At 36.6% G+C, this 144179-nt stretch overlaps 2 protein-coding genes across 3 annotated transcripts; one reads left to right on the forward strand and one right to left on the reverse strand.

The window, feature by feature from the left end:
* The first annotated feature begins 40986 nt into the window (after positions 1-40986).
* LOC121318241 (flocculation protein FLO11-like) lies at positions 40987-59601 on the forward strand. 2 transcript variants are annotated; one of them, XM_041254699.1, is made up of 9 exons: positions 41037-41143; positions 42723-42795; positions 49155-49421; positions 49727-50379; positions 50928-50996; positions 54929-55064; positions 55541-55596; positions 55885-56019; positions 56953-59601. In XM_041254699.1, exons 2-9 carry the CDS (start codon positions 42750-42752, stop codon positions 57139-57141), a joined length of 1551 nt encoding a protein of 516 aa, XP_041110633.1. In that variant the 5' UTR covers positions 41037-41143; positions 42723-42749; the 3' UTR covers positions 57142-59601. The 2 variants fall into 2 exon arrangements, with proteins under 2 accessions (XP_041110634.1, XP_041110633.1); XM_041254700.1 differs by lacking the exon at positions 42723-42795 and having other exon boundaries at positions 40987-41143; positions 56953-59600.
* Positions 59602-63513: 3912 nt separating this feature from the next.
* On the reverse strand, positions 63514-100408 carry LOC121318243 (muskelin-like). Its single transcript, XM_041254701.1, has 18 exons — positions 100308-100408; positions 98402-98471; positions 95178-95320; positions 94298-94386; positions 93310-93419; positions 92106-92298; positions 91746-91823; positions 91201-91266; positions 87648-87760; positions 86671-86883; positions 78357-78582; positions 76017-76151; positions 74922-75069; positions 73019-73133; positions 72481-72620; positions 70906-71008; positions 66795-66849; positions 63514-63912 (listed from the first exon to the last, which is right to left on the reverse strand). The coding sequence occupies exons 1-18, from the start codon at positions 100385-100387 to the stop codon at positions 63791-63793; spliced, it is 2199 nt and encodes a 732-aa protein (XP_041110635.1). The 5' UTR covers positions 100388-100408; the 3' UTR covers positions 63514-63790.
* Between the last annotated feature and the right edge of the window lie 43771 nt (positions 100409-144179).

The raw sequence follows: 144179 nt of genomic DNA on the forward strand, positions 1-144179 counted from the left end.
ACGCCTTCAGTCCAGTCCTTCATACCCCACTCCTTTCCATACCTGAAGTTCGCCTGTCGAATCAAGGTATGGAAAAGAGCCTGTCTCCTTCCTCCATTTGAAGACAGTCCATTTCTTTGGACATTCTTCTCCTCCTCATCTCCACTCTTTGCCGTGGTTGCTTCACTCCTTTCGATGACATCGTTATGGAAGCACTATGCTTAGCTGCTTTTTTCGGATTCCTTCGCTGCTCAGAGTTCTCTGTGCCAACATCCGCAAGTTTCCCAGCCTTAGGATTGCGGTGCTCTGACCTCACCCAAATTCCTGGGGGACATTACATTCTCTTTATCAGATCTTCCAAAACAGCTTTGTAAGAGTCAGTGCGTTCAATTCTCAAAAATTGAGTCTTCTTACAGATCCTCTTTTTATTGACTCCTCAGGAACAGTCATTACGAGAAATTGGTTTTTCTCTCACCTCAACTCCCTCCTGACTCGGACTGGGCTATCCTCAAGTCTCTACTCCTCTCATTCTTTCCAGATCGGTGCAGCCACATCCGCAGCACGAGCAGGAGTCAATCAGCACCTGATAAAAAACATGGGGTGCTGGTCCCCTTCAGCAGTCAAGTTGTACATCAGATCCTCCCCTTCAGACATTGCGGCAGCTCAAAAGTCCTTTGTTAGTATGCCTGAAGTGGAAGTGCCCTCTCCGCCAGGTCCACTAGAGGTTTCCTCCCAATGGGGGGGTTCCTCTCCACAGCGCGGATGGCCTCCGATCCATAGCCCGTCATACTAGCCTCTCCCTATATTTTCTCTTCTTTACAGCTTTCTCTTATCTATGAGTGCAGCTCAGTGGTCTCTTCCCTATCTTCATGATGTGGTGCTGTGGGGAGCCGGGGGTCCTTCTTTTGGGGGGAAGTGAGTTTCACTCCTCCGACCAACCGGGTTGGCCTCCTGTCCAAGTCACTGCCGTCCTCGGCGGTTCCTAGCTGGCTAGAGGGGACCCCCGGCCACAACTATCCTGTCGCAGCTCATGCGCTAGCCTCACCAAGGCCACAACCTTGCTATCCCTAGTTTCTTTTCAGGTCCGAGCACCTTTCTGCCCCTTCTGGCTGGCCGAGTGCCCACCTGCCGAGCAGTTCATTCTTCCACTTCTAGCTATTACATTACAGTCTTTTGGTCTTTCCCTTTTTAAGGATCTGTATTTTTCTAAAAAAAATTTTAAAAAAATGAATTAATGAAATAACTGCTTCTGAGTTTGACTTGAACCAAAGCAGTAATGCTGTCAAAGGGACCCTTTGTAATGTTTGTTTATAAAAGGATTTATAGAAGGATTCCACTTGTCATGCAATGTATGTTTTGTATTTTCCTGATTTTATTTTCTGGCCATGCAGCATTCGGATCTATGCTTTTCTCTTTTATCTTAGTTTTTTTTATCTAGTTTTTGTTTTCTGTTAACTCTGTATAAAATAAAATTTTAAAAAATTATCGGTTATAGATAATATTATATATAATAACTATTTTCTTAAGACTTGTCTGTTCAATGTAATTGACTTTTCATTGTTTCATTGTCTTTTCATTGTAATGCCTGTAATTGTAATTGAAAGGATACCAACTGATGCAGTTCCAGCTTCCAGACACTAGAGTGCAATAGCGCTACTTCCACACAGTACACAATATTGGGGTACACTCACCGTGGTCTAGCCATTACTAATGAAAAACCAGGGTGACTGCATTGTGTTATAGACGTGTGTGCTGCTGTAAAGTTCTTAAGAACGTTTTTCAGAATAAACCTTTCACACTGGAACAAGTGTCCACAATGCATTCTTTTAAGTCTGTAGCATATACTGACAAGCTGGAGAGTCATAAGTGTTACACTGGATTGAGCCACTTTATTATTAGAAAAAAATTAAAAATGTTTTATTACAGCTTTATAAAAGAGCTGGGACACGCTTATCCTATCAGTAATAATAATTAAGCATACTGTATATAGTTTCTGGATAGAAAAATGTGGTGTAATAAAAGTATTATATCTTCCCTTTTAAAAGTTTTCCATAGTAAAATCATACAAATGTGTAATAAAGCATGAAAGCATGGTAAAGCATAGGTAAGCATAGTGAAGCCCCAAGAGGTATATTACAGTATATTAAAAAATGTGGTAAACCATAGTAAACTATTGTGCGTGCATTGTACAACCATGGGAAAAGCATGGGAAAACTGCAAAAAGACCCTGCAAAACTACAGTGGTAAACTTGTACAAGGCTTCATGTCACAAGACAGCTATTTCAGCTCTCAGTGTAGCAGTGGTGAGTGATGCCCATGCTGGTCTCCTTACTTCCTAGACGAGCAAGATATTCCAAATGTTCATCTGCTGTGTTATAGTTGTAAATCAAACTGAACTCCAAGACATTTTAATTAGACTTTTTCTTTTACTCTCAGAAAGCAAAATGATATAACCACATAGTGCCTCATACACATACAAAGAGAAGTGAGTTTGCAATGCAATCAGTTGCAATATTAGAAGGCAAGGGGATGACAGTAATACCAGCAAAGAGTAATGCAACCTTGAAATTACAACATCTGAAAAACACCCAACAGCAGCCTGTGGCTCTATTAAGAAACATAGATGTGTGACATATAGCTCACACTCACTCATGTATGCACAAACAAATAGAAATGAATTATTCATTAGAATGCCTTCTGGAAATGTGTCATTTATAATGCCATTTGAAAAATATTAATATGTTTTGATTGTATAGTATAATATTATAATATTATATATTTTACCTTGTTCCAGTGAAATTTAAACAAGAACAGCAGGTCTATTACAATTTTTTGGGGGGTTGAATGGAGAATTGTGCACAAGACCTTGTTAAATATTGTTTTTGATGCTTTTGGAGGTACTACAGAGGCTGAACATTGATCAAGGCATGCTTTTAGCTAAATGAAGACAACATGTACAATAATGCCATTATTTGGCACCGAATGTGCTGCTGCTGGAATCTGGAAATGAAAAGTAGATCTCAATGAGTTTTCATCCCGCTTCAACAATAAATAACTGGATTGAAAGGAATAGAATTTTAGAATCAAATGAAACTGGTTGGCCTGATTCACTATGGGGCTAATCATATGTTACAACATCTGGAACCTCTGTCACATGGTAAGTGAAAGGTCAAAGAAGGCTTTCAATCTTGACCTCTGATAACGTCAGCAGACTCAGTTCATATTGGGTATTCTATACGGACAGTTCTCTACCCTTGTGTCTCGTCTCCATGCATGATGGAGGGTCACATATTAAGAGAAAGAGTAATGACTGCATGAGGGATGGTGTCACAAAAGATAAAGAATTGCATTTTTTATAACACTGACAAATGCCAGTAAAAAATAAGAAATCAAAGTTAAAATTGGGGTCTGATAAATGCATGATCATATTCCTGAAAGTTAAAAAAAATGTTTTGCTTTTGTTTTTCTTTACGAATTAAACATACTGTAAGTACGTATTCCTATTTGCTGCGACTCATATGTAATTCTATGAGTTGTTTAAACATGTCTAAAACCGGTGAGCGCAGGAAAGATTGAACACTGTATTTTACAACTTTTGGGAGAAATATGTCCAATATGCAATGTATGCAGTATACACAGGTAATAGTATTTTATATAGTATACTATGGTGTTTTTTTGATAGGGTATGTGGCTGGGCACAAGCCCTGCTGGTGTAAATAGGGTGTGAGGGAATGTAAGGTTGGCAGGGATGAGGTTAAAACTGTCCACGCCAGCAATCATAGGTGTGGCCAGTCACTAGCATGCATGTTTATTAAACAAAGACAAATAAACATGGCACAAGGCCAAAATAAAGGTTCAAACAAAAGAATACCCACTTGTAGGCTAGGCAATCGCCTTCACTACACACAGTCAAAACACCTATCCCAATGCAGGTCCAAAAACCACTCACCAAATTCCCTTCTCCAAACTCAGGATATCTCCTCCCCTATATACAAGTGGCCATTCTCCAATTAGCACTCTATTATGTCATTGGAGAATGGCCACACCTGTGATTGTTGGCAGGGACAGATTTAACCCCATCCCTGCCAACCTTACAGTTCCCCACACACTATTTACAATAGCAGGGCTTCTGCCCTGCCACAGGTAGGATGCAAGGTGTGTGTTATACAAGAGTGACTTATTAGACAAGTGGTGTGCGTTTCCAAAGGGATGTAACCCAAGACTGCTCAGTGCATTGTAAACAGTGCACGTCATACACAAGGTGTGTGTAATATCCTAAAACTTACTGTACTTCAAATTTAGTTTAAAAATATGACACTTTATCATTGCAACTCTAAGGCAGAATTGTCAGGCCTGATTATAATGGAGAGCAAGAGCTGACACATTACAATACAAGAACACTTTGCTATGCAACAATTCTCCTGAGAGATGGTTCTCGTTTAATAAAGAATTTCAAACCAGACCAACAAGAAGAAAATCTTAACAGCCTTTATCCATATTACTGTATAACCATAAGCAATATTTTAATGTCACGTATGGTATCATGGATTCATTTTTTCATTTTTTACAGGGTTGCTGGAGCAACAGGGCCAAGTGTCTCCAATGTGGGTATTTTATTTATTTATTTATTTAAAATCTTTTATTTAGTTCGTTTTTCAAAACACTACAAAATCATGCAATCATTTTTTCTTCAGATGGGTTATCAAGGCACTGTTTTTGTTTTCTAGGTAAAGAATAGAATAAACAAACAGCATAACAAAACACATTCTTGAGAATATACAGAGTGAATGGCTATAAAAGTCATCATACAATCAATGCAATACTGTACCAAAGGGATCGTTCCAGATATAACCATGGGATACCCATCTGTACCTAAAGAATACACGTGCATTAAAAAAGGAGGCAGTTCCTTTTAGCAGTGCCTTACTTTTCAGTGTACTCCATCTCTGGCCAGGTAATGAATGACAGGTTGTCAAGACTGCAACAAAATCACCAATCGTATTCATCTTGAATCACATTCTCTCCATATATAAAGTATCAGCCCCATATATAAAGTTGGGACAACATTTCTCTTCTAAAATTATAATGTTAATTTTTCAACTGTAATCAATACAAACGATAAGGCTTTGTTGTTCAAAATGGTTCTTAAACTCCTGTCAGAGATTCCAAAAATAGCTAACATTGGATCCGGTGTCACGGGAAATAAATTAGCTGTGAAATAAGTTTGTGTTTGCGTTTTTGAGCCTTTCTACGCATGCGCGAATCTTAGCGCTTAAAGTCAAGGTTAAACCTCCGACTTTCTGTCTGTGTACTTTTATTCAGAACAGACTGTTATTGCGATGTTTCCAGTGTGTCAGGTAAATTGTTTTACTCTTAAAATGTTGTCAGGATCTTTATTAAAAGCTACATTATATGTGGTAAAAACCTAAAACACGTCGCTGTAATATTAATAACATGTTTTTCATATTATTATTATTTAATAATATGTTAGCTTTAGGCTACGTGTATATGGGTTATGACATACACTGAAATAATTTATTATTTGTCGTGCGATTTATTTTTATGTATAATTATATTGGTGTGTAATAAGAGTTTCTAATACGACATCTTATCTATTATTTAACAATAGGTTTTGTTGAATTCCCAGTTTACAAAGACGTGGCAAACTCACCAGAGTTGTCATTTTTTAATCGCTGCGGATATTTATAGTTTTTCTTCGTACAAATTGAAATAAATACATGTATAATTTGTGTTGACATACAGTATCAGAAATCATTATGCGTTTGTCTTGCGATTTATTGCGATATGCAATGAGCCTATATACTGCGGTCATAAGACAGTACTGAAATGTCGGTCAAGTGTCAGCCACTGATCTCGCAATCATTCAGACGCATAATATTTGGTTAATGATATATTCCTAAAAAAACCTCCAGCATGGAGTTAAACCACACCTTATGTAATCCTTCCCTTCCCATACCCACCCTTACACCTTTATTTTATTATATATATATATATATATATATATATATATATATATATATATATATATATATATATATATATATATATATTGTTTTGTATATTTTGAATTGTGTACGTGTATTGGTTTGTTTTAATAAAAGTGTATTTTTTTTAAATACCGGTTTCTTTGTTACTGAGAAATGTATATAGACATAAGTATTACTGTATGGTATGCAATATCTACATTATATTTATGATATCTTTATATTTGATAAATGAGATCTGGTGTAAAACATAATAATTAGAAAATAAGAGCAAGTTCTCACGGAGTTTCACATAATAATCTACAAGTAAAAAGTATAACCGGTGATATTACGCTTTATCTTTCCTGAAATATAAGTCATAACGACTGGCGAGTGGGGACTTTTACTGTAGAAGTGAAGATGAGAGATTTGCACAGGGTACTACACTAAATTGGAGAGCTATATGAATTATTAATACAGTATTAGGTGCTGTGCGAGTACATCTACCACGTCAACTAGTATTACAGATATTCATTTAATAATATAACTGCACTTTTGGACAGTATGTAATGCAAGCCAAACTTTTTGTGCGTTTCTCAAATTATATATACACCTTAAAAACACAATCTTCCACTAAAAACGTGTACGTTTTTTTTATTAACAGGTTTTTAGATATCCCGTAGACTTGACTACAACGTCAAAAACATTATTCTCTAAATGAAGAAACGTGTTTGTATCCACTTTCCCACTCAATTTATTGAAAAGGTTCAAAGTCACCGAGCAATTTACCATGAAAAATAATATAACTGTTAAAGTGAGCCTACATAAACACTTGTTTGCTTACCGCACAGTACATGATATGTCCACGAACGACATGGTAATACACATTTGGCAAGTAGTGGTTTTAACTATGTATAGACATAAATTTCACCGACAAATAAATGTTTTTAAAATATTTCATGTTAAAAAAAAAATACAGCGAGCAATTTCCTGAAGATAAAGTGTATTTATAATACAAATGAAACGTAAATATACATTACGATAAATGTTACCTTTAAAAAAAAAAATTGTCCGCAATACGCTTCGATAAATAAGATGTCAACATATTTAGACAAAAATTACTGTCTGCAATGCAAAACTTGTTTTCGTTTCTCAAAAAAATACAAATGGCGTCCTGTAATTTTCGATGAATCTCCAGAGAACCTTGCCTTTAAGTTCTAAAATGCGCACATGCGTAGAAAGGCTCAAAAAGGCAAGCGCTAACTTATTTGCAGTGACACCTGTTCCAAATTATCTTTATTTATTTCTGAATAACAGTGAAATGCACGACACAAAAATGTATTAATTTTGGGACATAACCAGAAGTAATGAAAGAAACTACTTTAATTTTCAATACATTTGTCTCATGGTGGGAGACAAATGGAAAAATGTTGTCCAGTCTGGTTCTAGAGTAACAGCAAAAAACAAACAAACAAAAAAAAAACACTTGGTTAAAACTCAACAGACCATGTCTAACCAGATTGGTGTCAATTTAATTTCATCGGAGAAAGTATCAAAGTTTACACAGATTAAATGTACATTAATACATAAATTTGTAAGGTGTGATAGATGATTTGCGATGACTATATATATATATTATATAGATATATAATATATATATATATATATATTAATATTATAATATATTATATATATATATATATATATATTCTCATAAAAAGAGTATATTACTCTTAGAAAGTAATTTTTTTTTTTTCCATTAGCTGGGTATATCTGGGTGTGTCCTGGTACTTACAGCAAGAGTTTCAATTGGCATTGCAAACAACAGGGTGACAGCAGACACCTTGTCATATTCCTCTGAATAGTGAAAAAGCAAGGGATATATTTTGGTCAACAGAGGCCCCTGAGTGTATATATAATATTTTTTTAATCATGTAACAAAAGAAAAACCAAGACCAAATCCCTCTAAAACTACAAACGTGTATTCCCATGTGATCTGATCAAACGCCTTTTCAGAATCTAGTGATGGAATAGTGAATTCCATCTTATTATATTTAGAACACAGCATGTTAAATAAACATCTCTGTGAATGGTGCTGGTTTGAGGGCCTGTTAGGCTCTGGGAATCAGGAGTCCAAGAGACAAAGTTTAAGTCCAAGCCAAGGTTTTTATAGAATATTTACAAATTTTAGACTTTGGTGAGTTTGGTAGTTGAGGAACCAAATGCACCATGAGCTGGCTTTTAGGCTCCTGTTAACAAAAGCACAGAGCCATGTCCATAGGGCAGTTAATGCCTCTCCCTTGCTCATTTTGTAGATCTCCTGCCAGGTCGGTTCGCCAAAAGAACTAACCTCTAGCTCACACAGTCCGTGTATAAGCTCCACCTCATCATTTCAGTAACAGCTAATCACTACCTGATTGGTCTGTTATTTAATCGGCGTATTGATGAGGTGGGACTGGGAGCTCCTGTGTAGCTGCCCTTACCAAGATGTCCGTCTTAACCCAGTCCTAGAGTTATGTCAGGCCCATCATCTGTTTGTCTGTTTCGTCTCGATCCTTTTTCATTATTAATGATATGTCAGCTTCGCATAAAAAAGGGGGGAATCTTAAAAGAAAAACTGAGTGATTTATTATTCTTAACAAGAGAGGGGAGACATCCTTGTTGTATTTTCTGGTGAAATTATGTTATTCTCTACCCAGAGTCTTTTTCTTCTGGCTCCTGATATATGACCCATGATGTCTGAATTAAAAAAATATAAAAATAATCTGGATTATGTTGAAAAATGTACTGCTGCAATGGGGACAATGTGGGATACAGGAAAGGTAAAGCCTTGTGGATTTCTAAGCACTGCAGCATATTCTGCAACACTTTAAGACATATAAAATAATTCATTCCTCGCTCACCAAAACATGTACTAGAATACAAACAATGCAATGTTAATATTATACATGACTGTATATATGGAAAAACGCAGAAGCCAAAGAAGTTATTCAGTGTACATTTAAGAAAAGATTCTAAATCATCAAGCATGCATGTGTTCCTGATTCTGTATCAATGGAACTGTACATGGCATAGGAGTAGACAGAATTGGTGACAGTCTGATAGTAGGTACTACAGGTGGAAAGGGTGTTTGTCTATTGATGGATTAATGACCCTAATACCCACAACAACCCCACCCATGGGAAAATAGCAATGCATCTTAAAACAGATTAACTCCCTATAAAAACTTAGCCTCAGGAACCTGTAATTAAAAAAAAAATACTGTAATAACTAGCATTTGTACACCCTCAGCAAGAATGTTCTGTACCTATACAGGGTTCAGAGAAGCATATTTTTCGTAAATAACATGTTAAAACTAGTATGGTTGCCAGACAGTGGTAACAGCAAACATAATGCACTGGGCTGATTAATCTAAAACAGAGTCTGCAGATCTAGCCAAAGACCAAGTTTAAACAAGTTGATCACTCGTAACATTATTCTCCATTTTAGAAATAGGTGATGGGAACAGTGAGTTTAATTAATAAACCATGGTGTCCTAAACTGCATAAGAAAAACTCATGCTTGAGATGTAGCCGGGTGTTTATTGGCAGCACGCCCACGATGATAGTGACATGGTAGAAAATTAGATTTTCTACAATGGATGGCATGCAGCTACGGAAAGAGTGGAACGTAAACTAATCCTTTAATTCTACCCTTTACATTAATCAGCACCCAAAGTGTCAATTACAAGTGAATCCAAGACATGCACTTCTTTAAAGATTATGGCCTTTCTTTTCATTGTCAATTTTTTAAGGCACCACTGCCTTATAGTAACATCTGCTGGTGTATCAAATTGTAGAACAAGCTAAAACATACGCAGGACAGCATCTTAATAATAGACTTTTAATTAAGTTTGTCATTTAACACTTTTATCAAAGTGTTTGTCATAACTGACTAAACTTATCTTTTCTATGCCACAGCTTCACTATGTGTTAATTTGTTGCTGTTTTACCATACTATAGTTTGGTAATTTAACAAAAAAAATGTTTAGGCAGTTTTGGAGAATTTTCTTAAAAATTGCGTATTCATATGGTTTGCCTGGAAATCTCCTGTGATCTCACTGCAATCAATATAGCTGAAGTAGAGAGGAATCTGCAAATTCACTTAAAATTACGGGTAAAATACCTGCAGACTAATATAGCAATTGTACAGTCAAACATCATTGTATTTCTCCATATGGTATACCAGCTTAAAGTCATTTAAAGAACAAGACTGTTATTGAAACATTTAGCCTCAACAGCCGTGTGAGTCACATAGCAAACCTTTCAGTTTCTATCCTTTTGTTTGATTATTAACCTTATTGACATTACGAATGCTCTTTACAACATACATACAAAACCTAATTATGCAATTACTGTCACATTATACAATTATTACTGCCACCCTGTGTAAGAATAAGCTACTATTAATTTGGTCTAAATATAGCCATTTGTAGGTGTATGCTGCCCTCTGCTGATTATAGTACACTATTAGACTATTGCAATTCAGTGATAAATCTTGCTGGAACAGCAATCTGCTTGGATAATCTCACACAGATTGATTTACTGTTATTATTTATTTTTGTTTGTTTGGTTTTTTTTGTCAATAAATCAAGCAATGTATCAAATAATCTGATAGTTTTATTTTTTGTTCAAGAAGTATAAGTAATAAAATCTGGAATATAAAGACAACTAAAGGTGGAAAATAAGGTAACCTACCGTTATACAATTGCATATTTTAATATAAATTGAAGGAATCAGTTGCAGTTTACCGGGCCATCCTTGACAACCTGCTGACAGTCAACCAAGCAGCCAAGAGCACAGTTGCCTTTAAAATGTAAACGTTTTACATTGAAGACATTCATATCTTTATATCTTCAGGTTTATTTAGTTATTTATTTTACACGACAGAGTGATTTCCAGCCATGTCTAAAATATGAATGAGTTTAATTCTGGATTTTGGAAAGTGGCATAGGCCTCAGTTGAAACGACCTTTCTTTATTCTTTCTTTTAAATCTGGATAATTCTCTGTGAAAGTGACACATGATGTCATATCACAGGTCTGGCAATTGGGAGCGTGTAGGTTGAGTTATATTCTAATTTATTCCTTTATTTTGGACAAAACTATACAGACTTAATGTATTTCAGGTTAAATGATAATAATGCTAGGATTTTTTTATCAGTCTTTCAAGTTTTGCACATAAATAAACAACAATTGCCCTTTGGTCGTAATTGCTTAGTCCAGTGTCAAAAGCATTAACATGGACAGATTTTGCTCTGTATTTTAAGAATGCAGATAATTTTAGTATTCATCCAGTTTCTGTCTGTAATGAAAAAAGCAGAGCTTATCTGATTAAAATATTTTCTATCAAAGTACTGCAGACCATTCTGTGTTCTAGCCAATGTACAGCAGAATGCTTTTAGCACCTGCCCATCTCTTTCTGTTACCAGTATTAGATTAGAAAAGATGACTTTTTTTTTTTTTTTGACAGTGTATTTCAGCTTTGATAAGAAGACAATGACATTCCATATCTCAGTTGTTTTGGAAAAAAAAGTATTGCACGTCATAAAAAAATGATTTCAAGATGTTAAGCTTTGCAGAAATACTGAAAACCTGAAAAATAACTAGCACAACAATAGTCTGTGCATGAGAGAAAAAAAATTCTCTTCACAAATATCTAGTACTGAGAGTAGTGTGTTACAGGGAACTTGAATAGAAAAAAACAGAGTGTAGTCTGCCATGACAGCTGCTGTTGAATGGGAATGAGAGTTTTGTGACGCTTGTTTATTGAAACTGTACCATGACCTGTTATTGTGTTGAACTGAACTGAATAACCAAAGTGTTAACCAACATTTTTAATTAACTGAAATCTAGAAAACAAACTATATCTAACTGTGGCAGGGTTGAGACCGGCCCTGCACCGGTAAATAGTGTGTTTTAGTTTCTTGTTTGAGGTTTTGTAAATAAAGTGTTTTGAAAATAAGTATGTGCTAAATATGGCAGGGCTAGGACTGGGAATCCGGAGAACAAGTGTGGGATGTGGCCAGCCGTTAATTGATTAATTAATTATCAATTAACCCTGGCCACATGCTTTAAAAAGTGGCTAGAAAAGTATTTGTCTCAGCAAGCTGGAGGTGAATTGGCTGGGAATCCTCACGACTGTATGAATGAGCCAGTGTGAACAAACAAAGCAACCAATTTGTGATCACCATGTGTATACCAGGATCATTGGAACTATAATCACTGTGTGTGTTAACCGAGATCACTGGAACTGTAATCACTGTGTGTGTTAACCGAGATCATTGGAACTGTAATCACTGTGTGTGTTAACCGAGATCATTGGAACTGTAATCACTGTGTGTGTTAACCGAGATCATTGGAACTGCAATCACTGTGTGTGTTAACCGAGATCATTGGAACTGTAATCACTGTGTGTGTTAACCGAGATCATTGGAACTGTAATCACTGTGTGTGTTAACCGTGATCATTGGAACTGTAATCACTGTGTTTGTTAACCGAGATCATTGGAACTGTAATCACTGTGTGTGTTAACCGAGATCATTGGAACTGTAATCACTGTGTGTGTTAACCGTGATCATTGGAACTGTAATCTCTGTGTTTGTTAACCGAGATCATTGGAACTGTAATCACTGTGTGTGTTAACCAAGATCATTGGAACTATAATCACTGTGTGTGTTAACCGAGTTCATTGGAACTATAATCACTGTGTGTGTTAACCGAGATCCTAGTGTAAAAGGGATTTTGTTCAGGGGATTTTAATCCTACAAAAGTTTATTTTAGTGCGTGTTAGGGAGAAGGTTCCTGGGACCTGCCTTGTAGTGGGAGCAGCGCTTGGCTGCTGTTTTGTCCAGCTTTCGTTTTCTTAGCTGTGTTTTGTAACAGTGTTTTGTTTTGCCATTTTATATTACACTTGCTGTATGTCTGCCCGTTTTCTACCATCATTGGTACTGTCACATGGTTATTTTGTTTGTAAAATAAAACTTGCGCGCCTGCATATAGTGATAAATAAAGCCTCCAGTGTCTCTCCTGTCTGTCAGTGGATACTCACACCCCTATCAAAACCCACTATTACACTAATACAGAGAAACACTTTTCAGAACAGGACTCGCTGCTTTGTTCTTAGTAAAAGGATATACCATAAGTCTTTGGAGAAAATGTTACCAAAAGGCTTTTTTTTTTTATATCTCTCTGAACCATCTGCACCTGTACAAAAATGTGATATTATCACTTTACTACAAGATGAAGATACATTAACACAAATCCTGTTCTTGTTAGTGTAAGTGGAAAATGTATATGTACAGTAGCTCCACTTTTCAAACAAATTCAGTATCCTGCGGCATTAAAAGAGCAATAGCACATAATGACAGCATAGTTTGGCAAAGTCCATGTCTTCTTTCAAATGAGGCTTTAAATTAAAGCATGAAGAATTAGTCATCCTCTCACCCTGGCAGACGGTGGTCACTAGGTCATAGACATTGAGTTGCCGGTAGCAGCGTCATATTTATGTCTCATGATACATTTGAAAGGAAAATGACAACCAAACTCTAATTGAAAGTGTGGCAACAGCAAGAGTCTCTGTCTCCTCTTCAAATCCCTGCATAGCCCAACAGGCTGTTTGTTTAACCGCACCCTCTTGAACAGGAAATTTAAAAAAAAACTGTTTAGATTCAGACAACTAGGACTGCATGATTTTCCCATGCCATATTAATAGCTTTGGGTTTGTGCAACTAATGGAGTATTTTGTACAGATTTCAAGCCTATATACACTGACAAAGTACAGAACTGCTACATGCTGTGGTAAACTTGACATCCTAAAGGCTTGTTAAACCTGAGAATAACCCAGACTCCTGCCCCCACCAAATGAAACTGGCCCAAACCCGTACATTCAAAGGGCGTGTCTATATACATTTAATAATACACTCGTTTTACCAGATCAAAATCTGATACTGTACTTTGATTTGATATTATTCATGATATAGCATCATTGACCAAAACAGGGTTTTACTTCAACCTCACTCAGGGATTCTTCTGTTCAATGAAACCTGGCATTTAAAGGTATTTTATTACCTTTTACAGCAACTAGCCCTACAGTTACTGCTTAATTAAACTGTAATTACCATACTATAATTATGCCAGTAATTCATTTACCATATTCCTTATTTTATTGGCATCAGCATGGGCAAGTCATTATTATCCTACGTCATTATTCGCGCAACAAATTCTATCATTTGAGGTACAATCCAGTTGGTTATAATGACCTCTTATAGAGGAACCACATAAAATAATACCATTCATAACTGTTTTTAAGGACAAACAGACCAGATGATTTGTCAAGGTAAATGTACACCATGTTCACAGATGCTGTCAGGTCACTATGTAATTGAGCTGAACTAAGATGTTACATTCAATACTTATCTAAATATAATCGCAAAACAGATCCTTAGTAATAAGTTGTAATTAATTTAACTTAAAAAAGAGTCATTAAACAATATAATGCGGCCTGTTCAATGGAGTTTGAAAACAAGGGAATAGAGACGACAAGGCAGTACATTGATGTTTCACTGCAGCAGGAAATCACGAGTAGCGCGGTGCGGAGGATTAATCCTGCCATGGACATTGTGCGCTTCCAAAAATTGACTCCAGCTATTGATAAAGACCTTTAGACTCCATTGCCATGCAGTTAGGGATCCATGAATGATATGTGTGCCAGTGATAGCTTATCCGTCCCAACCCATTAGGCTTACTCAACCCCATCAGTAGTCACTCTAAAAGGGTCTGCTCTGGGTCAGTCATCTGCAGATGCAATCTCTGTTGGAAACTGGAAAAGAAAAAAAAAAAAGAGCAATCTCACATCTCTCCTCTCAATATGTCAATTGCTTGGTGTTTCTCTCTGTCAAATAAACACTAACACTAGCTACATTTGTGTGCTTCAACTATTAAGTAGATTTTCCAATAATAATATTAATAAATATCAATAATACATCAATAATGCTTGATTAATATCAATCAAGCCTCTTATTACTTGTGGCAGTTTATGAATTGCATAAAATCATATCTTTTTTTTAATGGTAATTATATACATACTGTACTGTATACATTCTGGTCAGTGTAGATACTGGTTGCACGATGTTTAACCTTATCAGCTCCTTTGGGATCCAAACACACACTGGAACAATAAGCAACGTTGCTCTGAGTAACACAACTGCATGGAATATTGTCTTTATTTTAAAGATAACATCTTGGGGTGCATTGTTAACATTGGAACCCCATTTCAGACATATACACCAGAGGCTCAGAGCACAGCCAACAGTTATTTATATTGTTTCATTGAGTATAATCTTCTTGAAGTAAATTGTGACTTTCTTTTCATCTACTTTAACAGCTGCCACTCTTTCTTATAAAACAGATAATGTTGTGTGGGGTGTGTTTGCACAGAATCTTTCGAGAGCTTTGATGAGGGCTAATACGCTCTTCTTCCTTATCTAAAAAGACTAGAGCAAAATTCTTTGATTAAAAAATGTAAAATGTAAAAAAAAATTACCTTGAGTGACCCACTGAAAACCCTTGAATGCCATTTCAAGAAAACCTTAGTCAGCTATGTATAATGCGTCACATTTTTGTAAAGTCCTTTGAAAAGAGGCATCAATAAATATAGATTATGAAGACAAGGTTAACAAAACACCTCAGACCTTTGGAATACCGATGTGTAACCAGAATGTAAATGTGGTGCAGCAGAGCTGTCTTCTTTGATAGTGAAGGAAACACATTCCAAAAGTGCATTCCAATGGAAAAAGACTCAGCTGTAATCCTTGAAGCAGATGAATAAATACCAGATACAAAGAGTCTGCATGGCTATTAGTACAGTTACTTGAAATAGTTTAAGCTCTAGTTCACAGGTTAGTTTTATTATGTGAAAAAAGTGTAGGTATCAGAAGAACATGGCCTGAGTCTGTTTGTGCGGGCTGTTATAAAAATAAATTGACAGGGCTTGAAAAATTACCACAGCGGGTGTGCAGTAGTTATTTCAATCCCCCCTGTAACTGTGATTTTGAATATTTTCATTTACCAGCTCAAAGTTGTAGAGAGGGCAGAAATTACAGTACAACAGTGTACATATTTCGCAAGGTACTAAAAATCATCACATAAACAGGTAGATTCAGAATTCTTACTGCCATTGGTAAAATTTAGTCACGTGCGAGCCATCCAGATAATTTTCTCAGATGACGTCCATCTTGCACAAGTTATTTATATCCGGTTCATTCACTTCTGGGAGGTTACTAGAAGTCCTCTGCTTTTGACCAACTCTGAGGACACCTGATTTTTAATCCCTTGCAAATCATACTTAAAAATAACCACTGATAATAGGGAAAGAGTGATGGCAGTTTCCTCCTTATATCTCCAATTTGCTGTTAATATCTGCCGTTTGCTTACTACATTGGCAGCCTCTTGGACCAGCTGCTAAATTCCATATACAAACACATGGGCATTGATTTTCAAAACTAATTTTTGCACTGGTTATTTTTATGCTTTTAATTCCCATTGAGCCTTTTGGTGATTTTCAGCACCTTGCTAATGAGGAAAACAGAATAATCAGTTGCACAAGGGCTTATGAAGCATGCTTGGTAGGTATCTTATTAGTGAAATGGCAGATGGGAAGCCATGTCAAATCAGGCTGCCAAATTACAACAATAAGGAGACAGATCTTCTCCTCATAGAGGTTAATCAAAACAGTGCCATTCATAGATGTATTAAGAAAGAGGCAATATTAACCACTGTCCTAGTTGCATATAACATTTTATGTTGAAGTAATTTGATGTTATAAGGTATTCAGTTTCTATGTGCTGTAGAAACTAGGATATTCAGTAATTTAAAGCATGGGTGTTGTGGAAGGAATGTTATCTCCTCTCCTAGAGTAGAAAGATAACCATATTAACATTTAGGCTTTAGCTATGTAACTCTACAAAACATGCCATCACCTGGTGCCTCTCTTAAAAGTTTCTGAAACTGAAAACATGGCCAAATGTTTTGCATCACCTTACAGAATGAATTCATTTTGCTTCATAGCATTGAATGAAACCTGCTGAATAAGGTTACATTAACCTATTGAATTGCCATACTAATGGCTTAAAAATTGAAACATGTGAGAGTTTTCCTAGTTTTCCTAGTTTGAAGATTAACTTACGTTCCCTTTGTTTCCAAGCAGCATCTGTTCCATATCACCGACTGATCCCACAGACCGGGAAGTCTTCAGCAGTGTGATTATCACTGGTAAAATGTCGGGCTACTGGAAATATAGTGGTGTTGATTAAAATGCTTCGTAAATGTTCCACAGTGAAGACAGTCTGCTTGGAAACAAAGGGAATGTGAGTTTATCTTCAAACTAGGAACTTTGGAACGTTTTGGAATGAACATTCTAGTCTGACATAATCATGACATCATCCACAGAATTCTTGAAAAATAACAAGTTTACTGTACTGTGTTTACTTTTCTTTCTACACAGCTGAAGAAGTATTTCTGCCCGAAACATCCTGAAATAAATGTGTGTGTGTTTTTTTTTAATCATTTAAACCTTTTAAAATATAAAGTATACAGTATTACATTTTTGCTCAAAAGAGGTAAATTTTTTTGCTCAAAAGAATAGATATATATATATATATATATATATATATATATATATATATATATATATATACTCATTGAAGAGGCCCATCTATTATTTTTTATAATACATGAATATGCGTGTGATGCTAATATTAAAGAAGATGAGGTTCAGCAGTACAGTTTTGTTTTTTTTTGTTTTTTTAAACGTAGTGTTTCAGTGCTGTACAGACGTTCTATGTCGTTATCCGTTAGTGTTTCAGCTTTATTTGGATGATTGCCTTTACCTTGTTTTTAACGAATGTACCAGCTTTACATCTTTTTTTTTTTTTTTTTTTTTTAAATTATTCTCATTTTGTTGATCATTAATGAGCAGTTCTGTGCTGTGGGTGTTGTCAAGTGATTGAAAACGAGACATTTTGTGTTTCAATTGAAAGTGATGGTCGCGAGGAGTAGAATGGGTCAAAGTGTATTTTCCAATAGTGGAATTATCACTTTTTGGCGTCACTACTGTGGTATTATGACTTTTTTTTCGAATGGCTCAGGATGCAAATCCATTTATTTTACTATATATATATATATATATATATATATATATATATATATATATATATATATATATATATAGTAAGCTTAATTTCCCTGTTATAAGTCAGTTGGTAATTGCTTCCATATTGAAGACAAATTATTGATTATCCACGAGGGAGCGTCTCAAAAGTGATGACTCCATGGGCCATTCTGGGCTTCCCTGCGTATTTTTAATCCCAACACCCTTGAAGGAATTAGAGGAATCAATATGTTTGTAAACGGAGCAATTGGAACACCTTGCAGATGCAGAATCAATTCTTGACTGCGCATGGTGGCCCCAGGACCTAAAGACTGTGTAAAAATGCTCCTGTTCCATACATCTCCCTGACAACATGTTCTTTCTAATAAGCAATGCTTTTCACGTTTATCTACTGTATATTGAAATGAGAGATGTTATCACAGAAACAAACTGAAGATAATGTTCAAAATGCTTTGCTCTGATAAGCTGGAAATCGTGGGGGCAGCTGTATATTATGTTGATGAGAGAAAGGGGAAATATGTCAATAACAATGTATATAAAATAAATAAAATAAGGATTTGCAAATGCAACATGTTTTTATTATGCATTTTTGGTTCGATTTTAGGCTTTTTTCAGGTTCCGCAGAGACAACCTCTTCCAGCAGGGAATCAGAGAAACGGCTCGAACATGCTGATGCCAAAAGTAGAACCGGCGAGGTGGAAAGGGAGTCTCCATCTCTGTGGGCTGAGCCACAGCTCCACCCTATGGAATGTGACAAGCAAACAATAAGTCAAGGAGTGCCTTTCAGAGGTCTATGCAGGGTCAAGATTCAGAGAATCAGCAACTCCTACATCATACAGACACAAGGATTCAAGGTGGATGGAATCAACCTCACCTCACCCCTCGAACAGATGATGTTTTTTTTTGTAATTATTTTCCTCTAAAAATGTGCCTTTAATGCACAATTTTTTCTTTCCTATAAAGCCAGAGCAAATTAATGAAACAGTTTTAACCTTATAATACTACAAAGAAATAACTTAACTAAGGGTTAATGGCTATTGTTATAGTGCCTTTAAAAAGTATCAAATAACAAAAACTGTGATAACTTTGTAGAATTGTAAAATAAAAAATGAAATCATAAGTTGTTGTTATCAAAGATGGAATTTTTTTTGGTACTTTGAGGTGCGTTACAGGGGTAGATTAAATGTAAAGATAAGGTGGCTGTGCATTCTGAGAAGCTACGATAATTGTGCAGCTTTGCCGGTTGCTTTTTCTCTTTTGCAGCATCAAATCAAATCCTGAAATTTAAGGTGCCGCTAAATGGGAAGAGAGATATAAAACAGGGATGTTTAACCTTTTGGGAGACAACTGAATTTTGACAAATCATGCCAACTTTTGTTGAAATAAAAGAAGATTCTGGAAAAACACAAACACCCATGTTAGGAGCATGGAACCAACAGAAAAATTAAATTTTGTATGTCCCATAGTTAACATGTAATATTTGGGATAGTTAGGGTTAGGGGTACCTTTATTGCATGTACTCCTTTCAGAAAATTAACCTTTTCCTTGGAACTTGTTTCACAATAGAGTCCATTGTGTTCCTTGGGGAATGTCTGTTTGTATTCATTTTTTGCATCTTTGCTCCCTGGTTTATTAATTTTACTAGGAAGAATAAGCTATAAGCATGTAAGTAGTATACACAAGATTATTGGACTGTTCAAGACACATACATACAAAACATAGCTCACATTATCAAAGCTACATTTGGATGCATAGGAATACATTTTTCTTTAAAAACGAGTCCAGCAATTCACCAATATCAACGATTGTTCATAATGGGTTTGCAACTGTTACAACCAGATGCATTAGTTTGACAGGTTTCCCAATAAACTGCATTCACTGTGAGCACTGACAGATTCACTCGTCACTATATGTTGTATAAGGAGCTGGCCTTGCTTTCTTCATCTAATTGAAGCACTTATCACATTTTAACATTTACATACAAGTGCACTTTGTCAAAAGCATTGAAGTACTTTTTACAAAGAAACACACAAGAGCCAAGTTAGATCTGCAGGATGTTTGATTGCCATGGTCTCTAATCTCAAACTAAAAAGGGTTGTACAAAAATACAGCAGAGTTTGGTATTTAAACAACATTATTTATTGCCAAATATTGTAAAGAATACCCACTTTTAAAAAAAAAAAATCCATCAGATTTCAATATCCAAAATGACTCATTCTGGTACCAGCCAAGTGTATCTTAGCAAATGGCATCAGGAAATTCAACAGGCATATTATTTCATAATAATTTATGCTGGTGGACTACAGTAAGATGGCAGAGACATACCTAAAGATTGGAAAACCCACGATTTTAATTCTTTGTTTATCTCAGAGTGTAAGTTATTGTAAGACACAGGGTGATTCAGCTGTTTTGTTCTCATGCCATTGTAACAGTTCAGAGGCTGGACAAGAACTGATGGGAAAACCAGCATCTTAACAACTATGCAAAAGTGCCAAGCTATTTCTGCAGGAGTGGCTATAGAGATTGTAACATGCCACAGATCGGGGTCAGGATCCATGATGGCAGTGACTCAGACTGCCTGTTACATTTTCCCACCTTTAACCTCAACAGCTGGCTGTATCTATGAGATCCTGCGACCACACATACCACAAGTTTTAACAATTACAAAAAAGAGCCAGGCACAACAAAGTGCTAGTTTAGCAAAATATGTAACTACGAGAATACTTTACATACATACAGGACTTCTGCATCAACCATTTTCACTCATCCCCTGCTCAGGGTTAAACAGTGCTAACATATAATCTAGTAGAATAATGAAGAATAAGGTAAATTGATATTGTGAACTAGAACTGCACATACATACTTGACAAAGGAGGTCAGTCTGATCAGCATTTGTTGAGTTTTAGTTCAGGTCATAGTACCGTCCCATTTTTTGTTTTGTATTTGGATTAATTGTCTTTTTAATATAGCTTGTTTTTACCGGTACATAAGCAGGATGACAATCTACTTGCGTCACCCACAGCCAGACTATGCTCAGTTAAAGTCTGTTACACAATGGTGGAGCAGTGTATAGGGAAGCTTATACTGTGGCTTCCTGTGCTGTATCCAGTGTATATATAACAGAAAATGGTTGCCTCCGGTGCTGTTCCTGTGATGCCATCATGAAAAAATGAAGCTTAGATATTGGCTCCAGAGATGTGATCAAATCAGGTTTATAATTATTTTATTTCTTGTCCTTAAGTTGTGCAGAAATAATTTAATTGTTTAGTGTCTTGCAAAGGCTCATTATTATTATTATTATTATTATTATTATTATTATTATTTATTATTTCTTAGCAGACGCCCTTACCCAGGGCAACTTACAGTTGTATACAAAAAATGCATATCAAGAATTACAGTACAATCAAGAGCAAGATACAAAATACAATGACTTCAGTCCTAATAAGAACAAATACAAAACACAGTATGATTTGATATTGGGGCAGTTCAAGAGCAGATAACAGTGTTGATAGTTACATCAGGGTTAGATACGAGTGCAAGCGAAATACAAAATACTACTTAATAGAAATTGGCCCCTTTTTTATATATTTAAAATATATGTGGGCACTCCCCCTAATCCTTCGTCCAATACCTATGGGGGGTGGGGTGGGGAAGAAGCGAGGGCCAGTCCGCTTCTGGAGGCAGGGGAGTGTAGAGGAGGTACTGCCCAGACCTCCTTCTAGTGCACACGGGTCGCCTTAGTAGCTGTGTGCAGTCTGGTCATGGTAGTGCGTACAACCCATGAGTACACCATACCGCCCCTCATAAGTCCGAGCGGAGCAGTGAAGTAGCATGGGAGAAGTGAGGCAGAGAGAACACCAGGCGAGCAGCAGAGTTCTGGATGAGCTGGAACCGATGGTGGCAGACGCAGGGAGGTCGGCCAGGAGGCAGTTGCACTAGTCTACGTGGGAGTGTTTCAGGGCCTGGACAAGGAGTTGAGTGGAGTAGTTGGTGAGGAAGGGTCAGATTCTTCGTATGTTGCTCAGGAAGAATCAGCAGGTGTGTGCTAGAGTGGAGATGTGCTGGGAGTAGGAGAGGCAGGTGTCCAGGGTTACTCCAAGGTTCTTGGCTAGTGAGGATGGAGAGAGCATGGTAGATTCCAGAGGAATGGAGATAGAAAGATCAGAGGAGGGGGAAGATGAGGAGGGGAAGAAAAGGAGGTCAGATTTAGAGAGGTTGAGCTTGAGGTGATGCAAGTGCATCCAGGAAGAGATAACAGACAGACAGGTAGAGAAGTGGGAGGGGATGGTGGGGTCAGAGGGGGGGAGGAGAGGAAGATCTGAGCATCAGCAGCATAGAAATGCTATGAGAAACCATAGGATGCAATGAGGTCCCAGGGAGCGGGTGTAGAGAGAAAAACGACCCAAAACTGATCCTTGTGGGACTCCTGTTGAGAGAGGGCGAGGTGTGGTTGAACCATACCAGGTTACCTGGTATGTGCGGACGGAGAGTTAGGAGGAGAACCAGGCCAGAGCAGTGCTGGAGATTCCCAGGTCAGCGAGAGAGAATGGAGAATAAAGTGATAGACAGTGTCAAAGGCAGCAGAGAGATCGAGGAGAATTAGGACAGAGGAGAGAGAGGCAGCATGGGTAGAGTTTAGAGAGTTAGTGACAGACAGGGGAGCAGTTTTAGTAGAGTGAGCAGCGCGGAAACCAGATTGAAGAGGCTTGAGCAGAGAATGGTTAGATAGGAAAGCAGAGAGCTGGTGGTGTACTGTCCACTCAAGGGTTTTAGAGAGGAGGGGTAAGAGGGAGACAGGATGGTAGTTCTGGAGGGAGGTGGGGTCGAGGGTAGGGTTTTTAAGGAGGTGGGTGATAGAGGTTTGTTTGAAGGTAGAGGGAAAGAGGCCAGAGAGGAGAGAGGTGTTGAGAAGGGAGGAGATGAAGGGGAGCAGAGCAGGAGCAGAGACCGACAAAAGCTGAATGAAACCGAAAAAAAGGCGTGTCTCATAGACCCATCCACTATTCAAAGAATATCATAGACATTTGCAGAGCTTTTTGGAGATGTTATAGTAATAACATATTGACTTGGATCGCATTATTGAGGAGTTTGGTGATAAAACGAGTGATCAAGAGAGCATTTATCAGTATGCATGTCTATAAAGAGGTATGTGAAAAATATAGCAAACAAAGAGTGGGGATTAGCAGGAGATGCAGTACTGATGTAATTTTGCCATATGTTTTAAGCCTGTTTTACTCCAAAAAAAAATTAAAAATTAAACAGCGCTGTAAAATAAACAATGCTTGTGAAAATAAATTGGACCTGACAATCGCTGAATAAATGGACTGCAAAGGGTTAAAGAGTATGCAGATGTCAGAGATTTTAAAGGAGAAGAAAGGCAAAGTCATCAGAGGAGATAGAGTAGGGAGAAGTAGGGGAGGGTTGAGGAGGGAGGAGAAGGTAGAGAATAGTTTCTGGGGGTGTTAGTGGAGGATTGGATAACAGATTGGAAACAGGAGCGTTTAGCAGAGGATAGGAGAGGAGAAGGAAGAGAGGAGGGAGTGGTAGAGGTCTAGGGCAGCAGGGAGTTTGGTTCTCTTCCATTTCTTTTCAGCAGAGTGTAATTTGGTTCTTGCTGAGCGGAGCACCGAGGAGATCCAGGGTTGGGGATGGGAGGGGCGGGCCGGACGGGAGGTGTCGATGGAGGAGAAGAGAGTGGAGGTAGCAGAGTCGACAGAGAGTTGGGAGGAGTCGTTAGGAGGGAGGTGAGAGAGAGAGCAGTGGAGGCAAGGACAGAGAGAGAGAGCAGGGGTCTACGGTGTGAGGTGACAGTGGGGGTAGCTGGAATAGGGAGACAGGGGAGAGACATAAAGAGAGATGAAATAGTAATCAGAGAGGGTGGTGACAGAGAGGGTGGAGGGGCAGCAGGCCCTGGAGAAGGTGAGATCCAGTTGATGGCCAGCTTTGTGGGTAGGAGGGGATGGAGATTGTGGGAGAGGAGAGTGGAATGGGGGGGAAAGGCAGAGGGATGAGGTAAGAGGGTTAGGGGAGCAGCAGCGGAGAGAGGACAGGAGTGAGAGGACAGAATAACAGGGATGTGAGAAACAGTGGGATAGTGGGAGCAGGAGCAGTGGGGGGAGGGTACAGACCTACCTAGTAGTTGGCGTCATCCAGAGAGCTGCTAGGTTTGGAATTTCTCCAACAGCCTCTCCTTGCAGGACTCCCACAGCTAGACTCTCAGCTCTTTGGTAGAGAGGCTCTTCAGTTGGCTGGCAATTCGTGCTGGCGCACAAATAGGCTAGCTGTCTATCATACTAACTAGATGGATAAAAGCTGCGTGTAAACCAATCAAATTGAAAATCAACCTGTATTCAATTTAACCACACTCACCTGGTACTAATCACAAACAGTAAATTACCTAATTAAAACAACACCACCTTTATAATGTTACTTAAATGCAGCTAATGTTAATTACTTGAAGCAGGATCACTTACCTATCTGCCTCTGACTCTGGTTTCTGTATTCTTTTCCAAAGCTGATTAATAAAAATCTGCAGCAAAGCTAATAAATATTTGTATTAGTCATTCTAAAAATTGACAGATAGGTGTATTTAATGTGTTCTTGTTTACTAGATGCTATATGAAAATCACTGAAGCTTGGCTCTGTGGAAATCAGAATAGTAATCTGTCATCCCAACATTGCAGATACACATAATTATATTTGTTGTCCAGTTTTTTTTTTTTTTTTATAGCTCCGGTTGGCAAATTACCAGGTCCAGCAGGATCTTCAACAGTATAAACTACTATACAGTGGAAGAACTTTGGTTATAAAAGTGGCAGAGGGTAGTGGGGGGTTAGGGTTAGGGTTAGGGTTAGGGTTAGGGTTGGTGGTGGTGGTGGTGGGGAATTTCACAGTAATTCTATGACAATAAGATCCCAATGTTCAAATAGAAAATATATATAGCATTGAGACTGTAGGCATCGGAAATGGTACCACGACTGAGAAATTTCACAATGAACAGAAAAACCAAACTCGTACAAGCAGTTCTTTACTACCAGGTTCTCCTCTCTGCTTGAGATTGACCACAATGCATTACTTGCCAATGCTGCTTCAATAGATTGTCTTTTACGGTGGGTCCTAGTGGAGACTACATTACTGACTAGTGATTATACAAATACATTACTGAGAAATAAAAGTTTCAGTCCTGCTGCAATATGAGGGGAACATTTGTCCGTCGTTGAAAAAGTATATGGGACATGTCCCTCTGATCCCCCATGTAAATTAAGCCTATGCTACTATACAAACATATATTGATCTTTGTTAACCAGTTCAGTTCTTTCCCATTTGTGAAGCCATACTTACGAACGATAACTGCATCTGCGTCATCATGCACAGCAGGTTATTTGGGCATTTTTGGGGGGACGGACATTCACGTCACAAATTACAGCGGTGGAATATGTGGGATGACGGTAATACTGTATAAGCTGGTTTTATTTATTTATTCAAGAAACAGGGAGTTTCAGGATCTCACTTCCTGGGCTAGTGGGAGCAAGAATGTGTATGAGTCATCACAGATGATATTTTAGAATTTTTCACATATATATAACAATGTAGTCTGTCTTTAAAACATAATACACTTTCTGTTGATTCCGCAGAAGTCTTTGCGTTGAGTTTCATATCCGACACTGAGGCAGACATGTTACAGGTGCTGTAAACCAGAAAGGGCTGACATGATTTATACTGATACTGATACAGTATATGCTATCTAAGATCCCCAGAGGCCAAAGGTTGAGTTCTAACCTTTAGATAACTGAGTTTTCTTGTAACTACAGTTGGAAAGTCTCAGGGAAACATAAATAGAAGTTAAAGGAAGCATCTTTGCAGTCGCCTCCTTAATTTCAGTACTTATGTAGTTCCCTGCACTAAAGCATTAATGAGGGTTAAGGTTTAACTCCTGGCAGCTATAGAACCAAGCTAAACTTTTTTTGTTTGCCCAACAGAAAGGAAACCTTTCAGTCTGAGGCTGTAGATTTTAAATGTGAAGCACTCACAACCTCAACACTGAAAAGGAGTACAGAATATTTGACCCGCTTTGGCCCATAACAGATATGGAGCTTTAGTCTTTAAATTCTCTTTTAAGCATGTCATTAAAGTAGGCAATATCATGTGATCTGCTAATTGACATCGCTGAAGTTAAAGAGTAAAAAGCGGGGTTCAGGAAAAATATAGCGTTACAAGTCCCCACGTTTTGCTACAACTGTTTAAATAACATTCCTGTAATTTTTCTTTTCATTGTTAACATCCTGACAACTTTTTACACTTACAACTTTAAAGTCTGTTTCAAAACTCTTTTCAAAATGTCCACTCTAGTGTACTGGGGTTTGAGATCTGTCCTCTAAATCACTGCAGGAAAAGTGTAACGCTATATTTTTCAGAACCCTGCTACTTACTTTTTAATTCTAGTACTTGTATACTTCTACAAGCTTGGAGAAAGGAGTGGATTACACCCAGCACATGGAACTCCATAGAAATCAGACGAGTCCTGAAGAAAAAGGTTCTAGGCACAAAATCCCAAAGGCTAAAAGACAAATGCCATGAGCAGTACAACAAGGCACACCGGGAGGTCAAACGTTTTGTAAGAGCGGACAAATGACACTATATCGATAACCTGGCAACAGAAGCAGAGGATGCAATTGCCCATGGCGAACAAGGATCCATCTACAAAATGACGTGGCTTATCAGTGGCGAATGGCAGACACCAACAAACACACTCATCAAGGACAAACAAGGCCACCTACTGACAACAGAAAAAGAACAAGAAATGCGCTGGACAGAGCACTTCACATATTTGCTGTACAGGGAGTCACCTAAAGAGGAAGCAAACATCGGGGAGGCAGAAGAAGATCTTGATATCAATACAGTTACCCCAACAAAGGAAGTGATCATGCCATCAAATCTTTAAAATATGAGAAAGCTCCTGGCAAGGACAACTTGAATGCAGAACTGTTCAAGGTAAATCCTGGGTTAGCAACATCTGTCCTGGCCCACCTATTTACATCAGTCTGAGAAAGGGAACAGTGCCAGATGAGTTGACCATTGGAATTATATTAAAGATACCAAAGGAGCACTCAGTGATTGTAATAACTGACGTGGTATCATACTTTTATATGTGCCAAGCAAGATATTACATAAGATCATAGTCCAGCATATATCAGAGGCAGCTGATAATGTTCTCAGAAAAGAGCAAGCCGGTTTTCGGAGAGGATAAGGATATGTGTGGATGCATAGACCAGATCTTCACTCTATGTAATATAATATAAGAATGCTCAGAATGGCAACGACAGCTCTACATAAACTTTACAGACTTTGAGAAGGCTTTTGACATTCACAGGACCAGCCTATGGCACATTTTACAGGCGTATGGAATCCCTCTCCATACAATCATCATCAAAAGCTTCTACTCCAACTTTCCATGCAGTGTTGATCACAGCAAGCTCAGTTTTGAAGACATAGCAGGAGTGCGTCAGGGGTATGTTATGTCTGCAATACTCTTCAACACTGCCATTGAATGGATCATGCGGCGAACAACAAATGATATGCCAAGAGGCATCAGATGGATACCCTTCACATCCCTTGAAGAACTTGACTTTGCAACCCATCTCAACACATTCAGCCAGAAAATCAGATTGAAAATCAACCAAAACAAGACCCTTAATATTGCCTCAGCATCACCAGTATGGATAGAAGATCACATTATTTCCAACACAGAAACATTCACATACCTGGGCAGCACCATCAGCCAGGACGGTGGAACCAGCCAGGACATCAATAAAGCCAGGAACACTTTCAGGAGCGTAAATACTGATTGGAAATCATCAAAATACACCACCAAAACTAAACTCAAGATTTATCAGAACTGCATACTTTCAACACTATTCTGTGGTGCAGAATGCTGGAGAGTGACAGAGTATGACATGTCCAAATTGTCTTCATTCCATACAACTTGCCTCTGAAAAATTATTTGTATCTTTTCGCCCAGAACAATCTCAAACCAAGATCTGCTCACAGTGCAGCCAAGAAGACATGAGCACCATCATTACCAGGAGGTGTTGGAGATGGATAGGCCATGTGCTTCGGATGGAAACTGATTCCATCATTACAATAACAGTAGGGTGGATACCTGAAGGCAAGTGAAAACAAGTTTGCCCAAAAACAACACGGCGAAGAGCTGTTGAAGCTGAGCTGAAAAACCTGGGACCCAGGTGGGGAACCACTGAAAGACTTGCCAGACAGAGTGTGGAGGAGGTTCATCGCTGCCCTAAACGCCAGAGGCGTAATGGGTAGTAAATAAACACTAGCTTTCTAATCATTTCATTTTCAAGTATGTAGTTTTGGATATTTCAATAAAATAATTAGTTCTGTTCATTGTTTTTTGCAACCTTGACTCATATTAAACCCTTTGAGGCATTATGTTTTTGGCACTGCTTGTGTTAAAGGAATTCCAGGTCTGTTGAGCCAAAAAATCCTGTGTGTTTTTGTTTTTTCATTTTCAGGATGTTTCCTGCAGCGTGCCTGCTTCTTCCCATAAATTCAAAGCTGAGACAGAATTTCAATCACAATTGTTTTGACTGTTCCTTCGTCTGTGCCAGTTACACTGCTGCACCCAAAAGTGGGCTGGGGATGTACAATTATAAGAAAATATTACAAAATGCATTCCCTTTAGTAAAAATAGTTTTCATTGCTATGTTTAGTTTGGTCAATTTTATTATATGTGATCCATTACCACAGCATAGCCTTGGCAATTTGAATATGTAATAAAATGTTGGTCTTTGCTTATGATGAGGATGGGATGAGCAATTACAGGTCAAAAGTTTAAGTTACAAAACATTCCTTTCATATGTTTATATCTTGGATTTGTAAATCTCTGACTTATACTTACTCTCTTTCATTTCACGTTCCACACAGTACCAGTCTTCCTGATAAGAAGGTGCAGAGAGTTCTGTATTCTGTCAAAGGTATGACGTTCTGCCACACGTACAACAGCCTCCCCCACAAGCACCACCAGACAGAACATTAAAAAAATTCCTTTACAGATGCTTAAAATGGTAAAAATGGCTTTTTAGATGTTTGTCTGTCAGCCTATCTAGTTAATCTATGTATCCCCTTACCTATCAGCAGTGCACAGATATGAAGTCTTGATTAGCTTATACAACTGGAAACACCCTTCTGCTTTCCTGGCTGAAACAATAGCGCACAGCTTACAATGCCATGCATTTTTGACTCATAGGGTTTATAATAGAATACCAAAGTTCATATGTTTGCTGCATTTAAGCATTACATATTAGATATCTTAACAAAAGATCATATCATTTTTTATTCCTATGGGACATGTTACGCAAACGCCCATGTTACTGTTGTTACCTGAATAAAAATGGAAGCCTCTGTACAAAAAAGGGAATAATTCTGGATTTTCTTAAGATGAATAAACATTCAATAAATGTGGCCAGCTGGACAAATAAACACAAATAGGTAATAAAAAACAACAGCAGAAATCATCTGGAAAATAGAAGAAATGCACTGTAGATATACTGTACAGAAGGGATTAACAGGGATGCAAGAATTGCACAGTAAATAGTTATAGCAACTTTAACTTTGTAACTATATAACGTGAAGTTGTCTTATATCCACTCAAATATAAATTCTACTATTAATGTAATATTCAAACAATGTTCATACAACAATAATGTGACATCAATATCATGTGTTATAAACGTTTTGAATTCGTTTTTTTTTTACTTACTGGGGAGTTATCTTTACTTTTTATAATTGCAAGATAACGGTATCAAGCTGAGTTTAGGATCAAACTCCATACAACATGATACCCCCCTTATAAAATAATAATTCTACCTATATAATATGCATTAATATATATAAACGTGATATATTTTATGGATCATATATTTAAAAAATGTGAACCACTTGCACTATGAAAATGAGTATATTAATCTTCTTAAACTTACCTTTACTAAATTCATTGCTGTCTATCATTTGAGGATATTGCCTACTTTTTTCATACTTGATAAAGTGTCTTATAATGAAATATTAAACAAAATTGAAACCTTCTATTTTAAGCTGCTGCACTTTTTTATTTTTACTTTATCTAAATGTTTATATAACTTACAATTGGCATTAAAAGGAATTGCTATGCTATGGTATACCAAGAATTTGCATGAGTTTTTTTTTTTTAATGTATCTGAAGAAAAAAAAAAAACAGAGTACTGCATAATCAGACAGTTACAATATTGATCAAGTAGGCTCACATTATGGCTTGTTATTACCACAATCACTATACTAATTTAGCTAGACCTCTATAGAGTTGCATACATACCGTGCTTACCATTGCCATTATCCCTGATATTGTGTCAAAATGCGTAGCAACAAAGACTGCTGTGGTCCTGCTTTAAGTGTAATCTCAATAATTAATCTTTTTCCAGCAGAATGCACATCACAGATTTGCTGCAGGACTGTAAACATAATGGTGCATTCACAAGAACAATACTGTATCCGTGTCAGGTCCAAAAAGCACACATCTGATTCAGAATTGAACACTGGTAATATGAAACTAAGATACAGTATAAATGTTATGCACAAACACCTCTTTAGGGATGTTCCCAGGTTTTAAAACACTTTGGCATGTCTGATTACAGCATGAACCTTAATGCTCTCCGTCTACCTATTCTTAACCACCCATTCAGTGTTGAACTCTGCAACGTGTCAGTGCTTATCCACTTGTACTCTATCATACCACACTATCCATGCCTTGACTTTTGCCCCTTCAATTTCTACTCCTCCACTTTCTTCACCAAGTAGCTTTTATAAATTCAGAAGACATGCTCCCTTGGCCTTTGTTTCTTTAAACTCTCCATACATTACAGTACCTTCTAACTGCAAACCATCTGCTGCCTACATAAGCCTAAAACTCACCTCAGGGACTTTTTTTTATCAAAACTGTTTACTTTATTGATGTGTCTACCATATGAAGTAATATACTGTCTAGTCTTGAACAATAGTTACCTTAATAGTGACAGGGTTCAGGTAATTTCTCTCTCAGCTAACACACCTTCAAAAATCAATCAATTACCACTTGAAAAATGTATTGAATTTCACTGTGCAAAACATCTATGTGTCCAGCTCTGACTGAACCAAAAAGTATTGTTTCAATACAGGGCAAACATTTTCATTTTTTGACACTTTACCATGATTATCATAATTTATTATAATAATCATGATGCCTTTATCATGGTTATCATGATAGTATATGTTGGTAATCATGGTAAAGTGTTGAAAACACCATGGTAGATTTATCATGATAATTTATTTATTTTTGCTATTTATTATGGTTATTTTATCATGGTGCTTTCTGACAATTTACCATGGTTATCATGATAATTTATAGGATAATCATGGTAAAAAAAAATCTAAATAAGCATGTTAATTTTACCTATGTGTTTTCCACTTTTTACCATAGTTAAGCATGATAAAATAATGATATGGTGCATCATGAAAACCCCATCAACAAATCTTGAATCCTGTTAACTGATATTAAATTATATGCTTTGTTTAAAAAGAAAATCAACTCTGGCAGATTTGAAAATATATATTTATTGGATACTTTTTAATCAGTTTTTGTTCTTTTTCTAAACTGTGCTGCCGGATTTGATCATTTCTCCCTCATGTGCAGGTTAACTTGAGTTGGAGTGACATCTGGAAAATTCTTGGTAGCAGTCTCTGTCAAAGAAATTGAAAAAATCAGAGAATTATTATTATTTTTAAAACAATTTATTAACTATCATTCTATCAGTATAGGGTTAATGTTTATTAATTTATTGGGGTGATAAATTTACTAAATGGAGAAAATAAATCACTGTAACCTTTAAAGTGTTGCTTGTGGATTTTGTTGAAGAGTACAGAATTGGATCAGATTTATTTTTGTTGATTGTATTAAACGGTGGTGTTAGTGCGGTGTGTTGGGTTTGTTGTTAGAATTCTGTTATTCCTGTGTCAGGTCTGAAGAGCATGTAGGTGCTGAGCACGTCATGAGTTGTTAGCACTGATAAAACCGGTTTCATGACAATGAACACCAGTAATTAATTAACACTAGAACCGCTACGGTAGTTGTTTTGACTGTCTTTCACTTTTAAAATTTAAATTACTTATTTAATACATGTATTAAATATCCTGACGGGGTTTGAAAGTGAGAATCACAAAAAAAAGTTATAAACACTTCTACCTAGAACCGCCAAAAGTAGTCATTTCAACAACTTGTTACAATACATGCTTTTATTGTCAATATAACCTACAATACGCTATTTTTATAAGTATACAAGCCCGTTTGTTATATCTACCTCGGCTGAGTTTACAGCAGTATTTGAATAAAATATTGCTATTGAAGTCTAGATCTGTGTTACCCAAATCTCTATTTTCCTATCAGTTCCTTGGAGAACTGCCGTCTGGCTGTCTACGTGAGCATGTATAGTCTGCTGTCTTATAATATTACTATTACAAGACTTTTTCGAGAAACCTTGATGTTTTTGCGTTTTGATTTGAGAGCAAATAATATAGCATATATATATATATGTATATATATATATATATATATATATATATATATATATATATATGCATGCATTGGCAGCAGGACTTTGGAATGACTTCGCTGAAAACAGCATTGCCTTTTTCAAGCTAAACATAAAGCAATACATTGACAAGCAGCTGTTTCCAACAAAAGCAGTGTCGCTGGACACAATACACGTCAAACAAAACTGTCAAATTTGGTTTCAAGTTTTTCTGCTGGTTAGAGACTCGGTGGCAATGTGTTTCTTAGGCTGCTGTAACCGTGCTTAGGAAAAGGGGTGAATGTTACCAATTATTATTTTTTTATTATTTCACTGTAATTAGCAAAACAGTTGAAGAAAAAAAAAAAAAAAAAAAAACAGCCTGGCTGGAACAGTAAACAAAGCGATAAGTGAGTTTCCACCATCTGCGCAAAACTTAGTACTTTGTGAAAACAATCACCGGTGTCCAGTTGCTGTATTTTATAATACACTGGACATGGCAGCCTTGGGAGCTTTGGCAGAAACATTTTGATCAGAAAGCTGCAAAGCGGCAGGAAAACGCAGCTCAACCTGTATACAGTGCACATTAAGTGACACACGCAACAGAAAGCAATGCCAGGTAAATAAATGCAATAAAAATAAAACGTCTGAGATCTGTGCCCAGTGTGAAAGAGCAGTATGTGGTAAATGCACACGACAAGTTCATAAGCGTTGCATGCGTGTGGATTGTGCTAATATGGGGGCTTTTTGAAGTAGTTTCCCTGAATGCGCATTCCCGTTACACAATTTTGTATGTACATATAGCAGTTTACATCTGTTTACAAAATACCGTATTTTGAAATTTTTGTTTAATTATAGTTTTTCATTTTTTTCACGTCATGCAAAAGTAAAGTCTTTTATGTTTATTTTTTAATTAAAATACGGTGTTTCTGATATGCAAATGTTAGATATAAATAAATCTTTTGAGTTGTATCTGTTCATTTACGTTTCATTTTCATATCGAGGCTGTTTAAAATGTACCTGTCAAAATGACTATGACATTTGTGCGGAACGACTTGAGTGGTTTCCAAAAGACTGGTTTAAAAATGTACCTATGTTTAAGGGGTTGTATATGCGTCTTTGTCATTTACTGAGACATTTCCTGGATTGCCAAAATACACTAACCAAACTGAATTGATAACCGCACGCGATACTTGGTCTGAAAGGGAACTTGTACTCTCCAGCAGCTTGCAATTTGTAACCGAACACTGTGTGTATACAAACCTTAACAAGAACAAAAGGTGTACTCACAACCGCATTTAGCCTGTGTGTGTAAATAGCTGTTCAGAGACCTCATTCTCAGCACTGGTGTTTGAAAACTAGAAAAAGTGTCCACTACCTGGTACTGGTACTGTTCATGAAAATGTATATAATATGGTTGCCTGGGGGATAACCAAGATCTACATTTTACAGTCTTTCTTTGACAAGCTTGCATTACATAGGGTTTAAGAGACTTCCTGTTGTAACCCATGGTACCAATGGAATCCTGAGATGGAAGGGAACATTCACATTGTGGAAGATATATCTCTATGACACCAAGACGAGCTAAATATATGTTTTGTATTTTAAACTACAGCTATGGCCAAAGGTTTTGCATCACCCTATAGAATGAACACATTTTACTTCATAAAGTCAAATGAAATCTGTTGAATAATGTTACGTTAACATATTGAATTACACACCGCTTTGTAGTTTTCCATATACTTAATAAAAAAATTTTAAAAACTGACAATGCCATTTCCAAATCTAATATGAAATACTGTACTACTATTATGGCTACCGGTAGACTTTTGCAATATAATTTTGTAGTTTCTTTGATTACATGATGTTAAATCAAAGATCTAAATTATGTTTATGTAGCTTGTTTTATTTTAAATCATGTCTCAATCCTAAAATTTTAGGTGATGCAAAACTAATGTCCATAGCTGCAATAAGAACGCAACATGAATTCAGTATTATATCAACTTTTATTAGCTACCTACTCAATTATCTAATTGGCAATGGCCATACAGCATGAAAGTGTCCTCATTTTAATCTAGTCATTTCAAATATGTGTGCTTTGAACAAAACTGAAAACAATGTCTTCTAACAAGCTATGTGTAACTCAAAATAGAACCAGTATCCAATGTTCAGAAACCTTCAGCTTCTGCCCGTTGCTGCTTGGTATAGCTTCAAGGGTTCCTAGGGAAGAGAAAGCAGGAGAATGCAAGCTAAAATTCCTGAAATGTTCTTGCTTTGTTAGAGTCTAATGAAGCAATGAGTGAGTGACTGCTGCTCCGTTATCGAGGAACAAATACACAGAGCCTGAGCTAACAGGACAGGAATTTCAAACCAGGGAATAAAACATTGTTTAAAGCACACAGCTGAATCTCAATGCATCTCAATCCATATTTACATGTTGGCCTACAAATGAATTATATTGAATGTAATGTGAGGCTTTAGATATCTGCAGTCTGAGACAAAAGTGACTTGTTCATGTATGGCCACACACAGTTAGCAGAATTTGTTCAGTACTAAACCCTGCTACCATGCCTTAGGCAGCAGTACCTGCACAAAGCATACACGTTTATAATTTCATTATAAAAATACAAATAAAAACAGACCACAAATGTAGCTTGACGTTATAAAATCAGTCTAAGGAAATCATTTTGATGAAATAGACAATAATTCCAAATATTGAATACACATGCACAAGCTAAAGTTTTGATTGCTGTGGTGTTACCTTAATCCAACAGGATGCTTGTTGTGAATTTCAGGTTGTACTTCTTTTCTGAAATAAGATATGTATTATGCATGTTTATTTGTATGTTTATTTCTACTTTGTCAGGTGAGTATAAACAAAATCACCCTGTGGATTTAGTCAGAGAAAGGGTGACCATTCTCTCAATTCACTCCTATGTTATGATAGAATGATGTGGTTAATGCAGAGCGAAATTGGAGAAGAATATGATAGTTTTCAGCCTTTATCTCTTAGATAAATAGAGGATTCCTTTAACCAGCTGCTGGAGATTTAGGAAGGCAAGGCTACCATGACAACTCCTCACATGCACCCTCACGGGTTCTCTTGGATATAGTGTTGGGGAGTAATCATTACTCTAAACAGTACCTGAGAAATAACTATTTGCAACTGTAACTATAAAACTTATTTGTTTTCTTAAAGTAGTAGGTTACTGTTACAATTTTGTTCAAGTAATCAGTAACAATAACGGATTACAAAAAAAAAATTACTTTGTGTTCAGATTATTCTGTTCATACTAACAATATTTCCATTAATCATAGAATGATTGATTTCCATTACATGACAGTAGATGTTGAACTTCATGCTGATTTGAACTCGGCTCTCGCCAAGATAAGCACCAACTAAGACGTAGCTTTGCAGTAACCTAGTGTGATCCATTTGCATCTCCATCCATTTGCGTTGTTTTCCATCTGATGATGTAGATATCCTTCTGTCTGGTGTTGATTGTTGAAGTGCAATGCTGGCTCCAGGGATCAGCTCATTTTGCCTCCGGAGCACATCAGCACACACAACCCAGTGCGATCTCCCCAGCACATCAGCATGACAACCGTCTGGATTGAACTAAGTAGGGTACATCTCTGGGGTCTTCAAATGGGCACCTTCCATCCTTGGTGTTTCATTGACTAGCCCACGACACCTGAAGAGGGCTCAACAGTGATTCTGGTGTCCCAGCATCACCCCCCTCCACCCCCACTCAGCTCAGCCCAGCTTACTTACCTGTACATCAGTGTTGCTTTCTTTTTACTGTGCTTGAGATCCCCATCCAGAATCTTTCTGTCTCAACCACAGCCAGTTGCTGCTTCTTTCTGCTGCTTCAGATAAGTTCTTCATTGTGCGACGCAACTCTTGGCCACTAAACCCGACATCTCTGAGAAACTGGGTTGTAGAGTGTGCCACAAATCCTGAACAACCCACCTCCACTTGGTAAACTCAGACTCTCCAGCCTCTCTGTTCCGCTTCAGCAGCTAGTTGAGCATACCAAAGTTTCTTTCTCTCATGTGCCTCATCCACAGCATCTTCCCATGGCACTGCTAACTCTACCAGATGAACAAAGCGTGCTGATCCAGACCACAAGACAATGTCTGGTTGAAGGTTAGTGGTGGCAAGCTCAGGTGGAAAAATAAGCCGTTGACCAACATCTGCCAGCATCTTCCAGTCTCTAGCAGCTTCCAGTTGTCCTGAGCGAGGCTTGATTTTAACATCTTTTCTTGGTGGTTGCTCTCCTGGATGGAGGAATATTGTCCTTTGTGTGTAATGCTTTGATGGAACTGGTGGCAACTTATTGGTCAGGTTACGCTTGTCTTCCAATGCTATGGCCAAACATCGCAGCACCTGGTCATGGCGCCAAGTAAACCATCCTTGGCTAAGACCCCTTTCCAGTCTGTCATTGGCACACTTAAAATCCTCGGTTATAGCAGAGATTGGCAGCTGCAGTATTCCTTTACCATAAAGTCCCACTCTGCTGAAGCAGCGTGGAACTCCCAACCATTTCCTGGCTTATGAACTGATTAAAGCTTCCAGCTTCTCAACTGTTGTCAAGGAAACCTTGTACACAGTCAGTGGCCACAGCAGTCTTGGCAGAGACCAAACTGAAAGCACCAGAGTTTCAGTTTGTCTGGTAAATCGCTGCTGTCTATGCTCTTCAACCCTTCCACTGCTTGTTGTCTAACTTCTCCCACATGAACTGTGTCCTTTAGATCCCCGTCGTACCATCTCCCTAGACTTTTCACTGGCTTCTCGGACACCCTGTTGGTATTGCCTCACCATTAATGTAGAACCTTTTATCTCCCCCTTTACCTTTAATTATAGAGATGCTCCTTGATTTAATGGGCTTGAATTGCATTCGTGCCCATTCAATGTTATTGGTTAATTTGCCCAATAACCGATTAGTGCAGACTACTGTTGTAGTCATTGTTGTCATGTCATCCATGTATGCTCGAATTGGTGGTAGTCGCATTCCAGAAGCCAAGCGCTCTCCTCCCACTACCCATTTTGATGCCCTAATAATTACTTCCGTTGCCATGGTAAAAGTCCGTGGAGAAATGGTACATCCTGCCATTATTCCAACTTCTAGGCATTGCCATGTAGTGCTGAATTCTAAATTGCAAATCTCCAAAGTAGGCTTTCACTAAATTTGTTATTGTCATTGGTACGCTGAAAAAATCAAATGCTGCCAAAAGAAGTTCATGTGGCACTGCACCATATGCATTAGCCAAATCCAAGAATGTCACATGGAGCTCCTTCCTCTCCTTTTTTGCTGATTGAATTTATTGCCAGGTTACATTGATGTGTTCTAAGCATCCTGGGAAACCTGGAATGCCTGCTTTTTGTACTGAAGTGTCAATGAAGTAGTTATTTAATAGGTAGGTTAACAATCTCTGAGCAATAATGCTGAAGAAAATCTTGCCTTCTACGTTTAATAGGGAAATAGGACGAAACTGACCAATGCTTGTAGAATCATTTTCTTTTGGTATAAAGACTCCACCTGCTCGGCGTCATGCTCTTGGTATAACCTGTTTTTCCCATGCCACTTTCATCAATTTCCATAGGATTCTTAGAACTCCAGAAGCACTCTTGTACACTCTGTATGGAACTCCATTAGGCCCTAGAGATGACGATGCCCTTGCTTTTTTCACAGCTTGCTCTACTTCTTTCCACTTAGGTGCACAGTCCTCCATTTGGTATTCGGGTGGATTGATAGGTGGGATATTTGAAGGAATTGACATAGGCTCCTGCCTTTTTGAATTTGTATGTGTTTCCTTCAAATATCTCTCGAGCTCAAACTTAAATGATTTTAGTGTGCCATTTTTCTCACAGGTGAATATCTTCTTTACAAATTTTAATGGATCTTTATAAAAGTTAGTTCTTGCACGCTCTTTTTTTTGTAGCGTTTCCGTAGATGCTCAGCTCTGCACAATGTTGCAAGCTTATCTTTTATGATCTTTTGTGACTTTGTTCTGCTTTTCTCCATTGCTTCCTCAACTGCCTCCTTTCTCTAACTAAGCAGTCAATCTCCTGCTGCCGTCTAGACTTTCCATGAATAGTTTGTACTTTTTCCTTCCTTTTTTCAATTCCAAACCTCTCGCTTCCATATGCGTAGATGATTTCTCCAAATTTATCCAGCTTCTTTTCAACTGTTCCATTTAACCTTTCCAAAGTAAAACAGAGATCTGTGTTTACTATGTCCCACGCAGTTTTCTCACAAACTCTTGGCCATTTAACTCCAGGCTTGTGCCCGTTGAGGTTCTTTTCTCTCACGCTGGTTCATCTGACCGGGTTCGCAAGGATCATTAGGTTCACCACTAGCTGAATCCACGCAAGTCCTCCTCACATCTATGACAGAGGTGCTGATATATTACTCACTGAGTATTACTTAGTGTATTAAAAACTGCTGCAGTAAAACTGAAAGTGCAGTTACTGTTTTTTTTTTAATATCGTCCTGTCCAATATCTTACATGTCTCATAGAATCACATCCCTACTTACAATTATAGCAACTTGTGTTATGGCTCCGTACACATCCGGTTTCAGGGTAGTCTACTAGGACTGTCAGCAACACAAGATCTCATTGTACTGTATATTTCTGCTTTTAAAATTCAAATTATTTCAGCGTGAAAGGCCTTAATTGTGGCAGAACAGCTTCCCCACAACATGAAGCATCGCGATTTAATGAGATCACACTGTCCTGGGTTAATTTCTTCTTCAGCGCTACTTATGCATACCTGACAGGGGGTAGGGGGTGCAGGGGCGTGGCTATGTAAGTGAACTTGCCTCGTGCACTGAATGCATGCCTGCCACAGGGCGCCCCGGAGTCCTAAACCCTACTAAGAACATACGGAGAGTGCAGTAACAACACACCAGCCATGACTTTAGCAGATATTAAAAGTTTGCTGACATAAAGGGGTTTAACAGCAGAGTTTCGAGCAAAATATGGGAGAAAATCTGTCCCGGTAGATGTCCGTGATAAGGGTCCAAAATACAGGAGACTCCCGGTGAATACAGGGCAGTGGACAGATCTGCTCATGAATCCCAAATGTAGGTAAACAAGGCATTTCAAGTTGCAGACAATGTTTTGCAACACAGCAGTGAACCAACCATTTCCATCTGAAGGTCAGGTCTAACTTGCTCTACAGTACAAAGTGCTTTTCTTGAAGATAAAAAGTTGTTTAGGATGGACTGCCATTGTAAAGTCAGAAATATTATATGCAAATGTAATTTCTGCCCCAACTTGCAACTGCAAGTTAGTAAATGGACAATCTCATCAGTGAAAAAAAAAAGAACAAAAAACTATTTTTTAAAGCACCTCATTCATACATTTAGCATTTCAGAACAAACCTGATGATTGAAAAGGGACATTCACTGAAATAGTATGGAAGCAAGGTTATAATTTTCTAAAAGCCTTAATTTTAACAACTTTATAAAGTGCAACATAAAATGTTGCATATTTAATTATACACTTCCATTAGTGTTTCTATATGGTTATAGTTTCACGATTTGCAAGTTAAGTTACAAGTTACACAGCAGCAGGATACCGTAACACCTATTCTAATGAAAACTAAATTGTTGGTCATTATGACACAAGTTCACAATATTAAACTACAAATAAACACATGGAAATAAGTGCGTGTATGTACAACACGTGTCCACAGCTGTGCACACGTATCATACTTTTTCCCCTCTCACCCGATCTACCAAATATATTTTCACCAATATGCCAAAGTTTATACTATTCAGTAAATTAGAAAATGTTATTTATTTATTTTTTTTTTAAAATATAGTTTCCACCTTTTATTCTACTGTATTGTTTAAATCGTCCACGGCAGAAGAACAGCGGGGTTTGGAGTTATTTCCTTTGTTATTATTGTTGGAGTGCATGGGGTCCTCCCATTGTTTCTGTTGGGTCCTGAGAGTCTAAACATTATCTGATTGATGCATGTGAGCAGTGCCAACGCTTCACATCGCTACACTTCAGCATGAGAAGTGCACTTCATTGCCAGCCACTCATTGACCACACTAACATCTGCAACATCCACAAGAGCGAGACTCGGCATCTGACCTGCAAAAAAACACATTTGATGAAATCAAGAACAAAATCATTCTCATCTTTATAAGCTACAGCGAATAATAACTACGTTATTTACTTTTTAAAAAAAAAAAAAAAAAAAAAAAAAAAAAAAAAAAACAAAAAAAACACAAGGACCCGTTAAAAAAAAAAAAAAAAAAATCCGAAACCTCTACTTGTATCCACAGTAATAAGTGAAATAGTCTGTGTGAAGGAGAAAGGAAAGAAAATGCGTGTCATGGTTTGTGTGATTGGTTTCATGGGTGAGTTTTAAAACTTTCATGATTTTACATTATTAATTGTACTTTTCAAGTTCCTCTAGATAGAAAACATGTATAGTAAACACATCGGAGAAAAAGTTTGTTGAGAAGGTAACGGAGATAGGTGTGCTGGAGATGACAACAGCCTTTTAACATAAAAAAAAACTACCATGCAATATTCAGTTCTATAGTTAATAACTTTTTTGACAGGATTACTAATTAAATCATAAAATAAGTTATTTGCATTGTATATAGCTCTGCAAAGCCACAATACAATGAAAATTGGCTTGAAACAACAACTAGTCAATATGGTAAATATGTTTTTATTATCATTCCAGCAATAACGGTGAAAATGTGTAGATCTGTTTTGGCAATTGTGTGTGTGTGTGTGTGCTTTGTTTGTTTGTTTCTTTTATGAGAACAATTAAGTCTTTTAATATGTTCTTGTTATTTAAACTGGCGAACATTCATAGCAGATTGTAGTTCGGGAATTCATCATTTGTCTATTGGGCAGCATTGTTCTCTGCATAAAGCATAATATCCAGTGCGGACACTGAAAAAAGAAAGGAAATTATTTGAAGTGACACATTCTACATTCAGTCCTCACCGTGAATCATGAGGAAGTGATACATATTTTAATGTGTTTGGCCATCCTTATACAGTACACTTCTCATCCAGTGATCTCCAAAACAGATTGTGTATCTGCCTGGTACACACTTGTTTTATGTCTACTTGTGAACAGCTGCTTTTGTTTAGCCATTCTTATTACACGTTAAGATCAGGGAGGGTCAGCACATCTTTTTAGACAGTGCACTAGCACAGTCTTAATCTAATCAATTTGGGTAAAGTCTCCATATTCCTAAACTGCTGATTCCAGGTTTCTGGAGAGCACTCTAATTAGAGCTGTTGAATAGGGAGTGTTTCTTTGGCTTAATAATACATGTCACACCTGTTTCAAATAAATGCAAGAATTGCTTAATGCAGAGATTCTGTTCATTGAAGATGCACTGGTAACAACTACATTACACTTTTTAGTCAACTTAGGCCTGGACAAATTAAAGCTGTTGCAGGTACTGAAATATCACAAGTAACTATTTTGAAGAAACAGTGTAGCATGACTGATCCATAACACTATAAAATACATGTGAAAACAGAGACATAGAAAACGTGCAGTGACATGCACTGATGGAGTACTGTCTGTCTTGCACACTTTACATGGTGAACATGATAACAGCTTGAATTTTCATTAATCTTCTGCAAACTTTTGTCATGAACTCCTAGTCTCCAATAGACTTTTAAGATTGCATTTTGGTATACTGGTAAACTGTTGACTAGACAAAAAGTACCTTTTAGTTTTACACATTGAGCATTATCTGAGTGCTTTTAAACTTTTATATTTAATTTAATCCCATTATTTTTCCATCTTTCCTCTGTTTTGAAGAAACATCATTAATATAGACAGAAATTGTAGGGCAGCAAACATCTTTACAAAAACAGTTTACATTTTTTTTCTTGGTTATTCTCCTCTATTAAAATTTATGTGTCTTCTGGAAAAATCTTACAATTCTTGGTCTTGTTTCAGGGCGAATTGTCATGCTGATTTTACGGCATGGAAATCTGGCTACTAAGATATAGACAACCAAAGCTCATGTACTGTAAGTTTCTATACAGACGTCATTATTTCCCACTGTGGCTCAGTATGTTTGTGCAGCTTGGGCTTGGTTATCCAGCATTGTCTGTTTTTTTTTGCATTACAGATGCTAATAATATTGGAAATAGCAGTAATCCAATAACCTTTTACTGAACAAAATAACAAATGTTGTGAGTAAACAGGAATTCTTTTGAGTATTGTTTTTCTTGGTTTGGTATAAAAGGTATCAGTGCTTCATTTTGTGGGTCCAGTGTTTCTTCTGAAGTACTGGACTAGTGCTCTGTACAGTAAGTGCTCCTATTCACAGACTCAGTTTACTTTACTTGGATCAGGGGCAGTTGTAATCTCTGAGAAACTCTGTGCAGCTACACCCAAGAGCTTGTCTACATATCAGAATTGATCTGTTTTTCTTGGCGGTGTTGACTTTTGACGCTTCGTGAATCAGCCACCAGTTGCAGCTTCTGACCCCAGAGAAGGCTGACTGTAAATAACTGTTTGGGTCCTGTCTGTTGTTACAGCTTTCCAATACATTAGGCAACATTCAAGCCCCCATTCTCTTTTAATATGAAGCTTTACCCTCCACCCCTAAGAATCCACAACATTAGCTTTCTCTTGAACTGTGGGATATCAGCTGTGTATAGAAAGACCCTTCTTTGGTGGGACATTTGAATGAACCTCCCCTGTGAGCTCTTCAGTGGGGTAGCATAACTGTGATTCCCAACAGGGAGGTTCAGTAGTCTCCTTGTGAAACCTGACTAAAAAGATTTGTCATGGGGCCAGACTTACAAAGAGAACCCAGCTTGGCACAAGCTGCACTGTAAAATAATGTATTGATTGTGGCGTTTGTATTTTCTGCTAGCATTTTAAAAGATCAACAAAATATGCCAAATAAATGACACTTCAATGGACTGCACTGTTCATAAAAATAACAAAAATAACGTTTTATTCTGTTGCTGCCAGTTCTAATATAATGAATTAAAACACTTTCAAGTGAATCATCAAAATAATTTCAATTGATCTAGTATTGCAGTATTATGTTGTACTAAGGAAAAGGAGTTACCATACGCAAGGGAATAGCTTTTATATTAAAGGAAAGGGGGGGGGGGGGTTGCTGTCTTTTGTTCTCGCCCTTTGCAGAAAGGTTATTTTTACAACATACCCAGGAAATGAGTCCATTGAATACACTCCCGTTTGACAGTGTCCTTCTTTAATTGTATGGACCACGCTGCACACAAAACAGGATTGAGGTAGCGCCTGCTGTGAACAAACGGGACCTCACCATGGGGCAGTGCCTGAGCTAAACCAGGCTTTAATGCTGGAGAGGAATTGGAATTAAACCTTTGTTTCCAACAGCAAAATGAAACAGGGTCTCCAGTTAATACGTCCACAAATAGTCTTAATTCCTGTGCTTTTATATATATATATATATATATATATATATATATATATATATATATATATATATATATATATATATATATATATATGTGTGTGTCTTTAATAAATGTAGATGTTTCTTCATATACTGTGCAATTATTTCAAATGGAATTAGGATATAATCATGATATACATTTTTCAATAAGATTATAGGACAAACAAGATATAATAAAGAGTATGCAACACATTTGAACTAAGTATAATAACACTGATAAATTAATTTAAAATACACAAACAAAATAGGTAATTATATGAAGAGATTCGGGACCTGCTTTGAATTCTGTGTCTTGTTAGTAGATAGATATGGTTATGAACATTGTTATAAAAATCCCCATAAATTGCTGGTAGGTCTACTGTAGTGACTGTATATAAATAGAAAGTTTGGCAAATTAATTGGATCTAGGATATCTGATGAATATTGTGAACTACACTGAGTATTACAAAACATTTTGAAATTGGTACTTTAATTTTGTATTGATCTGGTAATGGTCTAAGTACACATTTGTTGTGTCGGTATGTAGTAGTGATGCTATATTAACGATTGTCTGCATTTAATTGTCCTTATTTAATGATTGCCAATTGGGGGTTTCCTTAAGGCTTATGTTGAGAACATCTCTTCTGCATATTCAATTGCAAGTTGCTTTAATTGTAATTATTATAATTGTAGTATCTTCAGTAGTCGTACACATAGATTGAAAACTAGCTTACTGCAGGAAGACATTTTGCCATGACTCAGCAGCTTGTATGGTGTACTCAGTATTATTTTATTAAAAGATATATTATTTTATTTGGTGCCCTTTTAAAGCATTTGGCTCTGCCTGAAGATTAGACTTATTGTAAACTGCCACCAGTTCAATGTAAATTGAGTTTAATGTTACAGATTCATATGTCATACTGCGCCAATGGCCTTGTAAAAGTCAGACCCAAACCAATTTACCTGCATAGCAATGTTAGAGTAAACTCAAGTAGTATGCTCTCACATTGACTGTGATATGATGCAAATATGTACTTTAAAATCCCTCTCTCTTAGGCACTGTATACACTAATGAGCTGCCAGGAAAATAGCCCAAAAGCTCCCTTACAGAGATGAATAGTAAACTGAGGAAGCTAGTCAAAGAAAAAAAAACAGTGAATAGATGTTCTAAAAGGGTTTTACATTTCAATGGTGACATGCAGAAACAATCCAAAGACACATCAAGCAACATAAATACTGTACTTCAATGGAGAAGAACTCAAAACCACACACACCCCCACCCACCCACCCACCCACCCACACATACACACACACACACAGCTAGAAGTTATGTTACTGATTCATCCTACAAAGAAAAGTGCCTGATACAGGGTTTTTAAAAGGGCTATTTGGGCCTGTATCACCATTTCAAGTAAGCCCATAACACCAATTGTGTTAACCGTTTGTACCTGTAGCAAGGCCTCAGTTAGGACTACCAAATAACTGACAGTATTAAAAATGATTCCTCAAAAGCATGAATACGACAAGAACTCAGTCTAGGTTGACAAAGAAGTTTGAATATCCATTAAAAAAAAACAACATGCTTCCACGTCTTATAATTATGAGCATTGGTGACCTTCAATCATGAATTAGCAATTTGCCCTACCACACTCCCTCATCTTATGTTTTGCTCTGCTTGAGGAAATGACATCATTAGACCTTTAACAAATCCACTGCACGCTTGTAGTACCTAGCTTGCATATTTAGTGTCGGGGATCAATGCATAAACCTCCAAAAAACTAAGCACACTGTGTAAGTGCATGTAATTAATCTTGCACATGTACATTGCTGGAGTTTGCATCTGTGTGTAACACCATCACTATGATTCTTCAAATCCTTAAATCTATTTCTAGAATAAATCTTGATGCCAGAACCAGTTCATTGTTATGTTCCATAATTTGACTTTATAATCAGAACAAGATCACTGCAAGAATGTTAGCTATGTAATATAAAAACATTGATTGTATTTATACAGTGTTATCAGTATACATTTATTATTGATTGCTATGCACATATTACCTTTCCTTTGGCAACTATTTTAGGATTGTACTGAATTATCATCCAGTGTGACAACACTGGATTTCTAAGGAATACACAAATTGTTATGAATTTAATTGTCATAGTTAATGCCAAATTATCAAACTCTGAACCATCCAAAACCAAACCTTTCTACTAATTGGTTATGTTTAGACAGCAAAAGTGATTTTTTATGGTTTTCTTTCAAGACTTACTGTAAAGAGGCTGTGTTAAGTGATGCAAATTAGCTCAGCAGCTTCTTTTAAAGAGATGTGTTAACCTCTATTGCTAAGCACTTTGTTGGGTGCAAGTACAGAACAGGAAACAAACAGCTTCGACCATACTTTCTTCACAGGTGTTTATGACACAATACGGGAGACAAAAAAAACATTTTAGTCTTGGTTGTATTATCTGCCAAATCACTGTTGCCATTAATATATAATAAAACGGAACATGTAGTGATGCAAGGGTTAACAAGGGTTATCAAGAAGATACAACTATTATCTGTCAGCCATCGGGTGGGTGAATGTATTGAAACAGAGGGAATACAGTTGTCATTTAGACCTACTGAGATATTGAAGCAGCGTTCTGTTCATTCTCAGAGTGAATACGACAGAGCAGCTGCATAGACTTCTTGATAGACTTCATTTACCATGGTGAAGCAAGATAAAGCCTAAGAACATTTGTTTCTACTGATGTAGTTTGATTTTAGAACTGTGGAAACAAAAATACAAACAGTGTTTCTAAGCTATACAACCTTCTTCCCTTACCCCTTGCCCAAACTGGCAGATGGCACCTGTAAAACCAGGAACTAACAAAAGACCCTGATGTCACGTTGTACAGCATGCCACAAGAATTCATGGTATAACTGCCTCCCTGGCCATGTGAACAGTGGTGATAAGGGTGGAACAATCCGGAGTATACAGAACATAGAGGATTATCTTTCATTTTCTTTTCAAAGAGCCAGGGCTTATCAGAGCCCAGCTCTCTGACTGAAACAATGTGTTCCTGACAGCGGGCCCTGTTTGTTTGCTGAGTGGACAGTGCGTTTTTAATTGTACCGATCTCTTACACACACAGCCTGACTGAGCCCCAGGATCTAGGTCAGCTTCTTTGTGTAAATGGCTATTAAGAAATCCTTGTTTGCACACTCTTATGATTCATTACAGTACAGCAGACATATTACCCATAATTAGATTTTTATACTGGCCAGGGGATGGCAACCATTTCTCTGCTACGAACAGCCTTCAAAACACACAGCTGCCCAACAAATGTTTCTGTATTCAGATATCCAGATTTTGGATTCACTTTTTGTTACTGTTGTTAAGCTTAATGCTTAAAAGATTCAGTAAGTGAAGATACCACAGCAATACTCTGTTTTGGAGTAAGAGGACAGATCTTCATTACCATAGAAAAGTCCTCAAGAACCTTCAAAGTATATTTTTAAATATTTGTAGGCACCAGAGAATTTTCTTTATTATAAGCTCGTTCAGCCATCCCTTTCTGATTGTATAAATTGCTCAAGATATTGTTCTAAAACCCCAGGAGAGCAGTTGCTAGCATTTGCCAATATTGTTAATGTTTAGTTTTTCAATCCAGTCAGAATGGGCGTGTTTGACATAATTTCCTAGGTTTATTCCCAGCTTCCTGTACTCTATAAATAGATTAAATCTTCCCAATTCATGTGGCTGCTTCTCTGACAAAAGACAATTAAGATGCAGTTCCAAAAGCTCCTACCCTGAACTTCCTACAACCTACGTAAACAATACCTAAATTACTTACATTACATTTCCATTAAAATATGTTGATTTCAAACATTTCTAAATGCTAAGGCACTATTCAGAAAGGAGAAAGTAATTTTTAAAAGATTCCAACTGTTTAGGTTAGTGCTGTAAATATAAAGACAGACGAGCAGCATTAACTGGTAAATAAATGAAAACCATTTTATCAATTTGCGGGTCTAAAAAATATTCCTGAACAAGTTTGTTATCTAACGTGCTGCATTGTTCATAGTGATGGTGTGGCATGCTGGTTAATTAACTTCTTTCTCTGACAAAGATGTGTAGGGAACACGCATAAATATTATAAAGAAATCTGTAAAATTTGTTTTGTTTTTCTTTAGATTGTAAATTAAGCCTCAATTAAATTGCTTCACCTCCCACTGCTATAAAGGAGGGTAGGTGAGCGGAATCATCACAGTGTGTAAATTAGCAGTGTCACAGCTTGAAATATTTACATACAAACATTCGTTAAAAGGCTACTGTAGTGAAAGCATAGTAAAGTGAAAAAAGTAATTTAAGCTACTTTAACAGTTTTAGCTATACAGATAACAACATGCGTACTAAACACATCTTTGTATTTTAGCTTACACTGTATCTACCTGGGTTAGGTGGTGACTAACTAAATCAAATTATTTTGTCAAGTTTTGAAAAAAAAGTCCTGTTCTACATTTTGTTATATAGCGAAATATATAATATAATATTGTTATATATTATAAAGTGAATATCTTTTATAAGCTTACAAAGTGCCAAAGTAGGAGAGTGCTTAATTTACATATAGAAAAACTAAGAAGCCTTTTGTGACAAAAACAACTAAGCAGCGGTTTCTTGCATGATAGAACTTCAAATGTGTCAGTATTGTGGGAAATGTACAGCCACAAGCTTTTTACCTACCGTAGTGCAGAAGCAATGATCCATAGTGCAGTTAGAATAGGTGTTTGTTGATTTGGAGGTCATGATGGGATAATATGAGTAAAGAAAAGGTTAATTCCACCAGGACTGCTGCTTGCCCTAACCTCCCCCCTTTCACACTAGGTATAGTTTAGACCTGAATTAGCTTTGACACTGGCCAATCCAGACTTTAGGCAGGCTTTTAGAGCACATTCTTTTTAATTTTAGGTCTTTGGATTATGTCTGACAGTACAGACATGACTACTGAGATGACAACTGCCAAGAATCAACCAACCAGTGATGTTGTAACTAGAAATGAGGCTTCAACGACAATCCTACCTGCACCTATTACAAGTCAATCAACTTCAACTAAAGCAACTACGTCAATGTTATCTTCGGATTCCAGTGCATCAATGGTCATCAGTGATGCCACAACTCAACCAGCTTCTACTGCCACTCCTGATAATGCCGCTACAATTCCAATTAATGGAACGTGTAAGTACAGTGGAATCTCTCTGTTAGAACCACAAAGTAAAATGGACCCTGTGTATATTTTCTGTATTTAAAAATGGACTGTCAACAGTATTTTAATGGTCAGACACAAACCCCATTGATTGCTGGATTGTGTTGCAGAGTTAATCATAAAAAGCAAAGACTAGTGGCAGCATCACAAGGAGAGACTGAAAAGATTATACAAATTGAAGACTCACTGGGGTCTATTTTACTTACAACGAATGAAAACTCTGTATAATCAGATGACGCTAATATCAAAACACACTTTTTTCTTCTTTTTTTCACAGCAAGTGAAGCCCCTAAAGAACAATCTAGCTCACCTGCTCCAGCTAGCCAATCTAATCCAACTAGCTCACCTACTCCAGCTAACCCATCTACTTCAACTAGCCCATCTAATCCAACTAGCTCACCTGCTCCAGCTAGCCAATCTAATCCAACTAGCTCACCTACTCCAGCTAACCCATCTAATCCAACTAGCTCACCTGCTCCAACTAACGTATCTGCTTCAACTAGCCCACTTGCTTCAACTAGCCCACCTGCTTCAGCTAACCTATCTGCTTCAACTAGTACACCTGTTGTAACTAGCCCATATATATCTAGCCCATCTAATTCAACTAACCCATCTGCTTCAACTAGCCCACTTGCTCTAGCTAGCCCATCTGCTTCAACTAGCCCACCTGCTTCAGCTAACCTATCTGCTTCAACTAGCCCATCTGTTACAGCTAGCTCATCTATATCTAGCCCATCTAATTCAACTAGCCTTCTTGCTTCAGCTAGCCCATCTGCTTCAACTAGCCCTACTTCATCTCACCTACCTAATTCAACAAGCACATCTATTACAGCTAGAACATTAAACTTACCAAGTTCATCAGCTCCTGGAAATACATCAAAAAGCTCTGCCTCAGCTGTTACCACCTCTTCAGCAGCACCACTGACACAGGTACCAACAACATCACAAAGTCCTAAAACAACTGACACCAATACCCAAAGCCAGACTTCTGTGCAAATCATAGGAACATCAGCAGTCCACACCACAACTTCTTGATCTACTATTGTGTCAGGTGATCCAAGTCATCCAGACCATCCAAACCTAAAACAGAACATTAAGGCAATGTAGCCATTCCTTTTAATGTTTTTTTTTTTCTTTATTAGACATGATCTTTGCTGATAAATGTTATGAGACCTCAGCAGTCACAAATGAGGAATGGATATGGGAAATGTAGGGTTTTGTGTATTTATATTTTTATTGTGGAACATTGGATTCTAGATTGTTTATCTTGTTTTTAGAACCCTCTTTGAGATTTTTGGATGGCTTCATTGGATGGCACTGCTAGTTTAAACAAAATGGAAAACTGCTAATGCTGCAACTGAAAAGCAGGACTAAGTATAATGTGCTATGTGGTTGCAGAGTTGAATCTAGACTGAAGAGCGTGAGAGCAATTTGTCTTTATTGGTTATGTGTAATTTGGTGATTATCTCCCCATTCAGGTAGAATGTGTTATCCAAAAAGGTGAAAGTACTGAGTCTACATGGATTTTAAATGACAACAGAACATGTGTAAGTAGAAATGTAATGTGCATGATAAGTATAAATTGAGGTGCTATGCGTGGGAAATCCGTTTTGTGTCCCACAACCATTATAAATGATTCATTAAAATATTGTATTTGATTGAACAGTAACTCTATGTGTGTGTGTGTGTGTGTGTATATATATATATATATATATATATATATATATATATATACACACACACACACACACACACACACACACACACACACACACACACACAGTACTGTGCAAAAGTTTTAGGCTTGTGTAAAAAAAAATGCTGCAAAGTAAGAATGCTTTGAAAAATAGACATGTTAATAGATTATATTTATCAATTAACTAAATGCAAAGTGAGTGAACAGAAGAAAATTCTAAATCAAATCCATATTTGGTGTGACCGCCCTTTGCCTTCAAAACAGCATCAATTCTTTGAGGTACACTTGCACAAAGTCAGTGATTTTGTAGACATATAGTCAGTTGTATGATTAAACAATTATACCAAACAGGTGCTAATGATCATCAATTCAATATGTAGGTTGAAACACAATCATTAACTGAAACAGAAACAGCTGTGTAGGAGGAATAAAAATGGGTGAGGAACAACCAAACTCGGCTAACAAGGTGAGGTTGCTGAAGACAGTTTATTGTCAAAAGTCCCATGGCAAGATTGAGCACAACAACAAGACACAATGTAGTTATACTGCATCAGCAAGGTCTCTCCCAGGCAGAAATTTCAAGGCAGACAGGGGTTCCAGATGTGCTGTCCGAGCTCTTTTGAAGAAGCACAAAGAAACGGGCAACTTTGAGGACTGTAGACGCAGTGGTCGGCCAAGGAAACTTACTGCAGCAGATGAAAGACACATCATGCTTCCCTTTGCAATCTGAAGATGTCCAGCAATGCCATCAGCTCAGAATTGGCAGAAAACAGTGGGACCCTGGTACACCCATCTACTGTCCGGAGAAGTCTGGTCAGAAGTGGCCTTCATGGAAGACTTGCGGCCAAAAAGCCATACCTCCAACGTGGAAACAAGGCCAAGCGACTCAACTATGCACGAAAACACAGGAACTGGGGTGCAGAAAAATGGCAGCAGGTGCTCTGGACTGATGAGTCAAAATTTGAAATATGTGGCTGTAGCAGAAGGCAGTTTGTTCGCCGAAGGGCTGGAGAGCGGTACACGAATGAGTGTCCGCAGGCAACAGTGAAGCATGTTGGAGGTTCCTTGCAAGCTTGGGGCTGCATTTCTGCAAATGGAGTTGGGGATTTGGTCAGAATTAATGGTCTCCTCAATGCTGAGAAGTACAGGCAGATACTTATCCATCATGCAATACCATCAGGGAGGCATCTGATTGGCCCCAAATTTATTCTGCAGCATGACAACGACCCCAAACATACAGCGAAAGTCATTAAGAACTATCTTCAGCGTAAAGAAGAACAAGGAATCCTGGAAGTGGTGGTATGGCCCCCACAGAGCCCTGATCTCAACATCATCGAGTCTGTCTGGGATTACATGAAGAGAGAGAAGCAACTGAGGCTGCCTAAATCCACAGAAGAACTGTGGTTAGTTCTCCAAGATGTTTGGGCCAACCTACCTGCCGAGTTCCTTCAAAAACTGTGTGCAAGTGTACCTAGAAGAATTGATGCTGTTTTGAAGGCAAAGGGTGGTCACACCAAATATTGATTTGATGTAGATTTTTCTTCTGTTCACTCACTTTGCATTTTGTTAATTGATAAATATAAACTATTAACATGTCTATTTTTGAAAGCATTCTTAAAATGGAACTTTGTCGAATGAAATTTCGAACAAAGCTGGACGGATTTTGAATACGTGTCATGAGAGACACACACACAACCACACACAGATATATAAATATAATATATATATATATATATATATATATATATATATATCCCTGAATCCCTGAAAGAGATACAGTAGTGCCATCAGGAGGTTTTCTTGGTGAATCCTCTGCTAGCTTTCATGTACATGAAAGATCTCAGTGAGATGGAGTTGAGATATCCAAATGGGACAATGACAGAACCTTGATGTTGAAGAATGTTGAAAAAGTAAGACAAGCCTGGAACACTGGTGCTAGACCCCTTGAAAATGTATAGTTATAGTTATTTCTAGATAACTGGAATTAGAGGATTTACAGTGCTGTAGGTTATTTTTTTCATGCACGATGAGAAACTATAGCAACAGATTTCCAGATCTCCTATTACACACATTTAACAGGCTGCTTTATCATCTGAGGGAATATATCTTAAACTAAATAAAACGTTTGAAAGAGAAGATCTATGAAAACTGTAAGGCACTCTGAAAAAGAACATTTCCATTTTCTACAAATTATAGTGAGGTTTTATAAAGAATCACAAACTGACATTGACCTTTCTTAAACACTAGCACTTGAAAAAATGGTCCTAGTGACAGACAATAAAGGAGCTGAAAAGGTTTGTGCATCAGTATTCCGGTATATTATTAAATACAGAATTAATCACATTGGCCTTGTCAGATAATACATGGTTTATGGAACTATGTTTAACTTTTAGTCAACAAACTTTAAACACTGAACTATAATTCAGAACCAAGTAAGTCTTTGCTGGTTGTATGTGCACAACATTGGTTTGTCATTTACATTTTTGTATTACAATATTATTTCTTGTGCCAGGTCCTAACTTCAATTGTTAAGATTTTGTTGATTGTGAATGCCTTGTGTTTTAATTGGATTATAAATCACGGAGCATGATTCCACTCACCAGAGCACAATAATTACAAAATTGCAAGGAACTGTAATTTTGTCAATATTATTTTTCACCCACATTTAGTTCAACATATTCCCCCAACATTCTAAAGGCTCACTTACAAGTGGATAGTTTCGGAAGTTTTAAGAATATTTTATTAAAATTTTTGACTGTTGTTCAGTCACAGGCATGTGATCCAAACACTTGAGAATGTGTTTTTCAAAACTCATTGACACCAATTTGGGCAAGCAAACTGAGCTTGGTCTTTTAATTTCTGAGCCTTATTAACAGGAAAATGAACAGTGTCAATGATGTGAATGCAGTAGGAACTGAGAACGTTTATTTGAAAACTAAGTCCCGTTACTTGACATTACAGTACAACACTGTTCTACACACGGTCCAAACACTTTTTTTTTATTATTTGAAACAATTGACTTGGAAACAGGAAACACTGCATCATCTTTAAAAATTGATCCTTTTTGTCCTACAGTCTTTTGGTGGAAAAAATGATTTATGGAAAATTTTCCTGGACGTTTTTTATTTATTTTATTTTTTTTTCCTAAAGTGAAGTCCCAGAGAGACATTTTTATTCCGAATACTGAAAGCTGGAGCTTTTAGATAAGAAATTATCGGTTTATAAGTACAGCCTATAAAGAGTACAGTGGTTGGGGGGGGGGAAATAGAAAACGAATCTACAATTTGTAGCACACCCTTTGTCTGTCCCTCACATTGCTTTGTTATGCAAATAATATCCCACCCTGACATTGATTCTAATAATAAACATGGTTCACTTCACTCTTGCAAGTCGGTTTCACGTGCTTTGGTATGCGATTGATCACATCCTTGATATTTCACAATCTTTTATTTGAAGAGGTGATTTCCTGTAAATCGACAAATTAACCACATGATTTCTGAAACAAATTTGCATTTATGTTTTTACAGTCCTTTCATTTGCACTTCAAACATTTCCCAAATCAGAACAATTAAAAAAAAAAAAAAAAGACTCTTCATATAACACCAGTGCTCATGGTGGCCCTACACCTTATAACTGATGTTTTACTTTTTTGTCAAAACCTTGTATGTATTTAACAATTCTGCAAAATAATGTTTAGTAGGTAGAATATCTGAGCTGCCAAGCTCAATTACATAAATAATCTTGTATTGCTAGTTAAAACTAAAACACTTTTTGTTTATCTAGGAAGATTTTAAAGCATCCAAAGGATTGAAATTGGCAGAAAAGTTGTGTTCCTGGCTGAACATCGGCTCCAGTTGTAGCCTAACAATGACGAATACAAAGGATGGAGCCATTGAACTCTTGGGACTTACTGTTAACAGTACGCTTTTTGTTTTTTCAACCTTGTTCCCTGCAGTTAGCCTATGCTACGACAGACTCTACTTACATTATCTATGAGATGTCAGGAGATAACAGACCTCTAAACTCTTAAAAGAAGCTACAGTTAGTATGGTGTCTGGGCCATTCATATATTTGTTTTTGAGGATGTGTTGGGCGAGCCATATCTGTGAATTTCCTTCTATTCGTCCTACTTCGATATTCATTGAAGAGCAAGAGACTAATTCAAAGCTGCAGAGCAGCTTGAGGAAACTAGAACTCTGATGGAAAAGTCATTCATTTTGTCATTATTTATCCCTCTAATTAAGATGTGCAAATGTTATTGGTTCTAATTCTTAGTGCTACATTTGTAGTAGTTTCCTAATACCTATCATTTAACTTTGTTATAAATTAAAAAGTTAATGCCAGTGTACATACGCTAAACTTATCAGAAGCGTATTGTGTTCATGTTTGTTGCAGTGAATCAAGATAACTTGAAACAGAAATTTGGTGATATAAACGATTTTCTAAATGAGGTAAGAACCTTTAAGTACAGTGCATGTGCTGCATGTTGAGTTTTCTATTAAAAAAGGCTTTGAATGCATTGTAGACTTTGAAATAGGAACTTTGAAAACATGGACCTAAAATGAAAGTTCTCATGGTACATTTAGAAAAAATAAAGTCTCCCATGTCTTCTGTTTTGAACATCTTATTGGTGTTGCTGGAGAGATTAAATCCAGTATAATAATAGTGAGTGTGATTTGTAATTCCCATGTTCTAAAGACATTTATGAAGATTGTAATTTTCAGTTGATTTTTCCACAGTCCAAAGATGAAAACCGCTCTGGTGACTATTCTACACTGATTGCGATTCTCCTTTCGAGTGGGGTTCTTCTGTGCATAATCATTGGCTTCAGTGCGTATGCTACACGTCAAAGAAGATCCTATAGGAAGAAACGGGCAAGTATACTCGTAGAGATACAGCACGTGGATCAAGGGAGGCATAACCAAGATTGTTGCACGGCAGGGCAAACGTTTAAAAAGAACGGTCTTCTGTACAAATCATATAGATCTTTGCCTTTTTATCTTTAATGACTGTTTAGGAGAGGGTTTGGAATCATTTGTAATGCTACTGGGCATTACCTTCTCTTCACTACAATATCATATTTCAGAGTCCCATGACAGACATTCCCAATGCAAGACTCTGTGCACAATACAAACAAAAAGGTTCCAAAATTCCAGTTTCCAAAATCATTTGCTTAAATGTACTGGCAGTAGTTCAGTAAATACAGCAATAATACAGAAAAATAAAATAAAATATGTTAAATCTGTTTTAGAAATAGTTCTTAATACTGGTAATTGAATCATAAAATATGGTAAACCTGTCTTTGTCAGAGTTGAGTAGCACAATGGAAATTGTCATACATTTTATATATATATATATATATATATATATATATATATATCTATATATAGTGTTATATTACATGTGATCAATTTTATTTATCTGCTGTGGTGTTATAATAATACATGTTTTATTAGTAGTAAGTAATACAGTAATGGAGCTTGCTGTAAAATATGCAAGCATTCTGATCTGAATTATCCTTGTTTAGGACAAGCTGACTGATAGGACCAATTTTAATGAAGACTTATCACTAGTCTCAAAACTGAATATATCAAGGCTTCCACTGAGGCTCTGTCCTCAGTTTAGGGGGTGGATAAGTAAAGTTTTACAAAATCTAGTTTGTTGATTAAAAAATCCACACAGCAAAGGGCAGGAATATACCAAATATGTAGGTATTGCTCCAAAGTGCGATGTTTGAGTAGTAGTTGTGTTTGTCCAACATAAAAGACAAGTCGTAAAACAACTTTATATTCCTCTAATTTTTTCAGCATCAACTCACAGAAGAGCTACAGACTGTTGAAAATGGTTACCATGACAACCCTACACTGGAGGTAATGGAGGTCCAGCCCGAGATGCAGGAGAAGGCGGCCAACCTGAACAGTGATGATGGCTATATTGTTCCAATTGACAACCTCACCAAGGAGGAACTAGACGGGGAAGAGGACACCCACTTATAAACCAAACGTTCAACACTGTACATCTCTGTGGCGTTCAAAAAAAAATGGACAGAATGGCATATGAATGATATCTTTTCATAGAAGGCTTACTTCTATTATGTGAGAGTTAGAGAAATCTGCTGTAGAAATCTACTGCAGAAATTATACCCACTCTCCGCTCCACTCCTTAAAATGTATTATATTGAGAACATTGTGCTTTTGTTTGAAAAATGTTTGTAGTTGTAGAGTGACCTTGAAATGAAAATTTTAGTAGCAGACTTTTGTGAAATGTACTGAACAAAGTGATGAATATGTTCAAATTTAATCTGTGACAAAATGATCTAAATACTGCATCAGGGGTTGGCACCACGCCAAGTGAGTGACGAACATTTAAAAAAATAAATAAAAAATAAAATTAATTTTGCCCCAGACAGAGTAAGGGCTGTACAATTCCGTGAGTGTGTGTTAAATGTATTCGCTGCCATGGACATGCATGTCACTGTACGGACAAGTTGTCGACCCCTGTACTGCATGTAATCACCCAGTAATTACTAAGCGGTTACAAAATTATGTAGTGGAGTCTTTTTCATTTGATCCAGCAGTTTTTCAAATATTGTTTGTTGTTACTGCCATCTCTTCATATTGGCGCTTTTAGGGCATGTAGACATACATGTGCGTTTTTAACCCCTACCCTTAACTTTTTATGAAGTTTGCAATCATTCAGAATGTTTCCAAGTTCTATTTTGAGAATGTTCAATCTAACTGGCTTGCGTGCAGGCTTACCACCCTGTCTATCCTACACACAAGTAAACCTATGTGTTTCTAAACTTTATTTTACAATACTAAATGATTGCGTTATGTATGTGAAAAAGTTTAATACAGTCCTTACTCCGTGAAACAATTATATGCGGTCTATATAAGGTAATAGTCACTTGAAAGTTACCACATTTACAATCATACAGTATTTGTGAGCCGGCCTGTGAAAACACACATAGCATCTACACCTTTTCTGCTACCCTCCTATAAGGTTTCACAGGAAGGAAAAGCAATTAAATAATTCTGCATGTTTGAAATGTGTACAGGATTCAGATTTTTTTAAACAATCAATGTATTTTTGTTCTAATAATTACATTGTGGCTATAAAAAAATAAATAAATCCAGAGCAGCAGAATGTGGCAGTGTGCTGCAAGTTACACAGTGCCAAACAACTATTGCCAAATTTCTGGGTGGACAATACCCAGGGGACTGAAGTTCACATTAGGTTTTCATTACCCACTAAATGGAGTGTGGGTGTGTGTTCAGATCACTTCCTATTCAGTTAATTCCCAATTACATTTTTTTTGTTTTTGTTTTGCTGCTTAATAACTAAGAATGTTTTTACAGAATAATTTGAGGCACAAATTTGGACACAATCTATGCATTTTATATTGAAGAACTTATTTCAAGACATAACTATACTTATTTGTTTGTATACTGAGTGGATAAAATTTTTTTTAAAAAATGAAGTTTTATACCGCTTAGTATTTAAAAAGTCTGACGCAATATAGTTCTAAACTAAATTATTCATGCAAGCAAAAAGGAGAATTGCATCAAAATCTTAACTATAGGATATGGGTTCTTTCTGTATTTTTCTTCTAAATAATGTATTTTTTTTTTAAAATATTGCAACATATGCTGTAGTAGCGCTGAAAAATGTAACAACACTGTTTAATCTTAACGTATTGTTACTCAAAAAATATATAACATCATAAGCTCAATGTTGAAGTTTATAAACAAATGCTTTGATATTTCTGAAGTTCTAAATACAATATATATGCTCTTGAATGAATGAAAGCTTGGTCTTAATTACTATGTTGTGTGTGACGTAGAAATCACAAGATTGTGGTTTGTCTTTGTATAGTACTTAGTTAATAGCCAGTTTGTTTTGCCTTGACCATGAACATATAAGGTACAAGGCATTGCTGTGGTTCTGTGAAAACACAGTACTAAAGTTAGCCTGTTGGATATTCAGAATGCCGTACAAAAAGACGTTTTAAACAGACGATTAGCATGACTGTCTAATACGTGTTACTTTAAATGTAATGTCATATTTTAAGACAGTATATGCATTTGTGATCAGACCAATAGTCTGATTCCCTTAACTTAATGTAAACTTACTTAAAATGTTGCAAGGAATTCAATTGTATCACTGTTTAACCTTTGTGCCCTGTATCACAAGGTGAATTTTACTTTACAATAGTTAAAAGGAATGGTTTGGTGTTCTAAGACAGCACAATGCTTAAATGCAAAACAAAAAGAAAAAAATGGTATTGAATATGCAAATAAACAGGCAAATTACATGCACCTTCAGTATATACTTGGATTAACAAACTTGTTATAAATCTAACCAAGCTATCAATGTGCATAATGATAATGTTTTTAAGAACTGAAGTCTGACACACTGGAATTTGTACCAGTAACTGGATTGAATGTTTTACACAAATAAATGTTTATGAAAACAAATTGTAAAAAAAAATAAAAAATTAGTAATAATACATTAAAAAAAAAAAAACTCTTGTCTTATTTAATATTCGACCTAGGTCTGTTTTGTGTAAAATCTTTTTTTTTTTTTTTTTTGGTTGACGTCAGAATGAGGATGAATAGAAATCATAATATGTAGCACCATCTAGTGTAAAGAAATGTAGCTGTAAGTAATACTTGTCAATAGGTTATGCGATACGGGTCTGCCAAATCAGATACAACAGAAAGAAGAATCACTAAACTGTACACACAGTATTATAAGTTAGATGGCTTCATTTCATATAGATCATGTTTAGTGTGACAAAAAAAAGGTTTTGCATCTTTTATTAAGAAAACTGAACAAAATACAATCTTTTTCCATATGTACATTACATACAATGTAATTCTACAATTAAGTCTACACATTCAAAATTAAGAGTAGTGCCATCAAACTATATATTATATACACACACACACAAACAATCCCGGGGTCTCAAAACAAAATTTACTTAAATTTACTCATCTAGTATCCTACTAACAGTCCATTCAAGACAAAACTTAACAGGTAAATGACAAGAAAAATACAATAATGCAAAAAAATGGATTTGGCATTGTGTTTTTGAAGGTGCTCAACATTTTTCACTGGCATGAAGTCCTGACAAATAGACCAATACCATGCCATAAAATGAAAACAGGCCTCTTCATCAAATCTTCTGATAAGTTAACCATCATGCAAGCATTCGGAGTAGTGGCCATTTACATTTATTTCTGCATTTTTCTTGTAATTTGAGGAATATACATTTAATTTTGTTCAAAAGAAATGACAAAGACTTGTAAGGTTTTCATTTTTACCTCACGGCAATCAGGAAGGCTAACATACCAGTACTGTAATTTAGAGACTATTGGAAGTCATCATAATATTTCACTGCATTAATGAAAAAAAAAAAAATCACACTTGTACTGAAAATTTGTACTATTTAAAATTGGTTCATGCACCTTAGTAAATCAAATGAAATTATGTTGTGCCAGTGAAAGTACAAAGCATTAATTTCAATCCCAACTTTAACCCTTTTAGCCCCTGTCAGGACCTCAAGGTACTGGTATGTTAACATATGCTGTCAGAAACCACGCTGGAACACCACTAGACTCCTAGTATGTTTCTCCTACATTGTGTCCTGTTCTCATGTATACTCAATAAAAGCAGTTCCTTTTTTTTAATTATATAACTTAATTTCGCATTCTTCAGCTCAACAAAAAATTCAGGACGGAAAGGGTTAATAAAAATTACTAAAAACGCAACATCTTCAACGGTTTCCCTTTTAGGATATGAAACAAAATCCAAACTCAACTTAGTCATATCAGTTTGTTAAGGAGTTGATTTGGCTAGTCCAACAAGTATATTAAAAAAAAAAAAAAAAAAAAAAAAAAAAAAATGTTAATGATAAAACTTAATGTTTTCTGGCTTCAATCTTCTCAAATAATAGTTTATCTCAAAACTGTAACATGAAAAACATAGGCTGCCCTTTTATTTTTTTAATGTAATATACAATGAGAATGGTTATCAAACATCTTACATGATATATTAAATGCTAACAAACTACATCTAGCAACTAAATCATTTAATAATTTTCTCTTCTATAAAAGAAGTTATAGTTTATAATCCTTATATATTTGCATCATTGTTTTTCCAGCATGACAATGAATCGTTGTACCCTGAGTGATATTTTACATTGTAATGAGTAAAAAACTAAACTTTTATTTAAAATCAAATGACTAGAAAAAGTAGAACCCATTACACACTGGATTAATCAAGCTAGGCAAGTCATAACGGAACTGAAAGAGAAGATGACCAAGTTTGCTTCAGCTTTTTTGGAGCATGTAAGAAAGATCATTTAAAACCAGCCCCACATCCCATCCTCTGTTCACTGTAAATGAATCCCATCTAGCTCTACAATGAAACTGGGAAAAGTAAAGCGCCATGCATTCTTCTGCAATCAGTAGTGTATTTATTGAAGTGAGATCAGCAAGATCTACTACAGTACTGACAAATCACTGTACACATGGGAAACAGAGGCATGTTGAAGATCCAACATTGCATTTACCTCCAGTTTACTGCACACTAAACACAATTCCACAAGATATATATTTGTTCTTAGATACAGCATTGTAAAAGGCTATTTTTTCCGTTTACAAATGCTATATTGCATAAAATAATTTCAAAGTAAGACTTTTGTAATTTTAACTTTTATTTTTCTACTCTCAAATTTAGTAAACAATGGGTATTCCTAAAGGATATAGTCCAAGTTGGCAGATCACGCAAAAATGATTGATCTAACTAACAGAAGCCATAAATATTTCTAAAATCATAAAAAAATTTGCCAATTTGTGGAAATTCATGACCACTTTCAAACTTGTAGGAACAACTATTTAAAAAGGAGTTTCTTACTTTTAGTAAAGCAAGCTATGCTGAGTCAGCCAAAGTAAAGGTTGTGAAAAAAAAAAAAAATGTTAAGAAAAGACTAGATGCAGTAAACTTATGACGAAGGTCTGATGGGGACTAATACGTTCTAATTGCCAATGTAAGGTTAAAAAAACTATAACATCTGTTAATGATTTTTCCTTAATTATATATTGTATTTTTCTTCTTATGTAGACTACACTTACAACCAACACAGTGATAGGAATAAACCCATATTGCATAATCCTACTCTCACAGTTGTTTCGGCAATCACAGGCAGGGACAGGAATGCAGAATAGTCACATAATCCAACATTTACCTATAAACCCTATTCTTATATACTGTTATTACTTTCATAACCGGTGGATTTTTTAGGAGAATTGATTTTAAATACCACTATAATCTTCCAATTTCATGATACAGCTACTTTTTTCAATCTTAATTTTGTTTTATATATATATATATATATATATATATATATATATATATATATATATATATATATATATACACTATAAAATACAGACACAAAGCAAGACATGAGATGACCCCTGAACCCATTATCAGCAGCACATTCACGTCATTTTACTGTAAAAATAGTTTTGGCAACATCAGTAAGTTAAATAACTCGAGCACTTTCAAGAGGAAAGGACTTGAAGTCTTTCTGAGCATAACTTTCATTGGTTTAAAAGCAAAAGCTAGGTGGAGTAGCTAATATAAAAGAAATGAGTAATTCACTAAAAAAATCTTTTGATTCAACATATTTAGTTGGACTTTTTTTTTTTCTAAATTACTTTGTAAAATTTTTGGCAGTAAAAAGGCACACATATTGTACCATCATTGAAAAATACCAGCTAGGGCCAAGACCTCATTTTGTGTGCGTCTATACCATCAGTTCTTCAGATCACTAAGCTCTCACAAAAGAACTAATGATTTCGCATTCATCAAACTCTTGGATTGCACTAAATACTAATTCTGACTTTCAGTAACCTGTTACATTCACACATTGTAATAGAACTGACAAGGCGGTTGGTATTTTAATGAATTGCTGCAGACATTTTAAAAATTTATATTTTTAAATGGTATGTAAAAAAAAAAGCCCTTAAAACAATATTGGATCAAGTTAAATAGCAAACATACCAAAGGACTACAAAAGTCTTGACATTCTTCAAATCTTACGATTCCAATAGGTGACTTTACAGTATTCTTGATTTTTAAAGATATCTGCAGAAAAACACAAAAATTGCCATCAGTGTATCTTAGCAAATAAGTAAAAAGTGCAGTATGGCAGGGTAGCAAAAAAAAACAAATAAAAAATAAAAAAATGAACCTAAAAGTATTCTGCAATTACTATTCTAAATAATACTTCAGTACATTTTAATCCAACTTCAGGCAACTATAAGCCTAGACTATGAGTCTCAATAGAAAGACCAATGTGATTTTGCTGATTTAATCAAACATTATCTATATCTGTCACTGCTGAGATACAAACCTTTGAAATTAAATTATACCAACTATGGGAACTTGATTAAAAAGCCAAAGGTAGCACTTTCTGACCAAAACCACTCAAGCTGGATTTTATAATTACAAACTCAGCCCCCCAAAAAACGGGTAAATAATCACTTAACCAGCACTTTGGAACTAGAACCTTTATAAAAATATTTCTAGTTGCTATTAAATAAAATACTAAAATGGTGCTTTTTCCTTGCTCTGCTACAGCGTGATGAGGTCGACCAGGTTGCCTTTTGGAGGAGTCATGCTGTCGGGGAAGAAATTCACCAGAGTGTCAAACAGCTGAGTCCGCTGAGCATAGGTCTGATCCACGTTTGAAAAACCTGCACAACAAACAGTAAACATGTTGCTTTACCAAGCATTTGCATTCCTATGAAAATAAACATGTGTTTAAAAACTTTACTTTTTCTAGATCATTAAAAAGACGCATCCACTTCCTACTGTTCTTGTGCAGAAAAACAAATGCACCACTACACAACATATTCCTTTTCAAAGGGGAAAACAATAACAATAAATTATTAAATGTATGGCGGCTATATATATATATATATATATATATATATATATATATATATATATATATATATATATATATATATATATATATATACACACACACACACAGAGTTGTATGCAAAAGTTTGACCACCCCTGAAAAAAATGCATGTTACAATGAATCTTTCAGTGAACAGAACTTGACCTAACCTCTACATAGTACAAAGTTAAACATGACACCTTTCTGCAAATTTTAAAAGATTGCATTTATTACATATTCAAAATAATAAACAAACGTGAACATGGCGCGTGCGAAAGTTTGGGCACCTTGTCACTTAGTAGTTGGTAACACCTCCTTTGGCAGATATAACTGCTTCCAAACGTTTCCTGTAGCCAGCTAAGAGTCTTTCTATTCTTGCCTTTGGAATTTTTTCCCACTCTTCCTTAAGAACTCTTCCAGCTCAGAAAGATTGTTAGGTCTCCTTGCATGCACTGCATGTTTGCGATCTCCCCACAGATTTTCAACAATATTCAAGTCTGGGGACTGTGCCGGCCATTCCAAAACCTTTCTCCTCCTTTCTTTTAAATATTTCATGGTTGATTTTGAGGTATGTTTTGTCTTGCTGAAATATCCAATCTCTTTTCAGCTTCAGTGTCCTGACTGACTTTAGCACATTAGCTTCTAGGATTTGTTGATATTTAGTTGACTCTACTCTTCCTTCCACCCGCACAATATTTCCGGTTCCACTGGCTGCCACACAACCCCAAAGCATTACAGAGCCACCCCTGTGCTTAACAGCTGGCAAGGTGGTCTTTTCTTGAAACGCTTCACCCTTTTTTCTCCAAATGTACCTTCTTTGGTTGTGGTCAAACAGTTCAATTTTCGTTTCCTCAGTCCAAAGCACATTGTTCCAAAAAGCTTCAGGCTTGTCAAGGTTTTCTTTTGCATACTTTAGATGCTGACTTTTATGATGAGGTCGTAGAAAAGGCTTTCTTCTCACAACTCTCCCAATCAGATCCTTGTTGTGTAAGGTATGCTGTATTGTGGACCTGTGAACAACTACTCCAGTGTCAGCTAAACTGTTCTGAAGGTCCTTTGCAGTGACCTGTGGGTTCTGTTGTGCAGATCTGACCAGTTTTCAGGCAAGTCTATGTGATATTTTTCTTAGTCTTCCAGATCTTGCCTTGACTTTAACCATTCCATTTAACTTCCATTTCTTGACAATGTTTCTGACAGTTGAAATTGCTTGCAGTGTTGAGAGAGTTTTTTTATAGCCTTCTCTTGTTTGGTGAAATACAATTATCTTCATTTTCATGTCCTCAGACATCTGCTTAGAGGAGCCCATGGTTGTTGAAACCAGGCAGAACAACCATCAGTCTGACAGATTAGGAGGTATGCAGTTACTTCAGAGTAATAGTTCAACACTGGAATTGACTTCATCTGACTAACTGAAGCCCTAAGAAGTGAATCAACCTTTCTGGGCCTTAATAATCATCTTTTTAAGAAAGTAATTAAGAATGGTCCAAAAGGGGGCCCAAATTTTGCACGTGCCGTGTTCACTTTTGTTCATTATTTAGAATCCGTAATAAATGCAAATATATAGTAATCCTGTATTCAAATTTGCAGAAAGGTGTGATGTTTAACTTTGTACTATGCAGAGGTCAGGTCAACTTCTGTTCACTGAAAGATTCATTGTTGGTAAAAAGGTCCCCACCGGTTTTCCAGGGGGTGGCCAATGTTTACACACACACGCACACACACATTAATATATATATAGATATATATATATATGTGTGTAAATGTGTGTGTTGGGTGTGTGGTGTTGTGTTTACAAGGTAATCTATTAAATTTATAGATATATATACTATGATACAAATAGATATGTAAAAATAAAAAGTAATTTACAACCACAGGACTTCCAGCAGTGAAACTATACAAATATATTATAATTAATAATTAACTTAATTATAACATTTAGAAAAAGAACAGCCAAGGAAAGCAGTTAAGCTCACACATAGAATACAACCAGAGCTAGAATTAAAGATTTTTTTCACAACAGATTTCACAATTTCTGTGGAAACTACCCATTGCTGTGTAATATGTCATTCCCATTTCTGAAAGAATAGTGTAAATAAACATATTTTGTCACAAAAATAAATACAGCAAACATTTGCCTTATTGACGGTACACCTGTTACACTTTATTTAGGAACCAGGCAGCCAGTTTAGTTGCCTCCTGTAAATGACTGAACAGACAGAATAGAGCTGCAATTATTATTATTATTATTATCTTTTTTTTTTTTTTCAAGGTCTTGAATGAAAAATACATCAGCTGCTAAAGGTCCAGTACAAGTAGGGGGCATTTCATGCATCTCTTGTTATTTTTATATGTATTTGTCCTTTTATTTTGTTTGATAATGGGCGAAAATAGAATATCTTTAAAAGATGGACATAAATAAATGAAACATACAATTTAGCGTTTACTGTTTCTCAGGTAAGCATTTAAATATTTAGGAATATTTATTGTATAGTAACTAGATATAAATATTATTTTGAATGTGACAATGCTATTGTTTTCTGCATTAATAAATCTTATCTTTAACTGTGAAATATCTTGAAATACCTTTTAGACCGTGAAATAAGCAATGTTTTACAGTGAAAAAAAAATAGACCTAGCTATAATTACAAGCACAGTAGTCTGTTCACTTACCCAGTGGTATGAAGTCTGAGCTGGATCTGAAAAGTGCGGAAGCCAGGAGTTGAAACTGAACAGTAAACAAACAGATGGTAAAGCATGAGAATACAAGCATCTTGTTCCACTTCATAATTCATAATACAAAGAACACAACAACTTAATATATATTGTTTGGTATTTATAATAGAAACAGGGTTCATCCCAGGGTTTGAAACATTTTCATTGAAACAAATTACTGGCACCTGGTCCTCAGAGAAGTTCAGCAACCCAGGATTGCGTACAAGACTTTTGTGAGTTTCTAACCCTGAACATTCCTCCTTTAAAAAAACTGTACATTTCTAAAAATAAAAACTAGTTAAAATGCAAATAAAAATATCTCAAACAAAATATATATATATTATATATATATATATATATATATATATATATATATATATATATATATATATATATTATATATACATACACAAAGCAACTCTAGGGTCATAATGTAATGGGAAATTAGATATTAACTGAGTAGTTTGAAAATAGAATAAAAAAATGGAAGTGGTGTAGCTACTATGTAGCTACAACTCTGCCATTGCCAGTCTCAAGCCCGTGATGAGAAAGGAGGAGGGTTGGGCGAGGGGCTAGAGACCCCTCCCCGTAGAAAAACCCACTGCTACAAAAACGGCAACAGATACAACAAACATTTCGGTACTAGGAGAGGATGGATCTCCAGCTGGAGGTTTTATGACGCCAGGTAGTGAAAGCCAGTCTCTGGAAGCTGCCAGGCCGATGACCATTATCTCCACCAGGACCACCATCACCATCGAAACATGGAACGTGCGCACCATGTACGAAACAGGAAAGACTGCACAAGTGGCTGCCGAGATGAGGAATTACAACCTTGCCATCCTTGGAATCAGCGAGTCAAGATGGACTGGTTCTGGTCAGAGGAGGCCTGCCACAGGGAATTTGCTGCTGTTCTCGGGGCATGAGGAAGAAGACGCGCTGCACACCCAGGGAGTCGCCTTGATGTTATCTAAGACAGCCCAGGGATCGCTCGTTGGGTGGGAGGCACATGGCCCACGGATCATCACAGCCTCCTTCCGTACCAAAAACAGGAGGATCAACATGGACGTCATCCAGTGTTACGCACCAACGAATGACAGTGAAAAGGAGGACAAGGAGGACTTTACAACAGACTGCTTACCGTTGTACAGGACCGCCCAGGACAGAACGTCATCATCGTCATGGGCGACTTCAACGCCAAGTTCGGCAGTGACAACAGGGGCTATGAGGAGGTCATGGGGCAGCAGGGGCTGGGTGAGATGAATGACAACGGGGAACGATTCGCCGACCTATGCACCACAGGCAACCTGGTTATCGGAGGAAGCGTCTTCCATCACAGAAGGATAGACAAGGCGACTTGGGTATCACCAGACCTGTCGACGGAGAACCAGATTGACCATGTGTGCATCGGGAAGAAGTTCAGAAGATCTCTTCAGGATATACGCGTCAAACGAGGAGCAGACGTTGCTTCAGACCATCATCTCCTTGTTGCCCGGTTGCAGCTTAAGTTGAAGAGGAATTGGATAAGAGGGACCAACCAACGCCAGCGTTACACCACCATGCTCCTGAAAGACCCAACCAAGCTAGAACAGTTCACCATCTCACTCTCCAATAAGTTTCAGGTCCTACAAGAGCTGCTAGAGGAAGAGACCATCGACGAGAAATGGCAAGGAGTAAAGGAGGCACTATCATCAACCTGTCAAGAAGTCCTGGGCATCAAGAAACACAACCAAAAGGAATGGATGTCTATAGAAACTTTGAAGATGACAGAGAAGAGGAAAATGAAGAAGGCAGCAGTCAACAACAGTCGCACGCGAGCTGGAAAAGCCAAGGCACAGGAAGAGTATTCTGAAGTGAACTGGAGTGTCAAGAAAAGCATCAAGAAAGACAAGAGCAACTACATGGAGTCACTGGCAATAGAAGCAGAGGAAGCAGCTCACCAGGGAAACACGCAGGGCCTGTACGCCACTATCAAGAAGCTGTCAGGAATGTTCAGCAAACCAGAAAGACCCGTGAAGGACAAGGAAGGGAGGACAATACCAAATGAAGAGGGGCAGAGGAACAGACGAGGGGATCATTTTGAGGATTTGCTGAACAGACCAGCTCCACAGGAACCACCGGATATCCAGCTGGCTGATAGCGACCTGCCGATCGACTGCAGTATACCTACTAAGGAGGAGATCCGCATGGCCATCAAGCAACTAAGGAATGACAAGTCTGCAGGACCATTCCGGTGGAGGCGCTGAAGACTGACAGAGATCAGCATGGAGATGCTTTACCCACTCTTCAGCCAGAGCTGGGAAGAGGAGCAAGTTCCTTGGAAAGAGAGTGGAAAGAGGGCTACCTCATCAAGCTCCCAAAAAAAGGTGAACTCAGCTCTTGCTCCAACTACAGAGGGATAACGCTGCTGTCCATCCCAGGAAAGGTGTTCAACCGAGTCCTACTGAACAGGATGAAAGACGCAGTCGACCCCCAGCTCTGAGATCAGCAGGCTGGCTTTCGCAAGGATAGATCCTGCACTGACCAGATAGTGATGCTGCGCATCATCTTGGAACAGTCACTGGAGTGGAACTCGCCCCTCTATGTCAACTTTATTGACTATGAAAAGGCATTTGACAGCGTAGACAGACAGACCCTCTGGAAGCTGCTGAGTCACTACGGTGTGCCGGAGAAGATCATGAACATCATCCAAAACAACTCACCGACGCCTTCCAAGTAAGGACAGGAGTGAGACACGGATGTTTGCTGTCACCTTTCCTGTTCCTGCTCGTGATAGGCTGGGTTATGAAGTCATCAACAACCCAAAAGCGGAATGGCATCCAATGGACTCTCTGGACACAGTTGGACGACCTTGATTTCGCCGACGATCTGGCCCTTCTCTCCCACACCCAGCAACAGATGCAAGAAAAGACCAGCATCATTGCGGAAACCTCAGCTTGCTTGGGCCTCAACATCCACAGGGGAAACAGCAAGATCCTCAAGGTCAACACAGCAAATACCACACCCATCAGGCTGGAAGGTGCGGTGCTAGAAGAGGTGGACAGCTTCACCTACCTTGGCAGCATCATTGACAAACAGCGTGGGACAGAAGCTGATGTTAGAACCCAAATTGGCAAGGCAAGGGCGGCTTTCCAACAGCAGAAGAATGTCTGGAGATCCACAGACCTGACAGTCATCAAGATCAGGATCTTTAACACCATCGTGAAGCCTGTCTTACTTTACGGAGCCGAGACCTGGAGAACCACCGTCAACACCATGAAGAGAATCCAGACTTTCATCAACAACTGCCTCAGAAGGATTCTGCGAATTCGCTGGCCAGACAGAATTAGTAATGAACAACTGTGGCAGTGGAGGAGACAGCAGCCTGCAGAAGAAGAGATCCTCCAAAGACGCTGGAGATGGATCAGCCACATGCTCCGCAAGCCTGCATCCAGCACCACAAGGCAAGCCCTCACCTGGAACCAGCAGGGGAAAAGGAAGAGAGGTCGCCCAAGGAATACATGGCGCTGTGACCTGGAGGCAGACATGAAGAGAACAGGCCACACCTGGGGACAGCTGGAGCGATTGGCTCAGGACCGGGATGGCTGGAGAGAGTTTGCTGGCGGCCTATGCCCCAGGCGGGGCAACAGGTGAAAGTGAAGTAGCTACTGTAAAAATATTAAGACAATAACTCAAAGTGTACCACCTCTGTAGAAGGTAGCAAGAAGAAACCTAATTTCAACACGACATGATATGAGGCTTTGACTGTGTAGTGTTGATTGCTTTGTAAAATTACTGCCACAAAGGGGTTAATTTTTCTTGTGTGGTACCCACAATCAAAAGAGAATTACAACATGCAAGCCATCTTAGGTCACAGGTCAAAGTGAACGGTGCCACAAAATTTTCATGGTACTGAAAATATTAAGGCTTCATCCGAAATTGTTTATGAGACACCAGAAGTTGAAGTGGCAGTGTTAGATTGACAATAAAAAAAAAATAAAAAATTATGTATTACACTATCTATCTATCTATATCTATACTCTATAATTATTATTATTATTATTATTGAAAACTAAATAGGAACTCCACGTACCTCTTTCGTCTCTTCAGGGTCTGAGTGATCAACAGTTACAGATAAGTCATTTTGTAAATACTTCAAAGCACTTAGAGGGTCTGTCTGAGCTTTTTCTTCAAACCTATAAAAAATTAAAAAGAATGCACAGGAGTGGTTACTGGATATGAAGCCTGAAAAAAAAAAGAAAAAACTCTCTCTATCAGTTTACATTTTTGATTCTAGACCAAATTCCGTGACTACAGTGGCAGCCAACACCCCCCCCCCCCCCCCCCCAAAAAAAGGATGGGTGGAGCAGCCTTTTATTATTATCATTATTTTTTTTTTCATTGAGAGAACGCTAACCACACAAGCTTTTAACAATACATTAAAATGTAACTGTACTGTAGAAGATTGGAAGGTAATTAATATACATTTACAGCTCTGCAGATGCAGTAAGTTTAGTACATTAGGATTTCATGAAGGGGTGAGCTGAGGAACTAACAAAAGAAATCTAACTGCACAACAGCAAGTTACTTCTTACAAAAATAACCACAAGGTGTCACTATATTAAAAGGCAGAGAGGATACAGATAAGAGACATTTTAATAAAGTACTTGATATTAACAAAGATATGCCACTACCAACAGCTGTAAAGAGGTCAAAGCAATACGGCTAAGTAAAGATTTTATAGGCTGGTTTCACAGACCTTGAATTTAGCACTAATCTTGGACTACCTAATATTACATTATGCTGTAAAACGAACTGTATGTATGCCCTTCAAAGTCTAAAAGTGTCAATAACAACTGTCTTCTACATTGTACACAACCTTATCATACATGAAAAATGTTCACAGATTAATTTCAAAAAGCAGATGACATGGGATGTCATCTGGGATGACAGTAGATGATAGCTAATGAAACAATTCCATAAATATTCACTCTTGTTATTAAAAAAAATGGTACAGCATCTTGTACTGTGCCATATTTGGTTAAATAAAACTCTTAAAGTGCATATATTTAATTAACCTAGTATGGTACTATACTTATACACACTATATATATATAATTTGAATAAAAACACAAATTGTCTTCTTTCCAAATGGCACACGTGAGACCTAAATAATAAGTAGAACTGCACGCTAGGTAAGATTTACTTGAATGAATTTATTAGCTACTTTATAAACCCCTATAACAAACAAATGTGTGTTTAGAAATTAAAGTTATTTGCTTTTTTGTCCTTTTAATTATGAAAAGAATCTAACTATTACCGGTAGTCCTTCTATTGCAATTGATGGCATTTCACTGTCTATTGCCAAACATCCGCCTCACACTATACTTGTATTTCTGGACCTCTGTATTTCTATGAATTACCAGGCTCTATGGAGCACTGACGTATGGCCATGTTCACTATTAAATCTCTCAAGACGATGCAAGAATGTGACATCAATACAGCAACAGACCAATATAAGATTAAGAATAAGCATGTAACTACAATCTGTTCTATTCCTCTGATGAGTTACCCCCATTTGAAAAAGAAACATTAAATGGAATGCGCACATTACTGTACTAATGCAAAAACAAAAAGTGCTACACACTGTCCTTTAGTGTTTGCATACCTGTATTTCCTAATGAGGTATTTGCAGTGTCTGAGGAGGTACTCCTTGGATGGGCGGCAGAGCTTCAGTGACCAAAAATCATCCAGTCTCATTTTAGGGGAGCAAGATTTGCCAGGATTTCCACCAAACAAATAGTGAACCTGTATATAGGTAAGATATCCACAGCTTAAAAGACACTGGCCTATATCAAGGTTACACTTCTAAAAGGCACGGGTCTTATATTTACCGCAAAGGTAAAGGGTGTTCAGTAACCATTCAATATCAATTAACCACCTAAAGAGAATATATTTGGAGTATGGTTAATGGTACTTGTTGCTTAAGTGACAAAGTACATTTTTTTAAAATCTTTTTATTTCAGATCACATTTCTGGAAATCAAATTAAGGTCTCCTTAAGAAGACCATCCCACAAATCAGAACACTTTGGTAGTGTGCAAAGCACCGCATTCATTAATACACCATTTTAGAATTGATAAAGGCTGTTGCAAAAGTTAGAATCCAAAATAAAAAAACATTTTATCATTGGTCTTTACAAATTACCTTGTGCAGTTCATCATAAACCAGCTGGTGGGCAAACCGTGGGCAGGGCTCCTCCTCCAGTAGACTTTTATTTGCATTTTCTTTCACTGCCTGATCATTCTTGTAAACACATGACCTTATATTAAAAAAATAAAAAATAAAAATAAAAAGTCATCTCAAGGAGACAGCCATCTATTGGTGGCTTAGTAGGTTTGTGTGTTGTCAGCAGCTATTAAATGAAACATTATAAAATTGTTGATTTTACAACAAGAAAAGCTGCCTTTGTCTAACTTCTCATCTTTACAACCAAGGAGCAACCCATGGCAATGAACTTGAACAGCCTTGAGCCTGAACAGCATGTTTTTGGACTGTGGGAGGAAACTGGAGTGCCCGGAGAAAACCCACGCTAGCACAGGGAGAACATGGTAAATGGAATTAATGGTCAAAATAATTAGTATGTACTTTTTATTGATCACAACATAATTTTAACTCTCTGTACAAAGACAAACACTTAGTAATAAAAAAATACTTGGTAATAAATTGAGATAAATGCTTAGACAAGAAGTCTTTACAAACAGCTATACACTGAGTGTACAAAACATTAGGAACACCTTCCTAATATTGAGTTGCACCCCCTTTAGCCCTCAGAACAGCCTCAATTCATCGGGGCATGGACTCTACAAGGTGTCGAAAGCATTCCACAGGGATGCTGGCCCATGCGGACTCCATTGCTTCCCACAGTTGTGTCAAGTTGGCTGGTAGTGGATCTCTACACCGAACAGCTTGTTTCATCTCATCCCACAGATGCTCAATTGGACTGAGATTTGGTGACTAGGCAGGCCACTGCAGTAAGCTGAATTCACTGTCATGTTCGTGGAACATTCCTGGATAATCCTACCCTTGTGACATGGGGCATTATCCTGCTGAAAAAGCAGATGGATACACTGCTGCCATGAAGGGATGCACCTGATTGGCAATGATGTTCAGATATCCTGTGGCATTCAAACGTTGCTCCACTTTTATCAAGGGTCCCAATGTGTGCCTTGAAAACACACCCCACACCATCACCTGCCTGCAATGTTGACACACTGCATGATGGATGCATGTACTCATGTGGTTTTCTCCATACCCTAGTCCTCCCATCACCGTGAAACAGCACACACCGAGATTCATAAGATCAGGCAATGTTTTTCCAATCCTCCAGTGTCCAGTGTTTTCATTCCTTAGCCCACTGCAACCTCAGTTTCTTGTGTTTTGATGAAAGAAGTGGAACTCTGTTAGGTCATTGGCTGCCATACCCCATTCATGTCAAAGTATGACGAGTCGTGCATTTTTTTATGGGTCTTTCGGCACAAGTGTTGTACTGGACTGTCAGCTGACTAACTGTAGCCCGTCTGTTGCTCTGCACAATTCGTGTCAGCCTCCTTTGGCCTCTTTCATCAACGAGCCATTTTCGACCACTGGTGTGCCGTTGGCTGGATGTCCTTTGGGTGGTGGACCATCCTTGATACACACGGGAAACTGATGACTGTGAAAAACCCAGCAGTGTTGGAGTTCTTGACACACTCAAACTGGCGCGTCTGGCACCTACCACCATACTCCGTTCAAAGGCACTTAAATCTTTTGTCTTGTCCATTTACCCTCTGAATGGTACACGATCCATGTTTCAATTGTGTCAAGGCTTAAAAATCCTTCTTTAACCTATCTCCCCTTCATCTACGCTCACTGAAGTGGATTTAACAGGTTACATCAATAAAGGATCATAGCTTTCACCTGGGTTCACCTCATCAGTCTATTTCATGGAAAGAGCAGGTGTTCCTAATGTTTTGTACACCCAGTGTATGTGTTATAAGATACGAAATAGCCTACAGAAAAACCTAAGCACTATAAAAAAAAAAAAAACAAAGTCTCAAACTTCTCTTACCACCTATTTCTGGCTATGTCATATATCCAAAATGAGTTCCTCACATTCTCCTCTCGTTTATCCTTGTCCTTGCTAAGCCCAGAGAGTACATGGATCTCGTTCAATTCTGGGTCAATGGTGGCTCTCTGAGTAAAACCTGTCATTGGGACTGGTAAGACAAGAAACATCCTAAATATAAAGCAGTGCTCTTCCATAAACTAATCAAGCCTGCTGACGGAGGTTATTTTTTTATAAAATGTAACCCACTTTTTAACCCAAAAATAGTACGGTTGCTTAGTCGAATTGATGTTGCAACAATGCACTGAATTTTTAGGAGCATATTTGCTAGACAGATGAACAGTCAGAGAAAGATTTGACTATGACTATCCTGTTTTGGGCTACTTTGTTCCCATTAAATATATTTGCCAAACACATTCTGTTCCTGTGCACTCAAACTAGAGACAAACTTAGAACATAGATCATTTTATTTTTGTTTGCCAAGAAAGACCATGGAGAAACAACCCAGGGACAGATTATAGCATTCAGACAGTAGCTTTTTTTTTCTATTTCAATTAAAAGTGTCCTGCAACTTTCTCCCCACCGTAACAACATAATATATTCAATGAATTGTTCTAATAATCTTTTTTAATGTGGTACATTTAGCATGTCAAAACACATAAGACTGATTAAGATAATGTGCGGTTAGCAAATTACAGTGAAGTGTGTGTGTGGTCTATTGCTGAGATCCAAGATTAGAAAAAAAAACAAAAAACATTCTGCATTGCTATTTAAATCACACAGGATTCTCAATAATCACAATGTCTGTTAAAACCAGAGCTGAAAGTATAACTATCCTTATATTCACAGACAAAGTTTAAGATGACAAATCAGAGTACCTCTAAAATAAGATGTATAGGAATGTTCTGTACATACTGTAACTGCACACTTATTTAACGCTACGTCAGCGGCAATAATTGCAATACCTGGACGGCGGAAAGGGGTGCAAATGCACCTACATACACGGTTAGCTTACAACTCCAATTAAAAAAAATAAATAAGAAGAAACACACGATAATTGCTTTGATACAAAATATATTTGTAAAGTAAATGACGTACCCATGCCAGAGTCCTTCTTTGTGCCATCTGATATGATTTCTACATGGTCACTGTCTACATCGTAACTAAAGAAGTCATTCAAGTATGTTTTGGATCTCTGCCCCCCAAAGACATACAGGCAGCGGTTAAGATTTTCTACAGGAAAAAAAAAAAAAAAAAATAATATATATATATATATATATATATACACACACATATATATATATATATATATACACACACATACACACACACATATATATATATATATATATATATATATATATATATATATATATATATATATATATATATAAGCCAGCTGCCCAACATTTCAATATGTTATACATATCTTTCCAGGGAGCCTGTGTTTGAATCAAAACATTGGAGATATTTATAGGTGTTTGATGGCATGACAACTACATGTTATTGTTTATATTCAAATCCACGATTTATTATTACATGATGTAATGATGTTCTATATATTGTGACATAATTTTTACTTATCTTTAAATCTATATTAATTCTAATTAACACTACTTTATATAAACTTATATTTATATTATCATGCAATGCTGACTCTGAGGATCAGCCTTGATTTGACCTCCCCAGCGCATCAACATGCACAACTTTTGAACGAATTTTGCTTATTTAATTACTTAAGTTTTTATACTATTTATTGGAATTAATTAGTTCATTCTTTTCCGTTAAGTCTCGCTGGTATAATTGTGTTCAGTCTATTTATCCATTTACTTTCTTTTATTCTTCTATATGTCACATTGTTTAATTTTAGCTGTTCTAATACTACAAACTTTACATAATTTATGTCATGTCCTTAACTGGTGAAGTGCTGTACTATTGATTCATTCATTTTTTTTATTTTTAATTAATGAAAGGTGGTTCTGAATTATTTTATATAAAGTTGTTCCAGTCTCTCAAACATATTTTATTTCATCACATTTTTCACAGGCTATTCCATAAACAACATTGCTATTTTTACAGTAGATATTAGTATTTAGTGGATATGTGGTGTTCATATGTTTAATTATATTTGTACTTTTGTCCATGTATTTACAAACTTTACAGGTACTAGTGCAACTACTTGTACAACCTATTCTGTCAATTATTCTTTTATGTTTACTATGAACTAAAATATCACCTAAATTAGCTTCTCTTTTGAATGCTACAACTGGGGCCTTAAGAAATACTTTTTTCAATTTTTCTGAATTATGTAGAATCCGCAAGTGTTTCCAAACTATCTTAGAAATATTGGGCAAAAGTTTAGAGCAAGTCATTACTAATAGGACTCTTTTGACATTTTTATCTCTATTTTTATAATCTAGTAGATCATCTCTTTTCAGTTTATCTACTTTTCTTAACTGTCTCTATAATTCTTTCTTTGAATCCTTTTTTAAGATTTGTTTTTAATACATGTCTGTTTTACATAGTCACTTTCTTTAGAGCATATTCTTTGTATTCTTATTCCTAGACCCTTTGGAATTGCCCTTTTAGTGTGTATTGGATGTGCAGAGGACATGTGCAAATACTGGCACATGTCAGTAGGTTTATAGAAGAGGTCAGTCTCAATTGAACCTTCTTCAGCTTTTACTGTGGTATCTAAAAATTAACACATACCTCCATATACATTTTGACTATAAATGTATAACAGGTAGCAAATATCCAGGTGGAGTACAAGGCAACCACAAGAGTGGAATAGATATATTATGACCCATACAGTGATATAATATCATATATATATATATATATATAATATTTATATATATATGCCATGTTAGATTATAATACAATTACTCCCAGGGATGAGCGAGCGAGATAGGTTAGATATATAGAATAAGGGAAAAAAAAAAAAAAAGCGAGATAAATAGCATATATCTTTTTGATGTAAATTGGGGGTTTGAACGTTTTATTTTGTTATCTTTATCCAATCTCTATTTGAATTCCTTTAAAAAAAATGTAATCTATGACAGTAAAATGTTTAGCTAAACATTTTGGGTCAAATTTCTCTTCAATTATTTTCTTCCCCTTTTTTTTTTTTTAAAGTACCATAATGAAAAGGTGTAATACATTAACAAAGTGAACAAGCGAATACACAGAAATATTAAACAAGTCAGGGTCCCCAGTAGCTCACCTAGTAAAAGCACTGCCGCATGGAGTGCAGGGTGAGTCATGCAAGTGTGCTACGAATTCAGCTTGTACAAAGTTCCAGATCTTGGCTAGGGCCCCACAGGGAGTGCTGCACTGGGTTCGGGAGAAAAACCAACTGCTTCGAGTTCACCTCATCACTTAAGTAAACCAGAATCAATTAAAATGCCACTGAACCCAATTTAGGTTGTCTGTTACTTACAGTGTGGAAGAGCATACAGTGTCCTATCCTTGACTGGACATCTTCAGGACCAGCGTTGCAGGAATCTTCCCGGAGAAGTTTCCATGTATTGGATTGACAGTGATAGGCATATAGTCCACTGAACTGTGGCTCATTAGTCCGAGTGTCATCCACATTGCCACTGCAAGTTAATATTCTTCCGCCAAATGTGTAAATCATGTGTTTTTCAGAGTCCATGCACATCTAATTCAGGAAAAACACAAAACACAAAAATACCTCTTAATTCTATAGCAAAACAAAGTGCCTTCACCACATACTGTATCCTTTGTGTTGTATGTTAACTCATTCATGACAGCAGGCACCTCTAGATGAGCTTCACTTTCTCATTTCACAAAACTTTCACATTTTTAACCGGGAAACCCATTAAAATGGAACGTTAATATTCAAAATCCACGCTGCCACGCTGAATGAGTTCAATGAAAGCAGCGAAAGGGTTATGGTAAAAGTAGTAAGATACTGATGATGTTTCTTCTAACTGTTTTTACCATTAACTGTAAATGGCATTTCATTCAATAACAGTAATTAACAGACTATACCTCATTTTCAGCATTACATTGCTACGAAAACTTGGATCTATTACATAAATAAAAGCAAATACATAATCCAAACTAGTGACTGTATAGAACAGATTAAACTCTCTCTCTTGATATATATTAAGGCTGCTCCAATTAAGATTAATCGGACCAACAGATTCCCGGTTCCCCTTTCATGCTGCCGCCTGCCCACAATTCCCCACTTGCCCCTACCCCGCACTCCCCCATGCCGTTATTACCCATTCGCTCAGCCCTCTCCCGCCCGCCTGGACCCCTGCCCCGTTCTACGCTCCCCCACCCGGCCCCCCCCCCCGCTCAGTTCCGTTCCCTCGCCAATATCTTCTGATTTTCTCTGTGCCACACTTTCTGGACCCTCTATCTATCGAGCTCGCTCCCTTTACGCGGCCAACTTACCTCTCTTTGTTCCCGTCTCTCGGGGGACCGTCTCGCAGGGGTTTTTCGGGCCAGGGCGTCGTGTGTACCTCCACCTGCTTGCATTGGTCCCTTGCCACCGCCCTGACCGGGTTCTTAGCTTTCCCGCCAGCTTTTTGGGCCCTCTTGTCCATATCAAAGACTTAATTCTCTCCCCGTAGGGATTCCCCCCCCCTACCCCCGGCTCGCATGTCCGGCTTTCGGCCCGTGGTGTCGCTGTGCCCCTAGCGCCCGTCTTTTGCTTTCCGGGCGCCCGCCCACTGGTCCCTCCTTCTTTTGTCCTTCTTCCTTCTTCTTTTCTCCTCTTTGGCTGTGGGTTTATTTGCCTGTGTTTTTTTTTTGTTTTTTTTTGTTTTCCTTTTTTTCCTCTCCTTTGTTGTCTCTTCTTTGTGTTTTTGTTTTTTCTTCTTTTTTTTTTCCCTTCGGCTTCCTTGTCGGGTGGGGGTTGTTCCGGTGTCGTTTTTTGTTTGGTCACCGTGTGCGCCGATTTCTTTTATTTTGTTCCTTTTTTTTTTTTTTTTTTTTCTTTTTTTTTTTTTTTTTCTTTTTCGTCTCCCCCCCCGTCTTTTCTTTGTCGGCCTACTCCTCTCGTGTTTTGTGCCGTGCTGCCCCCCCCTTGGTTGCTTGACTGCCTTTTGGTGCCCCACCCCTTTGCCTACTTTCTTTGCTGTGTCTTGCCTCGTTTGTTCCTTTTTTTGGTGACTTTCTTGATTATTTTTGCCTGCCATCCTCCCTTCTTTTTTGGACATTTCTGATTTCTGCCATTGACTGTGCACTGCCTGGTGCCTTTGCCAACTCTGTTCCCCTTGTGTTTTTGTTCGAGTTCCCACTCTTTTTGCTGCAATTCCTATGAATTTCTTGGTGTAACTCCCCCTGCCCCATCCCCTTTTCTCGGATTATTGTTTTGTCCCACTTTTTTTGAGCTGCAATTTGCTGCCTGACTTTTGTGCATGTGGCAATGACTTTGTTGTTCCTTCGTTTGTATGTGTGATTTTCTGTGCCTGTTTCGAATTTTTTGACACTGTCAATACCCCTTCTCCGCGTCTTTGGTTTGCCATCCGGAGTAGTTTTGTTGTGATGCCCACTGGCCTTGACTTTTGCCACTGCTGGCACTTTGCACTGTGCCGCCTGCTGCTTTTTCTTCCTGCTCCTTTTTTTTTTCACTTGCCCTCCCGTTCTTCGTGCCTTCGTTCTTGCTTCTCCCCCCCCTCGCCCCGTTCCTTTTGACGCCCCTGTGGCTTGCCTTGGGCCCTGTGTGTGCTTTTTCATTATGCTTGCCTTCGTTTGGCCTCTCATCCCCGCTTTATTATGCCCCCTCTTTTTTTGTTTTTTTTCTTCCTCCTTCCACTCCCCATTCTCGGCCTTTCCCTTTCTTTTGGCTCGTCCGCACCTTGTTACCCTTTGTTTTTTTTCTCGCTGATGTGCCGCTTCCGCTTTGCTCTCCCCTCCGTCGGCTTTTCCCTTTTTTGTTCCGTTTTCTCGTTCGTCGCTTCTTCCCCTTTTTTTTCGGTGGCCCCCCCCTGCTCTGTTTCCTTTTTTTTTTTTCCCCCCCCTTCTCTTTTTGTCCCCGCCGCCCAACCCCTCCTCCACCCCCCTTTTTCCTTGGTCCTTTCCCCCTTCGTCCTTCCCCCATCCCCCACCCGCTTCCGTGCCTTTTCCTGGTGCTTGTTATGTTTCCCACTTTTGGCCTCCTCCCTTTCTTTCTCGCGACGGGGCACCCATTTTCCTGTTCGGTCCTGAACGCTCGGCACTTCCTTTTATTTTTTTTTTTCTTGTTTCCCCTTTGCCTTCTCATTTTCTCTGGCGTTGCTTTGCCGCTTACTGTCCTTGCCGGGCACCGGGGGGCCACGACGGGGCCCGCCCGGCCTGGGGCTCGGGCGGCCAGCGCGACCTTCCGCTTCCAGATCGCAGCTTTAACGAGCCGGGCCGCTGCACGTGGCCTGCGATCCGTCATTCGAACGCGCAACCCAGTGGCACCTCACCGATGTCTCTGGGCGCCGATGTCGGCCCCCGCCTTTATTCCGGTGGCACGCAAGCCCAAACGCGCCCGGGCCCGACAGCACGCATCTATTCGAACCCGGATTCTGAAGGGCCCGCGCTTTTCTTTTCTATCCTCTATAGGCAGCTATGTTGATTTTCCGGCCCGCCCGGCGGAAGCCGCGAGCCCTAGCGCTTGCCCGGATTTTCACGTCTTACCTTCTGGCCCAGCGGGGGTTGGGCTTAATGTTTTCATTTCTCGCCCAACGACTGGCTCTTCTTTTTGTTTTGTTTCCTGCTCTTCTCTTCTTTTTTTTTGGGTCGTTCTTTGCTTTTTTTCCTCAGCCGGTCACGTCTTCCTCTAGGCAATGGGGTGCTAGCGCTTCTCTACCCCCCTCCACACACGCCCCCTTGCGTATTTCCTCCGACCGCTTTACCCCCACCCTTAACCGTATGTCTGTTTTCCGCTCCCTTTCCCGTGGTGGGTCTGAGGTGGGCCCTGGTCCCAGCTCTTTGGGCAAGCCTTGTATAACCTTCCCCAACACAACAAAACCACGACCCCATTTGCCGGCCCCACCCAAGCCCACCCGATGTCAGCCCGATTATAGTTGTCCGCCATGGCATTGCGCGCCCTATGTTTAATTTCTTGGGTGACTTTTCCCACTTCACGTTGACGTATTTTTCTTTTTTTACGTTTTGACCCTTTAATAGTTCTTTCTTTCCTGTTAACCTAACGTGGTTTTTAACATAGTATTCGAATTTTTTTCCTATTTATTTTTATGAGTCACTTGTTACAATTGTTTTTTTTCCCATCTTTTTGTCAATGCTATAGTAAGGTCTCATTTGAATATGTGTTTCGTTTGGGTCTCTGATCACGCCCTTTCCAAAGATTTTCACGACGTGCAACAGTAAGATAGGTCTTCCTTTTTCTAAGCTTGCCCCTTCCCTTGTTTCTTTTTTTTTTTTTTTTTTTTGTTGTTCCCCCCCTCGCTGCAAGTTCTTCGATAGAGTGATTTATTTTGCTGGTTTCAGTTTTTTCAGTTATTATTTCTTCTGGTTTTTTTTTTTGACCTCGCCTGTTTTCAACGTCTCTGGTAACATCCTTCTCCCCCTATTTCGGATACTCTTAGGCATTTAGTTTTATTTTTATCATTCCACTTTGGTCCGGATGGATGAAATGTTGTGTGTGTTACTTTAGGGTAATATCCGCCTGAATTGATTTTGCCCATGGCCGTTGACAACAGCTGACGACTGGAGTATATGGCAGCTAGACGACAACCGTCTCTTTTTTTTTTTTCTGCCGCCGTCCGCTTTCCGTTTTTTTTTCCTTGTCGTCCGTCCGGGGGTTTGCGCGCCCTGATTGGCAGCATGTTGTCACTAGACAACCTCGTTTTTTTGCGGGAAAAAGGTATCTGACACCGTTTTTTCCTTTTTTCCCCCAGTGCGACCCCGTGGCTTTTTCAAATCTTCTGATATTTTCATATTTATGAAGTAGCACCGCTCTGACCCTGGGGGGGGGCGGTTTTGTGGGGTGGTCCTATCTCCCCCCAATGGCGGTTTAGAGCTTGCCAGGGGTCCTCAGAAACAGACCAGAGGACGCGGACGCCAAACTTCTTTTACGACGTGATGGGATTCACTGTGTGACGGGGTCGGGCCCCTAAAACTCCGCTAAGAATGCTGTGATGAAGCTGGATATCCTTGGATCTGTCTCAGGGGAGAGATTGCTTGATGTAGGGATTCTTTTCTGGGATAATGACTCGGTCTTCTAACAGTTTCCTCCCACAATACAGAGCCGTATAGGCTGCCTTGGCCGGTTGTTTCTCTGTCCTATCTCTGTTGGTTAAACTTGTCTTGACTGTTCTTCTTAATTAGATCGCTCCACTGCCCTTTTTTGTCCCCGCCCTCCTTGCGCCAGGCGAGGTTGGTCGGGACAAGAAAACCACCCCCAGTGCACATTTCTTGAGAGGTTTTTTACCCACCCCCATACGGCAACCAGTCAAAGATCAGACCCATGTCTTGTAATGCAGGAATGGTTCCCAAACTCCATGAGTCAACAGAGGCAAGCCCGGACATCCATTGAAAGGATTCTCCGTTCAGTGAAGGGTTCTTGTGAGTTTACCACTGAGAAACAGTAACACGATCTGCCCACTATTCCCGTGCGCCGAGGCCAAGGAACTATTCCCTTGATGAGCAACCGAGTGCCCTTGACAGCTACAGTGTACGACATCCGGCGTCAATAGCACATGAATTTCATATATATGTAGATGTTTATTGGGGGTGGGGCTTTGAGGTGACTGGTCGGGGGGTGTAGACTATAATTGGTAACTGGTTGGTCCGGGGTGTTGTTGTTTCGCTGTTCTGCTCTCGCGTGGATGTGTGAACGGGTGAGGTTGTAAAGTTTAAAAACTTCCATATCAAACCAATGCCAATCGACATAGCTGCCAATTACAAAAATTATACTGTGGAACAGCACTGGCTACAGCAATCTAGGATGTCTATCAAACTCAGCAATAAAACATGAGTGTTCCCAAAGTCACTTGCGAGCCACTGTAAGTGTAACACCCCAAACTTTTGGACAAACCCAGATTGATATTCAACTGAATGAGCAGAAGCGTAGGGATAAAATTCAACACAATGAGCAAGTAAGAAAAAATCGTGACGTTCTTAAAAGCTTGACTAATTCTGTTGTTTACTTTGGCAAGCAAGAACTGACATTCAGACGGCATGATGAAGGCATCAATTCCGTAAATAGGTCATTTGTGGAATTACTTTCTCCGATTTCTGACTATGACATTTAGTTATATCACTACCATTTTCAGATTGTTGCTGTACTGTTTAGTTAACCAATTTTGCTGCTTTTTTGAATTACAAATTTTCAATTTCTTTTTCAGCATTTGATGATTATGTACTTATTTAATCTACAATTATCATCAGGTGTTGGTTTTCAATCATGACAATTGTCAATAATTAACAATAAATGGGTTTCATATAAAATATGCTGACTGCCCATAACGCTCCTACAGCATGTCCCCCAATTCCCTATGCTAGTGATTAATGTAATATTTCTACAGTAAATACAGTACCGGTGTTGTTCAAACTGTAAACAACTTCTCAGTCTAACTTTTGTTTCTGTCTCTCCCTTTTGATACAGTATCTGAACTGAAGAAAAGCTGAGTTGGCACTTTATAACAGACATCTTATTCAGCATTTGTTTTATAACTAAATATTAGGCCTATTACGTGGTAATCTTTCCTAATGTATTTACTTTTTTTCTGCGAGAGGAGCTGTAGCTTTCTCAGCGAAACAAGATGTCCATTCCCTCTTCCCCTCTCCTCCTCGCACTTAATTTGCTTGTCTGTCGCTTCAAACTGAACTCCCGACCGCCGTTTAGCCAGGCTACAGTTTAAAAACCGCTAATTAAAATGATCCATAAGTAGGAAGGTATCTTTTCTTTGTTTTGTAAAAAATAGCGTTGATTACATGGTGCTTTATGCACGGTTAATTCACGGAAAGTTACATTTTTGCTTCACTATATGTGCATTATAGAGACATTATATGTGCAGTGTGTGTGTGTTTGTGCGTATATATATATATATATATTATATACACACACACACACACACCACACACACACACACACACACACACAGTGGCTTGCAAAAGTATTCCGAACCCTGACCAATTCTCTCATATTACCGAATTACAAATGGCACATTGAAATTTCGTTCTGTTTGATATTTTATTTTTTAAACACTGAAACTCAGAATCAATTATTGTAAGGTGACATTGGTTTTATGTTGGGAAATATTTTTAAGAAAAATAAAAAACTGAAATTTCTTGCTTGCATAAGTATTCAACCCCTGTGCTGTGGAAGCTCCCAGTTTGCACCGATGAAAGAAATTGCCCTAACGAGGACACAATTACCTTACCATTGGCCTCCACCTGTGAACCATTAAAGTTGCTGTCACATTTTCTGGATAAAAACCCCACTGTTGAAGGATCATTGGTAAGGCTGTGAATCTGAAGGAAAATGAAGACCAAAGAGCATTCTACAGAAGTTAGAGATAAAGTAATACAAATGCATAGATTAGGGAAAGGGTACAAAATAATATCCAAGTGTTTGGATATCCCAGTGAGCACAGTTGGATCAATAATCAGGAAGTGGAAGCTGCATCACACTACCCAGGCAATGCCAAGAAAAGGCTGTCCCTCAAAACTCAGCACTCAAACAAGGAGGAGACTTATGAGAGAAGCCACAGAAAGGCCAACAATCACTTTGAAGGAGCTACAGAGTTCAGTGGCTGGGAGTGGAGTAATGGTGCACCAGTCAACCATATCAAGAGCTCTGCAAAACACTGGCCTGTATGAGAGGGTGGCAAGAAAGAAGCCATTACTCAAAAAGTACCATCTGAAAGCATGTCTGGAGTTTGCCAGAAAGCATGAGAGTGACCCAGCTGCGATGTGGGAAAAGGTTTTGTAGTCAGACAAGACCAAGATAGAGCTTTTTGGCCAAAACTCAAAGCGATATGTGTGGCGCAAACCTAACACTGCCCATGCCTCAAGACACACCATCCCTGCAGTGAAGAATGGTGGTGGCAGCATCATGATGTGGGGATGCTTCTCATCAGCAGGGACTGGGCATCTTGTTACAACTGAAGGAAGAATGGATGGAGCAAAATACAGGAAAATACTGCAAGAGACTCTGCTTCAGTCCGCTAAAAAACTGAAGCTTGGGAGGAAATTCACCTTTCAGCAGGACAATAATCCCAAGCACAAGGCCAAAGCAACATTGGAGTGGCTCAAGAACAAAAAGGTGAATGTCCTACAGTGGCCCAGTCAAAGTCCTGATCTCAATCCCATTGAGAATCTGTGGCACTATTTGAAAATTGCGGTCCACAAGCGTCGTCCAACCAACCTGAACAACCTGGCAAATCTGCCAAGAAAAATGGGCCAAAATCACTCCGACACTGTGTGCAAAGCTGGTACATACTTACTCCAAAAGACTTAAAGCTGTTATTGCAGCAAAAGGTGGCTCTACCAAATATTAATGTGTGGGGGTTGAATACTTATGCAAGCAAGATATTTCAGTTTTTTATATTTCTTAAAAATATTTCCCAACATAAAACCAATGTCACCTTACAATAATTGATTTTGAGTTTATTTAAAAAAAAAAAAAAAAAAATTAACAGAATGAAATTTCAATGTACCATTTGTAATTCAGTAATATGAGAGAATTGGTCAGGGGTCTGAATACTTTTGCAAGGCACTGTGTGTGTGTGTGTGTGTGTGTGTGTATATATATATATATATATATAAATAATATTTTTACCTGGTGATCAAAAACAAGCTTGGGTCCAACATCAGCTGATGTATCTTCACTAAGTAATGTCCATGTGTTGGTATCAATATCATAACGATAGAAGTCGCTTTTCAGAGATTTGCTGTTCCTCACAGAGGAATCCAAATAGCGCCCTAGTGTGTAGATCTGTCTTCTTTGGGAGTCGATGCACATTTTATGGCAGGATCTGGCACTGGGACCATTCTGTGAAAACAAGGACAGTGAATACACTGAGTTTAAATGAATTGCAACACAAAATTAGCTGACTGATCCCAGAACTGTCAAGAATTTCAAAGTTTTTTTTTTTTAGAATAATAAATACAGAATTAAAAAAAAAAAGATCAACTAATCTACTATGTGGTGGTCAATAGGGATTAGCAGTTTGTTATATGTATAACAAAAAAGCATGTGGTTATAAACCACCAAAATGCTCATGGTTTTGAGTAAAAGAAACTGTAGGCAGACCACCATGTTCCATGTAGTAATCTGCATTACATAACAATGAAAGGGCATATTTGACACTGACAAAGAACAGTGTTACCATACAATTACTAGAAAAAACTTTTATTACTGTTGACCAACATTTCAGCAGTGTATGTGTACACTATGTGCAAACAGAGTATAGAACCCTACAGAACCAGATTTCATTAATTTAAATGATAATATAAAATGGTACATTTGAGACCTAGATAGACTTGATGTGCATGCTGACTTATTTTGAAATTATTTTGCTAGCTACCACTGCTTTAAGTCCAGATGTTTCTCATGGATTGAATTATAGTTATTTGTGCAAGTGTATAATCATTATGTTGTTATTGATACAGTTACTCCATCTAGAAGGTTTTGTTGATCGGCTTAATTTTTTTTTCTATTCTCTCCATTATCAAAACCCATCTAAAAACAAAAACAACCAAAACAAGTGTACACTTCGTAGTCTGATTTCTCAATCAGAATGCGACTGACTTTACCTCTTTTTCAGTATCCCTGGATATACAGAGCCAATGATTATCTTGAACGCTGTATGCCCAGAAATCGGCCAAATCTTGCGTACCATCCCAACCACCAAACAAATACACAGTTTCTGTAATAAAAATTGAAAATATTACTTATGGCAGAAAAAGCTTTGCAACAGATTACTGTATCATAATTAAGATACCAAATAATTTCAAACATGAAAAGAAATAAAAATAAAGAACTGTGCTATATTTAAGTCCAGGGGCTGCTAGCTCCCAGAAAGCAAAGGGTTACTAAGCTCGGACAAATCCCAATAAAAATACTGTTTTTAAAAAACAGTATTTGTATTCTGGATTAAACTATTGGCAAGGACAGGTTTATTACGATTATCAAAACTGGATTTTAAATATTAAATACCAAAACTTTAGAATCAATATACATTGAAAGAAATACAACTCCAAACACAAAAACACTATACCTTGCTAAAGCATGTACTGTGGTATACTACTGTACTGTTTTTGGATGGTACTACAGTTTTTTTTTTTGGTTTTTATATTGGATTGGGCCATGTGTTGTAACTAACAATTCATTCTTTAAAATGAGTTGGACCTCCAACTTCTCAGCAAAAAAAAACCAGACTATACTAAACTTAAAAAAAGGGTAAAATTATTTTAAAAATAATTACACAATATGGAAAGCCAAATCCTGCAAAAACACTATATAATCTAGGCTTTTAAAACATTTACTAAAATGCAGATACACTGCCAGACTATTGAAGGTTGTGCTTGCAATGCACTAGAGGCAGATCAAGTGATGCATGCTTGGGCATATACTTTGGGCTTAGAGTAGCATTACCAAGAAAACAGTAACACTGATGATAACACTTAAATACTAATACTGTCTGCAACTTCCAAACATCAGTTCCGCATTATTAATCAATGGTGTAAACTTAATTTTTATATACACAAGAAGTATATAAAAAAATTACTGAGGAATACTAATACTTAATGAAATTGGGTCTCTTGACATGTTTGATGATCTCTCCGCATATAGTGCCAGAGCTGCTGGTGTCCCAATTTTTTTTTTGTTTTGTTTTTTAAGCTGCAGTAAGGGAACACAGTTTTGCAAACAGAGGACTGATGTGATCGGCAATAGAAACCGGAAGATTTTACTCAACGATAAACTTTATAAAAAGTGTCTCTGCCTGGCTTTATCACTAAAGTATCTTTGTCACTGAATACAAGTTGCACATATACTTTGCAACTGATCTTGCTTATTGCTTGGGTTTCCTTGCAAGTTGCACGGTCATGACAGCTACCATGTTTTACAGAAAAGCCTGTCTGGCAGTATTTATTGTAAATGTGAGTATTAGTATTACTCAGACACACCATATTTCTGGCAAGCCAAACTGGATCTTAAGTTTTAGATGGAGAGTTTGATTTCTGCTTTCAATTTTATTAACTGATAAAGTAGGCAATGTGCAAGATGACATTTGCGCGGCAGTACTAAGAGCTTTAGGGAGCCAGTTAGAATGCTATAATATTAGACTAATTACTAATTATTAATACTTAGATTTATAAAATTATTAAAGAAAATTAACAGGAAATTATACACTTGGGATAAAAAAGAACTGTTCTTCGCTGTTTATTTTTAGCTTAATACCCCTTTGGTGTAGCGCTGTAGCACAGCCTCCAATAGAGTAGCTGCTACAGTCAGATCGTAGCTGTTGGCATCTCTAATGAGGAAGAATTTGAAACTTACCTTCTAAAATGCCATGCACAATATAAAAGTTTTCAAATTCTGTGTTTTCATAGAATATATAGGCTTTACAATGTACCATTTTTAGGTATGTTTCCCTGCCAGTAATAAAATCAATACGGAAGGGAGGGCATTTTCTTTTAGAGCCCTTAAACTATGCTCCACCTCCATGTGTTAGGGAAGCTGGGTCTGTGGGTCTTTAAGTCTAAATTTAAAACACAATTTTATAATGGCATTTTTATCTCAGTGGTTTTAATGCAACATAATTGCTAGCTTTTAATGATTATTTTTTAGTATTATTTGTATATTTTGTATTTTTATGTATTTATGTACAATGCCTTGTGATACTTCGGTATGAAAGGTGCTATAAAATAAATAAAACGTGAAATGACAAAGGAGGATATTTTCAGAAATTCCTCGTAACAGTACTTTATTAAAATATAATTACATTCCTCTTTAAGAACAGTCAGTATTCTAGTAGAGTGAAATTTTGTATTTCAGACTAATAATTGTATAGCTAAAATCTGTAAAACGGTTGAATGACACAAATCCAGGTCAATGATAACTTGGTCATTATTTCCCAATAATATCCAATTATTGCTCACAGGGAATACATTTCAGCACCAGACTTCCTGTTAGGGGCTAAAAGGATAAAATGGCAGATATGGTGCATTTAGATATAACAGCTACCACCTCCTCGAGTGGCTGGTTTCTCAATTAAGCTGTCAGCTGGTGCTGCTGCAATAAGTGCATTTCCACAAAAGAGCCCTGATTATGACTGATGCATCTGACCTGAAAATTAAGGGATTAGCAAAACACAGACTCCTAATCTTTGCTCACAAATTCATTCAAAATGCTCTACGGCAAGGGCTTCTGTTAATACTTAAAGGCAATTTAACATACAATTCCTTATTATAAATTACCAAATTCCAGTTCATTTTATCTGGAGTTCATCCAATACACAGAACATTATGAAATAAAAGACACAATGTTTAATAGCAGTACCCAAGTACAATGTTACCTTTCGTGACTTACAATAAGTGATTACTGAATATACAGTGTCTCTTTTCATGTGTGTCCAAGCAGAAGAGATGTCCCTTCACACAGTTGGTATCAATCAAGAACAAAAACTACTCTATATACTCTTTTCCCAACCTGAAGTTTTACCCCAGGTACATCATGAAAACACATTGCAACTCTTGACAGATTTTTTTTTTCCCCACTACAACTTAATTGACATGAAAAGGTTAGCATTATGCAGGACAAACAAAACATGTAAAAGGGAACAGTGTTTTGTTTCAAATAAGGTTATTGCAGTTCATTAAGTCTAATTACCCTTCCTCTCCGGCACAGAGCTCTTAGTGTTTCAGCTCAAGAGTGGGTCTCTGTGATGTATAAATTCTCACAGCTTACAAAATCCACATAACAACAACAGCCTTATTGACAGCTATACACAATGCAAGATCTGGCATACAATTTACATCCTTTTGGGGTATTGCCAAAAGGGTGATGCCCACATACAGAGATTAATGTTCCCAGTCTGGGCCCAAAACCAATCCTAAAAGATTAACTGAATATTTCACACATCTTCCAATTTGCCATGACATGCTACTTTTGCAGTCCTGGCAAGACCATAAGTACATAAAATCTGTTTGAAAACAATTGAAAATCATCATAATAAAAACAAAATATCACATGACAAATCAACAATCTGATCAACCCCTATTTAACTTTCTGCAGAGTGATTTAACTGGAATAAAACTAAACAATCATTACTGAAACTGCCTTACATCAAAGGCCAGTCCATACCTGTCTGGACATCTATCACCATCTGATGTCCTCCCCTCATTCCTGGCCTGCTATCATCTCCCTCACCTTGAATGAAAAAAAAATAAAAAAATGTACAGCACAGCAATACATTAAATATATGCCTGTGCTCCATTTCATCAAACAGGCTATAGTCTACTAATTCAAGAACACATTTCACATCAAACCCTACAACAGCAAAAACTGGTAACTAAATAAAGGATAATGTGATTAACAGTTAAGGCAATCATAAAATTATAGTCCCAGACATCAACAGGCAGAGAATACCTTGGCAGATAAATATTTACTGTATAACATAGACCCTGGTCTGGTTTCAGCAACTAAAGTTACTTAGAAAAGCAGCTACACATGGGCCCATGACAACTAAAGTAGAAACCGTCTAAGGCTGTAATTAAGGCCATGGTGAATATTATAATTCTACTGGTTAGAACAATTATCAGACAAAGTTCACCCATTACAAATGATATACTGGTAACCTGTAAAGGACTACGAAGAAATATACAATATAAAATGTACTGTTATTTTACCTTTGGTACTTTTAGGGATAATCTGACTCCATCTAGGTTTATATTCTTGCTGGCTGATGTACTGGTTAAATAAACCTTCTAAAAAAAAAAGACAGACAGAGAACAATGTTTTATTTTTTTTTTAAGTCACAAACATTTACATTCTATTTTTACACACACACACACACACACACACACACACACACATATTGATTGATAATGGGCTTCTTGACAACACAAATGGCTATTTGTGAAAGTCAACAAAACAAATGGAATACATACACTGCAAACTTTAAATATACCTTTCTGAATTTACATTTTCTAATGCTGTATACAATGAAGCCATAGATCTACAGAGTAATAGTTCCATAATCCAGTTACCATTCACAGCCTTGTCTATTAGTCCCTCACAAGCATCAAAATCTCCCTTCAGGACCAGTTTATTGTGAAGGTCAGTCAGCATTGGGTGTTCGAGGGAGATCTTTGTCTTCTTCTGCAGAGACTCAAATGCCTCAGTGTAGTTGTGCTGGCGGAAGTGCTTCAGACACAGCCGAATGGCTTCCTGTTCACGGTACTACTAGAACACAAGGAAAGCCCATGAGGTCTCATGTAGCTTCACTTTAGAAGAATAGCATTTAACCTAAGCTTGGAAAATAAAGATGTTTATGTCCATGTATGTGTTTTGATATGCTCAATAACGCTAAGTAAGCTCTTTACTGAATGAACCTTAATTCTTACAGCACCAAGTAACAAAAAAATACTATCCAGGATAACTAACAAGGTTTAGATTCTTGCAGTGAAAAACAAAAAAAGGCTGTTATACATATTAGTATATTAGATTGATTCCTATAGAGGTCTACAGCTTTGAGTGGCATCATGTGCATGTACAGTTATATTATGTGCATCAGTTTTGACTATCCCCTTTTAGTTTATTGTTTAGTTGTGTTTTAGATAGGAAGAAAAAAAGAAGAGTTTTGTGTTGGCAAAGAGAAAGTTGAAACAAAAACTGCTCTTATACAACTAAACTTGAAAGTTAAAGCATAAAATCAAAAGTGGCTCCTATACAACTAAAACGAGCAATAAGACTTATCAATTTCAGTTTATGTTTACTCATTAAAGCTGACTGCTTGCGTGTTTAGTGCCAGTCAATACAACCCACACTTATTTTTCAATGTTGCTACAGTGCAACTGGATTTTTCTTAAAATCTTTAACCTAGAAATTACTTTGTGTCATTACTGCAAGTTCTCTTAATAGCTACATATGTTATATAAAAAAAATAAAAATAAAAAAAAGGGCTCACACAAACACAATACCAGTAATTCTGGATGAAGTTCTGTTCAGAAACTGTATTTAAACTATGCAGGGCTAAGAACAAGCAGGACATTATTTTGTAAAACACCCACAGACTACTGCTGTTTTTTTTCACATGTTTACACAACTAACATATTTGAAAGAACAATCCCACATTGTAATAATTTGCAAGTAAAACAAATTTTCAAAATCCTATGTTAGAATGTTATATATGGGGGGTGGGGTGGGGATATAATTCTGATTACCCAAGATAGCACTGAAACACGGCCCTACCTTGCTGTACCAGTTAAGGCATGGCTGCACCACATCAGGTTCATCAATCCCATGCAGTTCAACATACCAGATACTGAAGTTGAAACTGGGCCCCCAGGACATCAGTGGAACTGTTATGAAAAGTTTCATTTAGTGAGTGTCTCTGAAAAGTTTAAGTTAGGAATGGGTGGGAGGAGGAGGAGGGCAATGTACACTTTTTGACAAACACAGCAGCATTTTTATACGTCTTAAAATATGAACATGCCATCCTGAAAGTACTATAGCCACCAAATGTCTTTGTGACAGATTATTATGATCCTCCTGTGAGCCATAGAGAGAAAGAGATTACTACAAAATTTTAAACCGGTGCTCAATTTACACAAAACCTATGTCTATTTGTACAATAAACTAAGATACAGTAAACTAGTCACACGTGTCTATTTTCACTTCCACTATGGCGAGTAATTACATTTGAAAAATCTACGGTTTTTCTTTGGCTGTAAACATACAGAGTGTGTTGTGTATACTTGCTGTATTTGATGATTATTTTGGACAACCCCTAGCTTGATCTGCCATTAAAAAAAATCAGGAATGATTCTTATTTTTGTTATCAATTTATCATTAAAATAATATGCTGAGATTAGGTTTTAAATGCAATAATACACCAACACAAATTTAACATTTAACATGACTAAAAAAAAGACTGATTTATCAATTGTTCTTGTATTAAAATCCTTAATATGAAAATGTAATGGTAAACTTACTATTTCTAAAGGGATGACAAATAGTATTGGTGAAATAAAGTATCACATAAAAATCTTAACTGTGAATCACCTGGAAACCATAGTCCCATGCCCACATTATGACAGTCATTAAGCATCGATTCAAAGTGATGCTATGCTATATTTTTCATTATACTGAAGTCGATAACAAAAATGGTTTAAATAATAATTTTTATGAGAATAAGAAAATGTAAATTTAATTCCTTACTTATCTTAATGAATCTTACCTATCTTAATGAATCGACATGGGAACATCTGTTCATCAATTTTATGTTTCAAAGTGAATGTTTCTTTGTTGTAATCATTTTTAAGGCCACTACAAATAAAACAAATACAGAAGAAAGTAAACCACAATATACACAGTACATTTACAAACCTTTAATATGAAATAGCAAACAGCATGAAATCCCTCCTTTGGCTCTATTATAAAAAGGTCAAAACCAAATGTAACTAATTTGTTGCAACAACTTAATATTGTTTTACTTGACGAAAAGAGTAAATATATCCCTGGTGACACAGTGAAAGAGGAATTGCACCTGTAATACCATGGCTTGAAAACATGAAGTAAATAAAAAATGTGCAAAACTGAGCAGTGATTTATAAAGTATGTGGTTTTTTTTGTTGTTTTTTTTATTCGAAAACTATTAGTCACATTCCAAGCGAATGACAGAAAATAATGAAATTGACTTGAAGAAATTAATTTCACTGACCTACAGTAAACTGTGACAAATCTAAATACTGCCACCATTTAAATACTACTCAGGCACCAATAAAGATGTGGTTTAATGAAAATCACTTGATTTTTTCTTAAATGATTCAGTCAATGAAGGATATAAATCCTCCACTGGTTAGATCCAGGCTGGTGGTGGACGTTATATCATTAATAGGATATGCTATGAAAACAAAGGCTCTCACAAAATGTTTAATTTCTACTGGATGGTAAACTGAAATTGAACTACCAAAAAATATAGCTGTGTGGATTTAATTTCATTAAGTGTGGTGTGTTTAATATCTAGACATGGAAAAATCACAGAACTGGAAATATGGTCTACTAGAAAGATTTAAAATATTTAAAACAATAAGAATTTATAAAGTACTCCAACTTACCTGGATAATAGTTCCGTCATATTTTCCTCACTCATCCCTCCAAAAACCTTAAACTTTTTCAGGTTGCATACGTGAGTTTTCTCATACTTTCCAAAAGTAATACTCTGAACAATGGCAGGCTTTTCCATTTTTAAAATCAAGTACTAAAACACAGTTAGAAGAAGAGATAGACAGTAACAGACTTCATCACTTATGAAGCACTAAGGTTGCTGCTGACGTACACACCTCACAGACTGTATATGGTTGATTAATTAAAATCACAATCATGCATCAGTTTATATAATACAGATGTAGAGTGGCTTGCGAAAGTATTGACCCCCCCCCCGGCATTTTTCCTGTTTTGTTGCCTTACAACCTGGAATTCAAATGGATTTTTATTTGGATTTCATGTAATGGACATACACAAAATAGTCCAAATTGGTGAAGTGAAATGAAAAAAATAACTTGTTTAAAAAAATTCTAAAAAATAAATAACGGAAAAGTGGTGCGTGCATATGTATTCACCCCCTTTGCTATTAAGCCTCTAAATAAGATCTGGTGCAACCAATTACCTTCAGAAGTCACATAATTAGTTAAATAAAGTCCACCTGTGTGCAATCTAAGTGTCACATGATCTGTCACATGATCTCAGTATATATACACCTGCTCTGAAAGGCCCCAGAGTCTGCAACACCACTAAGCAAGGGGCACCACCAAGCAAGCAGCACCATGAAGACCAAGGAGCTCTCCAAACAGGTCAGGGACAAAGTTGTGGAGAAGTACAGATCAGGGTTGGGTTATAAAAAAATATCCGAAACTTTGAACATCCCACGGAGCACCATTAAAGCCATTATTAAAAAATGGAAAGAATATGACACCAGAACAAACCTGGCAAGAGAGGGCCGCCCACCAAAACTCACGGACCAGGCAAGGAGGGCATTAATCAGAGAGGCAACAAAGAGACCAAAGATAACCCTGAAGGAGCTGCAAAGCTCGACAGCGGAGAATGGAGTATCTCTCCATAGGACCACTTTAAGCCGTACACTCCACAGAGCTGGGCTTTACGGAAGAGTGGCCAGAAAAAAGCCATTGCTTAAAGAAAAAAATAAGCAAACACGTTTGGTGTTCGCCAAAAGGCATGTGGAAGACTCCCCAAACATATGGAAGGTGGTACTCTGGTCAGATGAGACTAGAATTGAGCTTTTTGGCCATCAAGGAAAACGCTATGTCTGGCGCAAACCCAACACCTCATCACCCCGAGAACACCATCCCCACAGTGAAGCATGATGGTGGCAGCATCATGCCTTGGGGATGTTTTTCATCGGCAGGGACTGGGAAACTGGTCAGAATTGAAGGAATGAGGGACGGCGCTAAATACAGGGAAATTCTTGAGGGAAACCTGTTTCAGTCTTCCAGAGATTTGAGACTGGGGCGGAGGTTCACCTTCCAGCAGGACAATGACCCTAAGCATACTGCTAAAGCAACACTTGAGTGGTTTAAGGTGAAACATTTAAATGTCTTGGAATGGCCTAGTCAAAGCCCAGAACTCAATCCAATTGAGAATCTGTGGTATGACTTAAAGATTGCTGTACACCAGTGGAACCCATCCAACTTTAAGGAGCTGGAGCAGTTTTGCCTTGAAGAATGGGCAAAAATCCCAGTGGCTAGATGTGCCAAGCTTATAGATACATACCCCAAGAGAATTACAGCTGTAATTGCTGCAAAAGGTGGCTCTACAAAGTATTGACTTTGGGGGGGTGATTAGTTATGCATGCTCAAGTTTTCTGTTTTTTTGTTTCATTTCTTGTTTGTTTCACAATAAAAAATATTTTGCTTCTTCAAAGTGGTATGCATGTTGTGTAAATCAAATGATACAAACCCCCAAAAAATCAATTTTAATTCCTGGTTGTAAGGCAACAAAAAAGGAAAAATGCCAAGGGGGGAACAATACTTTCGCAAGCCACTGTACGCTTGTACTGTTATGTATACAGTGGGATAATGTACTTCAGTCTATGTAATGTTCTACCCATTAAATGTGACTAAAAGTTCCACGATTAGTATTTATAGCTCAACCTATCAGGTATCACTACCGTGAAAAAGTAGGTCACCAATCCCATAGTATCTTTCACAACATTCATATTGTAATCAAATTGAAAGACAGTCAGATATTTAGTATGCATAATCCAGAAACCCCAAACCTCACATGACTAAATACATATCAGTCACATTGATTCACAATAAAATAAGAAGTCTGAACTTAGATGCATTTTAATTTTACATCAGATGTATTTAGTTTTAAAAAAACTTTTCTGGAATGATTCTGCTATTTTTCCCCAAGGGGATCTAAAAATAAAAAAGGAAAATCCAGACATGTCTTATCCTGCTTTGTTTCTGGTTAGCTCTTGGGCATTGCATTTTTTTAAATTATATTTTTAGGACAAAGCGTCAATAAACAACTGAGCAACTTTACTGTGTAAATATATTCCGTTTATACGTTTGCAGTATCTCAGAGAACAGTACCACCATCGAGATAAATTTCAGACAAAGAGTATAACTTTCTGGCACCCTTCACATCAATGTTTTATTTATTAATTTCTTTCTTTATTTATTTATTTAACAGGTGCATTGTATAATCAAGTTAAATACTAAAGCTTTTCAATAGTGCTAAACCTGTATTTAAATTAAGCTGATACTGGAGACTTTAAAATTCTGCATTTTGTCTTGCTGACAGTATAAAAACAGCTTGTACAAGAAATGTGCTGCTAATTCTGACAGCAACACCCTCTACTGTACAATCAACTTCCACTTTCAATTTCCTTTAGTTTAAACCACGAGACTGACTTTGGAACACCACAAAGAGCTGAGGTTTGAAACGAAAGTAATTTTTTTGACATTTAACCTTTTTTAAGCCCTCTAATTTTACAAACCAGAGATTTACCAGACAGAAACATTCAGAAAGGGAAGCAAGTGAGTAGGCTTTCATCATCTCTTTAACTACACATATGACAAAACACTCTTTGGGCAATGGAGAGTTGGAGTATTATACAGTATAAAAAAGACATTGACAAATGAGACTACACACTTTTAAAACTGCTTGGTGTTTCAGGTTCCTTAAAAATGGACCAGCTTAATTGACTACAAATGCCCTTCTCATTTTAGCAACATATTTTACATTTAGGCTAAAGAAAAAAACCAAATAAAAAAAACCAGATGTCTTAAAATAAATTTAAGGCGGCATGCTTTACTTGTGGAGGGTAGTTGCTTTCAGAAGACCACCGGGAAGACTGGTCATTAGGTTTATCCGCCAGAATGTTCCTAAAATACAATTTTAGAAAATACTGCATTAAATGATGACAAAGCAAACATTAGCTTCAACAATTAATCGCAGTTAAGTCAACGTACAGTATCCAAGTCATTTCATGAAAATGTAATATTTATTACAAGATGGCCAGCAGCACATTTAGATACAGAATTATACAGGGTTTATATATAACCCTAAAAATATGAAGCCACCCCCTTAAGTGGTTTCTGAGATATAAATCTATGACACTGTGGCAGCAGTTTTATACAATAACAGGCACGAAAGAGATCATTTTTTTTACATAATACCCACGTTGAACTTGAAGAACCCAAAATTACAGCTATGTACTGATTATTAAGCTAGTATTTTGAAGTATTAGTGCTTTATCACCCAGAAAGTAGAAAGTCAGAACCTCAACATGGTGGCTATCTGGGTCACGGGTCAAAGTACAGGATACAGATTTTTTTTTTTCCAGGAGTTACACTGAAAATATGAAGTTGCTAAGCATGCTTATTTACTTTGTAGTAATTACTGAACCAGGCCATTTCACCCACATCATACTCTGCTTGTTATTGTATACACACTAGAGTTCTGTACTACTCTGTCACTGAGTTGCTGCTGAGGAACTGCGGGAAACAAAACGGTGCAAATAGCAATTATTTCTTTTTTATTATTATTTCTGAATGTATAATGATGATTCAAGACATTCATTTTAGTCAGTGCACTTGAACTGGACATGGTAAAGTTAAAGCTAAATCACCATGCAGATTATCGAGAGGCAGCCTGTAGCTGTTTTGTTTGGCAGCTATTATAAATTTTACACCATGAGAATTGCAGTTTCTACGAACATGTAAGTGTGAATGTACAGGATACCCTTAATTGCAGATTTCCAAAGTGGGATTACCCTTAACTGCAGGGTAATCCCACCTTGGAAATTACAGATTTTACCTTCTGTGTGCATGTTACACCCAAAGGCTAGGAATACAAAACAGATCGGTAAACTCAGGAAAATCTCCCCTTTAATTGTTCTGACATAGAACTAGCACATGAAATAGACAACATGGGGTTACTTTTAAAAAACGTGCATCTTCTTCTAAACCACCACACACAGAGTGATAATACTTTGAATCCTGTAAACTGGGAATTATGTTATAGGGCTGCCTTACTGTTGACTGTCCTATGAAAAGTGAATTACTATGTGAACAAACACTGCTTTCCGGAAAATAAAATACTTGATGTTTTATTCAAGTTTGAGGTGTTCAGATAAGTATGTATATTTAAGAATAGTTTAATAAATGCTGTCAGTATGTACCGCACCAAGACTAAACAATAGTAATCAATAATTCCAATGTGTCCTGTCCTAGCACCAGTACAGTCGGCTGACCAGATCTCAGGCCGTCGCAAGAGAGAGAATACACTGGAATTGGTAAAGTCGCTGATGAGGCTATCAACATTGTACAGTCGCTTGTCTTAGGAAGAGCTTATACATTGGGTAAAAATACGCAACATTTTACAACCCGGGCCTATCAAATTTCAGTAGGATATTTACGTTTACCCAGCGAGTTCTACTGCTATTTTCTTTCTACTAGTGTACATATGCGCTGGTCAATCACAACATCGTTAAGTGGAAAATGTGATTTATTATAATATTTTAACTTTGCTTTTGTTTATTTGTTCCAAAATAGAAATATTTCTGCACAGAAAAAAATATTAACGTAAATGCGGGACTTCGTTCAGGTACAGGCCATGTATGCATGCATTTAGCAACAAAAAAATGACATAACGCCAAGACACATCTACGTATAAGCAATACAGGAATTCCTAAAATAAAATTATGACGCGTTACTCACTCTGGTAGGTACGTAGAGGAGTAAGAGCTCCATTTAAACACACTGTAGGAAAGGACTCTGTTCTCTGGAACAGCCGCCATCTTGTTGAGAACGAATCCTGCAGTGGGATGCCACGGCCGGGTTAACAGCTCTTAAAGAAACAGTACCACTATTAATGACAAAACAAAGTGTTTGTTGTGACTGATCAAGTAGTGAAGTAGGTCGTGCAGGTAGTACCATACTCTCCTTAGTAGACTTTGAAAATGCATATAAGTAATTATCACTTGCGAGCGGGATCCTGCAAATTACCAGACGTGTTTTGTATTTAAGAAGGAAGCAACACATGATGCACTGGATTGCGATTTACACACTTTTATAACAGACTACAGTACTTAAATCAGTACATAACGTGTTGTAGGGTCGAATTTTCAGTCGTGACTGTATTAATTATATTTTTTCCTTGTTCACAGAGAGTCACCATAGGCATAATAATGAAGTATTGAGATCAGATGTTGGCAACCTTGTGTTCGCTAGTCATTAAATAATGCCTGCACAGTTTCTATTTCGGTGTTCTATGGGAAGGTCACATTCTAAAAACAACACACATATTAGTGGTAAGTTTTAGGTCATTGCCTTGCTAAAAATATATAGTAGTGTCCATATAGAAATTAAAGGAGGCAACATGCTGTTTTGCAAGCCATTGAGTTTTGCTGCTGGAAGTATGTCCTTGATAGCATAGAAACGTTCAACTCGAAGACAGCACACAGCTCCACATCACACCATACTGCCTTCTTCTCTTTCTCAGAACTGGACATGAAAACATTCATTTTTTTGTTCTACCTGGCCAAGGAGAATTTTCATTTCAATTGGATATTTTTCACATGTAATCCTTTTTTAGGATCTTTAATGATGTCTTTATTCTTTCATTTCATGTCATTCCTGAGGCTGGTTTACCTTTTTTTCTTGACCATTTTCAACATGTTGTCTTTTAATGTCATTTTTTTGTTACTAGTTAACCAATAAATGCATCCTTTATATAAATTACATGTGACCGTCTCACTCCTCCTCACCCAACTAATGTACCTCATACAGACTCTTGACAGAAGCATTTTGTTAGGTTATACAAGTACAACGTTTCATCATGTATCTGTATTTAGGACTTGGAACACCACATATAGAAATACTGTATATTTATGTTGGTCTAAAACATTTATTAGAAATGTCTAGTTTAGATGTACAAAGTGTCAACCATCTAACATGCAGCATACGTTTTATGAGCTTTGCTTAGTTTCCAAGAAGTTTGGGAAGCTGGAGTACTGCATGTGGTCATTTTCAGAAGAGTGTGTGTCCTGTCTATAAACTAGTCATGTTTATCTCTAAGCAGACTCCGTTTTCAATCATGAACAACTTTGTGAAGCTCAATACAAGATTTGTAGTAGTATACATTTAAGTAGCTTTCTCTCTCTACTGTTCTGTGTCATATAGATTAAGTAATGGCTGTAAACGTGATTTGAGCATGTCAGCATGTGCTCACCAGACCTTTACTAATCAATCTCAAGAACTTGCGATGACTAACAATGAGAGCACACCTGAGTGACATGAAGGGGTAGGGTTGTGAATCTAATACCTTATCCAGGTACCCCCTTATTACGGAGGCTATTGATCAACTTAAAACATTGCCTCTCTCTTGAGATATTTTATTTTGTCATTAAGAAAAGGTAAATGTTTCATTTTCTATTTTGGACAGTTTTTAGGAATGTTTTGTTAAGGCATGCTTTTTAATGCCCATTTTTATTATTAAATCAAGTTTTCAGTTCATTTTGACATTTTTCAACTTTTTAGAAAGGATCATAGTTTTTTTTCACAGCACTGTTCAATCTAGGATAAAGTTTTTAGCCACTCTTCAAAAAACTGTCATTAAATACGTTCCTTAAACAATGCTTTAAGTTTTGTGAATGGGGAGCTATATTTCAATGGTGGAAGAATTGCAAAGCCATTGTATAAAAGAGTTTGTAATCCCTTGTAACCCCATGGAAAATCTGCAAATATTCCTACACGCTAGAAAGAGAAAAAAATGAAAAACAGGATTCAGTTCCATAGTGAAAGAATAAGACTAAATGCCTTAAATGCATTGGAAAGAAAGAAAGAAAGCAAGAATAACTTAACGGTCGTGCAGCACTGTACTTCTGAGAACCTGTCCATAATAAAGATGAAATTCAACACAATGAATTGTTAAAATAAGCGTCTTTCTGTTTAGCATCAAAATGTGAACCTTACTGTTTCCTTTTCTGGAAATCCCTGTCTACAAGACCTTGTACCAAAATACCTGTGTCGTTCAGTTTCACATTAAAATGATCTCTTGGGTAAAGTTGTTTGCATTTAGAGAATTGTCAGAAATGAGGGGACTGTTTTGGTAATATGCCTGTGAAGAATTAAGGGGTTGTCATGTCACAATCACAGTTCCTCATAGTCCCCATAGACCTAGAATACAGGCTAGGTAGAATTTTTAAATAGAATTTTCCCCAAACCTACTACTATTTATATATATATATATATATATATATATATATATATATATATATATATATATATATATATATATATATATATATATATATATATATTGGCATTTTCATTTACTCTGCTATTGTATTTACAGATATAGCCGAGGATATGGGCCAACAGCATACTTTTTATGTGGTTGGCTTTTTTATTTTTTATTTGGTGCTTACATTTTTACAAACATTCCACTCTTTAGAAAGAATAATAAAGGGACTTAATATAATGATACTAAAAAAAAATGTGTTGTTGACTAAGTAGATAGTCAAAAGACTTTATCAGTTACAGGCTGCCTGGGAAGCACCATTACTTTATGTTTCTACTACTTGACCTTGCAAAAACAGAAGCAGTTAGACCATGATTCATGATTTAAGAGTACCTTCAGGAAATGTCCTGCTGAAAAGATGTTGTGTGATGTAATTAGCAGTCTCATGTGGGATGATGCATGATGAGGTAAACTTCTCATAAATGACATAATTTCTAAACCCCGTTATTTACTGTAGGCCCTACATAAGCTGAAACACAAAATAGTATATTTTATGTATCTGCCAATGGACTGTTATTTTTTTATTAGCAACTGTTAGGATTTATTTTTCACTCCTGTAGGAAATTACTTATTACTGAAGAATATGTATTATAACATTTCTTCCCACTGTGCAGTGTGCATGCATCCCATCTTTATCCCACTGATGTATATTTAAAATACTGAGACAGTAGAGAGGGAGGAATTAATAGTATCTGTAAATTAACTGGTAGAGGTCATAATACAAGGAAAATGAGTCATGTTTTATATACAGTGGCTTGCAAAAGTAGTCAGACCCCTGATCAATTCTCTCATATTACTGAACTACAAATGGTACATTGAAATTTCGTTCTGTTTGATATTTTATTTTTTAAACACTGAAACTCAGAATCAATTATTGTAAGGTGACATTGGTTTTATATTGGGAAATATTTTTAAGAAAAATAAAAAACTGAAATTTCTTGCTTGCATAAGTATTCAACCCCTGTGCTGTGGAAGCTCCCAGTTTGCACCGATGAAAGAAATTACCCTAACGAGGACACAATTACCTTACCATTGGCCTTCACCTGTGAACCATTAAAGTTGCTGTCACATTTTCTGGATAAAAACCCCACTGTTGAAGGATCATTGGTAAGGCTGTGAATCTGAAGAAAAATGAAGACCAAAGAGCATTCTACAGAAGTTAGAGATAAAGTAATACAAATGCATAGAATAGGGAAAGGGTACAAAATAATGTCCAAATGTTTGGATATCCCAGTGAGCACAGTTGGATCAATAAATCAGGAAGTGGAAGCTGCATCACACCACCCAGGCACTGCCAAGAAAAGGCCATCCCTCAAAACTCAGCGCTCAAACAAGAAGGAGACTTATGAGAGAAGCCACAGAGAGGCCAACAATCACTTTGAAGGAGCTACAGAGTTCAGTGGCTGGGTGTGGAGTAATGGTGCAACAGTCAACCATATCAAGAGCTCTGCATAACACTAGCCTGTATAGGAGGGTGACAAGAAAGAAGCCGTTACTCAAAAAGTACCATCTGAAAGCGCGTCTGGAGTTTGCCAGAAAGCATGAGAGTGACCCAACTGCAATGTGGGAAAAGGTTTTGTGGTCAGATGAGACCAAGATAGAGCTTTTTGGCCAAAACTCAAAGCGCTATGTGTGGTGCAAACCTAACACTGCCCATGCCTCAAGACATACCATATCAAGAACAAAAAGGTAAATGTCCTACAGTGGCCCAGTCAAAGTCTTGATCTCAATCCCACTGAGAATCTGTGGCACTATTTGAAAATTGCGGTCCACAAGCGTCGTCCAACCAACCTGAACAACCTGGAGCAAATCTGCCAAGAAGAATGGGCTAAAATCACTCTGACACTGTGTGCAAAGCTGGTACATACTTACCCCAAAAGACTTAAAGCTGTTATTAAAGCAAAAGGTGGCTCTAACAAATATTAATGTGTGGGGGTTGAATACTTATGCAAGCAAGATATTTCAGTTTTTTATTTTTCTTAAAAATATTTCCCAACATAAAACCAAAGTCACCTTACAATAATTGATTTTGAGTTTAAGTGTTATAAAAAAAAAAAAAATATATCGAACAGAACAAAATTTCAATGTACCATTTGTAATTCAAATTAATTATAATATATATATATATACTATATATATATATATATATATAATTATATATATATATAATATATATATTTATAAGGCATGACCCATTATGTACAGAACCCTTTATTCAGTTTTATAACATTGTTAGCTAGATTACTAACACAAGTTATTTGTTTTTGTTAATAGTTTATCAATATACAGAAGCATGGGGCAATCTGCAATTATCTCCATATGTTTTGGCAATGTCCATGTGACGTATCCAAAGTTTCTGCAAATTTGTAGCTACAGCTCTCTCTAAACTTATCAATATAGAAGTGCCTCTGTGTCCTGGTCTGCTCCTGCTTGGAGATGATTCTCAAGTTGTGTTAATTTACCGACAAGACGACTCTTGCTTACGGGGCTGACAGCAGCTAAAAAGGTTATTTTGAAGGGCTGGTTAGAACCTGGTATACTCTATACTGCACATAGTTACACTTTCTTTTAGATATCTCACTTATGGAGAGATTGACCGCAAGATTGCACTGCTATTATTCTTATTATTAAAGACCTTCATTTAAGTTTGGGAACAACAATTCACTAGAAATATATATATATATATATAATTTGCTTTGTATTATTATGATTTTTAATGTATTTTTATTTTACGCTTTATTTATGTTTTATATATGTATGTAACATATTTATATATTCAACTTTTTCTTCCCCAAATTGTAAAGATGACGATAAAAGTAAAAAATGAAAAAAAAAACAGAAGCATATTTGTAAACAATAAAAATGTAGTCTTCTTTAAAAAGGATTTAAAGCAAATCCAAACCCTTCTTGTGATTTTTATTCTTGTTGTTTCCAAAAGGCTGATAAATTCCTTTTTTTTTTTTTTTTTTTGGTTAGTACCAATGCAAGTCATACTGTTAACAGTCCATCACAGCTTCTACTGTACATCTGTCAAATTGAAACAGAAAACAGCAATGGTCCCAATATTGGGAATACTCAAAGTGGGAAATATTGCTCTCCAACAGGATACTTCACATTGATACCATGTTGCATTCTGCATCAGGACTTGACATACCGTATCAATAATTGTGTTTTGTGTGTTTATCACTGCCTGACAGCTCCCTACAGAAATGCATACTAATGAATACAATTCTGCCCACTTAGTTCAAGCTATGATAAACCGTGGGGATGCGTAAATTATTAAAATGGGCTACTTGTTTGGATTCTGAAAGATTCTAGGGATTGTAAATTAAAACAGCAAGACATTGTGAAACTCTTCATGCCTGGCAGGGTATTAATGGTGCACCATAGCATGACCCTGTTCTGAACCCTTCAGAGGAATGATGGAACCCTTTCCATGCCAATAAATTACAGAACCTCAAGTCCCATACCAAGAACCTACTGGTGTACATGGCTTTGGGTTTTTACTATAACTGGTTGACGATGTATGAGGCGATCCATAGCTTCCATTAGAGAGTATAATTTTTTTCATGTGCAAATAACTTACTTCATTAACATCACTGAGACAACTCAAGCATACAGCTTGTAATGCATGAATATTTACATTAACATGGCTAACACATATACATGTTTCACATTTAGCCACTTCTAGCTGAAAGGGTGTGTTGAATACCAACTGAAACGTAGAAAGCCCTTTTAGCCAGAACAGGCTTAACTCAGGATTTGCATAAATCTTATTGTTACAGTATGGAGTTATATACAGGATCTATTACATGCAATCCCGCCGTTATAATAAGCAGAGTCAATGGGAAAATAAGAATTGCATAGCCCAAAAGCAACTCTGCTTCATTCAGAATAATAACTCAAAGGAAGTATCTATCATTGAACTTGGAACTGTTAGAACCGAGAGGCCATTATAATTGTTCATAAATACATTTAGGAACAATTTGATATCGTCAGCAGAGGCTAGTTGGTTAATTAACTAGTTGAAAAAAAAGTATTTGATCCCCATATGAAAAATAACGTTCCTTTTGGGGTAAAAAAAAAATGGTTTTGGTAGAATACTATTGTCATTGTGGCATCATACTCTGTGCAAAAAGAATTACCCATCTAATCCGTAAACCCAAAGGCTTAAAAAAAATAACAATCCTTTCGTAGGTTTCCAGTGAATGCACATCTCATCAGCCCATTAGCAATGTGAGTACGTTTGGAAATAATGTATCTGTAACACAATTACCTATAAAACAACATAAAAAAACAATCTTCTTTTTGCCATCCAGCACAACATTCGAATATTTGTCTAAGCACTAAATACTATAATATAATATTGTGACATCGATTTGCATTTTTACTTTTGTATAGCAGGTTTTTAAGTACTAAACGGATGCAATGAGGTGAAATAAACAGCCATTCTCGTTCTAGTATGCTCAGTGAGTCGTGTACACGCTTCCTGTAAACAAGACCGATAGCTGATGCTATTCAGGATACTGGAAAAGTACTGAGAGACTGACCTGTAAAATTGCCTTCACTCTCTGACATAAGGAAACTGCAGTCTGAAGTAAAATCATACCGAGTACTGACAGATAACAGGAGCTAACTTCTTTTAAAAGCTGATATATGAACATTACAGAGAATCTGACTTAAGAAAAAATTATAATAACTACTGAATCTGCTGAGCAACAGAGTTATTTGCATGAAAGCAATATAACACAGATTACAAAAGGCAGTCAAGAGATATATGGTTACTTGTTGTTATACATATTTTTACAAATATATTGCCATTTACCGTATATTATTCTACTTCGAATCTCGTTGTTTTAGTTTATCCTTTGCAGAGGGGATGTATCACAATTTTTTCTGTCATAAAAAAAACGCCTTAAATATTAAATTACTCTGTTTTGCCCTTTTTTCAGTATAAAGTTTGAAATTAAATTCTGAAGAAATCGTGGAATATTAGTTTGGACAATTGTTTTCGAAAGCTGCGTTTTTTTTGTTTTTTGTTTTTTTTTTAACTACATTTTTCATGTTCATGGCATCTCAAAAATAACTTTTATTATGAATGCCTTTGTTCAAAAGTAACCTGTTTGCCCAGAACTCAAAATGTTACAATACACAGCTCCTCCGTCGGGATTATGTACTTTTGCTCTCGTGCTGTGGCTGCTGGTGTTGTTGTGTGGTTGTTACTGCTGCAAGAGTCACGTGGGAGGCCCATTTAAGTTTCCATAGAGGCCTCTGTGTGTCACATGATGGACATGATACAATGAAATAGCACGAATAGAAAAGCGAAGTGTGCCATGGGCTACAAAAACATTGAGAAACTACGCAATCTTCTGCAAACATCCCACAGATGCATAGCCAGCGGTGGAACTGAGAAACCAGGAAGGAGAAGAAAGCCCGTATTTCACCTGATCAAAACGAGATACACATTCAGCATTATATAATATATATATATATATATATATATATATATATATATATATATATATATATATATATATATATATCTTTTTATTATCTGTTTTAAGTATGTGTTTTCCATCTGAATCGGGAAGAGTGCTTGAGCAACAGGGAACCGTAAGTTGAGTTATCTATATATCTACCCAATCCAGTATCTGCGGTATAGATGAGCAGGTTTGTCTATAGTTGTCCTCTTACTTCAATACAATGTGTTACAGTTAGCTAAGGGTTTTTCTTTTCTTTAAAGCAGTTTTTCTTTAAGCCTTCTTTGACATGTCCTGGGTGGGATTTTAGTATTAAGAATAAATATTGCGACATGTTTTTGTTGCTAAGAGAAGATTTTTGGTCATTTGCCACATGGCTTCTCTGACATTGGATGTGTTTGTTTTTTTTTTTTTTTTTTTTTTTTTCAATGTCCGCATTCCAGCTAATGTTGCGCAGATAAAATTCAAAGTTGAGGTAAACACTGGGTGGTGGTATTGCTGCTGTATGGTATGTTTACATACAGAAGATGTGGGCGTGTCATCACGAACGCAACCCTTTGCTTTGGGGCAGTATGTTAGAGCAAGGTGATATAGTCTAGCAAAACGTCCTTAAAGTTTACAGCTGTTAATACAACAAATGCATATAGCATTTGATTACTGAATGACTAAACAGAAATATTGAGCAACATGACTTGAACACAACCCAAACAGTACACCGGTATGCAATGTCATTTTTAGTAATGAAATTCAAATAATCTTAAGAGACCAGACTGGACAATAGCATTTTCCCGATGTTAACATACATACTGACACTATTGTTAATTTATATACGTATACCTACAGTTCATAATGTAGTTCGATGGTGTATGCTGAACATGTTTCATAGTCTGGCAATGAAAGTAGCGTACTGTACATATCACTGTGTTGTTACAATTATCGCGTCGTAGTTCTGCGTATCATTTTATATGTAGTTCTGGTACCTTTTTTTTTTTTTTTTTTTTTGCTGTATTGTATATTGTCAATGATTTAAATTCATTGCCTATGTAGCATATTGATTGCCACATCACCCACCAGTGCTCAGTAATACACTGACTACGGTATTATAAACAGTGACAACAACAAACGACGTCAGATCACTTCTGCCTGGAAAGGTCAAACAAAATGAATAAAACAAAATAAAAACAAAAACACCCGACTGACTGACCGTTCGGTTGCGCGCCTCATCGTTTAGCCCTAACAAGAAAGACTGTCACACGAGAATTTAAAGAAACAACAAGAATAGGGAAGATTTGCAGAAGATTGCTAGACAGACCACGCTTGTGACTGAGGTTCGATTCAATATTGCAGAAAACGTAAACAAATTCTTCGCGACATTATTTATAGTAACACATGTATTCGACATCTAAATAACAACTCACGCTTAAGCAGTATGAGTTTCTGTATGTCGCAGTTCTTCAGTAGTGGCCACGTAGGAAAAGCTGCTGGCGAGGTAGTGAGAGAGAAATGCGCGTGTTATAGCGAAAGCGCACTTTCAAGAAGACTGCCTTAGAAATAATGATTATTACCGGTTTTAAAGTTGTAGCAACACAAATATAATATGCTTGCTAATTACGTATTACATTTAACAGAAAGACAAAAACACTTACATTACAACTACAATATTTGCCAATCATTATTTTAAACAAATTTGTGTTTTATTATATTGCATCGACAGTAAAAATTGTAGATGGATTTAAAACCTTTATTAAGCACCCTCATAGCATTTTGTTTAAACTGACCAACAGCAATAAACATGGGTTTAAAGACATACATGAAAATTTGGAGGAGAATTAGGTATCCACAGATTCAAATGTCATGTTAATTTTCAATTAACAAAGCACTACAGAATCATTCTATATTAAAATATGTTCAAAAAGGTAATTTAAATTCAGGTACAAATTACAAAGTTTGTAGCACATGGCGGATGCCAATAGTTTTGCTGAAATACTGTGGCTGGTTGAGGGCATGGAGTAAAATTTCAATTTTGCAATGTTCAGATCTTGAGATAAGGTATCTTATGATTTAGGCATACCAATTGAAATGCCAAAATTCTGAGATAAATAATCTTGAGAGTTCAATAAAACAAAATTTTAGATGTGGGAACCCATAGTATTTTTCTGGTCAGCATAACCACATTTGTCTTCCATGGCCTTTGAAACGATTCATTTTGAACATGTTCTCCTCAAATTCCCCTCTTGACTGCTTATGAATCAGAAGTTGCAGGAGATAGTAAACATGCTTGTTAAATAATGAGTTTATTTGGAAGGGTATTTTGAAAAAGACACATCAGGCATCATAATCTGTGCTTTTTTTGTTGTCATACAGTAGTTTGTGGTATCTAGGCTGTAGGCACAGCTGTTAGTTGGAATTAAGCATATCTGTATATGGAGCTTAGTAAGTTTTTTTTTTTTTTTGTAAATCTACAGGTGTCTGCTGGGCCTTGATAGGTACAGCATGTAGTAAGATACTGGCTTCATATTTGGTACATTGCTGTATTCTATAATTCTGTCACTCAAGTTCCATTACAGAGTTGTCCAGTAAAAAATAGCCTGCTTCACTAGCACATCCATGTTTCTATCAGAGATACAATTCCCCTTACATTGTGTCACAGAATATACATAGAGAATAATATATGGGCTTCAGTGAGTTACAGGAAAATAATTCCAATCTGGGGTTTCTGTGACGTCATAAATTATTTTTTATTTAAAAACTGTTACAGAAACCCGAGATGGAATTGTCTTCTTGTAACTCACTGAAGAGGCCCATCTATTATTTTTTATAATACATGGATACCCTTGTGATGCTAATATTAAAGAACACAAGGTTCAGCAGTACAATTTGTTTTTTAAAACTAGCGTTTCAGTGGTGTACATACATTCTCTGTCATTATCTGTTTCTCCAGTTTCTCTTAGATATGAATGTACTAGCTTTATGTCTTTTTTTAACACATTCTCATTATGTTGATCATTAATGAACATTTCTATACTGTGGGTGTTATCAATGGAAAACGAGACATTTTGTGTATGAATTGAAAGTGATGGTCTCAAGGTGCCGAATTTGTCAAAGTTCAAGTATATTTTCCTCTAGCGGAATTATCACTTTTTGCGGTCACTAATGTGGCATTATGCTTTTTTTTTTTTTTTTTTTTTAGAATGGCTCAGGATGCAAATATAGCCTTCATCCATGAATTTTATATATATATATATATATATATATATATATATATATATATATATATATATATATACACACACACACACACACACACACACACACACTGAACAAAAATATAAACGCAACATGCAACAATTTCAAAGATTTTACTGAGTTACAGTTCATATAAGGAAATCAGTCAATTGAAATAAATTCATTAGGCCCTAAGCTATGGATTTCACATGAATGGGAATACAGATATGTTGGTCAAAGATACCTTAAAAAAAAAAAAGGTAGGGGCATGGATCAGAAAACCAGTCAGTATCTGGTGTGACCACCATCTGCCTCATGCAGCGCGACACATCTTCTTCGCATAGAGTTGATCAGGCTGTTGATTGTGGCCTGTGGAATGTTGTCCTACTCCTCTTCAATGGCTGTGCGAAGTTGCTGGATATTGGCGGGAACTGGAACATGCTGTCGTCCACGTCGATCCAGAGCATCCCAAATATGCTCAATGGGTGACATGTCTGGCGAGTATGCAAGCCATGGAAGAACTGGGACATTTTCAGCTTCCTGGAATTGTGTAGAGATCCTTGCCACATGGGGCTGTGCATTATCATGCTGAAACATGAGGTGACGGCGGCGGATGAATGGCATGACAGTGGGCCTCAGGATCTCGTCACGGTATCTCTATGAACTCAAATTGCCATCGATAAAATGCAATTGTGTTCGTTGCCAGTAGCTTATGCCTGCCCATACCATAACCCCACCGCCACCATGGGGCACTCTGTTGTGTTGACATCAGTAAACCGCTCGCCCACACGACGCCATACACGCTGTCTGCCATCTGCCCGGTACAGTTGAAACCGGGATTCACCCGTGAAGAGAACACTTCTCCAGCGTGCCAGTGGCCATCAAAGGTGAGCATTTGCCCACTTAAGTCGGTTACGACGCCAGACTGCAGTCAGGTCAAGACCCTGGTGAGGATGACGAGCACGCAGATGAGCTTCCCTGAGATGGTTTCTGACAGTTTGTACAGAAATTCTTCGGTTGTGCAAACCCGCATTCATCAGCTGTCCAGGTGGCTATTCTCAGATGATCCTGCAGGTGAAGAAGCCGGATGTGGAGGTCCTGGGCTGGCGTGGTTACATGTGGTCTGCGGTTGTGAGGCCGGTTGGACGTACTGCCAAATTCTCTAAAACGACGTTGGAGGCGGCTTATGGTAGAGAAATGAACATTCAATTCTCTGGCAACAGCTCTGGTGAACATTCCTGCAGTCAGCATGCCAATTGCACGCTCCCTCAGAACTTGAGACATCTGTGGTATTGTGTTATATGACAAAACCGCACATTTTAGAGTGGCCTTTTATTGTCCCCAGCACAAGGTGCACCTGTGTAATGATCATGCCGTTTAATCAGCTGTCAGATGGATGGATTATCTTGTCAAAGGAGAAAGGCTCACTAACAGGGATGTAAACAAATTTGTGCACAAAATTTGACAGAAATAAGCTTTTTGTGCATATGGAAAATTTCTGGGATCTTTTATTTCAGCTCATGAAACATGGGACCAACACTTTACATGTTGTGTTTATATTTTTGTTCAGTGAACAGTATATACACACACACACACACACATACAGTGGTTTGCAGAAGTATTCACCCCCTACCAATAATGTCACATTTTGTTGAATTACAAAATAAGGAAGCACAGTTTTTCAAACAAACTTTTTTTATTCAAAGCTGTAGTGTTTAAACTGAACACTGTTATATGAGGAGGTTAAATGTCAGCAAAACTTGCTGCTAAGAAAATGTACAAAATTAAATGAACTAGTTGCATAGGTATTCAGCCCTTTAAATCAGTACCTTGTAGAAGTACCTTTTGCAACAATTACTGCTATGAGTGTTTTTGGATAAGTTTCTACTAGCTTTGCATAGTAGGATGGTGAAATTTTGGACTGCAATCTTCAAGTCTCACCATAAATTTTTGATTGGATTCAAGTCAGGACTTTGACTAGGCCACACAAGAACATTGTTCAACCACTCCAGTGTGGATTTGGCTTTGTGCTTCAGGTCATTATCCAGCTGAAATGTGAATTTCCTCCCTAGAGTCAGAGTCTTGGCTGACTCAAATAGGTTTTCTTCAAGGATTTGCCTGTACTGTGCACCATCCATTCTCCCATCTATCCTGACAAGCTTCCCAGTCCCTGCTGTAGAGAAGCATCCCCATTACATGATGCTGCCACCACCATGCTTGACAGTTGGGATGGTGTTGACTGGGTGATGGCAGTGTTGGGCTTGCGCCAGGCGTAACACTTGAAATTTAGACTGAAAAGTTCAATTTTTGTCTCGTGTGACCACAAAACCTTTTTCCACATGTCTGCAATATCGTCTACATGCTTTTTCGCAAACTCCATAAATGCTTTAAGATGATGCTTTTTGAGTAATGGCTTCTTTCTTGCCACCGGTCCATAAAGGCCAGCTTTGTGTAGGGACTGGCTTATCAGCACCTTTTAAATGTTCTTGTACCTTTCTTCTGCTCTGTATCTCTCTACCACTTTTTATTCCTGACTTGTTTCGAAAGCTGCTTGGTCTTCATGGTTGCTTTGTTGGATTACTGTAGGAGTTGCAGCTTGACAGTCTTTATATATCTGAGGGAAATTATCTACAAGTTAAACCAATTTGAATACACACAGGCTGAAACCATTTCACAAATTTTGTGACATTTCAAACAATTAATTTGCACCTGAGCTGATTTAGGGCTGCAGTAGCAAAGGGGTTGAATACTTACACAACTGAGATTAATCTGTTTTTCTCTGTAAATATTATTTTCATTCCATATGCATGTTTTAACTTTGTCAATGTGGAGTAGTTTGTGTAGATTCTACATGTAAAGTCTAATCTGAAAGCATTGTTGAGTACGCTCAGGTGCCAACAAAATATGATAACTTTGCAGTGGGGTGAATACTTCTGCAAACCACTGTATACTTTTACAATAAAACCCATTCCAGTTGAAGTAGTATGATTCGGTGCTTCTAAAGCACATTTACTTCAGCGTTGGCGACTCATTTCTGCTGAAAGAATCGGTGGCAATCATTTACAGGAGAGGTTTTTATTATAAAGGTACTTTATGGGTCCCAACTGGCTCAGCTAGCAAACACACTGCTTTTTGGAGTGCAGGGTGACCCATGAGCCGAGTGTGTCCAATCTTGGCTGGGAACTCACAGGGACTGACCTTTTTGTTCTTGTAGGGTTAGGGTGGAAAACAGGCTGGGCCCTCACTTTCAGGGTTCAGTTGTCTGGCACCATCTGTTACTTAAAATATTACAGAGCATCCTGCAAACATATTGTCCAGTTGATTTGTGACCCATGATGTGTTTTAAATATACATAAAAAAGTATATACTACAATATGAAACACTGCAAAGGCAACCTAATGCATTTCTTGTAAACTTTGCTGTAACTGGTGGGTGAAACAAGAGGGCTGGCTTGTCGGTGGGAACAGGTAATCCAGTGATCCTAATCGGTAAGTGAGTTGCAACATTATTATTATTATTATTATTATTATTATTATTATTATTATTATTATTATTATTATTATTATTATTATTATTTTCTTAGCAGAAGACCTTATCCAGGGCGACTTACAGTACTGGTCAGTAGATAGTGTTTAAAAATTAACTTCAAAACAAAAACACCACCACTGGCATTTCGATTGGGTAGAAAAATGAGGGCAAAATATATTAAAAAAAAAAAAAAAAAAAATATACAAAAATGTAACTACTCTTTCCTGCATTTGTCGTTTCTTGCTACAATATGATAATACTGTTGAAATGAGTTTATTCTTCTCAGAAATATTGGCCTTTACTCAAGTTTGCAATTTGATTTGCACCATCTTAAAAATATCTTAGATAAACCAAGTGTTCTGATTGACTGATGAGGACTATATTTGTAACCCATAAGATTGTCTCAGTAAAAATGAAGCGGTTCATATCTAATTTTCAAAGATTTTTTCTTCCAGTCCATCACAATCATGCTTTTATTATTATTATATTGAAAGATTTAACAGAATCTGTTAGCCTAGTTAGTGGGAACTACACACAAACCTGCCATGGATGTAGATCATAATAACTTACATATCACAGTTCTGTAACCTGATTGGCTGATCTAAAGGATTTATCTTGAGGAACCTCTCACTTGAATTTGATTAAACCTTTCATGGGCTTTTATTATGCAGTGTTTATATAACCTATTACAGAGTTTCCTAAAAGCATTGTATATCAAACAGACAGGTGTTTGAAAACATCCTTTTTTTTGTTTTGTTTTTTTAAGAGGCAGCATGTAAGTTATAATAATAACTAAGATGTATTGGACCTTGTTGTGCTGTTTTTATCTTCCCGGATGACTTGAAATAACTGTTTTTTTTTTTGGCATTGTGAACTGTTTCAGGCAAATCCACGCTATCCCCAAAGCTTTATGGTATGTTTACTTTTTTTGATTCCAGTCCTGGAATTAGCGTCATGATTCTTCCCGGCATGGTGCACCATGATAAAAGTCTGTAACTCGAGAGTTCACCCGAACAAACTGTTACAGATGCTGCTCAGGTTGCTAGGATACAGGTGATGTAAATGATGTACTGTAGATCTCAAACTGGGTCGCAAAAGTTCCAAAGGTGAGATGTGGAAGAGGACATAGTTAACACATACAAATATATTTCTTAATCAGTGTAAAAGACAGTAGTAAAATATATATTTTTTAGTTTTTTCTCTAGATATTTCTTTTCAGAACCAGTGTTTGATTGTCAGCTTGTGTCCTTTTCCTAACCAGAAGCCTTGTGATTCCAACATTTGCGGTACAATAACGTTGCTGTAAGAGGAAAAAAAAAAACTTTTTAAAATACCAATTACAAAACTTCCTAAAACTATCCCTTATTATTAGTATTAGGCAACAACATTATAAAAACTGTTGCTTTGACTAGCACATAAGTAGATTACACATTTTTATTTTATTTTGCTTATATTCTCCTTTATTTTCAACGTCTTGAAAGTCCGCCTTTTAATAATTTGCAAATGTTGACAACAAACACGTTCACTTCTTTTCCAGCTTTTAACATATTTTGAATAGCCATGCTTATTATATTCATATGCACATCTGAGCAGCTTTGCATGTGATTGTACAACTGTGGTAAGGAAACGGTAGTTTTAGAACGCTGCAGTGTTTTATTTTTGATCTGTTGATCAAAGACTGTTTAAGAGAAATGCTATAATTGAGGTCAGTGGTTTAAAGTTCTTGTTGAGTTTCCTGAAGAAGAAAGAAAACATTTTTTTTTTTAGTGTTGCACTATAAAATCATGGCAGTTCTTAGAAAAAACAGCTGTGAATATGTGTTTCCTCTTGGTCTTATGAAGTACTTCAAGGACGTGACAGTGTTTACATCTCACTACAGAAAGGGGAATGTTGTAGTTACACATGATGCAGGCCTGATAGCCGGTGCAAAGTAAGCGTTTAAGTTCTCTGCAGAATGTTTTCTTTCATCTCGATCACAATTTAAGACTGTGCAATGCAATACTGGGCATTATACAGAATCACTTTAAATTCATGTGGCATTTTGATAAAGCACAGGGAGGTTAAAACAGCAGATTCATATTCGGAGGCCTGGGGATGATACAGCTTGCACACATAGCCTTAATGTGGGCCTCTGAATGGAGGGCCAGTAATATGTTTGGTAAAATGTTTAAATTAATTAAAATAATTATACAGCCTACAGTGTGTGTAATCCAGTTGTATTTGTTGATGGTCTCAATTGTTCTTACACAGAGGTTTTAAATAAATAAATAAATGGTATTTATACTAAGCTCACTGTAGATACATTTTCTGGTGATCCACTGATGGCTCTAATTTTGTGTTTACAGTCCTGGTAGGGAATGTGTGTGCTATAGATGTAGTGGAGGCAGTGTGGTCCAGTGGTTAAAGTCTAGGGCTTGTAACCAGAAGGTCACCAGTTCAAATTGTCACTTAACCTCCTTGTGCTCCAATCTACGGATATGATGTTAAATCAGTGTTCTATTGTAAGTGAGCATAAAATGCACAGTTCACAGCCTACCTCTGCAAAGGACTTATGGTGGTCCACTATGAAAAACACTATATACAAATAAAGATATTATTATTATTACTGGTAGTAGTATACAGATGTATATCTTTGGAAAGAACTAGATTGGATGACTCTTAACCTATAAAGGAATTGTAGTTCTAACCATTCAGTGTATTTTAATTATTTATACAGCCAGCTCCCTTGGGTACCTCTCGCATTCTGTAATAAGTAATACTGTTCTCTATATTTTACTGTCCTTGTTAGAGGACATCATTTACCAAATTTATCACCATTAATTCCAGTTAAATGTGGTCAGATTTCCCCCAGTTTCAATCTTCTCATGACATTACAGATATTGTACGTGGCTTATATGACTTATATTTTATTACTTTTCTTACCACTTTTTCTATGGCTTAAAGAATTGTGGTTCATTCCACTGTATAATCTGCTTTTTGCATTGTCATGAAACTGAAATGTATGTTTTTTTAGACTGCGACACCCCGCAGATTATACTTTTGAAGAGAACAAATTGAAACCATTGAATCTGTTCGTCATGTATTACCATCAACTCTGGAAATGTTTGGGTTGGTTGGTTTGTGTTGTGTTTGCTGACATAAAGGCAAGGGAACAATTGCCACCCTGTCATTATTACTGTAAATTAATTAATAGGTGACAAAACAAAGGGTAAACTTTTGACTCATGGCACTAAATATATACTGATGCAAAAAGTGTAAGGTACTTTCTGTCCCATTTCAAAACCGCACATAATTCAAGTTAATATTCCGCAGAGATCACATGTACAGCTACATTGCATGTGTGTTGTGTCTGCTTTTCTTTGTAGTAACTAAACAGGAAGCAACGCCTGCGTCACCACTTGGGAAGCCAGCATGAAGAATAACATAGTGTTGCAATATGTTGCCTCGGGTCACACATGTTTATATGGAATATAATTCATTCAATATTTGGTCTACATAAACATAATGAGGTACTCAAAGTATGCGTTTTATTGTAAATGAGAATTTTACTACCTCTTATATTGTAAATTATGTTGCTACAAAAGAAAGATGTAATTAAATAAATGTATTTATTTATTCCAATTGTAACAAGTTATGTTAAAACATAGATTCTAAAAGCTGCTGGAGCTACACTGTCGAACTCTCAGATTTACACTGTCGAACAACAGTACCCGTATGAGGTACTGCCTGACTTGATGTTTGCATAAAAAATGCATGCGAAATATGCCGGTGATTATAACATTGACAGCAGTATTGAGGTCATGTGATTTTTTTGGTTTCTGCTGTGTTGAGAGTAGTCTACACACTGAGTTATTGTCTTTTGTTCTGTGATGCAGTAGGTGGTGTACACTCCCGTGTTTGTTTTATCCTCTGGGCATACCACAGAAACAGATCATAAGCCTTTTCACATATATCCGATTTACTTAATGTTTACAAACCATCCCACCACCAAAAAAACCCCAAAAAACTATAAAAATTATAAATCAGGACAGGAACCTTTTATATCAGTCAGTGAGCAGAGTATTTTTCTACTGCAGCACTAGGAAGAAACAAAGACTGGAGAATAGTGTTGTTTCACAGTCGACTTGACTGTTACAATACATTCATTGTGAGACTGGAAGCTCAAGCTTTATAATAGGATATGAGAAAATAGCTCTTTGATCTGTTCACAAATAATATAAACAAAATAATTTATTAAGGTCATTTTTATAATTCATTGCAGCTTCTTAAAAAGATAAGAAATAAACTTAACTTGAGCATTCAGAATTCATCACATGTTTCAGAGTCATTAAAATGACTGCAGAGTATATTCAATATAAGGGTTCAGCACTAATAAGGCAAAGAATGCATATGTTCTGTAGAATAGTGTTAGTAATGAGACTGCAACATTGACCTTTACTGTAGTGTTTACTACGGTGTTGATCTCCGTCTGCATAGAAGCAGTCAAATCAAGCAGGGTGGAGGTGTCTCTTGATTTTGATTTGTGTATGAATTTTGGAAGTGGGAACAGATCTAGTTCCTAGGTTTTGTTTTTAAATGTGATTTTTTTTTTTTTTTTTTTTTTTTTTTTTAATTTATCCGACACCATGGATTTTAATTCCCAAAATAGATCAGGCTTGCTGTTTGTATAACCGAAGGACACTTAAGTCTTGACAAATAGCATATAAAATGTGTAAATTCCTTTTATACATTAAAAAAGTCTTAGTTTAAATTACTTTCAACCCCCTCTGACTTTTCCTAAAATGGTTCAGCCCCCAAGCTCAGGTTTACTGTGCATCTCCACGTGTGGATTGCATTGCACCCCATATACCTCCTGCAGCTGTAGAATGCGTGCGAAGCATAGAGCGTGGATGCCACAACTTCAGCCTTTGAGAAGTGGAATAGCATGGTCCTTAAACCAATTGACTTTACCTGAGTCAAAGCAAATATAAAACAAACGTTTTCTAATTGTTTGCAACGTCTCCTTTAAAATTTGTACAGAGATTGTTCTTGCTGAAAAATCAGATATGCCAGATTTCCGTTTTGGTCAGTAGATTTGCTTGCCATTGGTTTTAAATGTTTATCCTTGATTGGATATGAACCAGACACACAGGTTCCTCTTTTTAACAGTCACAAAGTATTTACCTAGGGTCTAGACACTGATGCACTAATTTTTAGTAAAGAACAGCCTGTACCAAGGGTGCATCATCCAGATATTTCAAACCAAAAACCTGTCGGTCATTGGAAAATAAACTTCCCAGTACATAATAATAGTCACAAAAACAAGAAAAAATACTTGAGAGTACAGTATAGAGACTGAATTGGTAGAAACTTACTGGGTAAGACCTTGTCCCATGCATTCAACACTTGTGTGAAAGGGACATGTAATGTAATGTTAATTTACTTTATCTTCAGTGCATGTTGTTCACCAGTAGATGTCACCGGTGCTTTTGTTTTGCACAGCTTTTTTTTTTATTTTATTTTTTTTTAAAAGCCTGTATTTCCCCAGTATCGTTAATTACAGTTTTTGCTGCATATTTTACTCAATAAAGAAGAATTATAGAAAGTACATCATTATTTTGTACCTTTTGGTATTGAAATAACAAGAGCAGTTTCTTTAATTAAGGCTGCTTTAAAAAGGACATGACGTGAGTTTTTGAAAACAGGCACAGCATGTTCACTGCAACATGATAATTTACACGGAAGAGACACTGATGCATGAAATGAAACTGTTTTTGATAATATACTCTATGTGTAGCCATTGACTGATTTTCTCTGTATTAAAACTGTGTAACTGCTATTACTTAGTTATTTCTTGTTGAACATTATTTATTTTTAACAGTATGTTAATGTGCAGTATACTACAATCTAGAGCAATAGAAAAAACAAGCACAAGTCTCTACGATTTAGGTACTGTTCTGTCAATTATGCCATTGTTGCAGGGTTATGTGGCTGTCTTTATTGTTTTAATTATATTTTTTATATGCTTATTTTTTGTTTTCTATTATCTTGTTATCTACCGAAGGTTTTGTATTTTATGAAGCACTCTTTAAATGTAATGCAGAATTCCTTTGTTTTTTAATTAATACTGAATATACTTAGATTTATAGATATAAATGAGTTACTAGTGATCATTTTGCAAAATCACAATCGCAAAACAAAAGTACAGAAACGATGAAGGTACTAATCAGGCATGAATAGGCCTAATTGGTGGATCTATATACAAAGTAATTTGTTTTAAAGGAACTGTGGTACTGAGGCTTGTCTTCATCTGTTTCAAGACTAGTTTCCAACTTTGTTCATAATCATATAGCAAGTAGAACACACACAGAGCAGGCACGTGATCTGATCACTTAGTGACGGCTGTTTGGCAGGGTCTGAGTATTAAAAGAGATTCCATGTCTGCCACTAGCAAGTCGTGACGCATTGCACGTCAAAGTCTCAAAGACTTTGGACTGGGCTGCAGAGAAGGTTGCAAGATGGAAAGCAAACTGTCCACCAGTTTGTCTTTTATAACTAATAATGTTGGATGCTTAGTTTTAACTATTTTCTTTTTTCAAAAATCAATTTCAAGACCAAGTCTGCAAACACAGCTATTTTGCAGCTTGGCAATGAAACGAAATATAACTGGTTGTGTTCTATTAAATTTTATAACAAAAGCTTGGGTAGGGTAATTGTCCTGGCATGTGCTTCATACCACATGTTAATTTCAGGAACCAACATACATCTAAAATATGTAGTTTGTGTACCTACATCTATTTTACAATTTTCCCAGCATGTGCTTACTAATCCCGCAATCCACCAACTCAAGGGGAATAGGGTCGCACAGACTTTTTATTGATTATATTTGTAGTAACTCTAGGTTAATGAAGGCAGACATCCAGACATCCAAAGTCCTGCCGACTGGGGATGGACCAAGCAAGATGAAACGTGGCAGATCTGTTTGATTAATCTTCCACCTATGATCACAACTTGCCAGGAACTGACAAAATGTGTCTGCAAGACAGACTGTAGTAATAGGTGCATGTGCTATCACTGTGGTCTCAGTTGCACAGTACTATGTAGCTGTATGTGCCAGGACTAGCAGGGTTATCAAACGAACCGCATCTGCTTTACAGATCCACAGCAGTGTTGGATAAAAAACAATAATAGGAGGTGGTACATTTAATATGCCTGGTTAACGTATCTGTAACTGTAAGCCTTTCGTATGTATGGCTGATGCCGGGCTGATGGGACTCATTGACAAATACATATTGAGAGATATTTGGAAATTTTAATTTATAGCAAAATTAGTTTCAGTGTGATCAAAACTATATAAATAGACACTAAGATTGCTCAAATCGGACAATATCAATTTCTGTGTCAAAAATGGACATTAGCGCAGAAAAATGGCAACCACAGGGGCGGTGCCACGCTTGGGCCTGAGGGGCTAGGGCCCACCCAGTTATGGAGCGATTAACAATTAAAAATATTTTAATAAAAAAAAAAAAAAAATATATATATATATATATATATATATATATATATATATATATATATATATATATATATAATATAAAAATATAATATTTAAACCGTATCAGACTGTGATCCGCTGCGGGGAGTCTTGCTCATCCTCACAGTTCAAAAATATATCCGGCCCACCCACCCCAGTACCGTTGTCATGGTTATGAAAACAACACGGTGATTGGACGGCTGAGATATGAGATCTTGCTGAACCAATAACATTTCTTTCCAATTGCGTGATTGGGATGGCTGAGATATGAGATCTTGCATCTTCGATAGTATGGTATCTAAATTAAGTGCGTTGGCAGCATACAAGAACTTTTCTTTCATTGCAAGGAACTCAAGTAACCAGCTTGTGCAGCTGCTGTTTAGTTATTTATACTGTATAAATGGGCAGTTGTATGTACAAAATAAGGTAACAATTCTAAGTTGCCCTCGATAAGGGTGTCTGATGTTGTGTATAAAACCATTATGGATTGCTTAAAAAAAAGCGTGTTACATTATTGTCAGCCTCTGTTGTAGTACTCTGCCTTTCAGCTTTAACCCTAAGAGATGTGTTGTTTTTATGCTGTACTCTGTGTTTTTGATTAGATAAAGTAAATCGGTATACTGTATTATAAATGGTTTATTACAGGATGTTTTTACATACAGTAAGTTAAGTTATTTCTAATAGGTTTAAAAAAATTTAAAAAAAAAACTCAAAATATCCAACAAAGTTATTATCCCCTCATTGTTTTTTAATTAGCCTGTATTTTTCTTCATATTTTGAATATGGTACAAGGATTGCAAATGAATGTGTAAATAAATGACAGATCCATTAAAATATTTTTTTCTGGTACAATGTACACCAACTACAGTACAAATGAAACAATGTATCCATCTGCTGGGAAACTGTTACGCTGTTGCACTGAATTTCATCATCCATGTGATAAATTCACTGCAAAAAGTATACAAAATAGGCCCATAAAAAAATAAGATGTGCTTTGAAGCCCCATGAAAGACCTGATCTATACTCATACTCCAGCCACTACTGTGTCAGAACTTAACACCTACTCCATGAGTGGGCACGTGCTATTGAATTGAAAGATTGGGTTAAATCAAGGTAATATATTAGTCCTCCTACCGTGAAATTAGTTGTACAACAGAAGGCTTTATTTCTGCCTGACCCGCCTTCAGCTTTTGTTTTGCACAAAGACTGCTGGGGGAGTGCTGATGAGCCATGGGTCATGTACTCTCTTTGTTCAGCAGCTGTACTGCGATCCCTAAAGCATGTTGCTTCTGCCATGGCCTACATTCACATCAAGATATACCCATGATTGCTTTCATCTAAGGGCTGTGAAATGTCAGGGAGAAGGTCTGTAGGATGAGGGGGGTAAATGTGAGGGGACCAATTGTAGGACAGATGTAAATGTCATTTTTCACAAACTTGACTACTGTACAAGTTGATTTGTCAATTAGGTCATCTTTTAGAGCAAATCTTGTTTGGATTACCATTTCTTAGTTAGGCTTCACATTCTTAATGTAATTTGCTATATGTCCTGACCTAGCTGTAGTTTTCTGTTTACAGCCATGATCTGGGATCTGTGTGATCCTGACATATGCCTTCTGGTCTGTTTAAAAAGAAAAAAACAAAACAACAACAGAAAAAACACTTTCACAATTCAGTTATTGCATTTATAATATGTACTATTAATAGATGACTGACATCTTTAAGCTCTTATTATAGTGGTTGTTTTTTTACATTTGAGCTTTGTAAAAATGTGGGAAATGTTAAATATATATTTTAGTGGACACATTTAAATTTTTTTAAAAAGTGGGAGACAACATATCAAACTTTCATTTTATGGTAAACCGTCATTCGCAGTATGACTTATGAGTTGTTACAAAAGCAAACTATTAAAGCCAGCATTTTCTTTTGCACTATTCATAAGTTCCATAGTGTTATTTATTTATGCATACTGTAACTTGTCTCAACATTAAAGAACAACTGAGGATTTAGATGTGTTTGTTATTAGTCTTACCTGACAAATGTCAGCTATAATGTATGCAAAGGAAGGCTATAAATTGCAATGTAGTACAAGACCACTTGGTACAAGTGGACTGAAAACATGCATTAAATTTAATACATCCACAGCTTACTGTGTATCATTAGCAGTATTTATCTCATTGGTGTAACTTGAGTAATGTCAAGTTTGTTGTGTTGCTGTCTAGCTACAGTAAATTAACAGTACACATTCATAAAATTAATAATGTTTGAGATTACAGCAGATTTGCTGATTCTTACTGACGCCACAGCCTCTTTAATTGGTTTGAGGTGCTTTGTAAGAAGATTTTGCTTAGCTATGGCTCTAAGTGCAGTTTTTGTAGTATACTTTGAAAAAGACAAAACACTTTGAATTATGACTACAAGACCTCCATGTGTTAAAATAAAGTGTGTTTGAATGGAGGGATTCAATTACCACAGTTTTTACTTGAATGGTTGATTTGCAGATTGTTAACTGGGTCATCAGAAGTATTTAGTGTGTTCTAAAAGAGATGAAATGGTTGTTGTAAGTCAAATTGCATAACCCTAACAGCTTCGACTGTGGTTCAATGGCTTTGGGAAAACATGCTTATTTGCTTGATTAGCAGCATACTATCATGCTATCATTTTTATATCTAAGTATCTTTAGTGGGCTTGGGGTGCATCTTGTTTAGAGAACGTTTTTTTACAAAAGCCCTTGTCTCTGCAGCCTAATGAGAAAATGCAGAGTAATAAGAAAATAAAGGGAAAATGTGTATAAAATCAGCAAAAATGTACTCAAAACAATACAAAGGCTGAGCAAAAACCATAAGTGGGTTTTCTAGACGCAGTTTTTGAGCACTGTCAGATGTTTATGTAATCTGGTGGAGAGAACATGGATGCATTCTTGATATTCTGTTCTTCGTTTGTACGTACCTTTTGAATATCTGTGAAAAAAGGGATTTGATGCACTGCAATGCGTATGTCCTAGCCCCTGGACCACTTGGATGGTATCCTTAGCCTTTATCTGTGATGACTCACTACGTGGGTGCTGGAGTGACTTGTAACTTGCTCACTCAGTGGAAGAGAAGGGGGCTTAATAGCACCATGGTTTCCAGGGCAACCACCTGTGGCATAGAGATGAAAGCTGTCAAATGCAAAACAGCAGGCATTTTAAAAATTGTATTTCTGAAGATGCATTATCCACAGCTGTCTAATTTTCAAATACATTATTACCAAGTGAGTGCCTCAGGGATATGCAGAAAATGCCTATCATGACCACTAAAACATCAGTATAGATTTATACAGTGGCTCTCAAAAATATTCCCCCCTTGGACTTTTCCACATTTTATTGTTAAAACATGGAATCAAATTGGATTTAATTAGGCGTTTTTGCCACTGATCAACACAAAAAAAGTCCATAATTTACAAATTGTTGTAAATTAATTACAAATACAAAACAGAAAATAATTGATTGCATAAGTATTCACCCCCTTGAGTTGGTAGAGGCACCTTTGACAGCAATTACAGCCATGGGTCTATTTGGATAAGTCTCTACCAGCTTTGCACATCTGGACACTGCAACGTTTGCGCATTCTTCTTTGCAAAATTGCTCAAGCTCCATCAAGTTGGATGGGGACCTTTGGTGAACAGGAATTTTCAACCCTTTCCACATATTCTCAATTGGATTGAGGTCCAGGCTTTGACTGGGCCACTCCAGGACATTAACTTTTTTGTTTTTAAGCCACTCCAGTGTGGCTTTGGCTGTATGTTCAGGGTCATTGTCCTGCTGGAAGATGAATCTTCTCCCAAGTCCCAGGTCTCTTGCAGACTTCAGCAGGTTTTCCTCCAGGATTTCTCTGTACTTTCAGGGTAACAGAGACGCAGCTACGGTTCTCAGATATGAATAGTTCCAGGCCGTTCCAACAAAAGCATATCTTAACCACTGGGATGCAATTATGGATTAATGATTTTATCCTCAGCTCATACTGACGGGTCAGAATCTATAGCAGCATTACACAGCATGTTTTTTGCATTTTGTGATGAAGCTACTTTGCACAAACACATTTGGGGAACTGTTCCTTATAAATTACCCAGAGCCTGAATAAATATTTCTCTTTCTGTATTACGATTGTGTAGTATCCTTATGTTCACGTTGTATTACACATTGTTATATATTCACACAACAGAAGGTGTCTAGTCCCCTCAGTGCTCATTTGTGTTTGTCCTTTGTCAATTAATTACTCATTTTTTAATTCGGTTTGAGAAAGAAAAAGTGAAATTCTGATTTTAAAAAAATGATAGGGTGTTTCTATGAAACATTATTTTCAGTTCTTTTTGTTTGTTTCATATATGGGGGTGGGGTATTTGAGAATGGAAAACTAGGAAGAGAGTTGGTGGAAAATTCATGTAGGTACAAGGGGCATTGAGATTTTGCATGTTAAAAAAACTCCAGCTTCTTTGAAACAATCACTGTTTTGATAAAGATTTATATATGTATATAAATTTTTGTATTAATTCACTAAAAAATACACTTTTTTCTGGATTTGCATAATTGTTAGATTGTATTGATATGAACTTTAATTTTCATTTTTACATTTACAACACATTGTAGTGATGGGGGAAAAAAAGTAGTCAGACAATTAAAGAATAAGTCTTGCTTGTAGGAAGAATCCAAACTACCAGACAAGACCAGGTGAGACGTTTGTAGAAAAATAAATAGTACAAAAGTCGTTGTAAACATGTATCTTCAGATTAGGGGCTCCAGAGAGGAACTCTATGTCCTGTGACTCTTAAAGTAATAGAAAAGATTTCCCAGGGGAAAAAAAACAAAAAAAAAAAAATTCATTGAGATCTGTTTTAACATTTCATTTTTTTAAATTGTATATTGCTTTAAGACTTCAAAGTAGAATAAACTTTTGTAATTTTGTTTATAGTACTTTTCCAGTAGATCATCACTGTGAAAATATTACGTTTTTAAAAAAGGGTCTAAAAAAATACTACATAGAGAGAGCATGATAAAGGTATAATTATAAGACCAAATAAGAGGAAGAAAATACTGTTTGGAAATGTGTTTTTTTCTTTTAAATATACTAAACACATTTAAATATATATTAAACATCCTCTAGAACTGTTAGTAGCATTACTGTTAACAGGGGCGAGGTATTTATTTTGACATATTTGATCTCCAAAGGAAATACTATTGGTACTGCAATGTATTTTTTAATGTTATTGTAGTGTGGGACTATACAGATTGAAAACCAGAACTGCTTCCTAATACACGGTTTGCCCTGGTGAGGGTCGACACTTTTCTTGTTTTGTCAGAATTTATTATTTACAGTAAGAATCTTGAGTTAATTTCAAGGGAGAAAACAATGAGAGATAGAAAAGGAGGTGTTATTCTTTATGATTTTGAAGTTTTAAATGCTTTTAAATGGCACACAATTATTGGCTAACAAAAAGTACATCAATTAAGCAGAACATAATCCTCCCCAAATAATTATTTTCAAGTTCAAACAATACTTAAACATTTTGGATATTTAAGTACAGTAAATGTTATTTGCTATAGAAAAGGCATTACATAACTTATGTTTATAAAATGTGATTACTACATATATTTGTTAAATAAAATACAGTGTAAAATGTTATTATATTATTAAACAATTAAAATAAAGATTCTATTATTGTTTTATTTTTTTGTTTAATAATTGAGTTTCTGTATAAATAAGTTGCCCCTAGTAGAGTAAAAGGGGTGAACTATGAATTGTTAAAACAGAAACATTTTCATTGAAAATAGACAGATTTATAGAGGTACTGTATTTGATTTTCTTAATAACATATTTTCCATACTTCAGTCTAAGGATTTATATAAACTATCACTTATGCACCTATATACATTTGAAGGATATAATAAACTGTATTAGACATGTTCTGTAGGAAACCTTATAATTACACAGCTTTACATTAACTGCTGATGTGTCATTAACTGTTACTCCTTGTTAGCAATAGCCAAAACATTGTAACAATATACAGTATACAGAATACAACATTTACATATCATTGTAATAAAAATTTTAAAAAATGACTATTCTTTATATCTTTTTCCAGAATTTCTAAAAAAATAACCTTATGGATACTGAAGATTGTGTAGCAGAACATGGAATATAATGTGGACATACTAAAGAAGGTGTTTGGAGGGTGTTTAGTCTTCATTTGGCTATGAAAGATTGCCAGAAGAAAATCAAAACCCAAGTTCATGTAATGGTGGTGAGCGGGATTAAACCTGGGAAGTTGTCTACAGTATGCAGAAGATTTACAGACCAACAAATAAGCAAAGGAACAGTAACAAGTAAAACAGTAAGGAAATAACTAAAAGCATACATCAGAAATGCATTGCTGAAAGGTAAGAGATCATTAAGGTATTATGTGTATAAATCCTTGGTTTAACACTTAATTGGTGCTTAATAGGTTAATTGATAAGGCATTATCGAGTATGTACTAGACTGTAGGAACTGAATAATTTTTTTTCAAAGTTGTATCACATAGGGCCCAATTTAATTCTGTATTTACTTGGAAAAGTTCATGCGGTAAATGGAGAACATGACAAGTTATTTTATGATGCTGTAAAATAAATTATTGCTCAACATTAAACAACAACAACACACAGTTTGAAAAAAACATTTTTCCTAAAATGCTTTTTCCTCCGCTAAAAAGTTGAAATTCTTCTCACTTCACTACAGTATGTACATTTACAAACCGCATGTAACATTTTTCACAGTGGTTAGTAAAGTTTGTCTTAAATCTATAGAAGGCAGCTTGTTTTAATGAATACTGGTTTTCACTGACAGATTTCAATGCTTTATGTATTTCCAGTGGATATTGCTTATGCCTGTCTACACAGTTCAAAGGCCCTGGAGGGGTTGTTTAAGCAGGTTTGACTGCATTAAAAATGTTCCTCAATCTGTTGTTTGAACTCAATTAGTAAAGTGATGTAACATGAAGGTATCGGATCTGTATCATACTAATATATTGGTTACTATAAAGCTTTACAGTAGGGCAAGTTTTTGTTTTTTTTTGGTGAAAGAGAATTCATATTATAGTATTTATTGTTAAGAGAGATAATGTAGGGCAAAAATGAAGTGACTTTGAAATACAGTACCTTAACCCTTATCGGTCCATTTATCAACACTTGTCAGGCACGTCGGTCCAATTTATTTTCACATACGCTGTTTATTTTACACATGCTGTTTAAAATATATATTTTTTCAGAGTAAAACAGGTTTAAAAGGCAGTGTATGGCAAAAGGACATCAGTACTGTATCTCCTGCCAAGCCCCACCCCGTGTTCGCTGTATTTTTCACATACCACTTTCTAGATGTGCATACTGATAAATCCTGATCACTATTTTATTACTATAACATCTCAAATATCTGAGATATTATTTGAGCGCTGGATGCGGAAGCAGGTATCTCCTTTGTTTGTGTCCGTGTTATCTCTGTGGTGCATGGGGCTTTCAGATATGCCCTTTTTTCAGCTTCATTCGGCTCCTATCGGTCTCACTTGGCCATTGAAAGGTTTTCTCTGCTTTTTCCAGAGAAAAAACGACTAGAGACCTGTGCTTTACGTCTTTTTGATGATGTCAGATAGGGTCCGATATCGGACTAGAAAGGGAAAATTGTAATGTCGGACCTGGTCTCACATAGGGCCGCAAAGGGTTATACCCCCTCATATTCCTTGATAAATGTCATCTGGCCTCTGATTGGTATTATGATGATAAACATTTACAATTTTTCAATGTTTGGCACAATGTGAAAACCTTAATTTAAAAACTCCATAATGCATACAGAGAAATGCAACCTTTCTTATCACAATGTATAGTATATTCAACGTTCCACTTCCCATATAAAAAAAGACCTTCCCTTTTACTTCCGTTTCCATGCTTCACTGTACTATATTTCTGTGTCATGCTTTGCAATGATTTTACTGAGGTATGTTGCTTTTTACCAAAGTTACATTTTTGTCCCATCATTTATGTTAAAATGTGTATTGTGTAGTTTGTGCTTGTAGTACTGGCTGTGAAACAAATACGGTATGCCATGCAGCTGAATCCATACACATTATGAGGCAGAGTATTAAATAATTCAATTAACAGAGCAATTTTTAGTACAGATTTAATTAATAAATCATACAAATAAATGATGCTGTTCAATTTAATCGATTTCTAACAATGATGAAACTAATTTTCAATATTTAACAAAGTAATTTGGCAACGCTTTTGATATTTGCCTTGATTAGTTGAAACATGAAATGGAATTGTTCGCCTATTTACCCTCCATACCCGCCTCCCTAAGCCTTTTTAAATGCATATATGTTTTAGTTAGTTATTAATTTAGATTTTTGGGAGTCTAAACAAATGTTTGTATTCCCACCGCGTGTTACCATAGGTCTTTTTTAAAAATTATTATTAAACAAATGAAAGATGTTTCTGGACAGATTAGGGGGGAAAAAAGTGTTAACAAAGAGGGCAAGATTGCTTTGCATATTGAGAACAAATAATAGGGTGACAATGGAAATCTGTTCCTGCACCTTTAAATGGGGAACCACCCGTTGTCGTTACTAATTTATCTTTAGTCCCTAAATGAACATGGGAGGAAAATGCATGTACTCTCTATCGGCGGGCCTGAGTTTTCTAAGAGTTGTCATCTTGGTGGCTTTCACAGTTATGCAGCTGGGTGTGAATGAGAACTGACAACTCCACTTCCATGTCTTGTGTGCGCCTCATGTACCAGTAAACGCAGGTGGGGACTGTCTATGGGAACTTGAAGCTGCTCCTGCTCCCTGCAAGCCATACTAGTCTGCAACACTGCTTTCTTGCACAACCAGTAATTAATATGCACGCAGAATTTCATTACAAACATTATACTATGAGAAGTAATTATGGATGTGTACACACATCTCGTAATTAATAGCTGGGTTTATTTTAATTAATCTAGCAGGGAGACAACTCATATTTTTTTACAGTCAATAAATAAGTCTATTTTGGTTTAGCTGAATAGTGTTACAATGTCTTCCGCTTGATTCCCAGTAAAAAGTAGTTTCAGTGCCAAATGACGCAAATCTGATTTATAATGCGGGCAACTGTCGAAAAGCGAGGTGGGTTGCCTTTCAAAATCTAAGGCATATGTAGAGGAAAAAGGTCACCATAAAAGAAATACTGAAACTACGAATGTACATCTTGGAACATAAAATGGTATAACACAATGCTCAAGGTTAAGACTCCTACTGGGTTTTCCCTGAAATGCCATATGCTTTCAAAAACAATTACTGGCCGAAGAATTATAAATGTCTGAGTTGAAGGCAGTTTTATCTGTGGATGACTATTACTTGGCAATTCTTTAATGAGAATAAAAGGTAAATATTTTGTGGGAGGGGCTCGGGCACTATCAATGACCATTATAATATTTTGGAAGTGCACTTCCATTATCTGGCATGAAGACTTTAGGGACTAGCTTTGTAATCAAAGTGGTGGTTGTTTTTTAAATATTGGATGCATCTGAATGAATTTTGATGTCATGATGATGGAAACGCTTCTAGAAGTAATCAGCAGGCAGTGCTTACGCTGTACATTTGTAAGCATCAGCTACCCTCTTTGACCTAGAGTATGATGGTAGTCCTAGGATCTTGTTGGCATAGTCATTTTTTAAAAGTTAACCTTTTATTGCTGTGCTGTGAACAGGTTTTCTGCAGGTACATTATGGTGGCATCCGAATTTGAACCCACCCTGTGTGTGGTGTGGCACATATGCACCATTAAACTGTTCAATCTCTTTTGTACTGTATTACTTGACCTTTGATTTCCTGTAATCGCCAAAAAAACAGATCTGGAAATCCCAGCTTTATGCTCTGATGTCAGAGGGTAGGAGTTCCATTGGAGTCTTCCTTATAGACAGTGCAGTGTAGGCTGGCCAGATGTGCCCTGCTAAGTTATAAAAGCTGTGCCAGATATACTGTACCATACCCCTTTTTTCTTTCAAAGAGGTTAAATATGACATGCTTTGACATATTGCTCCTAAATGCAATACACAGCTGTATACAATGATCCTGACCTGTTTGATTATGGGTGTGAGCCAATCAAAATTAACCATCACAGGACACATAACTAACACATTTGTTTTAACCCTTAGTAGGCCTAGCACACCTCAGACACCTTTGGAAATACAAACTATCTAAACACATTGGCAGTGTAATCAATTCATTTTCAAAAGTTGGAGGCATATGTTCAAAGGAACTTTCACAGTACAGTGTGCCAGTTGTTGCTTAAATTTATCCAAGTGGAGGATTATTAACGCTTTTATGAAATAATTTTCTTAATGATGACCGTAAACCAGTAGTGCACAACTCAGCCCTGGAGGGCCGGTGTCCCTGCAGGTCCAAAAGTACTTTATTGGAAGCTTGTACCTTATTAGAAGCTTAATTTGTCCAATTAAGTAATTTAGGGAATTGGTAGAATAAAAACCAGGAGAGACACCGGCCCTCCATGACCTGAGTTGTGCACCACTGCCGTAAACTGTACTGTTTTCACAAATTTTAAATGTGCAAACACTAAACGTACTTCCTTACATGAAAATAATATTGACTATAAACTTGAAACATGCAAGTTAGCTTCTGTGATTTCCCTTTCCTTGTTGAAGCTAATAATAGTACAGGTTTACATACTTTTAACTGAAAACAATATTGTAATGTAAAAATAATAACAATAGAAAGTTCTGTGGAATCCAGTTAGATTTTAACAGTAGCTGAGTGGGTGGGTGGGGGAAACATTACACTGGGCTTTTTCTTGACTCAGTCCTGCTCAGTCCTTTTCATATTTTTTTTTTTTTTTTTTTTGCGGTTTACATCAAGTTGAAGCCATAGTGCCTTTTATAAATGGTCTAGAAGTCTATCACCCAAATGCTGCTTTACACAGGGGACAACCAAGTGGCCTGCTGACAGCCAGCAAAAAAAATATAAAATTTAACTAAAATAAATCTGAACAAAAAAATAAAACAACAACATCATAAATCAATTTGTGATTAAGACGTGTGTGTTATTTTTGTATCTGGCAAAGCAGCGCACGCATCACACCACCGTTTTCCAGTCACTAGCCAGTCAGCACGACTGTGAAGGTTAGGCCCTCACATTGTGGATCTTGCAATGGGCTGCAAAGACTTTCCTTGAGTTGTTTATATCCTATATTATCGGTGTCTAACAAGAGAAAAAACACTTTTCACTTACCTGTTGTGTCCTGAAAAACAAAGCCAATTTGAAGTAAATGTTCTCTACATGTAATTGTACTGTGAGGGTGCACACTTTCAAGACAATGCATTGCAGTAATTGTTGCTAAAATAATCATTTAAAGAAAAAACAAAATAATTTTATGGTTTGGCCTACCTGGAGTGGGGTGTGGTGGTGCAGTCCTCCATTTTGTTACAGGAAGTGGAGAAACTGCCATTTTGTGGAAGGAATCTTTTAATAACTTCCCTGGGTACTGACTTCCTGTAGTGAGGGCAGTACCATTGAGAATTTAAATAGGGGTTAACTGATTTTAATTAAGTATCCGTCTGCTTCTTTAAAGCTGTAGTTTTTAATGCATGTGCATTGATGTTTATTTAGATATTCATTGATTATGTTTGATTTTGTGAATACATTTTAATTTATTCATGATTTATAAAATGTTCAGTCTAGGGGGAGGGGTTTGCCTGCCAGAACACACACACACACACACACACACACACACACACACACACATATATATATATATATATATATATATATATATATATATATATATATATATATATATATATATATATATATATATATATATATATATATATATATATATATATATATATATATATATATATATACTGGCAGTTTGGTTCAGTCTGGGGCTGCCTTCCTTTTGTTTAGACCTGGGGATAGTTTGGAGCCCAGTAATAACCTCAGTGTTGGTGCTGAGTATAGCACCAGGTGAATTCTATTTAAATGTAAATAGTTTTTTTGTTTGTTTGTTTATACCTTGTTCTTTTCTAAAAAAAAAAAAAAAGTTAGTTTTTTTTATACAAATATTATTTTTTTTCTCTTGTTTTCTTTAATAAATATAATTTGGTTTTGCACCGAACTTCACCTGTTCCTGAGTGTTTCCCTTCACAGTAATGCCAGTTGCTGGCGGCACTTTCCAACAATGACTCACGCAAGCCAGTTCCGTTGAGCTTTGGGGGTGATTTTTTGTTTTTTCACTTGCGTTGCTATTAAAAGTTTTTCTCTATCTTATTTTGAAACATGGCTGTCTCTACTCTAGCTAATAAGAAGAGAAAACTTGATGGTGAAAAATGTACATTTAACAATGAGTGGAGCAGGAAATGCTTTTTTATTTTCCCAACTGTACCAAACACAGAAGCCAATGTGTTAATTTTCAATGAATGTCTGTCTCTAGTTAAGGAATACATTGTGATTGAAGGTGGTTCAAGGAAAGGAAGTGCAATTTTTCGCACTGAAACTCACTATTAACTGTTATAGTGTAAAAGTTATACTATTAATGTCAGGCAAGGGAGCTGTTGCTGAGTGCATCTCGGTTCAAATAACAGAGAGAGACAGTCACGACTCAACCGTTGTGAGCATATGATGAACAGGAAGCTTGTATTTTCTTTTGTTCTTTATACAGTACTGTACTTCCTTTCGTTCATTTGCTCTGAAATATAAAAAAACTAGTCATTTTTCCTATTGTACACTCGCACTGACATCTGGTATTCCAATGACAGTTTTAATGAATGGACACAACATTGTTTATTTTGATAATTTTTCATTATACATTAGCTGAAAATATATTTTAAAGAAGTGTCAGTTTAATATGCATACATTAATGTAGATTTATTTTTCTTAAAAAGTATATCATAGAAGGGAGATTAACAGTTTGGTCAGAAACACCAAATGTCCTTAGTTGGGATATTAACCAAAACTTAGAAACATGATTACATCCCTTTCCTTGGGACTAATCTATTTGTTTTTAACTTATTCAAGTTTTTGTTCTTGTGTCAGAGATGGAATAGAAAGAAAGACACAGGTTTATTTGTTTTAAGTGACACAGTCAATCTGAATTTACCAAAAGAAAAAAACAACAGTTGTACAATGTTTTTCAGGAAAATGAATAGACTGATCTTTAGATCGGTGTTGCATTTTTTTAAATGTATATTCAGTTAAGTGGTTTTTAAAAAAATAAATAAACAAGTCAAAACAGACTACCTCTAATTTTTTCCGAGAGACATCCTCCCTCTCCTAATTGTTGAGACGAGTGCTTCTGGCATTCGATGTTGTCTTCCGACTTCGCCTGTCCTTTCCAAATTAATTTCATACTTAATTAAATTCAATATACAGTTATCATTTTCAGACAAAACAAATTGGTTAAGAACAAATATGTAAAAAGATATTGGTCTTGTTAAAATGCATTACCCTGAAATTTGACCTTTGACCTTTTTTTTATTATCTCAGAATGCCTATATAATGACCCAATCTTAATTAACTGTTAGTAGTTTACTTTACACATCTGTATTTCTTGAGGTTCGATAGTCTGAATTTGATAATCAGAGTTAATATGGAGGGCAGGGTTACCACTGTTCATTGCTGCTTGGGTATGACCTACTTTCTTAAAGCTCCAATGTGCAAAGTTGTTGCTTTTTTTCTGTAATTTACTCCTTCGTAGGATATGATTTCTGAGCATCTATATTTAAATAAAATTACAAACAGCCCCCCCCTCCCCCCGACTAAACACCTTGCAAGAATTAGAATTAAAGCCCTCCCCCCCACACACACACGTTACCCAACTAAAAAGGTTGCAAGAATTAGAATTAATTCTGTGGATGCCCATGATAACACTTATACTATTAATATATCACATACATTTTTAAATGTTTGCAGTGATACTCTGTTAAATGTTCACATTGTTCTATTATTAAATTAATATTTATATGGGAAGATTTGTAAGTCTTGTTCAACAAACTAACCCTATGTTATATAATATGTATTATATAGATGTGCAGAATAAAATACTACTTCCCCGCCTACTCATTACTTTTTTCCAATCTGGCCTCCTTAAAAAGTTAGTTGTAGTGCCCTGGCCTTCACATTGAGATCGCCATGGCTTGCTCCTGTATCTCCCATTCTTCTCAGTGCCCTCACAGATGCAAGGGATGTTTGCTGAAATGCAATTGGATAAAAAATAAACTGTCACCAGACAAACCCCCAATAATAAAACCTGTTAGAACATGTTCTACTCTGCGTTTCAATCAAAGGAAGCAGCAGAAAGGTACTTGTTTGAAGTGCGCGATCTAGTACACTTTGTGTGGCTTAGGTATGTAATTACTCTTGATGTGAGACTGGGTTTTATAAATCTTAACCATTAAATGAAATACTAACTTTTCTTTAACCCATTAGTGTCTGAGGTGGGTTCTTGGTTTGCTAATACACCATTGTTTACAGTGGTTAACAAGGAGTATCCCCTTTTGAAAGCTTAATAGCCACATCAGTGAAAGAGACTATTCTACTTTACTGGTTAATAAAATTGCATTTTTTTTTTCTTTCATGTGTTGCAGATAGTTATTTAAGTGGAGCTAACATTCCTCTACTCTGTACTAAATTCAGTTACATGATATTGCTCTGCTCGTTTTCACAGGTTCATATTAATAGAAAGACAAGTCTGTTTCCTGAATTTACTGTAATTATGTAACACAGTGTGGTACAATAAGAATAAAAATTACTTGCATCAATGAGGGTAGCTATGGTTAGGGCTACTGATGTGTATAAAATAGTCCCTTAAAGCCATTTTGCTCCTGGGGGGATGATTAAATCTGAAGCTAAGGCGGATGTGTGTTCTGAGAAGCCACTTTTCAGTTTACAGTTTCTCTTACGCTGCATCAAATCAAACCAGTCCTGAAATATAAGGTGTCGCAAAATGGGAGGAGCGATATAATTCAGACTGTTTTATCTTTTGGGAGTGACTGGAAACAATGTGGAAACAGCAGAAGGGAAGAAATCATGTATTTTCTAATTTATCCAGATATGTATGTATTTAGAAGCATGCAGAAGTATAGTAGGACTTTATTGTTGTGGGTAGGCTATGGACTAAATTGCTTTAACATTTTTTAATAATGTACTTTTTTCCTATATTATGTTTAGTTTCGCTCAAATAATGGCTGAAGATCCTACAGTTGGAACATTTTATTATTGAAATAAATAAATAAATAACTACTAACCATTAATATCTCAGCTAAATATGTTGATGATGGTCTGATTGCAGCACTGGAATGAATTTCAACAGCAGTACAGAATATAAGCAAGAAAAATCTATCCATAAAGCTGCATTTGAAATATATGCATATCTCCTAAATCAACATATAAACTCAGAAAGAAACAACCAGTCTTTAACTCAAGGAAGTAGTCATGTTTCTAATAAGGGTTAAGACAACAGATTTCAAAAACCTGGATATGCACTCCTTTAATCCAGCAAACAGAAACCTGTGGTTCATTTTTCAATGGGTAAAATAAGTCATACATCTAACTGCTTGGATAAAATAAGGTCAGAGGCATGGATCAGGAAAAACTAGTGAGGAAAAATCAGTACTAACTGATTAATAGTGAGTAAATTGGGGAATGTAAGTAGCAAAGATGCAACCTTTATAAGTGCCTTAGACATAGCAAGGATAGGATCTGATGTTAATGTGCACTATTAATTGAAATGTATTTCATTGATGGGTCCTGTTTTAATTACTGTGGACTTCTACTATATGTAGCGTTTTTTCTCAGACAAGAATTGTGTTATAAGTTTTGAAAGCTCATAAAAATATGTGAAATTGTCCAGACGATAATCTTTTAACTTGATCAGTGCTAGCCAGTGACTGTAACATGTACTTGCCAAGGGACTCCTTTATTGCATGAAAAACATATCTTTCAAGCATTACTGTGCATGGTGTTCCATGTGGGAAAACTCGTACAGAGGCCAAAGATAAACATGATTGATGACATTTTGATTTAAATTTTAGCCTATAATAACAAATATCAAAATGTTAACTTATGTGCACAAGCATATCAATGTAAAATAAAGGATAACACTGTTTTGGAAGAATATTGTCCAGCAGCATTGAAGTTCTCACTGTGTTTAATAAAAAATGTACTCGGGATTTAAATTTGCAGTGCAGATGAATTCCACAAACATGATTATTGCAGGAAGTTTTCATTGTAATGGCTGATATATTAAATTCATGTTTTAAGCCGCTTTCCATTTTACTATTTTGATGGCTAATTAGATCTATAATCAGCTTTTTTTTTTAAATGCTATAGGGGTTTGCCGAGTACTCGGATCATGTACCAGAAGAGAAGAAAACACGTATTTTCTCATTTATTCTCACCCACGTATATATATGTTTAGAGTAGGGTGACCAGACATCCCAGTTTAGTCAGGACAGTCATGGTTTTCCATCAAAGGTCTCGGTGTCCCAGCATTTTTCTCAAAATCTTGAAAGTGTCCCGGTTTTCAGCCACTTCCTGTAGCACGACACACTCCAAATACCTTTTGTAAAAATAATGTAAACAACCGCTTCCTATATAACATGGCACCTGCAGTGAAAACTAAATCAGATTTTAAAAACGGTACTAGAGTAATCAAGAACGTTATTTTTATAAATTGATTAACACAGATATGTGTGCATGTTCCTCGGTCCGCAATGTGTTTGTATTTTGTTTATATTCAATATGAATCTACAATTATGTGTAATACAGTGATTTCATAGCTGTTCAGCTCTGGCACGATTTACCCTAGACAGAGCTCTGAGAGGCTGCAAGCATCCAAATCCACTACTTTGGTTAAACCACATCAACAACGTCAACAAAATAGAGCCATCTGATGCAGTGAGTTAAAAAAGAAAGAAAAATGCCAAAACACATGTATCTTCAGACTGTATTATTATTATTATTATTATTATTATTATTATTATTATTATTATTATTATTATTATGTTTCAAATAAGGTAGAAATACGTAGAACACAATATGGCAAATTAAACTAATTAGCCACAAATTATACACACGGGGGTGTACTAAAATTAGTTGTTTAACAAGCAAGAAGATAATACTAAGAGTGAGAGGATGGCTATTTAAATAACCATTAAGTAGCCTATATTGAAATGGTTTCATTAGTCTTATCAGTTATTTAACAGTATGTCCCAGTTTTGAGCTTTGAAAATCTGGTCACCCTAGTTTAGAAGCGTATAGAAGTATACTAGCTCTTTATTGTTGTTGTGGGTAGGATATAAGTGTATTTGTATTTTTTTTAATAATATGTTTGTTTTCCTATATTATGTGAAATTTTGTGTGAAAAAAGAAGAGAACTTTGCTTCGAATGGCTGAAGATGAAAACAATGGAATGTTCCAGTGCTAAACTATTCATACAACACGTACAAACTGTACAATGTGTTACTCACAGTCACTCAACAATGGAGCGTTTGTAAAATTTGCCAAGGATTATGACACAGTAAAAAAGCTTAATACTCATTCATTGCTTCACATTATGTTTCTGTGAAAATAATGCATTAAATAATAAAAGGATAACTATTGGGTATTGCTGACTGTCAGTCTCAATTCTTGAGATAGGGAGGCGGGACTACTATAGTTCTTCACAGACAGATAAAGCTCACTATAGAAGAAAAAAAATACACAACAGGCCATTTAAAATCCTTGTTACAAAAAGTTACTGTCTATTTCCACATCCGGTAACTGACGTCTCAAGTAATAGTAATAGTCCTCTGCACACCACTGTGGCTGGATTGCAACTACAAAACATATGTATTCAAATGTATTCATTTAAATTCTATTTTTTTTTAAAAATAGTGGTATTACTAGTAAATTTCAATATAAAAATGAATGCATTGTTTATAGGCTTGAACCTTCAGCTCTGAGGCAGGGTACCTTAATAGTTAATTGCAGAAATCTAGATAACAGATAACTTGCAAGACTGTTAGAAGCAGTGGCATAGCTAAGGGGTGGTTTTAGGGGTTTGAACCCCAAAATTAATTTATCAACTGCATGGGATAAAAAAAGAAATCCTGCCTAGCCATCCCACCCCCCAAACAAAATCCTGGCTACTCCAGTGGTTAAAAGTATTGTTTTATAGATGTTTTGAAAAACAAAACAAACAAAAAAAAACTATTTCATTAGAGGTTACATGAATAATAGATACTGGAAATACTACTAATTGTGTGATTTTGAATGCAGAACACACAATTGAAAACCTCCCATTTGCTGTTGTTGTGTTGTTTTTATTTTAATGATGTCGTAACAAAACTTTTCAAATTATTTCATAAACAAATAACAAGGTCACTGGCAGCATACCTTTTTAAAATTTGTTTTCAAATAAAATAAAATACTTCCTGTTGAAATTTATCATTGTTTTCAGATAGAACCCTATATCTCCTTCTGTGCCATTAGTTTAGTGAAAACTCTTTGGGGCAGAGATAAAATATACATTTTAGATGATTCCCCCAAAGGAGAAATTTATGTGAGGGATCAAACCCAATAGTTCATATTAGTCAATTGAAGTGCAGACCTAGAAAAGTTAAGCCTCATTTAGCGCAAATAGTATTTTCACAGTATTTTAATACTGTTTTAAGTTTGTAATCTGCAGGTTGTACATTTTCATTAATATAATTAAAATAAACACCTGTGTAACAAAACATGAATGAAATCAATTAATTAAATAGTTTATTTTAGTCCAAGTGAAATAGTCCTAATTAAAGTAATGGGAGATGTCAAACAAATACTCAGCGTACCGTGACAGTATTTCCATAACAGTATAAGATAGATTAGTGAATATTAAAAAGTGGAAAATGTACAAATGTATCACTTTAAGTGATACGTTGTTGTAAACAGGAGAAAGTTTGTGATGGTACAAAATATTTTTACCATCACATGGGAAACACTTGGGTGTGCAACTGAATAATATTATTGACTGAGTTTGTTAAAATAGCCGTCTGAGAATATTGTATTTATATAAATGTTATACATTTCATATTATTTAATTTGATACTGAGCCTAATAAATAATAAAAATATAGATTTGTTTCCAGTAATGGTCTTTTTGTATTTAGTGTATTTTATTCTTAGCAAATGTTATATTACCTAATTAAAGTATTAATGACAGACCCTGAATCGTAAAGACAATGCAGAGGTGTACAAAGAGTAACAAAGTAATGTCAAAAAGAAAGAGCATTATCAGATTCATTTTACTGTGTGTACCACTAACTTCATGTCTAAATAGAAGAAATGTTCAGAAATAAAATCTGTGACAATTTAAAAAAATCAATACAATTACAAATATGAGGAGGGTTACACAGAATACCAAAACAAGCATCAGAATTTTATTTATTTATTTATTTTTTGTGCTTTATAACTTAAAAAAGAAAGTAATTTCTTTGTAAAAGAGAAATAATTCAGTGTTTGGTAACCCTTTCTGCTTTTAACACAGAAATGTACTTGCATTTAAAATGTGCATACTCATTTTAAAATTTAGTGAAAACAGTGTGTGCAGAAATGCCCAGGGGTACAATCATAAAAAGCCACGTTCCATTATAGTTGAAAAGAAGTACAAATATCTTCAAGTGTGGTGTTCTTTTGGAGAAACAGTTACATGTTGAGCTGGGGGCTCAGCTAAGAATATTTCATTGCATGACCTGAATCTTTAAACCTTGTCTGTTTTATCTTGTTTTGTCTGTTTTAACCTTGTCTGTCCATACCGGCATATCTATCTGTGTAGGACCTGTGCTTTACAAAGGATAAACATTTGTTTACTAGTCTTTAATTAATTCCAGCTAATGTTAAGGTAGGACCTACTCGAACCAAACTACTAAGTGATATAAATCAGCGTCATTTTAGCACAATAGTGGTTTATTTGTAATTTGAAACATTTAACATGAAATTTTCTCCTTTCAAAAAATATGTTAATCAAAGATGTGATTAAATACTGTGGAAATCTACGGCTTATTGCAGCAGATGTTTAATTCCTTCTACATATATAAAAACTTTAAAAAGTGTGAAATCAAACCAGCGTTACAGTCAGAGAAAGGGACAGCGTTTCTTCTCATTGTATTCTCTGAGACAATGTTCTTTGCTACAGAGAAGACATTTTAAAGGACTAAAGGGAAAGGCTATATATATATATATATATATATATATATATATATATATATATATATATATATATATATATATATATATATATTTCTATCAGAATTATTACTTTGAATTGAAAATGGTCAATGATGTATTACGACTGTTCGGGTTCTATTATAAAGAGAAGGTCGATGTGTGCGTTTCTATGAGTAGGTGGGTAAGGTCATTGAAATGCAAATCTGCTTGCCACCCACCCAGTAGGTGCTTGAGCTTATTTAGCTAGGCCACACTGTTTCTGGTTCACTTGAAGCACAGCAACTGCAACTAATAGAAGAGAAACAAATAGCTGTCTTTAGTGCTTTGACAGCATGAGAAGAGAGAGCGAGATCTTGGTATGTGCAACAGGATTAAAACACCAATACAAATCGCTGGGCAGGCAAGTTGCATATTCTATTTAAAAATTGTTGTGTCTTTTATTAATCGTAAACCTGCTGAACATAATCTGGGAAAAGGGATTTCAGTAATCAGTTGGGATTCATATTAAATATTTGTATCTAATGATTAACTCTTCTAAATATAGGAACATACTGCAACTGTGCTGGAGCACTGTTCCATGCACAGGTATTTTAGTTTTGCGGAAACATGACAAGGCACAGTTTACCTGATGTGGTTTACAAGTTTATGCTGTATTCTACTGCAGTATTTTTTTTTTTAACCTTGCATTGAGAACAATAATAAAAGTATTCTATAAGATGTTATATTTATTTATTGAAATTGTTATTTCAAGTGTAATCTAAGCACAGTTAAATTATGCACTGTCAAGCTAATGATTGCAAAATTTGATATGAATCGGGGGGAAATTCCAGTAATGTTAAAGCAAGTTCTGTGGGTTCTTAGGTTTACAGATTGCCATCTGCAGTATTATTTCCATGGAGCTGGCTAGGATTTAATCAGGACTTTATTATTCTTTCCTTGAGGAGTCATAGTACGAGGTGTAATGGATTATATCTTTGCAGTGAGAATGCAGCCTTTAAAATGACATTCTTTTTTATATATATATATATATATATATAATATTTATATATATATACTATATAATATATATATATACTTATATATATAATATATATAAGACTGAACATATTGTAAATGCTGTATTGATCTATTGTTTGCCTGATACTGTCAGTTCTATTGTGTAAGAATCAGCTTAGTACAATTAATCTAATGTAAACATTTTTTACTTCCCCCATGCAATTATTTACGTATCTAATTTTATGTGTCTTACAGCACATCGATTACATCATTATACGCAAGCGGACATGTCGCATAAGGCCTT

This window comes from Polyodon spathula, chromosome 7 (genome assembly GCF_017654505.1).
Source record: "Polyodon spathula isolate WHYD16114869_AA chromosome 7, ASM1765450v1, whole genome shotgun sequence".
NCBI classification, from domain to species: Eukaryota; Metazoa; Chordata; class Actinopteri; order Acipenseriformes; family Polyodontidae; genus Polyodon; species Polyodon spathula.

Coding starts and splice junctions, on each gene's coding strand:
- LOC121318241 (XM_041254699.1), top strand. CDS start 42,750: ATGGAAATCTGGCTACTAAGATATAGACAACCAAAGCTCATGTACT. Junction 50,997..54,928: donor TAAATGACAACAGAACATGT/GTAAGTAGAAAT, acceptor TTGTTTATCTAG/GAAGATTTTAAAGCATCCAA. Junction 56,020..56,952: donor GATCCTATAGGAAGAAACGG/GCAAGTATACTC, acceptor TAATTTTTTCAG/CATCAACTCACAGAAGAGCT.
- LOC121318243 (XM_041254701.1), bottom strand. CDS start 100,387: ATGGCGGCTGTTCCAGAGAACAGAGTCCTTTCCTACAGTGTGTTTAAA. Junction 98,472..100,307: donor TCCTCTACGTACCTACCAGA/GTGAGTAACGCG, acceptor ATTGTATTTTAG/GAACATTCTGGCGGATAAAC. Junction 72,621..73,018: donor TTTATGATGAACTGCACAAG/GTAATTTGTAAA, acceptor ACCTATATACAG/GTTCACTATTTGTTTGGTGG.